Below are 144,179 nucleotides of genomic sequence, written 5' to 3' on the forward strand. Positions count from 1 at the left end.
ACAGCTCTTCTCTCTGGGGATGGACCGCAGCATGGAGATGGTTCACACCAGGATGAAGGCTAAGGCAGCTGCTCAGACTCCTCTGCGGTGGAAGGAGCAATATAATGCCCTAGTGCTGTTATGGGATAGCATAGATTGTGCAGTGATATACAGTATAATATTGTATTTCTGAGCCCTAAATGCACTGGGGAACTAGGAATATCCCAGTTGAGTGACGTCACACCGAGTTGAAACGGTCGGAAACCCAGCCAGGGTTAGCTCTAGCCTAGCCTCAACGCGAGACTCATCAGTCATTCTTCCTTCTTCGTCTTAGATGCGCGGGCCCTATATCTACTGAGAGGTCGGCTCAAATGGCTTCACGCGATATAAACATTATCAATCACAATAAAACTGTCCTTACCTCCAACACAATGTTGTTATCCAACACTACAGGGCCATGGTACTCCAAAATATTCTGTAGTTTCCAATACAGAGACATTATTCCACAGCCAGTGCCAAAGTTTTTGGCTCAGACACAGCCTTCTTCGGCTGAGTCATTTTGGGTTTCAACTGCTCCACAGCGCCGGATGTATCGGTTCAGTGCTCAGTGGTTGTGAGGGTGTACTGCAGTTTACAATTTTGAGCATCGGCTCCGGCATGTGAATGTCTCGGTATTGGAAACTATGGAATATTTTGGAGTACCATGGCCCCGTAGAGTTGGATAACAACATTGTGTCGGAGGTAAGGACAGTTTTATTGTGATTGATAACGTGTGTATCGCTTGAAGCCATTTGAGCCGACCTCTCAGCGGATCCGAGACGAAGAAGGAAGAATGACTGATGAGTCTCGCGTTGGGGCTCTAGCCAGGCTAGCCACTGTTCGCAATAACAGTTGATAACAATGCATCGCGCCATCCTCCGATCCCTTACACACAACGCAATACCGGGCCGGAGTCCCAGGAAACTAGATTTGAAGGCCACGTAGCGTCCTGATAATCTAGTATTACATAATTCCCTCTGATTAGATTATTATTGGTTTTTAGTAATTGCCAGACTCTCCCAGCAAAGGGGCTGGGGGAGTCTGGCTGGGAACGCTTTCACTGTGGACTAGAGGGGGAAAAGGCTCTTTACAGCCATCCACCGAACGTACCATGCAGGCTGGCTTCATTGCATATGAGCTAGCGGCTAGCGCTGCTGTTGTTATTGTTTCAAAGGCAGGGGCGCAGGCATTTGAGCTCGGCAGATTCGACACGTACAGCAGCAGAGGCATACAGATTTGACACGGGGGGCGTGGAAAGGAAATCCATATGGTCGCTGCCGCAGTCGGAGCGGGTCGGAGCCAATTGCAGAGCTTGCAGGGAGCGGAATGGTATTTCCATCCGATACCAACTGAAATGGCAGGCACCAATGGGAGAGCTACGTTTACCAGGCTGCTTCAAGCAGACTAGTATTAACTTGATAATTAATAACTAGCTCTGAAAGCAGAATTAGGAAAAATAATGGCAAGCAGACAACTACTAGCCTACAACTATTAGAACTAACTAGAATTAGAATTGTAGCCTATTGTGCAAATTATATTCTTTGTTAGCTCTCGCAGGCCACATAAAATGAGGTGCCGGGACGGATTTGGCCCCCCGTCCTTGAGTTTGATACCTGTGCCCTGTGTGTATATATATATATATATATATATCTGACCCCACTCACCCAGCATACCACATCTTCCAGCTGTTGCCCTCTGGGAGGCGCTACAGGTCTCTGCCCACCAAGACAACCCGTTTTAAAAACAGTTTCTTCCCCACTGCTATAAGGACACTGAACTCTATATAACAACCCCAATATCACTGCTGCTATAACTGTATTGTGTACTGTTATTGTGTTTTATGTATGTATGTATCATGATGTTGGACATTGCTTACGTATGAACTGTACTGAAAACAAATTCCACCAGCCTGGCTGTGTGGTCATTAAAGAATCTAATCTAATCTAATCTAATATATACTGTATATATATATATATATATACCTGTGTATAGATAGAAGTTAGACAGTAGTGTGTGTACAACTGCTTTAATGAGACACATAAGACAGACGTGTTAATAAACAGTGCATCACTACAGCTTTCACTACTGTTGATGATGCAGGAGCTGCCATCTTGGATTTTGAGGTCAGGGTTTCAGGACTTTCGAATTAAGAAGTGGCATTCCTGAACTTTGAACTGGGAAATTCCCAGTTCACAGTGCAAATGGAATGCGGCATAAGTAGCTGCTTGACAGATCGGGTTTGTGTTGTGATCTTGGCTCACATTTCTTTACCCATAAATTGCCCTGTTTTTGTCCCACGTTGAACTTGTTCTGTCATTTACAAATTGATCTTCATTTTCAGTTCACAATAATTCTATCATGACCTGAGAATGTCATGGGTTATGAACTGATCTGTGGTAGCCTGCAGTCAGCTGTTGGCCTGGCTGACAGAGGCACATGCAGGCAGCTTATGTTTTGCCCTGCCTGTCTGTTTCATATTACCCTTGATGCTCGCTTAACCGTACTGCGTTTAATAGGCGTTTGGCATTTTATGTGCTTCTGACCCCGGGACATGTTTTTCATCTGAGAGAAAGCATTTTTGCACTCTAATTTGAAATGCTTGATCTTCAGCGTGAGTGAAGCAGCGATGGGAGAAGCCTGCATTTATAGTGGAAACATGCATGTTTTATGATTCCTATCTCACACCTTTGAAAACCATTCAAAGCTCGGCTCTCTGATAGCATAACTGTATCCAACTGGACAGCTGTGTTTTAAACCTCTGAGGTGAGAGAGGGCAGAGGAGACAGATGTCGTTTTTTTTCCTTTTATTTTCTTTCTCCAATTGAGTAAGACTGGAGCAGTGCTGCCATGACAGTTGGTGAGTTGTCTTGTAATCACACGCACCACCATACTGCTACTAATTTGAAGGGGGGGGGGGGGGGGGGGGGAGTAAACACAGTTTACCCACCTCTTTGAAATGAGGCAGAGTTTCTCACCTATTTTCAGATCACCTGTATCAATCAATGAGGGGAATCAAGGTGGGTAAACTACTCACCTTGGATAGTTTACCCACCTCTGCATACAGCCCTGTATCGGCACACATGGAATGCCTTTCGTCCAATCAAATTGCCTGGCTGGAATTAACTGTTATAGAACAGCAATTAACCTTAATCCATGCGCTGTTGGGTCCTGGAAGGTGTTTGAAAAGTCCTTGAATGTGGTGTTTAAGAAGGTGTGGGAACTCTGTTACTTAGGGGCCCTTTACACGATAACACCATTTCAGACGGCAGCCCGTCTTTATTGTCACACGAACACACTACAACACGTGCATGAACACACTACAACACGTGCATGAACACACTACAACACATGCATGAACACACTGCAACACATGCATGAACACACTACAACACATGCATGAACACACTGCAACACATGCATGAACACACTGCAACACATGCATGAACACACTGCAACACATGCATGAACACACTGCAACACATGCATGAACACACTGCAACACATGCATGAACACACTGCAACACATGCATGAACACACTGCAACACATGCATGAACACACTACAACACATGCATGAACACACTGCAACACATGCATGAACACACTGCAACACATGCATGAACACACTGCAACACATGCATGAACACACTACAACACATGCATGAACACACTACAACACATGCATGAACACACTGCAACACATGCATGAACACACTGCAACACATGCATGAACACACTGCAACACATGCATGAACACACTGCAACACATGCATGAACACACTACAACACATGCATGAACACACTACAACACATGCATGAACACACTGCAACACATGCATGAACACACTACAACACATGCATGAACACACTACAACACATGCATGAACACACTACAACACATGCATGAACACACTGCAACACATGCATGAACACACTGCAACACATGCATGAACACACTGCAACACATGCATGAACACACTGCAACACATGCATGAACACACTACAACACATGCATGAACACACTGCAACACATGCATGAACACACTACAACACATGCATGAACACACTACAACACATGCATGAACACACTACAACACATGCATGAACACACTACAACACATGCATGAACACACTGCAACACATGCATGAACACACTGCAACACATGCATGAACACACTACAACACATGCATGAACACACTACAACACATGCATGAACACACTACAACACATGCATGAACACACTACAACACATGCATGAACACACTACAACACATGCATGAACACACTACAACACATGCATGAACACACTACAACACATGCATGAACACACTACAACACATGCATGAACACACTACAACACATGCATGAACACACTACAACACGTGCATGAACACACTACAACACGTGCATGAACACACTACAACACATGCATGAACACACTACAACACATGCATGAACACACTACAACACATGCATGAACACACTACAACACATGCATGAACACACTACAACACATGCATGAACACACTACAACACATGCATGAACACACTACAACACATGCATGAACACACTACAACACGTGCATGAACACACTACAACACGTGCATGAACACACTACAACACATGCATGAACACACTGCAACACATGCATGAACACACTACAACACATGCATGAACACACTACAACACATGCATGAACACACTACAACACATGCATGAACACACTACAACACATGCATGAACACACTACAACACGTGCATGAACACACTACAACACATGCATGAACACACTACAACACATGTATGAACACACTACAACACATGCATGCGGCCACTACACACACTCATGCTGACGGTGGCCGGTGAAATATGTCCTCTGCATTTGACCCATCCAGGCTTGTCCTTTCCTCCAGGGGGCAGGCCAGGGGCAGTGGTCGCTATTTCTTTCCAGCGCCCGGGGACCATCATTGGACCATCATTGGACCAACTTCAGATGTTGTGGTCACTGGTCGGATGACGATCTTCTGCATGTTTTTAGTGGGGGGTTATGTACGGAAGAACCCCATGGGGGGTACGGGGAGAACATGCAAACTCCACACAGAAAGGCCCTTTCGACGAGATAGCCCACCTGGGCAGTAGGCACTGAAGATATGGGGGGGTCACAACTCCAGCGCCCACAGCGTCCCAGGCGAGAATCGAACTCAGGACCTTCTAGCTGTGAGGCGACAGCGCTACCAACTGATCTTCTGCATGTTTTTAGTGGGGGGTTATGTACGGAGGAACCCCCTGCGAGGACAGTTTCTGGAAGAAACACACCTTCTCCCTGTTTACATGAGCGCTGTTGAATTTTTAAAACGCCGTAATGTACATGGCACGTTGCTAGGTGGCGTTGCTCGTCGCTCCACAACTTGGAGAGGTGCCGGGTCAGCCTATAAATACTTCCGCGACTTCCTTTTAAAACACTTCTCTCACAGCAGCGGTAAACTTTGAACAGAATTACAGCCATGGTGAAAGCACAACCGTAAGATCCATGTCTGCTTCTCTTCGTGTTGTTTTCCTGGCTGATGTTGTTGTGTAACTCGCGCACGGCTATGACGTAATCGCGTGTGTCGCGTGTGCAGGCACGTCAGAGTTCCTGAAATGAGCCGTGTCAAAGCGATTACATGGAGCGCTCAGCGGGGAGCGTCACCAAGAATTCCACTCTGGAGGGTGGTTTCAAAATGTGTCGTTTCCTAAGCGCAAATTCGCCGTCGCCGTCTAAAAGGGAGGCACTAACGATAAAAGAATTCCCCGTCACCATAGGAAACCGTCCTCGTGTAAAGTGCCCCTTAGAGGGCCGACACCGCACACATCTGTGTCAGCTAGCTCTCTTTGTCTCGCCTGGTTGTTACATGCCGAGCTGTTATTTGTGCACAGCCAGTTCTCCGGTGAACCACCATGATGCACCAGGCGTGGTTGCTAGGAGATTTGTGATGCAGCTGACAAACCCTATACAGTGGGCAGAATGGATGGACAGCTGTCAGCCATGTTGGCCTGGCCGCCGGCATGCCACCAGTCAAGTTCTCAGACATTTTGACTAGTGTGTCTGAAGCCAACAGGCCCTCTCAGGGCTGTGCTCAACATTAGACAGAGATGGGAAGTAACTAAGTACAAATACTTAGTTACTAAGTAAGGATTAAGTAGGGTTTTCAGGTATCTGTAGTTTACTGAGTATTTATTTTTCTGACAACTTTGCATCAACATCTTTCATCTCGCGCTCTCGCAGCTTTAGTCATTATTTATTATGTGCACCTTTTTGTGGAAAAAAACATCACACAAATGATTCATCAAAGTAGTCTTTATGGTAAATGGAATGGATGGCAAATGGACTGCATTTATATAGCGCTTTGCTAGTCTACCGACCGCTCAAAGCGCTTTACAACACATACCTACATTCACCCATTCACACGCATTCATACAGTAATGGTGGCAAGCTATCACGCAGGGTGCTGGCACACCATCGGGAGCAATTTGGGGTTCAGTATCTTGCCCAAGGACACTTCGACATGCAGATTGGAGGAGCCGGGGATCGAACCACCAACCTTCTGATTAGTGGACTATATCCGCTCTACTCCTGAGCCACAGCCGCCTCATCTTAAAACATGTTTGAAGGGGATCTTTTACGTTAAATAGTCTTTGAATCATATTAATATGACGTGAGTTTCAGTTAGCTTTGCACAGCCGATGGAAATATTTAACTTTTATACTTTATTACATTTCACAGCCTGTACTTTTTTTTTTACTTTTACTTTTACTTGAGTAAATAAGTTGAATCAGTACTTCTTCTTTTACCAGAATCTTTTTTTTGGACACAAGTAACTCTACTTCTACTTAAGTTAAAGAATCAGTGTACTTTTCCCATCTCTGGCGTTCGTGGAGAAAGAGAGACGCTGTTTGTTCCTCTTCCGTGGAGTCAGAGACACCGGCCTGTCTGGGGACTTCATTTCCTGGACTGTAATGTAGGTGAGAGGTGGGCGTTGGGTTTCCTGCCCCTCCGCCGGTGGAGGGGTGGGGTCGGAGGCTGGTCGGGTGGGGTGGGGGTTGTATTTGGAAAGCGTCTGAATTCTGGTTCGCAATTTGGTGCAAAGAATGATGTGGGAGTGGGAGGGAGGGGCGGGGGTCTGCGTAAACATGGCTGCTGACCTCTTACCACAGCTCAATGATGATGGTTCTCACTATTTACAGCGTGATGAATGACCTCGCTCTCGGCCTCACACACACACACACATACGCACACACGCGCACGCACACACACGCACGCACACACACGCACACATACACACGTATGCAGATAAACCAAGGTTAGACCAAGTCAGCGTTTTGAAAGGCAGCCATTGTGGTTTGGCCTTTGGCTCCTTGTACCCCCCCCCCCCCCCCCCCCTCCTTACCCCGGCCCTTCTCAGTGTCTTGGATGTGTGAAGCTGCAACTGCACAGAATGTAGGTTAAATCAACAATATTGGGGACTTCCATCACAACTCTGCCACTGACATTTAGCAGACTCATGGTGCATGGCGCCACCTATTGGATAAAAGAATAAAGTGAAACAGTGAAGTAAGTGTAAGTGTGATGACTTGTTTGACCACAAACAAGACTTTGTTTCTTTTCTTTTAACAATCCAGAGACAGAGATTTTGACTGTAGTTTGGCAGGTAGCTGCCGGGCTATTGTCTGAAAGACTATGGGACACCAAGTTAACTAGTCCCTGACTCTTCCGGGTAGGCTATGACGTGACCCTGCAAGAGTCCCTTATCCGTACCTACAGACTCTCGCTCTCAAGCTGTCTAAATCAGCGATACGCACGTATTTACAAGTGTCACAGAAACATTTCAAAGCCACCTACGATATTATTTTTCCCGGGTTAGAGGTCACAGCCGCCACAGCGCTCAACAGCGCCACTGTGGTCGAAAGCTCGGTAAAAAAAAGTATATATCACCAGCACAGAATTCGGATAAAAAGAGGCATTTATGAGCAGCATCGAGCTTTCTAGCCGTCGAGAAGCTATGAACCCTTCTGCTCTAGTCTGTGGCTTTGAAATGTTTCTGTGACACTTGTAAATACGTGCGTATCGCTGATTTAGACACCTTGAGAGCGAGAGTCGCAGGGAAGTCTATGTACGGATAAGGGACTCTTGCAGGGTAGACGAGCACGTCATAGTCCAGGGGCTACCGATTAACTATGCAAACTGTTGACCAATCAGAGCATTCATTAAAACCTGGATGTTGTAGGTGACATCATCATTTACCACAGGACATTTCAGTGAGCCTCAGTCAGCTTGCACGGACAGGAGCGTGACCCCATTGACCTTGTATTATCTGAAGCTAGTAAGAGAGCAGCATGGAGTGTGCTGAGAAAGGAATCTACCAACCAACATCATCATTGGTAAGTAGCAAATAGGGCTCGGGTTCCAAAACTAAACAAGAACAAGGCCTATCCCTTTAGTGTTCCAGCGTTGTGTTACCGTGGCACCCTCAGCAGCTCTGTAGTAACGCGGCTGCAGGACTGCAGGATGAAGCAGAGAGCAGAGGAGTGGAGCTGGAGGACCAGGCGTTTGACAGAGGGTATAAAGAATGTTAAGAGAAAGGGGCCATTGGTGCTCACTTAAAGACCCTCAAAGCTCAACAAATAGTCTCTCCAATATAAAGCCTTAATGAGTTGAAACAAACCCAAATGAACTTCACAGCCTGATGAAGTGCTCCCTCACATGAGCTTTGGGGTTGTTTTACAGTATTTTAGGCTTCCCGCAGCATACAGCGCAGATCAAATTCCCGTAGCAGCAGATCATTAGAGATATTCTCATGAACATGATAGTCTAATGAACATAAGCACAGTTGAATGTCTAATTGTAAAGTAGTGCAAACCATCTAATGCAGAGGTTCTCAAATGTTTTTCAGCCAAGGACCCCTTACAAGATAGAAAATATACCGGGGACCCGCTCATTCTTCTGATTAAGCTTAATCGTTTCCACGGTAAGGTGCTTGACTTTTAAATTGCTAGGTTTGTGAGATTAGAATGTAATCCATGAACCATTTTAGATTTAAAATGGTCCATCTGCTTCAAATTAAAGATAGTCTTCATAAAATGAGGAGAGGTCGAGCTATAACTCTTACTCTAGTCTGACTAAAACGATCATACTGTCATTAAAGTGTCAGCCCTTCTTCCCCTGCACGGCTAACAAGTGGAGTCATATTGTCTTAGAACATGAAACACCCGAATTGTTTTGGTAGAAAATATAAGAGCAGCACTGCAGTTTATATTGAACACTGGGCAACCCTGAATACCCAGACGGTACATCCAAATAAAACAAGTCAATCCAACACAATGTGTATATTGTTTGTACGTAAAAATAGAATTTGCCAAGACCAACAGACTTCGTGGACACACACACACACACTAAAATTAGTAGAATATTTGATCTTCACAGGCAATGCCAGAGCACTATAAGCTGTATGGTCTTTGTTGCCCTCTAGTGGATACAATGGAAGAGCACAGGGCAAAGAACAAGAGAGAATAGCTGATCAAGTGTCTGTCCGTAATCTGTATGTCCACAAAGAACAAATATCAGACACACCACATATCAATCATTTTAAAGCATATTTATATATTTTTAAATTAAGATGATACAAAGAAAAAAAAAATTGATTAAGCGTGATTGATAGAGATCAAAGCCAGAGTCTGTCATGGTGAGTTTCCAGTGGGTTTAGAGGAAGAGTCCTGAGTAAGAGGCAACATCAGGGTGGTATCAAAGCAGTAGACACTAGACAGCCAATCCAAATGTCCACCCTCGCTGACATCATCAATGACATCAATCTCATCACGTCACGTCTGCCGGGGCCAGAGACTGCAAGGCTATAGAGCTCAACAGTCACGTGACTTTCCGTGACTTTTTCCCGCCCCGGAGGTGAGTTCTCCATTCATTTTCTCCATAGACATTTAAAAAATCCTTATATAACCAGTTTTAAGGCTGGAACCAAGCCAACCACAAACAAAAAACAAGCAGGGACAGAAATCAAAATTTCAAATCCTGCATCCCCCCCCCCCCCCCCCCCGATTTTATTTTTACTCCAAATTAAATGTTTTATTGTCACGATTCACTAGGTCACGGGTTGGCTTGGTTCCAGCCTTAAAACTCGTTATATAAGAATTTTTCAAAGTGTCAATGGAGAAAATGAATGAGGAACTCACTTCCGGGGCAAGAAACATCACGGAAAGTCACGTGACTGTTGAGATCTATTAACAAGCCACTGATAGAGAGGCTACCATCACTTAAAGCCCCCATCCAGTGTCAATTTTAAGATATTTCATGTGTTACTGTATATTTTCCTGCTCTGCTGATTAGCCAGTGTCCAGTGTATTTTGTTGACAAATAACCTTATTTTGAGCTCAAAGTCCTAAAACGAATGTGTTGGTAAAGACGGGTGATGATGTCAGACATTATGTTGTCCAAGACAAATATAATATTTACAGTAAATACTCGGCCGTTAACTAAGTGTTCACCAGGCTCAAAACGCTGCGATAGTCACTTTTAACAGTATTTTGGCTTCTATAAAATAATGTTTTTCACAGAAATATGACGGGAACCAGTATGGCTGCTACTTCTGTTTTATCGCAGACAAAGAGTATACTGAAGACAAGATGAGTCGCTGCTTCTTTTACAACAGCATCTGCTGCAGTCTTATTATGTTGCAGTGTAAAGTGGAACCTTGGAAGTGGAATCTTCGGTTCTTATCAATCTAAGCTCTTTGGCACAAATGGTGATGTGGGTTGTTACAGCGTGTTGTCTGTGTCTGTGTCTGTGTGTGTGTGTGTGGTGCACACGTACGTTTTCATAGAACAACGTGAAACAGGTAGGAAGAACTGACTGGAGGGGGGCTTTAAGGACTACAATAATGAAATGCATTTTGCTTACCTCTATACATACTCGAATCATGTAGGACAGAGATATGATTCAAGCAACATTTTAATAATAATAATAATAATAATTATTATAAATTTCTTTTTTCTCTCTCTCTGCAAGTGGAAAAACGACAACGTCCTGTCCGTATTGCAATGGATTGTGGGCAATTAAATCAGGTCAGCCTGATGAGGTCTGCACCCCAAGGGGACTCTCTGGAAGACTGCAGAAAGTCTACATGAGGCCCGTTGTGGACTGGATGAACTGTGGGTTTGGAGCCCTTAGCACTCAAGAGACTTCTCGGGAATACGCCCGCAAAGATCGCAAGTCTGGGGAAGTCGGGACATTTGGATTGGGCCTTTGAGACGCTTCACAGGGTCAGCTGGTGGTCCAGTACTGAGAGGTTTGGAAACAGAGAGGAAGGTTGGTTGAAGATGTGTCCAGGGTCTCTCTCTCTCTCTGCTGTAAACCAGGGTCTCTCTTTCTCTCTGCTGTAAAGCAGGGTCTCTCTCTCTCTGCCATATTTTAGATGAAGCCTGGGAAGAGCTGCTGCAGGAGGAGGATGACCCCCACCACCATGAGGCCACAGAACAACAGCACCAGCCAGAGAGGGAAGGATCCTGTCCACACCCAGGGAGGGCAAGCAAAGAGGGACAAAAAAGCAAAGAGATGGTGAGGGACTGAAATGACCATAGGTTGAGTCGATGTCTCGTCATAAACGCTGGGGTAGCTGGCTGGGGGCGTGGTCAGGCTGGGGTAAATCCCCGTTCTCCCCATTCAGCATAGTTAGCATTTAGCTGCTAGCCCAGCCCAGGCAGACACGACTGGGGATTTAACCCCTGCAGTAAATGCACATCTGAACAGATGTCTATGTACCTGCTCTAGAATTCCCAATCCTGTAGTGTAGAGCCGTTCCCACACAGACCGACTGTATCTATTAGCGATGTTACGTCTGACTCCAAGGCTTACTCACTAGGCAATTGTATGGTTGATGCTAGAATGGATCAGTCGGGGGGGGGGGGGGGGGGTGAGACGTGATGATTGGTTGGGTTTAGGCATGGGGAGTGGTGATTGGTTGGGGTTAGGGTAATCCGGGGTTAGGTCCCTCTGGCCGATCCATTCTAGCATCAACCCAATTGTATCTAACCCACTGTGCCGAGGCTTGCTTTGGTGGGTAAGAAAAATCACATGACTTATGATATATACAGTATGAAGCAAACACTGTTTCCTTCAGTACCGGAATCACATGAATGGTTTGGCTTGACAGGTTGGCACATTCAAAACTAAAACATCAAGTGCTTCATGACAAAAATAAAAAATATGCATACAGAATCAGACATGCCAAATAACATACACTGTCTTCAGCATTAGTGCAGTCACACAGAAATGTGCATGTGCATCACCCAAAACAATGCCAGAACCCAGAACCAGTAACAGAATGCTTCTTAGTTGCACTACATCTATTTGACCAGCAGATGTCACACACACTGTGTTATTTGAAGCTTCGTGTAGTGAACCCATTTTTGACAAATAGCTGTAAAGCCTCAAAGCTTCAGAAAGCCTTGTTTGGCCATGACTAATTACGATGCATGTTTTTAAGGCTTTTGCACACCAAGTCCATATTTCCAAGTCCGAAATTGTCGCACATTTTAAAATAAACACAATCGCATGTTGTGTCACTCATGTTCACAAACTGACTTCACTCCACTGACACCACTGCTAGTCTTTATAGCCTACATATAAATGTGTACTTTATTTTTCAAATCCTATTTCTCTCTTCTTTTTATAGGGACATATTCTAGGAGGATTTCCTTTTGTTCCCACCAGAATTATAACTTATTTTTCTTTCCCTATAACTCTGGCTTGTTTGTCTTTCCTATAGGCTTTAATAACCTAACTGTAATTTTCCAATTGTGTTGGATATTATGTATATGAATTAGGGGTGTCATGGTACACAAAAGTCACGGTTCGGTACGTACCTCGGTTTTGGGGTCACGGTTCGGTACGAATACGGTACAAAAAAAAAAGAAGCAACAAATCGCAAATTCTGTTTTTTTTCCTTTTAATTTTTCTGAATTCTGTGTTTGGCTTTTTACGCTCATTTTACCATCAGAAATAGTGTCTAATAAGTGGGAATGAATAAATGAACTATTTAATATTTAAAGCCCCATTCAGTAAGTTTTCCAAGTTTTGCTATTGGGGAAACTGCGCCCTCTGGGTCCAATAGTATCGATAATGATATCGCCGTTCAAAGTCAACAAAACACAGCGCCAGAAAGCTCTATGTACATGTTGTGACATCGGGTACTCACCACGTGATGAAATAATAATCCATAGTTCCGTGAAACATCATTTTCGTAGCAAATCCGAATCGAGTTACTTCCTTGTTTTCCTGAAGACAGCGCTTCCGCTGTACAGCGCATGCGCGCACCCTTTTCTTTTTTCTTTTTTATTGACACGGGACGTGGCAGACAACCTGCTTAGTCCCAGGGCTGGCCAATGGAGGGCAATGTGGGATAAATAAACTCGAGAGTCTCCCTATTACAAGTCAATCTACCATGTCCTGTGACTAAAAAGCTCTTATATTACAGTAAAAAATGTCAAAAATCTTACTGATTGGGGCTTTAAACTATTTAATAAGATCTAGGCAATCCACACAAAAAGGTTTTACTCTAGAGCAGTGATTTTTAAAGTGTGGGGTGCGCCTCCCTCTCAGATATCTGTATTCCAGCTGTTTGACAGGGCAAAGGCATTTCCCCCCACTTTAAATCTTTATTGTACACAAGTTTGTAAACAGAGCGCATGTGTGGAGTAGCCTAATACTCCCACCAACCCCTCCCCCACTGTTTGACAGACAGCTGGGTGGGTTTCACTTTCCCAGTAAGTACGGGAAAGAACCCTGTGAGCGCCTTAACGTTCTTGGATGCGAGTTTTGTTTACCATAATGATTACGTTCGGTCATCTAATGGATTATTGGAACATGACAAGTAGTCATCCCCTCTTCCTCACCGCATCTTGCTTGTCACCCCACGCGATGTAAGTTGCTTGTTTACAAGTTAACATCTTTGTCAGTGTTATGTAATGTTTAGCCGCAACGCGCAACTATAAAGGACTTTGCTAGGTAACGTTACATTAGCAAGCTTACCTCGTTGGCTTGATGTTGACAGAATTTGCAAAACAGCTTATCGCCTGAGTCATAAAAGTCATTAGGATAGTGCTCTGCACTTTTTTGACGACGGTAACGGGAGAGCAGCTGGACGCTTCAATATTGTCGTGGTTTGTTCTGTCTGTTCTGGAGCGACCCCCGGTAATGTTTCCTCTCCACAAAACGTTCCATTCAGTGAACGCGGATTTCTATGGCCCTTGTGTTGTTTTGGTGTGGCTTCTTCTGTGGCGTTTAATTCAATTCAATGGCGTTCAAACAGCGTTTAGGTGCTTTACTACCACCTTCTGGATTTGACATATTCGTAGTGTCGCTTCACGTACCGAACCGTGATGCCCGTACCGTGAACTTACGGGACGAATACATGTACCGCGACACCCCTAATATGAAGTGTATTTGCATTATTGCTATTTCTATGTAATTTATTTTTGCTTTAATGCTGCAATGTCAGACTTCCTCATACCTGCCAATTCAGGCCAATTGGCTCCAATTATAATGCCAGGGTGTAGTGTGACCGGATTGGTCCACACACGCAGGTCTACCTGCCTATATAACTGGGTCCCTCCTCTTACTCTGTAAGAATCTGATGAAGGTCTCAGGACCGAAACGTTATTCTTTCTGTTAAATAAAACCTTTTGCATTTGGAGACAGTGTGCGCAAGTTATTTTATTTTCCCTCCTCCAACGCACCTGTCATTTGTAGGTGTGCAGAAGCTTTGCTCCTACACACGCCGTCATTAATTTTTTTGGAACAGGTTCGATTTTCTGTGTTTTTCGCATCAGTCAAAAGCTTTTTGCGAGCTGGGACCCATCTGTGTTTTCAGATGACAGATTTAAAAAACGCATACGAAAACAAACGGACCGTGTGAGCAGAGACCTTTAACTCATTGAGTGCCAGCCACTTTTGGAGAACGGACGCTCCCAGTGCCAGAGTTTCAGAGCGTTTTCAGTGATTTCTCGAGGCCCACAGAATATTGTGTGATATTACTATGTAAACACCGAACACGCACAAAGAACGATGAGACTCTATTGTATCAGCAGCAAAAAAAAGTTTATTGATATCATTTTCCGTTCTTTAGTTATCAGCCGGAGAAGATAGGTCAAAAACAGAAAAAATTGGCGTTTCCATCTAGAAGCTGAGATATTGAGCCTTTTGTGAAATATAGCATTTCAAGCACATGACTGACTCTGAAGCTAATATTTTCTAATGTGACACCTCAAAAATAATTTCCTTCAATAAAACAGTGAAAACAAAGGAATTTTGTTTGGCAAAATAATATTTTTTAGCTGCAACCAGCAGCGCTGGCCCCTGCGTGCGCAGACCCTACACCTTCTTGCTGGTCTTGATTTACTGCTGGTGGGCATCAGATAGCTTGTTTGCCTGTCTCTGTCAATCGAGCCTGCTGTGTGGGTGTTGTGTGTTATACTGCCCTGCGTGCCCCACCCCCCTCCTCCTCCTCCGTGGGAGTGTCTCTGCGCGACTCTGAGTGTCGCTGCGTTTGCTCTCGCTCTGCTTTTGCTCCGTCTGCACTGAAAAGTGCGCTGCATCCCCCCGCTTTTTCACAGCCTGTCGCCGGCTCCCAGCTGAGAATAATGGAACTTTTCAGAAAGAGGCTGGTATCGGCAACTAAATCATATGGAGGGGCTATCGCAGCCGTGACGGAGGAGCTCGTGGTGTCAGCAGATTGACTGCTGTTCACAGGCACAGCTAACGTTATGCTTCATGCATAGCGATGCGATTTCCGTTTCCTCATGACTTCTTCTCTCTTTTCTCCTGGCCTTTCTCTAATCTGGAGAGCACTGTCGCCACCTAATGGGTCGGTAAAATAGCTTTTACACATTCAACATGCCCCAAAATTTTACAGGAGATGGATCTGGCTTTGATCCACGTCCCACCGTCAAAAAACGCAATTGACGACTTTAGTCGTCATTGGCACTCAACGTTACTAAAGCAATTGACGACTAATGTCGTCATTGGCACTCAATGAGTTAAGAGTGTTGTTTTGATGACGTTGGTTTGGGTGCGTGTACGTACTTACTTCGGTTGCGCAAGGTGTGTACCTGACACCGGCTGTCCACGGCGACGCTTAACATGGCTGCTTCATTGTTCCCCGTCATGGTTTCGGGCAGGAAGGCGAGATCTGTCACGACGATGCCATGGGACTCCTGCACGTAGTACAGCTTCTACAGAGACAAAGAAGAGATGGGAAAGGTTGACTCCAGGTCTGTGCAATCATCAGCTGACATTAGCGTGAGGTGGGTGGGTGTACACACACTGCTTTTACCTGGAGTGAGAAAGCGATGTACATAGCTACAGATCCGGTCACAGTTCCAAGGCCGAGAAATGTTCCAGAGTCGCTGTCAAAGAGAAGATTACAAACACAGTGTTCGCACCACTCCACAGAACAAGATCACCTGACAACATCATCTGGGCCCAGTTGTTCAAAAAGTTTTTTGGAAATCCCATGTTTTGCGATCCAGGATCAGGTAATCTATCTGACTTTTGTGCCAGTTTTTCAAAGCAACATTGGTTTGGGATCATCCATGTTGATTCAAGATGACCAAATCCGGATTACGAGTGCTCTAAATGGGACAACATAATCACAATGTAGGCTCAAAAACAAAAGTCCATTTCAAAATTCTTAACAATATTTATCTATCCAGCGAACTGCTTGAGAGATTTAATGTGGATCACAATACAGTAATTGTGGCTTTTGTGACACTGAAATTGAACCTACAGATCACCCGTTTGTCCATTGTATATACTGTGTGACCTTCTGGGAAGATTTACATGATTGGATGTTGAACAAAATCCAACTACTTGCTCCACTCACAAGACTCACAAGAGACAACATTGTGTTTCGTATCAACATGGAGGGCACCAAAAGTGACTTGGTGGTGGTGTTGGCTAAATGTTTCATCCATGCACCTCAATGGAGAAGAGTGAAACCCCTTTTCTCTGTCTTTAAAAGGGACCTCGTGGACAATTATCTCAGTGCCTTAAAACTAATGAAAAGAAAACTTGCAATGTCTCTCCTTAAAGCTTATGAAGATCTGAAAATCTTTGAGGACCTCTAGTATAACTATGGACATAAGATTTAATATTTGTTTTATTTATTTATTTTCAGTTTAGTTTTTATTTATTTTAGTATTATTTAACTTTTTTTTCCTATCAAACACTTGACAAAAGGTCCATTGGACCGAAATGTTGTGTTTGTTTAATAAACGGGTGATGCTGAGCAAGAGCAAGAGCAGTGTGTGCCTCTGTGCGCGATCTTCTTCAAGAGTCAAGTGATACTTTCCAAGAGACAATTGGATGTGTGAATATCTCCTTTAAAAAAATCTATCATATAGGTTGTATTTCCGGGTTAACTGTTTACATCCCTAGTTGATATTTCATGTCCGAGTATGAGCAACTGTAGCATGTCACAATTTCCCCTCGGGGATCATTAACGTTTTTCTGATTCTGATTCTGATTATTTGACTAGTTTCAAAGACAAAGTAATCACATTTTGTTCCTGAAATCCACCCTCCTGCTGGGATCATGATAATTCAGATTTTATTGGAGCAATAAAATCCTACTAAAAGGTTTTGAACAAAACATACTGAAGTGAATTACGTTGATCTAATCCAATTACAGAATCCCTTTTTTCTTTTGAACACCACATTTTCTTGGTCGTCCAGACCTTTGAATCCGCCCAATCCACTGAGTTGAGTTTTGGCTGCTTCTGGTCCAGCATCGTGACATGCAACAGTGATTTCCTTGGCTGAAAGAACTATTAGCCAATCAGCGGCAAGGGGGACTAACCATTACAGCGCAGGCAGTTTCATTTCGGCGTCCTTGTTAACAGTTTAGACCGATCACACCGGCCGCGGTGCATCCGTCTCACGTCCTGCAGTGAGAGTATCCGCATCTGGTCTATTTTTGACGTGAACCGCGAGCGGCCGCCTGCAGGCTGGCATGAAGTCAGTACAAGTTGTGACCGAGCAAAACAGAAACGCTTCTGGTGTGAATGGCCAGGCTCCTGCTCGATGCTTCCGTAACGGGCACTACCACTGTAAAAGTACTGCCAGAGTGGTCGCGGGTAATGGTTGATTTTTTTTAACCATTAAGTCCAACAAGATGTCAAATGAAAGCTGAGAATCCAGAGAATCCACAGATTTCAATGGTATCAGTCTTATCACTCTATGACCAAAACTCACTGAACTAGAAGCCAAAGAAAAACACTTAAGCTGTGTTCACACCGAGATATTTATTTTTCTCTCTGTCGCTCGATTCAACCCTTTGGAATCGCTCTGTTGCTCTGTTTAAATCGCTCGTCAACAGGCACAATAATTGACGGACATCTGGGGGCTATAACGTTACGCAATGTCATGATATTTGTCCACTACGAGCCACCGTAGTTGTTTACAAGCTAAGCCTATCAGCGTGCTCCTAACGCGAGCTCTATACCGGTAGTACAGACTTCACTTCATGTCAGCTGTCAGCCTGTCAATCAGCTGTCAATGCGGTTTGTTGCCACACAATGAACCAGTTTGTTCCAAGCCAGTGTGATCCTTGACTCACTCTCACACGGCAGCCAATCAGCATTGAACAGCGAGCGACTGATGCCAGCGTAATTTCGCTCGAGTTGGGATATTTCATCTCGGGCGACGAGCAAATTTTCTGCCTATCGCTCTGTCTCTGTCGCTCGGACGGCCAACAATTTTTCTCCCGGGCGAATATACGCTCAATCGCTCGTTTGCATTGACTTTGTATGTAAACTCGATGCCAGCGAAAAACTTTAATAGGTCGGTGTGAACGCAGCTTTACTGTCGCGGCAGCAATAGTGCCCCTGGTTTCTAGTGATTGGTTAGGGAAAATGGAATTCCCCCTCGTGCAAATCGCTTAGAGTGGAGGCAATGTCAGACTAGATAAAAGATGGAAATGAAGTGTAACAAGTTGATAATTCAGTCTTATATCAGACGAGCCATTTTCAAGATTTGATCAAATCCCTTCAGATTACTTCTGAACAAATGGGCACAGATTCTGGCCTCAGCATGTATGGTCACGTCTTGGTATAAAGTCCAGGCCCGCCTCCAGCCCCGCCTCACCTGACGGCCAGAGTGGAGATGACCTCGTTGCCACAGGCAGCCGTCAGCATGGGGAGGAAGCTCTTGCCGTCCCACTTGGTGAGGAAGCACGGAGGTGGTCTTCGGTCTCGTTTATGGGGGATCTGGACAGTGTAAAGCCTCAGGGCCTCTTTTTGGTCTTCTACCTTTCCAAACCTGAAAGAGACAAAACATAATCATATGTAATCAATGTTGCAACATTTAAGATGGCAATGGTGGTGAATGGTGGTAAACTAAGCTACATAAATAAACGAATACACATTTTAAACTGAGCTGCATGTGTCGTTTGAATGTATTGCATTGTTTCATTCACTGCTTTGCATTCATTGATACATTGTTTCATTTACTGTTTGCATTCAACAATGCAAAGTGTGTTTCATTTACTGTTTGCATTCAGTTATTATTTGTGTTATGAAAATAACCAGGTCAGGTTTAGGGTTCATGTGTGTTTTAAACTACGTATCCTATGTGGGGTTTGACTGACTACCTTTTGACTGGTCAACACCAACAACAGTTTTATAGCAGGAAAAAAGATAGAGTTTTTGCCTGCAAGCCATATAGCGGTACATCTTGTCAGCAATGTGAGGCATGGTGTCACGCCAGCGAAGACTCATAGCCAGCTGGTTGCCGCTCCATACGCTGCAGACAAAGTCCCGACCGACCGTCACAAGGTGCTACATGGGAACACAACAGAAAAGATTGTCTGTTTGTACAGTAGCAAAGCAATCCATTTCCTTGAGATGGTGAATCCAAATGGAACATTCAAATGAAGAGGTATCAACGTGCAACCTTGTTCCCTGGACTCAGATCCAAGTCTTCAACCTCCCCTTCATGTGCTTTGAAGTCAAACTTCTTCTCCAGGGATGGGTACTGTGTGGGGAGAGAGCAGATCAATAGCCTAGTGGGTATACTGTATCTTAATGTGCCATCACACCTCCAGCTCATTTTCTTTGGTCTGCAGCATAATGTCATAGCACTCCTCTTTATAGTGATCACCTTGGGACGGGTCAAATTGATCACTATAAGCGGATGATCATTATAACAGATTTTTTTTATTTTTCTTTATTTCTCATGCAGATTACCATCTAATTGACATTTGTATTTGTATTACATGAATACATATAAAGTACATAAAGTAATAGGAATGTTATTGGCTTTAAAAATCCATACAGTAAGTTAGGCCTCCAGCTGTTTCAAACACAGCGCCCTCACGTAGACAGAGACGCCGTGATCTCTCCACAGACAGAGATGCCGCGATCTCTCCATAATATACAGACAGACATGCACTGAGTATCACTGCTGTATCTCCTTGGCTCATTTTTGGCAGTTTGTAAGTAAAAACTACTGCGGTTATATGCCTCCACCAACAAGTGAGCAGTCGACATCCATGTCTGTCCAAATGTGAAGAAATTCCGTCAAGGTGTTACTGAGATATGGTGTTAACGAGCTTGCAAATGGCGTTGGTGAGGTCACAGTGATCTTAACCTTTGGGCTTTGACCACCAAAATCGAATCAGTTCATCCTTGAGACCAAGTCGACGTTTGAGCCAAATTGGAAGAAATTCCGTCAAGGCGTTTGTGAGATATCGCGTTAACAGACTTGAGAATGGCGTTCGTGAGGTCACAATGTCCTTGAACTTTGACCACCAAAATCTAATCAGTTCATCCTGGAGTCCAATTTGACGTTTGAGGCAAATTTGATGAAATTCCGTCAAGGCGTTACTCAGATATCGCGTTAACGCCGGCGGAGGCATACAAATAATAAGATTACTGTAGTTTTACAAATTATTTCCATTGTTATCAGGTGGTACAAGGCCTAAAATGATCACTGTAAGCGGAGTATTGATCACTATAAGCAAATTATTTAAACAGCATGTGTATAGGAATTAGCGATGTCACCGTGTACACGACTACACGGGTACACGGATATTAAATCATATCAGTTTATAAAAATCCATAACCGTTTACACGTCTTTTGTGTGTGTTCCTTTAAATACAGTTTTGACAATGATTTTACTGTGTTCTGGACTCGCGATCATTCATTTCTCATCAAAAATAAACTGTGCGTGCGTCCACTAAGTGTATTCCCGTCAGTACGCTGGGGTACGGTGATCCCAGCGAGTAAGGAGATTGAAAAATAACGTTAACTCAGCTCAGCAGTGGCTTCAGAAAGGCGCTGGTGCGGGCTCTCGTTTTCAGGCAACTAATCATATGGAGAAACTATCACAACAGAGACAGAAAGGCTCAATTGTGGGAGCAGATTGGCTAGACACTTAATAGTTCTGGTGAGTGTTGTGCTTTTTATTACAGTACGTGTGTTATCTGTTAGCTATCAAGCTAGCTACCGCTGCTAATGTTATTTTCAGTCTGCGTCCTGGCGGTGAGAACGTCAGTCTCATCATCCTCATCACCAATGTTATGTCTGAAGAACAGGTGGACCACGACGTGCTGTTTAACGTTTTATTAACAACAGCTGTGAGTCGTACAGGCTAAACTCTCATGCTGCTACGTCTCTAGCAGGGTCAACTCTGATGACAACAGTCAAACGTTAAGGCTGACACCCCCACTTACGGCACTGCCGTACGAACTTTATCGGGTCAAAAAAGACAAAAAAAACATCTGGTTAACCGGTTACACGCTGTCAGAAGGTCCAGTGTACACCTTTAGAAAATGTTGTAACCATTGACACGCCTAATAGGAATGATTCGGGACCAAGATTCCACTGTATATGTATATAGTGTGTAGTGTGTGTATGTAGTGCGTATATGTATGTAGTGTAGGGGTGGGGGAAAAAATCGATTCACCTAAGTATCGCGATTTTTAATGTCACGATTTTTTGGATCGATCTTTTATTCCAGAATCGATAATCGCAAATTTAAAAAAAAAAAAAAAAAAAAAAAAAAAAAAAAAAAAAAAAAAAATTTTTTTGGGTGCTTGCAGTCAGGCCACTCACTGAACAGCAGGCCAGGCGCCGCCTACTGGTTTACTAGTGGTTTTATTACTTTATTAGTTAGTCTGAAGTAATAATTACACTTCAGGGTTAAAGTGGGTGCATCTCATTGTAAAATTGGACCCAAATCTGGCTTCAAACGGCCCAAATTTCACGCGCGTTGGCCCATATCGGCCTGGCCTGCTTGGTATCTAATGCCCGGCCTGAATTATGATCCCAGTCCGCCCCTGTTTTTAACTATATCGCCCAGCCCTACTCATGATATATAATATACAGTCTCTAGTGTATGATTCAACTTTTCCCATGTTCTAATCTAGTGTAAAAAAGCAAACAAACTGAAAAAAGAAAAGAAAAAAATAAACAAAATCGCAATAAATCGTAATATCGAATCGCAATAATCGTAGAATCGCAATAATCGTGAATCGCAATATATATCGAATCGGCACCAAAGTATCGTGATAGTATCGAATCGGGAGATAAGTGAATCGGCACAGCCCTAATGTAGTGTGTGTGTTCACACTGTATATGTATGTAGTGTGTGTGTGTGTGTGTGTATGTGTATGTATGTAGTGTGTGTGTATATGTATGTAGTGTGTGTGTTCACACTGTATATGTATGTAGTGTGTGTGTATGTATGTAGTGTGTGTGTATATGTATGTAGTGTGTGTGTTCAGACTATTTGTCAGTGAATAAATGCTACTACTGTCAATTTAAACATGTTTCTGTCCGCAATGAGCCTCGTTAATCAAATATTAAATTACAAACCTGTTTGCCGTCGCTTTTGTCCTTTGATCTGCTCATATTGTCTCTTTTCTCTCTCTCGTTCTCCACACATGCTGCCTGGCCTGCTCACCAAAACTCTACTCTTTGCTCAGCTCCATAAGGGTATGGATATGATTAAAAATAAGATACTAGTAATAATATTAAACTGAACATGAGATGCAGTGATATTGTGGCACCAAGCACAGACCGACAGCCGAAAGCAGCCAATACAGGCAATCTATCTGTTTAGGAGCAGGCGGCTGTCATATACATAGCCTATACATTGGGTGCGTTCATAAATAGTCACCGTAAGTGCCAGAGCACACTCCGGCCAAACTGGACTGTTTAAAGTCAAAATTTCTTTGAACAGCCGCACTCTCATTTAGTGTAGACAAACGCACCCATTATCACTCCTATCTCGTCAAATTAACGTTTGAGAATAAGGTCAGGTGGTCAGCTCATAAATGCTCCATCACAAGAAAGAGCCAGATGGAGTTGGTGCCTATTCGCCTATTTGGGAGTATTTAGATTTTAAACCAGATGCACAAGGTGAGTGAGCAGGCCAGGCGGCATGTGAAAAGTCGAGATGAGACACAGATCAAAGGACAAGCGACAGCAAACAGGTTTGTAATTCGATTTTTATTAACGAGGCTCACTGCGGACATCAGAAACATGTTTAAATATACAGTTAGTAGCATTTATTCACTGACAAATAGTCTGAACACACACGCTACACTCACTGCTGTGCTGTGTCACACATCTCTGCTCGCCAGGCAGCAGCCACTGACACCCACACACACTGCCAGAGCGCGGGGTCAGGGTGGCGCGCGCGATGGAATCGGGCATTAGCGATATTAAAGGGTGGCGATTGGACTGACCTGACTGTGGTCAAGATCGCACAATTCTATTCTGTTCTATGGATTGGCGAATCGTTTACCTCCCAAACTCGGACGTGGCCATCCGTGCCTCCTGTCATCAGGAGGCTGAAGTCGGGGCTGAACCTAACCACCTTCTGGAGCGGGTCCTGCGGGTTGAGGTCTGACTGCACCTCACCCAGGCTGGCCACAGAGATCTGGGCAGTCTCATCCTTCATGTCCCCCACATCTCCGGCGGCCGCAGCTCCCTCTGGTCCTCCTCTGTCGCCTTTGCCAGCTCGCCGCCTGGCATTCCCCTGCTGCTCACTGCCACCATCTGCAGGGAAGACAGACTTCTTTTTATTGCACAACGAAGAAACCCACTTCGGTGCAGTCAGTGTAGCTGAGTCTGACTCGAATCGACTCAGACATGGACTCAAGCATTCATCCATTCGGACTCGGAAGTTGGAGACGAGGAGACTCTGACTTACTTTGATGATTTTTTTTTTCTTCTTTTTTTGTAATGGGCCATAATCATTTGGCATAAGATATTGCTATATAGCTATATTAATACTGTGGCATTTTTCAATTTTGTGCAAGGGCAGTTTAGCACGTTTGTTTCATCTACATGTGGATTCAGGCTCATGCTCAGTAGGCTAACTCAGGCACGTTTGACACGTTTTTCACGTGTGACAATAAAAGACGGGCTTGTACGTTACGAGAGTTTGTTGGGGACTTGACTCGGACTCGACTAGAAAAACTCCTGAACCAGAAAATGGTGAAAAACAGTCTAACTCCACATTTCAGTACTAGATGGTGCTAACGCCGGGATTCCACTGAGTGTATTTGCATTGCGTTGCGGCTGTGCTCCGCCAACACTAACGGCTGTGTTGCAGAGCACGTCACGTCACGTCACGTCACGTCCCGTCACGTCACATCCCGTCACGTCACGTCACGTCACGTCACGTCACGTCACGTCACGTCACGTCACGTCACGTCACGGCTCCGCTCCGCCAGACAGCTGGAGTGACGAGACCAACAACTTCTCGCGGTGAAATCGCGCGCTTTCAAGCGAGACAATTTGTATGTGGGATAAATACAACAACAAACAGGCAGAAGATCATTGTTCCCAACTGGAGAAGCAGAGGAGGGGTGGCCTTGCTTGGTGTTGTCCTTGTAAAAAAGGATGTGTCGTGTCATATAATATTTTGTGGTTTTCCACTTCAATGATGAACTTTTCCTCATCCATGTTTGTCCTCTGGCTTGATCTTGAACGCTGTAAGCACCTCTGACCTGTTGACTCCAGACCTGGCTCCGCCCAACTCCCTGCGGCTTTGCTCCGACATCCGTGAAAAATAGAAGCCTTGCGTATCTGCTTCGGAGAGCTGGGACGGAGTAGACATGCAACGCAGCGGATTAGGTGGGAGGTGACACATTGATTAGAGTGGAAACGTATCGGCTCCGAAGCCGTACCGGAGCGCAGACGGACCGAACCCGGACTCAGTGGAATTTGGGCGTAAGGCTTTGCACGTTTTGCGCAACTCGTTTGTAACATGTGTAATGTGTTTAGAAACAAATGTCTTAGTTTGGTTGCCAGGGACTTGAACCTGATCCGATTCTAATGGGATGTTTTGATCAGATTCCACACAAGCATAAATTAATGTTTAATTGAGTTCTAGTGTCCCGGTTTAATGCTGTATCAGAGGCTTTTCCTTCACCTTGACAAGATAGAATACAGCTGTGGGGAGAACTCTGAATAATTTAAACTTAGCTGCTAGCTGTTCAATGGTGCCAAAATGGAGAAGAAAAGAGGTGCAGAGCAAGGAGCCTATGTTGTGTCTTGGCCTAAACTACAATATCAATCATAGACAATTGTCTATTGCCTCTAGAATATTCGAGAGAAATTAAATTAACACTCATTTGTATTTATTTATTTATATTAGGCTATATACAAAATCCCATTGGTCAAATGTAAACAGTAGTGGCTAAACTGAAGGTATGGGTTGGATTTCTTTTGGGGTTTTCTTCACAAAAGTGGAGAAGGAGGCAGAAGCAGCACTAGCACTGCAGCAGGTGCTCCTGCAGAGCTGGAGGTGGTGTTGAACTTATCAGAATCAGGAACCTTCAGGTAGGCTACAATTTCAGAGCATAAAGTGAAACATGTAGGCTATATGCTTATTGCTTTCACATTAATGTGCTTTATGGTATTATCAGCAGGACTGCACAATACAGTTTAAAGTGGAGATGAAGCAGTTCGATTTTTTGTATTTGCATTTAACCTCAGACAAGCCAAGACAGGACACTGCACTCTTCCTTAAATGAAGTTTGCTGTGAAGCTTTTGTACAGAGGCATGTTTTTGTTTTTACGTCTTCATATTATACTTGCAGTTATCTAGGCAATGTTGAATTCTATTAGGGAACAAATAGGTAACATAACATGTAACATCACGTTAGCATTATATTCACCAAATATTGCTTCAAACATCCCAAATTTGTGTGTCCGCGTGTGTTGGCCTGGCCTGCATGGTATCTAATGCCCGGCCTGAATTATGATCCCAGTCCACCCCTGCTCATAATGGTTAAACCCTAGACAAGACATCAAGTATATTCCAGTTAATTTGTTGCATTACGGTTTGATTTTCATGTTGTATTCTATTGTGTGTGAATTCAGTGTAATGTCTGTCACACTTGAAGTACTACTGTTGTGACTGATGGTGACAGTTGCCTTGTTGTAATTGGTAACTCTTAATATTTAACTTGTTAAACTGTGTAACTCTGTCGCTTGTGCGTCGACTAATGGGGATCCACAATAAACCATAAACAAAGTAACTTCCCTCCTTACCATCCTTGGCAGCAGCTTTGCGTTGGCTCTGTTTGAAGCGCAGCAGGCAGCAGGTGCCATCCTGCCCTGCAGCGATGACAGCGTCACCTACAGCGATGTTCATGTTGGCGCGCAGGTCAGTATCATGAGAATGCAGCAAGGTGGCGCTGTACTGGTGCTCTCCAACCAGCTGTAAACCCAGGAAGATCTGAAACGGAGGCAGGAGTTAGAAATATACAAATTCTGCTTTTGAACAACCTCCTATCTTGTATCCTATAGAGCAGTGGTTCTCCAACGTTTTCACCTCGGACCCCAAAATTAGGGATGCACCGATATGAAAATTTTGGCCGATGCCGATAACCGATATTAACATTGCTGTTATGGCCGATAACCGATATTTACCGATGTCGATATGGTCTGTATAAAACCACATTTTTATGATCATCACATTTTGTACATACTGAAAAACACATGTTAACACTGAATTTGAAAAAGTTATGCATTTCTTTATTTGTAAAGCCTTTGGAAAAGCCCATAAATCATAGATTTACTGCATTATTTCATATCAATGTGAAGACTTTGGCTGATAATGATAACCGATATTAACATTGCAACATCTGACCGATACCGATATGACCGATATGTTAAAAAATGACTAACATCGGCCGATACCGATATGATTGCCGATATATTGTGCATCCCTACCCAAAATTGACACAAATTAGACCACGGACCCCCATTTTATAGAATTTTGGCCCAGGGTCCGCCATCTGATAGGAGTTCCGCTTTTAGATGTTACAAAAAGTGTATGAACCTCATGACCAAAATAGTCATACATTCTGTCACTTACGGATGGAATTATAGTGGGAAATAAATGTGTCCCCTATTTGCTAGGTTCCCCCTGGAACCCCCTCAAGGACCCCACTTGTGAGAACCACTGCTATAGGCTTGCAGAGATACGTCACGCCGTGTTGCATGTTGGGACGGGAGAAGCACCATGTTTGTTGAACACCTGAAGCGAAGACATTGGTGGACTTCTCGTTATCCACATTAAGGATGGGCATCAATCATCAAAAATGGATCGTTAAGGAATCAATTCGATCATGTGGAATTTTGATCGAATTAGCAAAAAAAATTGCGGACTAGGTTTGGGTGGAATTCTTTCCTCCTCTCCCCTCTCCATTGCACAGCCGACTAACGTGAGGTGGAGCTTCATATTCGTCTCTGGTTTTCTGGCTGGGCGGGGTCCTTCGTGCCAAACAACACTGTTTTTAACATGGGGGAATTCCCACCGGCATGCGCCGGGGACATAAACAAACGCACCCAGCGCCGCGGTCTGCGGACCTGATTGAGGTCACGTATGGGCATGAAACTTTGTACACTTCTTTCCTAGTTTTCAACAAAGTGTGAGTGGTGTTACGCATGTTCGGGTGAATTCATATTATTTTTTTATTATGCTATCGATAATCGATTGTTAATTGATTGTTAATTTTCCCGAATTTCGATTTTGGAAATGTATTCAAAATGCCCATCCCTAATCCACATAGATGGCTGACAACCTCTATGCTGAGAACAATGTGTGACGTCAACTCCGCAAGCTCTATTACTATTTGCGGCTTCTCCGACTTCCTCAGTTTCCAGTGATCTAAACAAGCTTCTATCCACAGTAAACTACGCCTAAGCAATAACCAGGAACCTCCATACATAACGTGTTGTGCATATAAACCACAGCCATTTCATTTGCTTACCACTGCATTCTTTATGCCTGTTTTGGAAGCCCCTCCTCCTCCTGCAGTGATGACCATCCCTGTTTTAGGGTCCACCTTGATTGTGTACAAGGGAAAGGGGGCTCTGTACAGATCTGGCACCTTCCGCTTCCCCATCGTTGTACTGCCAGTCACTCACCAGACGTCTTCATAAAACCACCGACAACTCACAGCTGTGGAAAGAAAGCATCAACATGATACATTATTGTATTTTCTTTCTCCGTTAGGCTGCATGCCAGGTTACAGGTACTGACGAAATGTCAAGTTTGAGGTTTTACGTGACTGTGCCAAAACCACTGAGTCTATATGACCTAGCGTTAGTGTCACGTGATTTATATTCAGTGAATCTCTTTTCATGAGCTGTTTTTGAGTTCGCTTATTGGCTCGAGTAAAAAAAGTAATTTTTGCAAGTCCAAGTCAAGTCTCAAGTCTTTGAGCTATAGTCCAAGTCAAGTCTCAAGTCTTTGGTCACAAGTCCAAGTCAAGTCTCAAGTCTTTGAGCTAGAGTCCAAGTCAAGTCTCTTACAGATGAGCGTTTTATCATCTGCTGGATGTCATCTGCATGTACTGTACTGTATTATCCTCACTCCTTTATCTATTAGCATGCAGTATCACTGACAGCATTGATTAGTTGACATTATTATTAGTAGAACTTAATGTTAATACATACACACAAAAAATAAAGATTGTTCACAAGTCCAAGTCAAGTCTCAAGTCTTTGAGGACAAGTCTTAAGTCAAGTATCAAGTCACTGTGTGTGCGACTCAAGTCCAAGCCCCCATCTCTGCACCAAACCCTGACAGACGAGACTGCTGTCACTGTCAGTCTGTACTATGGCCTGTCGTGAGTGTTGGCAGAGCTCTGGTAGACACTAAAGCCGGCTAACGAGGCTAGATAAACTAGTTTAACTGGTTAGCTAGGATATTGGCTACGTTAATCCGACAGTCATTACCACTGCCACCGTGGAGTTAAAATTAGCAAGTGTGACACGCATTTATGCCTTAAGTCAGACAAAAAGTTTGTCATAACTCCCGTTATCGTATGGGATAGCTACCGCTAATTGTAGCTACAATTGCATTAGCTAACGTAGCCTGCTAGCTTTCCATGGCAACATCATTGTAAGTGCATTACCTGTGCAATTGATCCGATTTATCTTCCGTTCTTATTTTATCAGCTAACGCTAAGTGATAAACCAACCGATTCCATCATGGTGCAGCTGTGAGACTTGCTGTGAAGAAGATAAGCTAACAGCTAGCGGCTGACTGACAGCAGCCACTTCCCTACAGCTGTACCCAGAGCCTACCAGGAGGCTACACGTCAGCAGCGTGCACTGCGTCATGACGTCACCTCGTCAACCCAGATGCACCATGAGACGCACCTGCGATTCTTTGTGAGTTTAATGATTACATTAGGACTCTTAAACGTATAGATAGTAATAAAAGTAATAAAACTGTCAAATTATATTGTGAACTATTTAAAGAGGAATAATTTGTTTTTGTTTTCACCATTGCTACTTGATTCTCGATTGTAATTTGTACCATCATACTTGTCAATTTTTTATTTATTTTCTGTTATGAGCACATGTCTGTTCTAATATTCAATGTTCACTTGTCTGTTTGAATAAAAACATAATAAAAATAAAGAAAAAGAAAAGAAAAAGAAAAAAATTATACGCACCTGCGTGGGATCTTTGACCGACTGGTTAGCGTGTTCAACTTTGGCATGGGAGACCCTAGGTAGCTAGTCTCTTAAAACAGACTGTCTTATCTACATCCGGCAGATGCAGCTATATACAGTCTGTACTTCGTGGGGGAGAATCATGCACCAAACGGAAGAGGAAGTTGAAAGGCGGGACTTCCGCTCATTCGTCCAATCAGAATTTAACATTAGCTAACTAGCTGTATACTGCTGTAGCTATCGTTAGCTAACGCTGATTAGTAAGACGAACGATAAGCTCAGTAACGTTAGCAACTTACCTCATCACTTTCGTTTAACTCTGGAATAAGTGCACGTCTTGCACGAGGTTCCTCCAAGCCGCGGATACATCGTTTACGTCTATCAGGGTCTTATTTCACCGGTTTCGTCGGCGTAGCTTCCATGGTAATTCTAAAGCACTGCTAGCATTAGCAACCTGCATCGGTTTAAGTTTCCGGGGGGAACATATTTTTCGTGGACACGCGTGTCGTGATTGGTCAGATTCCGTCGAACTTCCTTCCGGTCTGAAGGTTTTTTTCACTACTTCCTTGTGCATGTTCTGGGGGTCTAACGTACAGACGGTATGGCGAGAGCATTTGAAAATTGCGGAAGCCAACTCGTCTGTTCTAAGAGACTACTAGGTAGCCCATCGACATAGAAAAGATGGACATCGTTGTCTGGTCCCGTTCAGAGCAGTTCAGTGAAGCCGCTGCATGTTAGATCGCCGCTCTGGCGGCAGGTACCAGTAAAGGTCACAAGGCCCGCCTCCCCATGTTAGTGGATGGGGAAATGGACAACCGAAACAATCACAGTAGCCTACACGTCAGATAATTTTTCCCCAAAGGTGGTTTGTATCATTTTAGATAGTTCTTATCACGCTACTGCCTGTGCAAGTGGTCATTTTTCTGATCAGTTTGTTTTTAATGAGTTATTTGACATATCAAAAGGGATGATTGACAGCTGTGGCAGCCAGTCTCAAGCCGTCATTGGCTGGGCAGGCTCTTCACCTGAAAGATCTAGTTTACATAGAGAAGACACTGCTTGCTTGATCTGTCTACTAGACTGTCTGTATAGGACGAATCAGCGTGACGCCAGTTGCCACCCAGAAATGCGGAATCCAGCGGCAGTTAATAGTATGAGTTGTGCCAAACAAACGTTAATATCTCAAAAACTATACATCACATTGCTTATTTGACATTCTGAGTGAGAGCAGAATTAGCTAAAGAGTTTGATGTATAATATATGCATGTCGTGTTAAAGTTGTGTGAACTGTCACAGTTTTTAAAATGTAAACGGAGTCAAGCCGGCTAGAGCAGACACTCACGCCTCGCGCCACTTGGGCTCCATATAGGGTTCCTTTGCCGTTGCCACCCAGTGACACGGTTTGTTTACCAAAATGCTGCTCGGCTGATCCCTCGTATATCGATGGACCGCAATAAAAAGGACATTGTTTTGAGAAAGGTGCGCGAGGAAGTAACGGTTGCGGACTGAAGTAGTAAGTTCAGAAAATGTGTTTTATTAGTTACTCCAGCTACGTTATCGGTTATTTTAATACACAATGGTTTTAACCGATGCATTAGCCGCTTGTGGTATTTAAGGCCGAAACGCCCATTCTGGCCTATTCTGGCACTGCGCCCCTCCTCTTCAGCGTAAAGCACATTTTGGGGCGTAAAAACATGACACTATCTTCCCGAGTTATGGCAGGCGCAAAGCGTGTTTTTTTTTGCATTTAATGCCAGTTTAGTGCCTAAGGCCAGGGGGAGAATAGAGTATCTGTTTCTTCTGGACACTGTATTTGTAATGTATCTGCATCTCCAATAAATAAATAAATACCTTTAAAAACATCTACAGACAAAGTGAAACAGTTGAATTGTTGAATGTAAATTAATACGCTGTTGAAATGTTACAGATACTCTGTAGACCAGGGGTCCCCAATTACTTTTCACCAAGGGCCACATTTTGCTGAGGGCCGAGGGCTGGGGGCCGAATGGTGCCGGCGCCCTATGGGCAGCAGCGAAAAATGTTGGGCATTTGAAGCCACATTTAGAGGAATAACTAATTTTAAATTAACAGTGGTGATGTCATTATTCAGTCTTAACCACCAATATTTGATCCTTTTCTCACTCTCTATGTCACCACCTGCTCTCCCTGCATGGCTTGAAATTAACTTTTTTGACCACCTGCCAATATGGCTGCTAGATTTTAAAGTTACCAGCCAATTAGAATTTCCACTAGCTAAAATGTTTTTCTTGAAATAAACCAGAATTATGAGTGGGTTAATTTAAGCATAAGTATCAGTAAGTGGCCCGGGATTCTCAAAGCCTGTGTTGAGGGCCACACAAGAACAAAAATGCACTCTTGAAGCTCAATAAATCCAAAACCAATGAGTTCATTATTTACATTTTTAGGGAGGTACAGTGGTGCAGTGGTAAGCACTATCGCCTCACAGCTCGAAGGTCGTGGGTTCGATTCCCACCTGGGACGATGTGAACGCACCGCCCGGGTGGGGTCGTCAAAAGGGCCTTTCTGTGTGGAGTTTGCATGTTCTCCCCGTGCCTCCCGGGGGTTTCCTTCATATAGGAACCCCCTTCACAAAAACATGCAATATCCTGGTTGCTAATGTGGTTCTTCCTCCGGTCGTTAAGGGCGCCTGGTCAGAGGGAGGGGAACTGGTTGGAATAGCGTGAACCTCCCACGTGCTATGTCCTACCGGTGAAGCTTCCTCTGTCAGGTGAAAAGAAGCGGCTGGCTGACTGCCCATGTCTCAGAGGAAGCATGGAGCCAGTCTTGGCTCTCCCCAGATCGGCAGAGGATGGAGTAGCAACCAGGATTGAGAAATCAAGTGAGCACTAATGGGGGATAAAATGGGATAAAAAAAAATCGGGGGGGGGGGAGAAATTACATTTTTACTTCAAACTTGTGTGGGTCAGGTCAAAAGGCAGCAGGAGAACTATTCAGTCTATTCATTGCACGTTGCATTTAGTTGCACTGTAAAAAGACAGAGGAGAGGAGGCGAGCTGACAGATGAGACAAGCTGCTCACTGCTCTGCACCAGTGTTTGTTTAGAGGGGGAGGGGCTCATAGCCAGGTAATACAGAGAGCAGCAGTGCGTATCTTGCATGTTGCGTTCAGGTGCACTGTATTTTATTTATTATTAGGGGGCTATTTGGGGAACACTGCTGTAGACTCTCTGTAGGTGGACTATCCAAAGAAAGTGTTACCCTTTCTTTTAACCAACATGTCTGATCCACCTTGAGAATAATGACTCAAATGCTCTCTCTGAGAAAATAGTTCATCAACCTGCCCCAAACCAGTTCTTCATAGTAGTGTAAGAAAGTGATGGATAGGACAGGACAGGCCTGCATGGCGAGGTGGGACAGGGAGGGACAGGGACAGATGCCAGATAATAGAGGAACGCTGCTCCTCCAGAGACACTGAACACCTGACACGCTGCAGAGATCTTGGAGATGACTGCAGGATGACCTGAAAGGAGGACAGGGTGTGACCACTTTGGGCTGCTGCCCAACATACAGCAAAAGACTTGACACTGTCTTGACGCAGACACATGGCACAAAGGGGCCTGGAGTCACTTGGGAACAACAAGTCTACCGAGGAAGAGAGTCCTTCAGTCCGTTGCTCTCCACAGACTGCCATGGCACGGTCAAAACTGGGTAAAGTCATCTCCACTTTTTAAAACGGTTTTACATTCATCTATTTGGTATGATGGTGTAAGGTGCGTTTGCTTTGTATTGTTTTGCCTGTGAGCAGTGTGCTTCACTTGTAAGAATGGAGAGCGTTACTTTCATACATTTAAATGCTTTTGCACCCATTTATTTTCATAAGACATGAAGGAGAATCAAGAAAAAAAAACATTTGGGCATTGGAATAATAGCATGAATAATATTGACTTTTAACTTTTTTTAAATACTTTTTATACTCGTACTTCAGATCACTTTGTCACAGTGTCATGCCAACACGTGTTGGAGTCATGTGAGGGCTGTGAGATAGGAGTGGTGGCAGTATGCTGTTTCTGCTGGTTAGACCTGATGATCCAGTCTGTTGAGAATCTCATTACTCAGCTACTACACATTCAATGACACATGGTGGCTTCACTCACAACACACTGTCAGAGGATAAGAGGATAACAGAGTTGTTAAAAATCCACATTTTCATATAAATAAATATCAGTTTTTTGTTACACTTGATCACCAACTCAAATAGTGGTTCAGGGGCCCTTTACAGTCTATAAGTTCATGAAAATGTGGTAACCCCTCATTTTACAGGTCCCTAACATATTGTTGTAACATATGTTATGTAATGATATGTAATTAAATGGGATTACTATTGAATTATAGAAAATAGACACACTTCAAATTACTGGTCCTATGTAATTATATATGAAACGTGTGCTCACAAGTCATTTTTTGCAAGTGCAAGTCAAGTCTCAAGTATTTGGTCACAAGTCCAAGTCAAGTCTCTTACAGTTGTAATGAGTGTTTTACCATCTGCTGCATGCCATCCGTTCTGCTTAGAACACTGTATAGCTATGGAAATCAAAGCATGTATCATGACTCTTTATCTATTAGCATACAGTATCAACAGTAGTGTGGCAGTTAAGCACATCATTAGGTACACTTATAGCCAAAGGCATTCCAAAAAGAATTGGATATGAAGGAGTCATGAATTTGGAGAGAGAGAGAAAACTGGCAGCCTATGCAATAACGTTGTGTAGACTAATCTGATATGAATGATCTTGGTGTCAATTGAATTATATACTTTTATCACAAAATGCACAATTGTTATGGAATTTGTAGCTAAGCTGCCCCACTACATTGCTTATTGTGTGTATCAGGGTCAGGGATGCAAAGTCATGGAGAGCAGGCGCGGACTGCATAATCGGGCACGTCGGGCAAATGCCGGGTGGCCTGGCCTGGCCTGGCCTGCAAAAAAAAATATATATATATTTTTTTGGTGCCCGCAGTCAGGCCACTCACTGAACAGCAGGCCAGGTGCCGCCTACTGGTTTACTAGTGGTTTTATTACTTTATTAGTTAGTCTGAAGTAATAATTACACTTCAGGGTTAAAGTGGGTGCATCTCATTGTAAAATTGGACTCGGCCCAAATTGGGCTTCAAACGGCCCAAATCTGGCTTCAAACGGCCCAAATCTGGCTTCAAACGACCCAAATTGGGCTTCAAACGGCCCAAATCTGGCTTCAAACGACCCAAATTGGGCTTCAAATCGGGCTTCAAACGGCCCAAATCGGGCTTCAAATTTTTTTGCCGGCACGCGCGTCGGCCCGTATCGGCCTGGCCTGCTTGGTATCTAATGCCCGGCCTGAATTATGATCCCAGTCCGCCCCTGATGGAGAGGGCAGACATAAAACCATTCAGAAATCATCCTATTTTGGGATGAAAAAGGTGACTCTCACCTAAAGGTATATAAACAGGCTTTAAACAGGCTATTCCAATGAAATATGAAAAAACACAATGAAAGCTTTCCTTTAAAGTTAATAACTGTATTTTACAGACTCAGTTACAACAAAACAACACAACCCCAGGGGATGGGTCAAATGCGGAGAACACATTTTGCACACTCAGGTGTGTGACAATCGTTGGGACTTTACTGTATCCTTTAATCCTGCTAACAGACAGACAGACAGAGAGACAGACAGACAGACAGACAGACAGACAGACAGACAGACAGAGAGACAGACAGACAGACAGACAGACAGACAGACAGACAGACAGACAGAGAGACGGCACTAAAAACATAACCTCCTTGGCAGAGGTAATAATAACCCTCACAAGTGGAAACCTCTCTCCCCCTCAGCAAAGTTGAAATATTGATGCATCTTTGATCAATACCTCCCTCCATACCATCTGATATTGCACAAAACCAAAGTTGCACAAAATGCATTTTCTTTGACTATTCAGTAGTTAACAGTTTTGCTCTTGACATGTTTCAGGAGCTAGGACCCCTGTAATGGAGGCGGCTCTGGGGTTTGCGTTGGGAGCTGTGGGAGGCTGTATACTGGGAGCCACAGAGGACCCAGTGGACAAGACCCTGTCAGTGATGACCTCCGAGGGGCCGATGAAGCCGGTGATGGATGAAGTCAGGACGGTGGGTGCTCTGGGAATGGGCACCCTGATAGGAGCCACTGCAATCACCACAGCCATGACCTCAGTGGTGGCCGGCGTGATCCTGGCCGCGGCGGTAGCATCAATATCCGTGGCTGCAAGGAGCTGCGGTACCGGCTCGCACGCGGACCACATCGGCTTGTGGGCCTCTGCCGGACTGGCGGGCGCATTCGGGACCACGCTCAGTGGAGCCACACTCGGGCTCACCATCGAATGGATCGTGACGAATTTAGGCATGGTTGCGCTCCTGTGGGCGTTGATCATATTCACCATGCTCAAACCGCCACTGCACTTCTTGCTCAAGTTCATCTGGCAGCAAGGAGAGGTGTGTTGCAGTCAGGGGCCGGCGGCGGCCGCGTCCTTGGCCAGGGAGAGAGAACAGACAGAGAGGCAGCAGAGGAAGAGAGAGGCCGCTGCAAAGATGGAGCACAGGATCCTCATGTTGGAGAAGGGAGGGAAGGCCGACGAGACGGAGCACAGGAGCGCCTGGGAGGCTGAACGGAGGGAGAGGGAGGAGATGGAGAGGGAGAGGGGAGAGAGAGAAGAAGCCGAGATGGAGCAAAGAACCATCCAAGACTGGATCAACAATGTGGTGCTGAAGCACGTGGACTTCCTGGCATTCTCCGGGATACCCATGACAATGCTGGCCGTCGTTACGTCAGCATTCGGGGTTTGCGGTTACGGCGGTCACCATTCCGTGTTCATCGCCCTTTCAGGGTTGGTCATGATCATACCATATTTACTGCTGAAATCGCCCCTCTTCAAGTTTTGGATGATGGCAGGCTGCGTAGGGATGCTGGCCACTTTTGTCATCGCCATGCTCACGTTGCACGCCGAACAGGAGGTCGTAACGGCGGCCATGAGAATGCAAGCGGCCGGGCAGAATCGGTCCAGAGAAGTCGTCCGCACTCGCATGGACTACCGCTCATCTCTGGAGGCCTTGAACGCAGGGTTCTTCGTGGCAAAGCTGTGCCAGTTGGGTTTGGGAGCGACGGTGGGGGGGCCGCTGGTGAGGCGAGGAGCCGGAGAGGCCAAAGTCATAATGGGGGCAGCTTTAGTGGCAGGGGGTTTACTGGTGGGGGTGGAAGCTGTAGCTCCAGTGCTGGGGGCAGGGGGGAAAGCCGGGGCATTGCTAGGGGTTGTAGGTGCAGCGGGGGTGTCGGTCGGGGCAGCGGCAGCCGTGGCGGGAGGGTGGTCCTCATGGCCGGGCACCTTGGGAACTCTAACAGGGTTGATTGTAGGAGCACTTGGCACGGGGAAATTGCATTTTGTCAACATTGGACTGCAGGTGCCTGTGGCCTATGTCTTTGCGATGACCAATCCGTTTTGACAGAGCCCTGGGCATCCTGAGAAAGCATATAGGCACTGTGAAGAATTGCCATCTAGTAGTTTGCATGTTGGTGTGGAAGCCATGCTACTTATTATGAGCCATTCTTAAAAGATAACTGTTTTTCTATTTTTCTATTTCACCATGGTTCTGATCAAAATCTTGTCATTTTCTTCACTAGAGGTACTTGCATCTTACAGTGCATCCATATGGCTCTACCATGCCAATGGACACTAAACCCCTAAACCCACACTCACCGTAATGAGACATGCCACTAAAAGATGTCATTACAAATATCTGAAGTCATGTCTTTCTTGTACAGTTTTGATGCTACCATGGCCATTGCTTTGTCCCTTCCGGACAGCTGTGGCTGCCTCTCTACATGCACCACTGTGTAAAGTAGTGCAAAAATAAATAGTAAATGTTGTCAGGTCATGGATGAACTGAACATTATATTACACATTTTAGGGAAAGTTCATGCGCTAAACCACAGTTAGGAAGACGGAGACTGGTGCTCAACAGTTGAGGAACCACAGTAGCATCAGAAGGAGAATACTGGAGCACTCAGGTCGTCTTTAGATGGTTTATTATAATAAACCATCTAAAGACGACCTGAGTGCTCCAGTATTCTCCTTCTGATTATATTATACATGTCTATTTACAGATTGAGCATCAATGTGTTGATAAAGATGTGCTTTAGGTGCTTTTGAGATTGATTGATTGGAGTGGCCATTAATTTAATGGAAAAAAGATGGAAAAACAAGGTCCAAGTTATGCGTCAAGTGCCCGTGCCCCACAAGAAAGGCAAAGAAAATGTATTAAATACTGTACATCATCTTGAACAAACAGTGTTTTTATGTATCAACTGTCAATACATGAATATAGAGAGAATATGAAGTGAGAACAAAAGCAATGTCTGAACAATATTTCAACAAATAAACATTTTATAATTTGCTTTAATGATCTTTGACGGATATGTCCTCTCATTTCCTGCCAGTGTTTTCAGTTCACTGTGGAGCGTAGGCTACCTGCATGTGATGTGTGATGTGTGATGTGTGATGTGTGATGTGTGATGTGTGATGTGTGATGTGTGATGTGTGATGTGTGATGTGTGATGTGTGATGTGTGATGTGTGCTATTTGAAAGAAAAATACAGCAAGGCCTGTTTCCATAACAGCTCTGTCACTTATGCCTGATACAAGTGGCCAAAACGATGTGTGAATTTTGAAGCCAATAAGGAAGTGGTGGCAGGTGTCAATTCCTCTAGGCAAGTTTGTTTGTATAGCACATTTCATACACAGAGGAAATTGCGGAGGAAGAGGAAGTGCTTTACATAAAATGGATAACGTGGCAAAGAATAGTGGTCAACTGTACTTGGGGGTTGCTGGTTCCAAAAAGACCCCAGACCAGGTTAATGGGACCACAACTTAACTGAAAATATAAAGTAAAAAAAAAGTGATGGTCTCAGTAGCTAATTTCACTCATTTGTGTGTCCTCATGGCAATCTTTGAAATAATTGTGAATTAACAGAATATAATGGATTTGTTTTTTTATAGTGATTGATTTGACAGAATGGGTGTCCAGCAAGTGACAGGTCACACTCAAAGTCAAGATATCAAGGAGCACAATGAAAATAAGTCTGACCTTATTGTGTTATCCTTGACTATATATGTATGTATGTATATATATATAATATATACTGTGTGCATATATTATACTGTGTGTGTGTGTGTGTGTGTGTGTGTGTGTGTATATATGTATATATATATATATATATATATATATATATATATATATATATATATATATATATGTATATAGTGAGCTATTTGTCCTAATACTGTTACAATTACTAAACACAGTAACCATACTATTGGTTGGACATTTGACCTTATGTGGTAATAATAATAATCATAATAATAATAATAATAATACAGATAGATAACTGGTCATAAACATGTAATATAGCAACAGAAAGTAGGCTACAAATAAACTACAGTGCGCTACAGTATAAACTAACTACAGTACAACAACTGTCTGCAACAGCAGCAGTAGAACATACTGAGACAAAGAAAAACTACCAACAATATGAAATCTATGCCGTATGAAAGAGACATCACTTCTCTGAGTCTTCTACACTTCCTTGTTGTTTTTGATCATGTGATGCAAAGCAGTCACATGACACCATCTTACCTTACCAGGAAGAGAGAAACTGCTGCCTACAAGAAAAGCAGGAAGAAACAGAAGAAGCAGTTATGCGTCTGCAATAGAAACCAACTGATATAATCAGGCTGGAATTTCAGGTAAACAGGTGAGTACATGTCATTTTACTCAGAAATAATAATGGCAGTGTTAGTTGTGTGTGTTTATTAGCCTAACCCAGAAGGAAAATGCTTTCTATTGCAAAACTGCTTCACTAACATTTTCACAGTCACTGCTAATTGCATTTCTTCTCAACTATACAGTATTACACAAGTCTACACAGTAACGTTACCAGACTTATACTGTAGCTACTTTCCACTTTTTTTTTCCACTACTTTTTTTGCTTGAAAACATAAACACTGCGAGAAACACTGGTGTACCACTACCTACTGTGCATGCATGCTTGTGTGTGTGTGTGGGTGTGTCTGTGTGATTGAGTGTGTGTGTGTGTGTGTGTGTGTGTGTGTGTGTGTTTGTCTGTGTGATTGAGTGCGTGTGTGTGTGCGTGTGTGTGTGTGTGTGTGTGTGTGTGTGTGTGTGTGGTTGTGTGAGAATTTACTAAATGTGTCATTTCCTCTCAGAAATGGAGTTGTTAGCAGTGACTCGGCTGCTGGCCCTCATCACAGTGAGCCTGGCCTTAGACAATGGATTGCTGAGGACTCCACCCATGGGCTGGATGGCTTGGGAACGCTTCCGCTGTGATGTTGACTGCAAAGATGACCCTATGAACTGCATCAGGTCCAACATCTCACATGCTGTCTTTTTCACAAGAACTCAGGGAATTCATCTTCTTGCAAATGACTGATTTACACAAGTATTCCCTATTGGCATACTGTGTGTGAAAAGGCACATTCTCAAATTAGATTTTCCACATTTCTGCACATTGTTTGGATCTGAATTTGGTCCGATATTTTTTCTTTGTATGGCCAAGAGGTAGCCTAAAAAAAGAAAAGAAAAGAAAACACACACACACACACACACACACACACACACACACACACACACACACACACACACACACACACACACACACACACACACACACACACACACACACACACACAACCACTGTATGAAATGTGTTTGGTGCATGTCTGACAGACTGTCTATCTTTTCCACAGTGAGAATCTGTTCAGAGACATGGCTGACCGCCTGGCTGAGGACGGCTGGAGGGAGCTGGGATATGAATATGTCATCATAGACGACTGCTGGATGTCCATGCTGAGAGACCAGCATGGGAGGCTGCAGCCGGACCCCTTCAGGTTGGTTTCTCTTTAGCAGAGCCAGTCAGTCAGTGTGGAGGCATAGATGCTAAGTGTGTGTGTGTGTGTGTGTGTGTGTATGAGTCAGTGTGCTATGACGCCACCTTTGTTTTCTCTTGAATGCCCAAGACAAATTTCTCCTAAGATAAGATACGATAACAATAAGGCTAATCCAATCCAATTAAATCAAACCTTCCGCCACGAACAGGCACCCCGACCGTCCAGAGGAAGCGCTAGTGCAGCGACCAGGACACATACCCTTAATCCGGCTTCCCACCCGCAGACACAGCCAATCGTTCCTGTATGGACGCCCGACCAAGCCGGAGGTAACACGGGGGTGCGAACCTGTGACCCTCGTGTTGGTAGGCAGGGAATCTGCCGCTACACTACCCGGATGCCCCATTACACAGCCTTGTTGAATACTCCATTCTGACTGGTTGAGGCCACGTCCGGTCATATCAATCCGGTAAATGTAACAATTGCAGCTCATTTTGCGACACCCTGCGGCAAAACACTTAGCTAGCAGTCTGTTAAAATGCCGAGGTACCTGCCCTCCAAACAGCGCTCTCTCCATTAGAAACATCTCAGACGAATCCAGGTTACGTGGTTGTTCCCACCCGGCTAATGTGTTAGTCACATGCCCAAGCTAACGCCAGTTAGCAAGTGCAATGTTCGCTTCCAGGTGTGTCAATTTACGAAGGCTGCAGAGTTACGTTGTTATGGACGCAATGCCAATCTGAAATCTAACGGACTATCTATCTTTCTAGTGAAGCAATAAAATCATTTTTAAAACAAGAAAATCATTTTTAGATCAATTCCTTGTCAAATAATTGATTTCTTTAGCAAGTAAGGGGGGGTATCAGCGGTGAAAATCAAAAATGGCACAGAAATGAACCATGTCTATTACAGCCGAGTCATAAAGACACACAATGGGCCCTATCTTGGTACAGGCGATATCCCTTATTTGCGCTTGTGCACCTGTTTGCGTCCGGCAGCAGCTAAAAACGCAGCATCCCCACCTCACGGGAACATATTGTAATGATTTATACAGAAATGTAACTGTTTAAAAGTGATATAATTGCCTGGGTAGATGTGACCTCTCTGTTTTCTAAGTTAAAACAGCCCCGAAATATGGTGGGGATGCAATTCTCGGCGGGGATGCGGAAACGTTCACCGCACGTGCCGCAGGCGCAAATTACAGCCGTGCCACATCATCTGCCAGCTCAAACGGGATTTGGGTGGTCTTAAAGAGCATGATGCAGGTTAGACACCACTTTGCATTAATATGTGGGACTTTTATCTAGCAATAAGGATTATCTTTTGTTTTTTGTTTTTTCCCCACACAGCTGCATCTAGACTGGTTTTTGTGAAGCATCTGCCACGCGCACATAAAAGCCCTCAAATCTAGCAATAACACCTGTGACGATTTTAATACACAATAATCAATCAATGTTCCCTCGGAACATTACCTCCGTACGCTGACCGTCTGTCCGCCCGTCAAGAGGCCGCTCTCTGCAGTATATCACCTTCACTCTGCAGCTAAAACTGCTCTCCTCTTGAACTCCAGAGTGCCACTTATGTCCGTCTCCAACGATAAAGTTATCTGCCGGCTTACACGAGCTGAGATGGTCGGTCCTAAATGTATCTTTGCAAATAGGCGTTATTTTGAAAAACCGATTGCATATTGGGGGTCAACTAGTTTTTACTATAGTTACGTTTGACTACTGAAACTATAAAGTGCCATATTAACCATAGATAGAGCCCAAACGAAACAGAAACTAAACAGTTGCCTTTGGGGGGGAAATGGAGCGGAGTTTCTCTCTCATCAATGCCGAAATGCATTCTGGGCAGTGTCAAACTATCGTACCAGACAGGGTCAAAATGCTATAGACCAAATCAGCGGGGATGTTTACATTTACTTCCGGTTACCCCTGGGGTCCACACATCATAATGGCGGTGAACGGCACAAACTGACGTGTTGAAGACAAAAACAGACAAAGAAGACAAAAATGGTTTGTTCGTGTTGTGTTGTTGTTTAATATCATTCATAACAACACTTTTACTAACGTTAGTCGAGACCAGACTAGCTAATTTACCTGTTGGACCAGACCAGACCAGACCAGAGTAGACTTGAAGCTAAATTAAATTAACGTGGCGTCAGTAGCTCTGTCTGTAACGTTAGCTCTCTAGCTAACGTTAACGAGTCTGCAAAAAAACAGCGAGTTTGACAGTTGTAAACAAACGTTATTAGCTATCTAACACTAGGCTACATAAAACAAACAGAGAAGAAAGGCTAGATATGTCGGACAAGCATGTTTACCAACCGTTTGAACATTTAAATTGAAAGTAGTCTGCCGAAAACAACGAGAGGGTTTGACAGCATTTATTTGACAACACGCCAATTTAAACCTGCCGCCTTCCTGAAGTGGTACGCGGAAGTAATGTTGTTTACATGGTGACGTCATGGTGATTTGGTCTATAGGTTTTGGTGGTAAATTATCGTACAAATACAATAATTATCGTACATCTGGTGTTTTGGAAAGTTTTCTGCTGTACAGATTGACTGTATATTATTATTATTACAGTAAGTACAACTTACAGTAGCCCAAGTGTCATCACAGGTGTTATCTGCACAGATGGCATTTTTTTTTTAAACATGTGCATTATAATGCCACCTTTCTCCTCCATATTTCTGCCCTGAGGGCATGTTTTAATTTAGTTTTTGTTTTTCGGGGGTATTTCCATAAGAACCTTGAGTCCTAACTGTAAATAATTGTTATTTTCTTCACCTGCACCACGCTCTATAAGTACCAGAATTATTCACAGGTGTGGCTAGGCAATGCCTGGGCGTTACATCAATTAAACCAATCAGATTCCCATCTCGCAATCGATGTTTGCGTGAGGCATGCAATATGCTGTAATTCTCTCCATGCGTGATAGAGTGGACTCACTCGTGCCGAGGACAGACAGAGATGGAGAGAGCTTGTTGACAGATCGTCTGTGGTGCCAACGAGCCTCTGGGTTATGGGCTAGGTGAAGGCAGGGACCTTTCCTGACCATTTCCCCTCCCACCACCCACATATACATAAACACTCCCCCCACCCACCTTTGGATCCCTGACTCTGTACAACCTTCCTATCCGTAGCTACAGCCCCTTTTCCTATAGACCAGCCTCCTCCCTTGACCTGATTCAGATCGGATCCATGCCAAAATTTTAGCTGGTAAATAAGGACATAAAGCAGGTTTAACAAATACCATTAATGATGGTTCCATGTTCCAAATGCCAGGGCCCTCGCTACTGTTATTGCTTACACCTGCTTTACCACCTCAAAACGGTTGCTGTGAACAGGGCCTATGCTACACCCTTCCACCAAGTTCAACCCATTCTCACTCCGAGCGCGTAGCATATTGACGATTTGTCACGTCACTTGTTACTAACACGGTACCCTTGAGCGACCCATGAAACGACTTGGGCTTTCCGACTAAACTCCAATGTAAACCCATGAAAGTCATCTTTGACGCTCATGGCAACTGCTCCCCCATTAGTCAACTGCTCCCCCATTAGGGTCTGGGGGGAGGAGCTAACCTCTCCCAGCCCCCAAGCCTAAACCTAACCTCCCCCAGACCCTAACCAAAAAAAGACTAACCTCTCCCACCCCCCACGCCTAAACCTAACCTCCCCCAGACCCTAACCCTAAACCTAACCTCTCCCACCCCCCATGCCTAAACCTAACCTCCCCCAGACCCTAACCCTAAACCTAACCTCTCCCACCCCCCACGCCTAAACCTAACCTCCCCCCAACCCTAATGGGGGAGCAGTTGACTAATGGGGGAGCAGTTGCCATGAGCGTCAAAGATGACTTCCATGGGTTTACATTGGAGTTTAGTCGGAAAGCCCAAGTCGTTTCATGGGTCGCTCAAGGGTACCGTGTTAGTAACAAGCGACGCACAAGGGACGGGACAAAGCGTCAATATGCTATGCGCTCGGAGTGAGAACGTGTTGCCAAGTTTCATGAAAATCGGCCCAGTAGTTTTTCGTAATCCTGCTAACAAACAAACAGAAACATAACCTCCTTGGAGGAGGGACCTACTGTTTCACACATGTGACTTGCAGGCTATAATTGTAACCACGTCACCTTCAGGTTCCCAGGGGGCATTGCAAAGCTGGCGAGGTATGTGCATGACCGTGGGCTGAAGCTGGGCATCTATGCAGACATGGGCACTCGCACGTGTATGGGTTACCCCGGCACCACCCTGGATACAATTGACATCGATGCCCAGACCTTTGCAAGCTGGGGTGTAGACTACTTGAAGTTTGATGGCTGTAACTCAAACGCCATAGTACAAATGCTAGGTAAGAGTGCATCTTCTAATCTGTCCAACACCTTGGTTACAGTCGTTTGCATGGAGGGCAGTCATTTGCAAAATGTTCTTTGCCGACCAGGGTAGGACATTAACTTTTTTTTAACAAGGGCTTTTTTTTGCCCTTGTGAAATATGTTTTGGGGCATTTTTTAATTTTTTTCCAGGGCAATTTTTACCAAATGTTGCGAATCATGACTTTCTGTTTAATTTCGATCTGCTTCTAGTTGTGACTCAGTGGGTGGTAAACGCAATTCTTAAGTGAATGTTAGCTAGTGAACTATAGCTGGCCAGCTAGCTTGTGCTGCCTGTCACTGAGGTAAATAACGCTATAGGAGGAGGGGACGGGGGTTCTGAAGTAACGGATGCCTATAGTTGGCCATTTTTTAGTTGTGCTTTGCAAATACAGAAAAAAATCCAGACACACTTTGCAAATAACGGGGGCATACTGTAAGCCCCCATCATCCCAATTCTGTGGGCAATTTTAGATTTTCTACGTGCATTTTTCCTTGAGCCCCCGCTAATTTCCTACCCTGCCGAGGACATAAGATTGTATTTGTGGAAATGAAGACATTACTGTAGCCATTCCCCTCCCCCCCCCCCCCATACACAGGTTACCCTCTGATGTCCAAGGCGTTGAATGCTACGGGTAGACATATAGCCTACTCCTGTAGTTGGCCTGTCTATGTGGGAGGACTTCCACCTAATGTGAGTGTCATCATTATTATCATAAACTAACCCCAAATCGGAGTGTAAACTTGGTTTTCAGTGATTGTAGCAGTGCTTTTTGGGTCTGAGTTTTCAATACAAATCTTGGTGAAATTATTTCAGCGAATGTATCAGTACTTTTTGAAAATTATCAGCATATTTTAACAATACCAATACTGATAACGGTGATCATTTTGGTGATTATAATTGTGATATGATCGTTTCATCTCTGGTGGAGACCACTGAAAACCTGTTGCCGAAGTATAAATAAAAAATGTGCTACTCTTTTATTTCTTGTCAAGAGACACTTATCAATGTCGAGCGCCCTGCCATAAATTAAGCTAAAGTTCAGCGGATCAGATCATGGAAGGACTGTCTTCTGACCAATCAGCTCTCTGGAAACAGCAAGTCACATTCCTACAGGATCCACATAGACTGCATTCAAATGAAAATCACAAAAAAAAAGACGAAAATAAATCAATTAACAGCTCTTGTTGAATTAATTGACATTAGGAAATGCTATTCGCAGGGCAATGTGTTTACAGAGCAGTAGAATCACGTTGTTTTATGTTTTGCTTGATAACGTATCTGTTGGAGATATAGCAGGTAGGCTACTTAATTGACCATATCATTAATGAATTCAAGTTACTGCATGTCATCCCCCCCATGTTGATCTTCCATTGCAATATATCCACAAACCACATACTCATCTTAATGTGCATGCCAGTATTATATATTATGACTACCCCAGTCAATTTGGGTGAAAATGTCAACCTTTCCCTGGAGAAATACTGGTGTTTTTACACACAGATTGTCAGTGCGACAGTTAAAGTTGATTGACCTGATCTACTATGAATCACCTCATTCAATGGAAAGGAATTGTTTCAAAATGTCCCCATTCTATGGGGTGGAGTTGTACAATCTCAACTCCACCCCATAGAATGGGGAGATTTTGAAGCAATTCCTTTCCATTGAATGAGGTGATTCATAGTAGATCGGGTGCATTAGCCCACTCACTCAGATTGCAGACATAGGAAGACCGTTCCTTTTAGGCGGCCTAGCAAGCGTAGGCATCCACAACTGGATCAGGCGTCAGATGTGCGTCTTGCCGCCTTGCCCCAGCGTTCCGGGTCATGGCACCTGTAGCAAGTTCAAATTCATAAGTCTGCCACAGCCACTTTGATCATTCCCATTCCAGTATAAAATAAACCTCCCCATGACAACAGTTCAACACCATACACCTGATAATAAAAATATTTGTTCCCCCATCCCCACAGTACATAATAATAATAGTCCCATTCATGTTGCCCCGCGGCCGCGACACTTACACGTTTACACTCAATTTCCTTGTACCTAACAGGTGAACTACTCTCTGCTCGGGGACATTTGTCACCTGTGGAGGAACTACTATGATATTCAGGACTCATGGGACAGTATGCTAGGCATTCTTGACTGGTTCTCTACCAACCAGGATGATCTGCAGCCGGCTGCAGGGCCTGGACACTGGAATGATCCTGACATGGTATGAAGGAAAGGATTTGCTATACTTCATTGTCTATCCACCTTGCAGCACTATACATATATATATACCTCCTATATATATTATAGGAGTCAGCCGACAGCATTTTGGGAAACAAACCGTGTTTCCGGGTGGAAACGGCAATGGAACCCTATGGAGCGAGCCATAGAGTGCTCACTCAAGCCCCAGCAGTGCGGTGTACATTTTAAAAACAGTTCACAGAACTTTAACATGACGTGCATATATTTTACATCAAACTTCTGCTCTCACTCAGAACGTCAAAATATAAGCGATGTCATGTATAGTTTTTGAGATATGAACGTTTGTTAGGCACAACTCATAGTTGTTAACTGCTGCGGTTCCGGGTGTTTTGCGGTGATTTGTTGTTGTTGGAACATCACGCTGATTCCTCGTATATGTGGTGTAGTCTGGGCACCCAGTGGACATCCGGCCCAAGACTTCCACTTGCGTCATTGTTTACAGTCCGACGACATCTCATGTGCAGCTATCTGTTTAATAGCCGAAATGTCGTCTGGACGTAAAACACCTACTAATTTTTTAAGCGAATTAAAAAAAATCTGTGTTGTTGTTGTTGTTGTTTTTGTTTTTTTTAAGTTTGGGTCCGAGTGAAATGTTCTATGGTCTCTCCCGTTTCTTTGTTTGGTTTGACCAAGGGACCGTTCGTTATTTAGAAGGGGGGGTCACTGGAGGGATTTGGTGTGCTCTGAAATAAAAAGCTGTGCCCCTTCTCTGATCAAAAAATATTTTTCCTTGACCCTCCCCAAGTGATTTGAAAAATATGATCGACCCTCCCCAAACAATATTGTGGCGAGCTTGCGTGGAAGAATGCAGACTGACACAGAGATCTTACTTTTAACCACTCCTGCGCCTCATACACCGCGTGACAGCAGGGGGTGCTATTTATTCTACATCGGAATCATTCAACATTTGCAGAAACTCCGGCCAGAGGTGATCGAACACACTAACAGTCTCAGTCGTGGTGGCTACATTGATAGTAAAACTAAACATTATCCTGGCCACACAAACATTGCCATTACCACATAATGCAATCAAAACATGAGCACAACATCACTAAACCACATTTTTAACTGTAACATTAACAAGGTTCCCACAAGAACATGAACTCCCATAATCCAAGATTCAAGATTCAAGATTTTTATTGTCACTCCGTAGTACAAGTATCACGTGTGAAATTCTTGTGCTGTGAACTCCGTTTACAACATAGTACAAATATAACAGGGCATATGAGTGCAAAAACAACAAGAGACACAACAAGCAATAAGGCAGTAGAGTGATAAGACAAGTCAGAGACAGTGGCATATTCACTGCACATAGGTGCACATGTCATGTGCATACTTTGGACGTACTTAACTCATTGAGTGCCAATGACGACTAAAGTCGTCAATTGCGTTTTTTGACGGTGGGACGTGGATCAAAGCCAGATGCATCTCCTGTAATAATATGGGCGATGTCGAATGTGTATAAGCTATTTTACGGACCCATTAGGTGGCGACAGTGCTCTCCAGATTAGAGAAAGGTGAGGAAAAAACAGAGAAGAAGTCATGGGGAAACGGAAACCGCATCGGTATGCATCGATATGCATGAAGCATAACGTTAGCTGTGCCTGTGAACAGCAGCCAATCTGCTGCCACAATTGAGCCCCTCCGTCTCCGCTGTGATAGCCCCTCCACATGCTTAGTTGCCGACACCAGCGTCTTTCTGAAAAGTTACATTATTCTCAGCTGGAAGCGCTGGGAGCCGGCGACAAAAACGGCGGAACGCTGTGAAAAAGCTGGGACTCGCCTGACACACGCAGCAGAGCGAGCAGAGCCACCAGAGACACTCCCACGGAGGAGGAGTTTATAGTTGAGGGGGGTGGGGGTGCTGTTTTATTGAAGGAAATTACTGTTCAGATGTACTACATCAGAAAATATTAGCTTCAGAGTCAGTGATGTGCTTGAAAATGATATCAATAAACTTTTTTTTGCTGATGATACAATAGAGTCTCATCGTTCTTTGGGCATGTTCGGTGTTTACATAGTAATATCACACAATATTCTGTGGGCCTCGAGAAATCACTGAAAACGCTCTGAAAGGGCTGGCACTGGGAGCATCCGTTTTCCAAAAGTGGCTGGCACTCAATGAGTTAAACATTTTAAATTTGACGTATTTGACGTACAGGTGCAAATAGCATATACCTAATTAAACATACAATTAAACATTAGACATACATAATGGTAGCATCTACAGTGCGGTACAGTACAGCTACTACACTATTTGTGTATGTTAAGGAGTCTCGTGGCCTGCGGGAAGAAACTGTCCCTCAAGCGATTTGTGCATGCTTTTGGGACCCTGTATCTCCTCCCTGAGGGTAACAGGGAGAACAGGCTGTTGTGGGGGTGGTTTGTGTCTTTGATGATCTTCAGGGACCTCCTGAGGCACCACTGGTTATACAGTTCCTGCAGTTTTGGCAGCTCACATCCTGTTACGTGCTGGGCCGTGCGCCTCACTCTTCGTAGCGCCCTACGGTCCATGGTGGTACAGTTCCCGTAGCAGCCAGTCAGCAGGCTTTCAATGGTGCCTCTGTAGAAGTCCCTAAGGATTTCTGGCCTTAGCCCAAATTTCTTTAGGCACCTGAGTCCGTGTAGTCGCTGTTGTTGGGCCTTTTTGACAACAGTGGCGGTGTGACCGGCCCATGTCAGGTCCTGGTGGATGTTGACTCCCAGGTACTTGAAGCTGTCCACCCTTTCCACCACTGTGCCGTTGATGGTGATTGGGGGGTGTGCGCCCCCCCCCTCATGTAGTCTACAATGATTTCCTTGGTCTTGGAGACGTTCAGAGAGAGGTGGTTGTCCTGGCACCACTGTTCTAGGGCCTTAACCTCCTCTCTGTAGGCCGTCTCGTCGCCCCTGGAGATCAGCCCCACGACTGCTGTGTCGTCTGCAAACTTCACGATGGTGTTAGAGATTTGAGTCGCCACGCAGTCGTGGGTGTAGAGGTCATACCAGAAGGGGCTGGAGAAGCATCCCTGGGGCGTTCCTATGCTGATGGTCAGTGGGGAGGAGGTGAGGTTGCCCACTCTCACCACCTGGCGGCGGTCTGTCAGAAAGTCCAGGATCCAGTCACACATTGCTGTGTTTAGTCCCAGGACCTTGAGCTTGCTTACCAGCCTGGAGGGTACTATGGTGTTGAATGCTGAGCTGTAGTCCACGAACAGCATTCTCACATAGGTGTCCTTCCCCTCCAGGTGTGGAGTACGTGTACTATTGCATCCGTCGTGCTCCTGTTGAGGCGGTATGCAAATTGGAGCGGGTCGTGGTCCGGGGGGAGTGTGGGGCGGATCTGTGCTGTAACCAGCTTTTCAAAGCACTTGCTGGCTATGGGCGTGAGGGCTATTGGGCGCCAGTCGTTTAGGCTGGTCACTTTCTGCTGTTTGGGGATGGGGATGAGGTGGCAGAGGGTGAGAGGAGAGGATAGGGGGGTGGGGGGGAGAGGTGGTGGAGAGGGGGAGGAGAGGAGGGGGGAGTTGGGGGGGAGAGGAGAGGTGGTGGAGAGGGGGAGGAGGGGAGGTGGGGGGGAGAGGAGGGTGGTGATCCTTTGCGCTTCTTAGAGCAGAACTGTCACCAATCAGAGCGACCGCCTCCTCTGGTCGCTACATAATGCTATTTTCGCTTGTGAAACAATCTTCAGTCTGTGTATATCAATATTTGTGTTTAAATAGCGGTCAATGACTGATGGAAAAAAAGTTTGCCGGTTCTATTATTGTGCGTAATTGCTCGGAGCCGCGGACTCTCCACTCTCTGTCCCCCCTCTCTCTCTCTCTCACTCCCTTGCGCATCAGACAGCAGACAGGCACAAAGCCACACATGTGAAATCTCCCAGCATGCATTGGGCTAATACATTTCGATAATAAATAGCATCCAAATTAGCCTAAATAGATAGAAAGGTAGATAGAAATAATGTGTAATGTTAACACAACATGCAATTGTAGAAAATGTCAATATTGGACAAAATAAAATCTCGAAATCAAAACACAACCCTATGTGAAACATATATGTCATCCTGGTGGTATAAATATCCCTCGCAGACTTAATGTAATTTAGGAGATGAGTGACAGCCATAACTCGGTTCTACTGTGATTTCCTAAGACGACTTATCTGATAGAGCCCATATATATTTTGTGATGCCATGTCTGTTCGTTTGCTCGACTTTGTTCCAGTGGGTTATTCGCGCTGGACATGTACTTCCATATTATCACCAGAAAAGCGCCACTGATTCACCAGATACTGTACATGCCTACTGTCTGGATAGGCCAAGCACAAATATCGACAGATAGGACCGCCAAAGAGAAACAATGCACTGGGACATACCAAACAGTTTGGACAGGAGGGGTGTAAATGAAGCAACTCAGTAGTTGTTGAAGTCCGAAAAGCAAACATTACAAAAAAAAAGTTTATATATTTTTATCGAATCAAAATTGTATACCCCTCCCCTGGACTCAAATTAAAGAGAGTGTACCCTCCCTCAGACTAAATTTAAAACACGATGACCCTCCCCTATTTTCCTCCAGTGGACCCTTCCCTAAATAACGAACGGTCCCCAAGTAAAACTATGTTTATAAGCATTTTACGAAATGTCTATCGGAAAATAAATGGCTGATGAAAGGTATGATGTTGATACATGTATAACCCATTTCCTCTGATGTCTGTCCTCAGCTCATCATTGGAAACTTTGGCCTCAGCCTGGACCAAGCACGCTCTCAGATGGCTCTGTGGGCCATAATGTCCGCCCCTCTTATCATGTCTAATGACCTTCGCACCCTGAGCAACGACGCAAGGGCCATCCTGCAAAACAAAGTGGCCATTGCCATCAATCAGGACCCTCGAGGTGTCCAAGGAAGACGCCTGCTGCAGGTGACCATCGTTACTAGATTTTTGAGACATTGCCATAATAACCTATGAAAAAAAAACAAGACCATTTCCCCAGAAGATTGGTAGCCTCTATCAGCCTCTACATGGCATTTTACATTGAGTTGGTGGGAAATCTGTTGGATTGCTTTATGCCACAAACAACAAAGGGAGTGTTAGTTCTTCAAGAGTAAAATTGAGCTAATGTACAATATGGAGGCCACCAATCATTTCCACTATGGACTCATTTGCTTACAGTAATTATACCAACCACTACCATAATTAATTTGACCACGATAGAGGCCTACTGATGTTTCAAAATGCTACACACCTTTAAGGACTAGCTAGTAATTTACTACTATTTTCTAACTTTTTCATTTCAAAATTGTATTGGAGGATAAATCCCTCGAGATGCACCACCATCTAATTTCCGGGGGGGTCCTCAGGCACGGAAAAACAATCAACATAGTAATATTTCCAAAGATATACACATAAGGACTCTCGCACCCAAACCACACCCATTACATCTATTCAAAATGTCATATTTACAAACAATGAACAAGAAATTTACCAAAATAACAAACCATCTGTCTTCCCAGTCTCCTCCTTCCAATTCTCTCTTTTCTATTTTCATGTTTGTCTTGTTGGACAGGAGAAGAGTCATATTGAGGTGTTCTGGAGGCCTCTGTCTGACTCAGCCAGTGCTCTAGTGTTCCTCAGTCGTCGCCATGACATGCCATACATCTACCACACCTCTCTGGCTAGGCTCAACTACCATACTGGCAGCTATGAGGTTGGCACCCATTTCACATAATATAAAGACCCCCTAAAGTAAAAAAAATAAAAATAAAATAATAATCTTGTTCCTTCAGTTGGATGTTTGAGCTTCACTGTGCAGAATGATGCGTGTTCAGAGTTTGACACTAGAAGACTGTTTTCACAATAATCTGCTGAAAGTGGAAAGTTTCTCTGAGCTCACTGATGCCATTCTCAATTAGTATGATTCATGACATCATGGATACTGGAGCCAATCCCTGTCCAGTATTCAGCAGTGAAAGCCCTTGCTTTTATGCTGTGATTGGCTAGTTAAGGTTCTAGATAACGCTGATTGGTTGCTTTGGAATTGTTAATGACAATTCCAGAACAAAATTTGAGGGGAAACGCTGAATATAGATATTTAGGGATTAGTTCATTTTAGTTTGGAAAATGGTCAATATAGTCAATATAGGCACAAAATACCATTGTCAGTCAGTGCAAACAAATATTTGTTTCAGTCTTCAAAACCCACAGACAACCTCTAGTAAGAGTTTGGCCCCCCGGCGGTGTAGCGGGCTATTGCCTCATGAGGGCTGCAGGTTCGAGCCCCCGTGTTACCCCCGGCTTGGTCGGGCATCCATAAAGGCACAATTGGCCATGTCTGTGGGTAGGAAGCCGGATTATGGGTTTGTGTCCTGGTTGCTGTACTAGCGCCTCCTCTGGGGAACTGCGGGGAATAATGTGTTCCTCAGTCCTCCCGGTGAAACTCCTCACTGTCAGGTGAAAAGAAGCGGTTGGCAACTGCACATGTATCGGAGGAGACATGTGAAAGTCTACCCTCCCCAGATGCTCAGAGGGGGTGGAGTAATGACCGGGACCACTTAGACAGGGGAAAAGTTGGCCACAATTGGCACACACACACACGCACGCACGCATGCACGCACACGCACGCACGCACACACACACACACACACACACACACACACACACACACACACACACACACACAAAGGGGGGGGGGGATTCCTCCTAAGACTTGTGACACACTTATGTATATTTGATGGGCCTTCAATTCCATTGTTGGGTGAAATATGGATGAAATGAGGAAATTAGAATTGCAGTCAGGGGGAGATCTTTTACATTTCATATTGCCTTTGTCATTTTGTTTGTTTGTTTGTTTTTCTGTCAGGCGTATGACGTGTTTACTGGGAAGACGGTGACCGGGTTGACCGACACGACAGAGTTTAAATTCTCCATCAACCCGTCTGGTGCTGTCATGTGGTACGTCTATCCCACCAAACAGCACAAACAACCCCAAGAGACGGGGAGATATCCCGACAAGCGCAAGAAATACAAACACACTGTATCCGCCTTTCATCTGCATGAGGCTAATGCCGTGCCTCCTAGCGTGCTCTGAATGAACTGCTTTAAATGTTTAACCTGCGACAGGTCCAATTAAAATTATGTTGATATTTAATTTGTTCTTGTCGTTCCAAAGATACTTGTCTGTTTTTGCACTGATGTATATCATGACGCCAAACATAAAGCTATTATTATTATTGTTATTATTATTATTATTATTATTATTTAGAGGGAGGTAACATCACTTTTTAAGATTGTAAAAAAAAATGTAGGAAGCTATTAACTATTATTAGCAGTGAGTCAAAAGCTGGGGTCCATTTAACCAGAAGTAAACAAAGCAAAAGTGCAATAATAAAAGGAATATCAGTCAACAAACACACACATATGCACTAAAAATAAACAATTATTCACCTTTTTATCATGCACACACCAAAAAGAAATCAAATTTTCTTTTCTTTTTACATTAATGGGCATCTTATTCCATTGATATGATCCAGTTTGTAATATATAATGATTGTTTATACAATTTATAGTGTATAGTTACTGTATCTTATTTTCCTGGGCTTCAGTTTAGACTTTTAGTCGAAAATGTCTATGGTCTAAATGCTGTTTCAGATGCTTTTCCACTTTGTCAGAAATATAATTGTGGGGGAAATACACAACATGAAAATGGACGAATTAAGATTGATTATCAACACAACATATCACCTTTCACCTTGTTTGAACCCTGATGATAGTGCTGACTGGGAAATGTTACTGTAGCTCATCACCGGGGGGCAGTGTAGACTGCAAAGTAATCCTCAGAGCTGACCCTCTGGAGACATGAGCACAGACCATCAGCCTGTCAGCGTGGGACATGCAAGGTCATGACGTGGGCTAGGTCAAGGTCACAACATGGTCTATAGGTTAAGTGTGTTTGTATGGTGTTGGGATGAGCTTGTTTAAACGCTGCCAGACTCCTCTCCCGGAAGGGAGGGAAGTCTGGCTGCCAGCCTACCAGCAAATTGATTAATTTTACTTCAGCATTATTTCATTTGCAAGAAGTGAACACAATTAGATGTATTAGATACATATCTAAATCAATATCTATCAAATGAGGCTCCGTGGGCCTGATGTGGGCTACATTAGGGGTCCCTGACCTTGATATGGAAAAGGTTGGGAATGACACTACGGTATATTATGAATTTAGTGACAAAGATTTATCTTGTGATGTAAATATATTAAATTCACAGACAGACAGTTTGTAGCCATCCTATAGACCTTGTAAGTTTGCAAACAGCGGTTACGTATCTTGTGGGCAGAGCCGAACTGGTTGCAGAAAGTCACAGCTATAGCTATCAGAAATATGGAAGATCCGGACGCCTTCTCCACGTATTTTAAAGCTTTGCCAGCAACAGACAGGTTACCTTACACAAATATGCTAACTCTTTCAATGGGGTGAGGTTTCCTTTACATTACATTACATTACGTCATTTGGCAGACGCTTTTATCCAAAGCGACTTACAATAACACATTTTTGTCAGCAATAGAGCAATCAACTATGGAGCACAGTCTATGATAACTACAACTTCTGAAGGAACAGTGGTACAAGTTTAGGTTAGTGGTACAAGTTTAGGTTAGTTTTTTGTTTTTTTTTAGAAAGAGAGAGAACAAAGTTAGATCAAGAAGGGCCCAGATGGAGCCTGAAAAGGTGAGTCTTTAGTCTTTTCCGAAAGATCGGCAGTGATTCAGCTGTCCTCACCGAAGGTGGAAGCTCGTTCCACCATTGAGGTGCCAGGGACGAGAAGAGTCGAGATCGGGATGAGCGACTTTTGAGCCCCCGTAGCGAAGGAGGGGCGAAGGGAGCGCTGAGAGGTTTGTCACACAATCCTGACCTGTACTCACTGTCAGGATGGGTCTAGGATCCAACTACATCACAGAAGCCCCTTCTAAACATGCAGTGGAATCCAGATTATAACCAGCTGCTAGCCGGTCGGCCTGCATGTTTAGAAACAATTAGCCGCCGTATGCGCACTCCTGTGAGTGTGGATCATGACCATCTGAGCCCCTAGTACAGGATCCACATCATTGGCAAAACGGCTGTTGTTTAACACCGGCAGCTCATGTTCCGGATCATGTATGTATGAGTGGGCGGGTGGTTAAATGGCACTTTACAAAGCATTAATGTCCCGGTGCTATTTAATCATTTCATGAATGGATGTAGTTTAACTATAATCCAGCTGGATTATTTGGAAGAGAGCCAAATATAGGTGAGTAAACAAGTAAAAGTCGAATCGTCCCCCCCCCCCCCCCCCCATCTGCCAGTTTTAAGATGCAACAAGGAGATGATAGCCTACTACTTCAGGCTACGTTCACGTAGCCTATTAATTAATCATTGTTTGCACAATGGCTTATACCAATGAATTAAATGAGTAAACTCACGGTTTCCTCAAGGTCTGCAAATGAACAGCTTTTACAGAACCTGTAACCAAACTCCATTAAAAAACATGCCGTTTTAACGGAGGGAGACGGCGGGATTTCGGGCGACTCACATCCAGAATCGACATTGTATTCACTTACTACAGTAACATCTCCGCGGATCAGGGCTGGACTGGGACCAAAAAAGCTACCTGCCATGTGTCAGACAGGCCCACAATTTCAAATCGGCCCAATTTTTCGAGCTCGCATGGGTTGGGGATTTACTTATAAAGCCACATGTTATGACCCGGTCTAGGGGTTTTAGGCGTAATGATGTTGCAGCATTGAATAAACGTGCCCAGTGAGAACTCAACGTTTACTTATTAAATAGACATAAGTACAGTACTAAACATAACAACACTGATTTTTTTTTTACGCAAATACAAGTGTATTGATTGTTGTCATGTTGGCGTCCCTCCCTACCACTAGGAATCAGTATTGTTATAGGTGAAACTATAAAACTAAACTAAAACTTAGATACTCAAAACCAAAAAATATAGAGTAGATTACTTTGGACATAATATAGCCACACAAACATTTCCCATATGTCTGATGTATCTTTCCCCATAGTCTGTTACAACTTTACCCCGCTCGCCGGGCGCTTCTGGCTCATACTGAGCGCATTAGCGCCCGGCGAATGTAACGCATTTCCCATTTTACACTGTGCCATTTTCACGTCTAGGTCTAAATGCTGGCTCCTACCTGAGTCTTCACGTGAAGTTAAGACGCTATCCGATGTAAAACATCCTCTTCTTTTAATGACACCTAGTTGTTGCATCCAAATTGTTGCATAAAATCCACTTTTCTGTCGCTCAAAAACCGAAAACCAACAGTTGCTATGGGCTGGCCCAATTGTACGTGGACCAACGTTGATTGGTTAGAGGGCCACTCCAGAGACCAGAATCATTCATTATTGACGCCTGAATGGACTGCATGTATACATACTGCAAGTATGTATTATGTATTTGACTGGCGGCTTGTTTTGGGCGATGTAACAAAGGCAAGCGCTCACTTTTTTGGCACATTCCCACCCCACGTTATCGCCTGAATGCGTCGGAATGCATCGGGGAACTTCACAGAGACATGTGCGTTACGGAGTAGGCTAGTGGAGAAAAGTGTTTGACAGAGATCTCTGTCTCAAGGCTCAAGTTGCAGTGTCGGACATCTTTGTATACCTAGTTGGAAAGCCCAGTGTCTATACGGCACAAGACATCTTTTTCCCTTCCCGGGGAATCTCTCTGTTTTTCGGCTTCACTTGTTTCCTCAGATTTTCTGCTACCACGATATGTGCGCAACTGCAGTGACGTAACCCTGTGACGTCCACCCCCAAACAGGTCTATTTTATCTGTCGATAGCATTTATCCCCGGTGGCTTTCTGCGGGTGCTGCATGGGTGCTTTGCTCTGTGGCCCTGGCTGGTTCCAGCGCTTCCTTCGGTCCAAAAGCTCCGCTGAGCCCGAGGGGAAGCGGCCCGTATCCGCCCACGTCTTTCCCACAGCACGGTCAGCCCGGGGTCGCCGGGGGTCAGCGCCCCTCTGCCAGCTGCCATCACTCACGGGTGACTCCACCAGGGAGACACCCAACATGCTGAGAGTCGGACACGTGTCCTTTAGATGTAGTCTGTGCTTTGCACGCAGCACGCAACAATATTTACAAAACGGAGGCCCATCTGATCCGGCTTTCTGCACTGCAGAAAAAGGAAACAAGAAGAGAGTATGCTCAACTGAGCAGACGTGCAGGCATTTTGCAAGAAGAAAAACATATTGAGTCTCAAATATGGAAGGAGCAGGAGTGCCCGATTTTTTTGGGGGCATTAGTTTCATAATTCATGTGCACTTTGAGGCAGTTTGAGAGGAATATGATATAATAATATAATAATAATAATAATATAATATGACTGACAAAACAGAGCAGGAGATGAAAGGGGGTGAAGTGGGTGAGGGTGATGACATCACCTGACAGAGAACGCAGTGTTTCACACAAATCAAGTGTGCTCGGATCCGGACCCGGGTCCCTGATATGAAAGCGACCCAATACCAAAACAGCACTGTGCCACCCGCTGTGTATAAACCATAGACATCAATAATATGGACGTATCTTGTATGTTTTATTTCCTTTCTTTTCCTGTGTCTGAGCTTTCTTGTTTGTATATTGTTCTCTAAACATTTTAAATAAAATATAAAAATAATAATAATAATAATAATAATAATATGGACGTATCTATCCCATTAAATTTCGTTTTCCTGGTGGAGTTCAAACGGTGGGTGTCACCATCTTGATTTTTCATCAGCAGAGTGGGAGGGAATGGGTCGAGTCCTTCTGCACCTCACGTGAGATGGGAGTTTCCCAGAGCTGCAGCTCCGCCTGCTATTGGTCCGTGATTGGCAATCTGCGTGATCACTGGACAGGCGATCTGTCAATCACCCCGTTTTCTATCATCTATTTTACTCCAAACGGGCGAGTTAGATATAAATGTACCCCCCTACAGTTGTTATGAAAACGGGAAATTAGCTATATAGACCAAAACCATGTTTCACCCCTAACTGGAAAGATGTTTAATCATGTTATGTTCGGGCATTTTAACATGGGGAGAATGCCTACTGCCCCCAACGCCTAGTGGCCATTCGAGGAACTACAGCTTTTCAATTAACTCCCGCATCCTCAGAGGGAAGGGGGTGGGCTTGCCCACTGGTATCAACACTTCACTCTAGTGCACTCTGCCCATTTCGGTGTGTGCAGTGTCACAGCAAGCCACAAAACCCAAATGTCACTCTAAAATACAGCCCTTTACATAGTTGTTGTAACATGACCAGTTTTTACCGGCCGTGACAGTGGGGCTGTTATTGGTTTCACGTGTGTGTGTGTGTGTGTGTGTGTGTGTGTGTGTGCGTGCGTGCGTGTGTGTGTGTGTGTGTGAGAGAGAGTGAGAGTGAGTGAGAGAGAGCGCGCATGTGTGATCATGGCAAAATGTGTCCACGCCCCCACGATTTGGTGAACACAATAGCGTCTAAACCGTGCAAGACAGACACAGAACTTTACAGGTGTGTAGTTGATAGGGCTGCCATGTTTACCGCAACACTGCGGTTATGCACTCACGTCATGCCCTGCGCAGACTCAAGTAGATCACCGCTTCACTGCATAGAAAACCACAAATGAGCAATTAAGAATTGTGACTGCGTCAATGCAAGAGCCAAGCATTGTGCACAAATGAAAGATTTAAAAATAATCTCATTGTATGAATTCAGCAAGGACCTTTCTCAGGCTTCGCTATTGGATAACGTATCCCCGCATGCATGTTGTCTACGTTGGTGTGAACGCCTTATTCAGTGTTTTATTCAGCTCTAATCCCAAAATGTCCCCAATGTTTAAGAATCTCCTGGCAGCATCCAACCACTGACCTAAAAAAGTATGGACAGAGCTATCCCATTGATTTTGGGCTCCCGTTTTGAGTTGAAGTGGTGGCCGTCGCAATCTAGATTTTTCATCAGCAGAGAGGGGGAGGGAATGGGTTGAGTCCTTGTGCCGCTCCCGTGAGATGGGGGTTTCCCAGAGCCGCAGCTCCGCCTGCTATTGGTCCATGATCGGCAAGTTGCTGATCACTCGACAGGCGACCTGTCAATCACCCACTTTTCTATAGTCTATTTTACTCTAAACGGGCCAGTTATATACAAAAATGACCCCCCCGCCCCCTACAATTGCTATGAAAAGGTGAAATTAGCTATATAGACCAAAACCATGTTAAGGTACCAGGCATGGGGCATTTTAACATGGGGGTGAACGGGAATTACGGGACTTCTGAGCGCTGCCTCAAGTGGCCATTCGATGAAATACAGCTTTCAGGGTTACTTCCTGGTCCTCGTGGGAAAACCTCGTGCCTTGCCGACTGCATCCAACATGCAAGCACACCACATGGTGAAATCAACTACTGCCTGAACATAATTACATTCTGACCATGAGAAATAGCTGGTCTTGAAATAGTCTGCCTGAATCTATCATGGTATCCAAGAAGATAATTTTATTTTTGATTTATCAATGAGTATCACCCCCCATTCTATTTTTAAATACTCTTCACAGATACAGTGGCTACCATTTCTTGTTGCTGTCCAAGTTCATAGCTGATTGTCTTTATTACGTCTAATTAGGACTTTTGTGAGTTAGCTGGGCAAATATTATGAATCCGTATCGTTGAGTTATTGAAAAATTCACCCCAAAAGACCGAACATCTGTATGTCTGAATATGTGCAGATATCTCTCCAGTACACCATGTGCAGCTCTTTTGTGATATTTCACCGTCTTCCTCGCTCTCTGGTCCAATAACGCAATGTGGGGTTTTACGGGCTGTCTGCAGTACGCGGCTCCACGGATCTGACAGAAGATCTAGTTCAGACAATCTCCATACATCACTGCAAAGATCCTCCTGAACTTGGCAGGAAGTGACAGCATCAGGTCATGCAGCAGATGCCTCCCAGCAGGCCTGGCTCTCACAGGGCCGCGGAGCCACTGCGTAGCATAGCCCCGCCGCGCTCGGCCCGCTCTTTATTGCACCATAAAAGCGAAGCCGTGCGGTTCCCATGTCTCATGTTGCAGCGAGGATGTCACAAAGGTGTTCCTGTGTGGGATGACGAGGGCCCTGCAGGAGCGGAGAAATCCAAGAGGAGGAAACAAGGTGACAAGGTGAAGGGGGGTGAGAAAGACTGAGGTCCGAGGGTAATTCATGTTTTCTTTACACCTTTGTTTATGCAGGGGAATTAGGTCAGGCTGAGCTTTAGGGATCTTTTCAATCAACTCCATGATTCACCTTCAAATGGTTCTACACATTCACACTAGAAGCTGCCCAGTACGACAAGGGGCTCTATCTTGGTACAGGCGCTATCCACTTTGTGCGCTTTGCGCACCTGTTTGTGCCTGACTTATACTATCGTCTCTGCACGACGATAGCAGTCTGCCATGCGCAAGTGTGCATGTGTTACGCCGAGTTTTGCAGCCCCGCCGCCAAACGCATCCCCACCTCACGGGAGCATATTGTAATGATTTATACAGAAACGTAACTGTTTAAAAATGATATAATTGTTTGGGTAGACGTGACCTCCCTGTTTTTATGTTAAAAGCACCAAACTATGGTGGTGATGCAATTGAAAATGGGGAAGCATAACCCGTCACGGGTGCAAAGGCAGATTAGAGGCGTGCCACATCATTTATGCACGGCGCAAACGGGATTTGGTCGGTGTTAACCACCAGAATTATTCACAGGTGTGGCCTGGCAATGCCTGGGCGTTACAATCAAACCAGATTCCCGTCTTTGCTCCCTGTAATACAGTTTGCGTGAGGCATGCTGTAATTCTCCCCATGCGTAATTTGGATAGGTGTAGGCCTATTAACTGCATATATTATCCCTATCTCATAACGACACCATCACATCATATATACCTGTAAAAACATCTGTTTTGATGCAATTCGGGTTATTTTGTTGACTGGGGTGGGACAATACAAACGTGTTTGCAGCGGGTAAACGGTGGAGACAAAAGAAAAGATTGGAGGATTTACAGTGGACTCAATTAAAACAGTCTCGTAACGACTTGTGCCGAGGACAGAGATGAGATGGAGAGAGCTTGTGACAGATCGGCTGTGGTGCCAACAACCCTCCGGGTTATGGGATAGCAGTAGCCTATTGCAAGTAGGCTACAATGTACAAGTTTTCTCAATTAATTTACCATAACCGCTCCTTGCGATGTGATAAAAGTTTCTCAGTGAATTATAGTTGATTGCCTCACCCAATAATCCGCTGGTTACCCAATTTTAGCAGCAGAATTTGATGTCCAGGGGTGGCACGTACGTGCGTAATGACGTTTCTGCGCTGCGCAGCTCGGAGAGTGTTTTAGCGCCTAAGAGGTGCTTTTCAAAGCTCTTAGCGCAAAGTAATTGCGTGCTGCTGACGATAGGATAATGCCATCTATCCCCACATGTTAGCGCCGAAACGCCTGCTTTGGCATGTGGCACACCTATGCCCAGGACAATTATAACAGGCATGGGCTTGTGGGCTTGTGCCCGCCCCAATTTGCATTGCGCATGGCGTTAAACGAGCACACATGCTAAATTACCACTTTTGCAAAGATAGGGCCCAACATCTTCTGCTCAGTTCTCAGTCTATCCGCGTTGCTCAACTAGTAGTCTCACTTGCCAGACTATAACCCTTCGTTTCGTGCTGTACCAGCGCAGGAGAGAGTCTGGCTCAACTCACTCTCATTCTGGTACAGTATAGCAGGAACAAAATGTGCCGTTATCTTTACAACCATCCACCGAAAGTACCAAGCAGGTCTGCTTTATTGCACAATACAAAACATTGTCAAAACTTGCCATTTTCAGCAGGTAGATTGCTAGCTTGCATTGTTGTTTCACGCAGAGGCATTTGAGAGCGGTAACACGCAGGGATTTCCCTTCTTTCTGACTGAAATGGTCAGTGGACAATGGCAGAGCTTTTCTGCTCCCTGCAAGCTCTGCTATTGGCTCCGACCATTCCCTGCAAGCTCTGCCATTGGCTCCGAAATGGTCGGAGCCAATGGCAGAGCTTATACCCATAGCCTGCTTCCATTGAGTCAGACTACTCAACTAGAGACTGAGAACGTTCTCCCAGATTTCGTTGTAAAAACTGGGTGGAAATGATGATTTCTTTTTTTCCAGAACCAATCCAGGCTCTTTAGGGCGGCCCTTCATGCAGAAGGGGCGGTGACATGCAGAAGTCGTGTGCTTGTAAACGGGTAAAACGGAATCAAATAATCTAACGTGGCCTGGGATATCCATTTTCAATGTTGTAAAAAGCTCTCTCCGTGTTACAAAGTGATTCTGTATCTCCAGTTCGTTTCACTGCGGAGGATAACGGGGGGAGAGCGTCATTTACGGGCCATCTCCAGCACGCGGCCCTAGTTGTTTTTTGTCGGCCGTTCTCGCCACCAACAATTCTTTACAAGAAGTTCCCAGACAATTTGGATCATTTAGTAGCCCCAGTAGAGCTGCTCATTGGCTAGTCTCGGCTCCCAGACAATTGGAGATATCCAGCAGTTGGGGGTTTAGTGCCTTGCTGAAATGCAACTTAACAGTAGTCGTTGAGGGATGGGAGAAAGACACTTCCCCCAGAGTTTCCCAGACCATCCAGAGATTTAAACCAGCAACCGGTGACAAGCCCGTTTCTCTTACTGTACTTCTAGGCTTCCACCGCAACAAACTGCAACGACATTGATGATTTTACTGATTGAGAAATCTCAATTGGACAAACGGCGGATTGCTGTACAACGGCATCGATATGCATCAGATCAAACTATAGATCAAAGGAAAGCACATCGGCCCCAGTTCACTAACCATGTGCGGCAAGAAAAACGAACCCGAGGCAAAAGAGTTATGACAGGAAAAAGCACAGTAGGGTAGTGTCTTGAGTAGCATTTGGATAATGACTGGAATATCCCCTTAATAGTTTGCTCAACCATTGGTAGAGCCACTTTCTTATTGAAAAATGTGGTGAACTCATCCTTATTGAGCCATCTCCACCACTCGGTTGAGGTATGCTATGCTAAAACTAGAATGACCGCAACGCGGACTTATGCCTCCGCCATTAGTTCATTCTTGAGTCCAAATCGCCATTTGAGGCAAATTGGAAGAGATTCCGTCAAGGCGCTCCTGAGATGTTGCATTACAGAGCTTGGAAATTGGGTGTGTGAGGTCACAGTGACCTTGAACTTTGACCACCAAAATGTAATCCGTTCATCCTTCAGTCCAAGTGGACGTTTGAGGCAAATCCAAATAAATTCCATCAAGACATTCCTGAGATATCACGTTAACAAGCTTGAAAATGGCATTCGAGAGGTCACAGTGACCTTGACCTTTGACCACCAAAATCGAATCAATTCATGATTGAGTCCAAGTCGATGTTTGAGGCAAATTTGATGAAATTCCGTCAAGGCATTTGTGAGATATCGCGTTAACAAGCTGGAAAATGAGGTTTGAGAGGTCACAGTGACCTTGGCCTTTGACCTTTGACCACCAAAATCTAATAATTTCATCCTTGAGTCCAATTCGATGTTTGAGACAAATTTGATGAAATTCCGTCAAGGCATTCCTGAGATATCACGTTAACGAACATCGTACGGACGGACGTACGTACGTACGGACATACCTACATATACGGACGGACAACCCGGATACATAATGCCTCCCACCTGGCTATCGCCGGCGGAGGCATAAAAATCTACTAGAGGGCACTCTGCTTTTTAACAGCCTTTTCAGTCAGTCTGCTACCAGGAAATTGAAAAAAGAAAATCACTCCTGACGTGACATGTGAACACATTTTGGTTGAATTTTCAAATGTAAGCTTAGTTTTTTCGACACATTATATCAGAGGTTCTCAAATGTTTTTCAGCCAAGGACCCCTTTATAGGTTTGTCAGGTTAGAATGTAATCCATGAACCATTTTAGATTTAAAGCATAACATATTTTCGTTGAACTATGAAGCTTTTGCACACAAAAAGTTTTTTCTTCTTCTTCCCTGAAAACTTTTCACGGACCGCCTGGCAAAGTGCCATGGACCCCTGGGGGTCCCCGGACCCCCAATTGAGAACCACTGCATTATATCATCTAACATGTGACTAAACAGAATTATGTAACATGATGCAACAAAAATGGTTGAGTTGGCAAGTCTTGGTAAAATGTTCCATCGTGTGGCAACTCATTACCATTTGGTAAAACATGCTTAAAATGTACTATTTTCTATGGAATAAAAACACTTCTGATCATGCAGCATTGTTGTTAATATGTTACATTTAGTGTTATTATGCCGAAATTATTTCACAAGTATATTTTTTAACTAACAAACGTGCTGACATTTGTTGGTATACTATATCATATTATTAGCATTCTGAAAGTGCATGATTTCTATTTTTTTTCTTTCTGTGTTTTACAAATAATAGATGGAGGCTAAATCATTTTCTGGTTCAAGACCATAGAGACCATAGACCAGAGATGACATCACTGATGACATCAGAATAGTGACAGAAAACTGCCGCCAGCCACAGACACCACCCACTTAGCCAAGATTATGTATTAGGTAGTTTTACCATCACAAGTGCTGTCTCACCCATTTGGTAGAGGTCTATATTTTAAAAGCTGGGGGTCTGCAATTTTTTTTAATTCTTGTTATTCGTGCCCTAATAACAGAAAATACAAAACAATTATATTGACATTGCATTTTTCTTGCAGGGAACATTAAAGGGATATAGAGCAGCTATTTTGTTGATGTGGCAGGAGAGGGAGGGCACATCATTTGGCTTGGAGGACTTGTGCTGAAATGCTTTGTTGTTGTCCCTCCTGCCCCATCTGAATGACATGAAGGGGCTGATTGTCATCGTGCAGGAAGCTACTGGAGCTTGGCAAAATGCAGCTGCTCAGCAAACCAAACTCTGTGAGCATTTCAGGTTCCCATTGTGTGCAAATATAGATCGCCCATCGATGGCGTCATCTTTGCATCCTAGTTCAGCACCGCATTTACTATTGTTAAGGTCATAAAGAGGCTTTGATGCTGGAACGGGGGCTGCACACACTCCCACTCAACTCGTATTGACACCAGCGGATTTCAGCACACGCAGCATCTGATTAGTGATCACATGGCAATCAATCCCAATAGTCCAGTCATTGTTGTACTGTCTCATGTCTCATTTGCAGAGGGGAGAGGAAGGGGAGAAGTGAGAGACAGAGTGGGACACATCCGTGACTGTTATCTCTCTCCTCTCTCTCTCCTCTCTCGCCTCTCTCTGACTTTGGCAACCTCTCTTTCTCGCATTGGCCTTTTCTTTTTCATCCTGCGCCAGGTGTACGGAATGGCTAATAAAATCTAGGTCTTGACAAAAGATAAAAGGAAATATCGCTATCGGCTCCTGCTGGTCGGAAGCTATAGGCCTATTGCAACAATAAACACGAGGCGAGTTGTACGGAACCAGCGACCAGCAGGGGCCAATAGCGAGTGCTGTGATGGCTGGAAGGAAAGCGAAAGTTGAGGACTTTTTCTGAAAAATATTTATTAGCAGCGCCGAGCAAGTTCACAAAACCCTCGTACAACCTGTGAGTACCTTTGAAATTTCTCTACGACTTGTAAGACAAACATTGTTTTGTCGGCCGCGGCTTGAGAATTAAGTGTGAGATTTTCTATAATGGTCGCATAAGGGACTGTGTAGGAACGCAGTCACAACACAGTCGTGAAAGGAGCTAGTATCCTACATGAAACCAATGGAGCAGCTGGTGTGAATCATGGCCTCCAATGATGGTGAAGATAAAAAAAAAAAGAAACATCTGCTCAGTTTCCTTTCTGGCATGATGGTGGCGTGATAGAAACGAGACAGCCTTCCAGCTGCTGTCAACAGACACTCTGGCTGAATGAGTGCACCTAGTTATCTCATGTCCTCCGCTACTAGCTACACGCAGATGTCTGGCACCTCAGCGCTCCACGCTGTGCTGTCCGCATTTATTTAGAGCCCTAAAGGAAAGTCATTTGTTCAAATAAACCATGGTTCCACAAATGGGATTTGGGTGTTTCTAAGACTTTATGTTGTTTTACTCAAATTCCTGTAGCCTGTTGGGTAAACCTGCTGTTTAGCTGGCGTCAGGGAATAGATAAGTGGGAAATTAAATGTATAACTGTGCAATAACTATCTAAAAGTCGTCCTTGTTTGTTTTAGCTTGTATTGCTACCTTTTTTCTGTGTACATTGAGACGTATACTGGAGTCAAATTTCTTGTATGTCTTCTGCATACTTGGCTAATGAAGCTGATTCTGATTCTGATGCGCGCACTCAGAAATGTGTGTGTGTGTGTGTGTGTGCATGGGTGTGCATGCATTTGTAAACTAAATGAGAATCAGTTCATCAAAAAATGAAAATTCTGTCACCCCCCTCATGTCAAGTCAAGTCAAGTCAAGTCAAGTTTATTTGTATAGCACATTTCATACACAAAGGCAATTCAAAGTGCTTCACATAAAATGGTTGACAGGAAAAGAAAAGAAAAGAAGAGAATAAAATGGACATTTAAAAGCATCACAACAAAACTTTAAAAAAGAGTATAAAAAGTGCATTAAGCAACAGGCGCAACAGTTGCAAAAAGAGCTAAAAATTATAGAGGACTCATTGGGTTTGCATAGTAGCTGTCAGCAGTTAAAAGCGACGGTAAACATAAAAGTCTTTAGTCTATTTTTAAAAGTAAGTAAGGTTGGGGCAGATCTGAGGTCTTCAGGAAATTTGTTCCAGCTAGCAGAAGCATAGTGGGTAAATGCAGCCTTCCCATGATTTGATTTGATACTAGGGACAGTTAATAAGCTGGACCCTGTTGACCTGGTGCCATGGCACGAGTCCGATACCTCACGAGTCCGACACCTCACGAGTCCGAAAAAAGAGGCTAACTTCCCCCAGACCCTAACCCAAAACCTAACCTCTCCCACCCCCACGCCTAAACCTAACCTCCCCCAGACCCTAACCCAAAACCATGAGGTGTCGGACTCGTGAGGTATCGGACTCGTGAGGTATCGGACTAGGGGGCAGTCCCCGTTGACCTAAGAGTTCTAGACGGTTCGTAGCGTGGGAGCAATTCAGCTATGTATTTTGGGCCTAGGCCATTATAGACTAATAACAGTAGGCTATTTTAAAATCTATTCTATGACACACTGGCAACCAGTGTAAGGACTTAAGAACTGGAGTGATATGATCAGCTTTCTTAGTCTTCGTTAGAACTCTAGCAGCAGCATTCTGAATGAGTTGAAGTTGCCTAAGTTCTTTTTTGGAGAGACCAGAGAAAAGGCTATTGCAGTAGTCTAACCTACTATAGATGAAGGCGTGAATTAGTTTTTCTAGATCCTGTCTGGACATGTATCCCCTAATTCTTGCTATATTTTTAAGATGATAAAAAGCTGATTTTCTGATTGACTTAATGTGGGAGTTAAAGTTGAGATTGGAATCAATAATAACGCCAAGATTTTTGACTTGATCCTTAGGCTTCAGGGATCGAGACTCAAGGCGTGCAGTGATTTTAAGCCTTTGTTCTTTGGGGCCAAAGACGATCACCTCTGTTTTGTCTTTGTTTAGCTGTAGGAAATTCTGGCACATCCAGTTATTTATTTGATCAATGCACTGGCACAATGATTCTATGGGGGCATGTCAGTTGAAACACAGGTGAAGTTGTTGGTCCACATAACATACGGGGAGGATGTCAGCACAAGTGGAGAGAAAACGCCACCATCCTCACCATTGACTTACAGGACAGTACAACTGAACATGTCCGTGTTAAAAACCTTTAGAGGGGCAGGTGCTCAATGTTAAAAAGGGGCACATGCAGACTTGCCAAATATTTTTGAGTACCACAATAGTGCAATGCTTAGTTCACAGGCTTTTGCACCACTTCGCTTTACACTTTATTTTGCACATGGTCATTATCCCCATCAAGTTATTCAACATAAGGTCGCTTTCAGTGCTGTAGTGGTAAAAAAAAAGTGGGGAAACTATACTTTTGAGGCAGCTTTCTCTCGCGGCACCGGCGGATAAACTATAAGCTTCCCTGACCGATATACAAGACAGAATATGTGTGTGTATGAGAGTAGAACAACTTAATCTGAATTATATAGCCCTATAAGGTATATCAGGGGGTTCCCCCACATTTCTGAGTAGCCAGCCAGATAGGAAAAGTAGCTGGTCAGTGCCATGTGTCATCTTGTTTCTTTTCTTTTGGTGTGTGACGTGCTTGGCGTGGTCTCCGCATCAACGGAGTTTACTCAAACTTTTTAAAACTCGTGCAATAATAAGTGCATAAACGATTTAAAAATGTGAGTAAACTATCTTAAAAGGTGGCTAAACGCTGCAGAGCATTGAACGCTTTCACACAGGAATTTGTCAAGCACACCAAACTTTCTGAACAATCTCATGTGGTCGAAACTGTCACTTGTCTGGACAGAATAGAGAAGGGAAATCTCTCCTCTTCAGCAGGCTTCTTGCCTGGCTGAGGGCTGACCAACACCACCTGCGATATTGGGATTTCTGGTTTTACTTTGGTGTTACTATCAAATAAATATTTTACAAGAATGTGCCCAATATGAGCAGCAGATGAGGTAGCGAGCGGTTGAACATTTCATTCTGCAGATGAGACGAGCGAGGCAGCACCGAAGGAGAAGGTGAGCCCTGTTGAGAGACAACAATGTGTTGTTGTTATGACGACGTGGTCACACGGCGCGGCCACATGCTACTGTACACGTGTGCGCGCCGCAGTGTTTGTTTTGCTCCCTTCTACCGCCTTCTACTCATGATGCACTGGCGCTTCCTATATTTGCTGTTGTGTTTAGTCCGGATTGCTTTCACACCACAAACGAAACGCGCCAGGGTTCACTTGGAAACGAACCGAGACCCACGTTTTCAAGCCGACCAGAGTTCACTTGTTTGTTCCGCACCAGAGTTCGTTTGAGCTTTCACACCACCCCAAACGAAGTGGACTATCCAAGGAAACAAACTCTGGCACGTTTAAAGCGGACCAAACAGCTTATATGTGAAAGCGACCTAAATCAGCACTTGGGCATCAAGGAGCAAATGGACTTATTACTTATTTCCTTGCATGATTCTGGATGATTTGGACAGGAATTTGAGTTAGGAAAGGTCGTGGAGACATAGTTTGAAACCTGAACCATTTCAGTTCTAAAATTCAAAACAGAGCCAAGTGACCTCTGCTTGGCCTAAGTTCTTATTTCTTCTTATTTTTTGAAGGATGGCAAATTCCATAAAGAATCTCCCCTTGAGAAAATACACATGTTCTTCTGGGGTTGAGTGCATTCATCTCATCCCATTGCAGTCAAGTTTCCATATGACATTTAATATAGTTTAAAGGCTATAATCTCCATCATAAATGAAATACCCTCTTCTCATGTGGTTTACTTCCATCTCTCTACTAAATGCAGGATTCTCTGTGTTCATCAGATATCTTGTGAACTGTTTGCCTGATCGACTTCACACTTGGCGAGTGTGTTGCAGGGAACTTGAGGAAGTGCAGTGTCAAATTTGGTGTGATCTGGACACACCCATACTAATAATGTCTTAGACTGTTTTCAATAATGAAGACTACTTCACTAGTCAATGATTGTTTATCCATCCCATTCACTAATCCATGGTTCCTTTCCATTCATCTCTCTCTCCCCTGCAGCAACGCCCTCAGGTTACATCAGCCATTCATAAATATGCACGCCCTCTTTATCCCTGTCCAATCAATGTCTCCCACGCTTTCCCTCTCTTCGGCCGTTGGCCAATCACCTAAATGAAGTTCTATTTAAGACTCTTGCAAGTTGTAACTCACCCTGTTTGTTCACCCATAGCTGCTGTTCCTGTGTAGCTGCTGCTTCGCCCCTCCTCCTCCCCTGAACACCACCAATGTCATGACTCCAGTAGAACTCCCTATGGGGGTTCTCTATCCTATAAATCACTGACGTCCTCCTCTTGGCTCAGAGGAGCGTCATCATACCATGGAGTCATTCGCCAAATCTAAGTGTTGTTTGTTCATCATTAAAGTTTATCGTACTTTCCTTCTAGTCTCTCATGATTGAAATACACTTTGACTAAGCGCCGCACCGCCGGGACGTGATGGTGATGCAGCAAACAGCAGCAGGAAGCGCTCTGTGCAGCAGCACAGGACTCAAAGTGAGAAAGCTGACAATGACAGTGCCTAGGGCTGCACGATATGAGGAAAAGCTGCGATGTGGGATAACACTGTTCAATATTGCGATGACGATATGACCTGCGATAAATAAATAAATGCTATAAACAAAAATATTAATGGGTAGGGGTGCTCCGATCCGGCTAAGCCACGATCCGATCCGATTCCGATTCCTGGGGTCACGATCCGATTCCAGAATCGATTCTCGATTCCAACGATTCTCGATTCCAGAATCTAAATCGATTCTCAATTATGTAGTTTTATATTGCAATAACACACAAAGACAAAAAATGACAAATGTATTAATGCTGAACTTCAAATTCAACTTCTGAAGTATTACAGTGAGGGCCTAAATTCATTTTGCAATATGAGTGTGTTAATTTAAGCATACGTATCAGTAAGTGGCACGGGATTCTCAAAGCCTGTGTTGAGGGTCATACGAACAAAAATGCACTCTTGAAGCTAAAAAAAAATCCAAAACCAACAAGTTAATTATTTACATTTTTACTTCAATGTAGAACAGTCATTTCTTACACATGAGATTACTTTTAGCCTTTTAGTCATAACGATTATTGAAAGATATTCCATATCCCAGACTGAAATGTTATAACAGAAGTGGAGTATTGGCCAGAATTACATGAACATGTGGACACTTATTCAGCCGGTATCTTGCATGTTGCGATGTTTTGCGATAACACGTGACTTTTGCGATGTGTTCATCGCGCATTTTCATATCGCGATGACGATGAAAATACGATTAATCGTGCAGCCCTAACAGTGCATCAGTACTTCGCTGTTAATCTGCCAATCTACTGTATGGACAGTTATGGGATCACTCCATCTTATCAGACGGCTATCCCTGAGAACCACTGGTCTAAACCACAAAGCTATATTACCCCCCAGACCCACCCCCACCCCACTGTGACCCCCTCTGACCCCACTGTCTCGGGGCACGGTGCAGGGGGGAGGGGGCCCGGGGATAGGGTCGAGGGTTAAATTCACCATGAGAGAGTGTACCGCAAAGATGAAAGGCTTTCCAGGGACCCACCACTGCAAACGTGACATACGGTTCCACGTAGGCCCGACCGTTGTCCCGCAGAAGGCTTTAAAGATGTAAAGGTATGGGTTGCCCCATTGGAGACTGCTTATCCACCATAGCAAGGTGAAAGGTGAGACAGGAATGGCTCCTGGAGATGGCGAAGATGGCCCATTCCCAAACAGCGCCTAACCCCTCGCCCTATCCACTCCCCCACTGTTCTCAGTTCATGTGAAGAGTTCGGCCTATATTAAGGGGCATCCCAAACCAATTAGCAGGGTGTGTAAGTGGTCTGTTAAACCCTCTGACAGCGAGTCAGACTCGAACGTCGATAGCAAGAAGCGCACCTGCAACAAGAGACTGGGGGAAACACTAGACAAATGTTAAGTGCTGTCTCTATATACTATTGAGAATTTTTGATCATTCACACACAACTTTATTTTCTTCACGCTGACTTCACAGCCTCAAACTAAATCACGGAATGTGGTGAAGTAAAAAAAACAAAAACAAAAAAAAGAGAATATCACTTTGTCCTTGAATTGTAGCAAACCCATACATGCCTTTATGCATGCAAACATAAAAATAGTCCAGTTTACTTCACGTGTCATTCTCATGGTTTTGGATGTTATGTGTTTACAGTGACATAACCTGCTATTGTTGCATATCGTAAAATCTTAAATGGAAAAACAGCCACACGAGCAGGGCTTGTATTGGTTGCCATGGTGAGGACTGCTTCCAATAGAGCTCAACAGTGACGTGACACCTCGGTTCCGGAAGAGTATTTCCCCATTGATATTCTGTAATGGGATTTTGATTATTAGCCATAATATCGTAACCATGGGCGAGCTAGTTGTGAAATGATAGTATATGTTGTGAGTGAAAATTCCACTACAATGTTCCTGTAGAAGTCACAAATCTGTATGATGTCATCCTTGTTTCTTTTTAAATATTTTATATTCAATGTCATGGAGAAGTACTACACTACCCACAATTCTTAAGTGTAATATCAACATCTTTGATTGGTGGAGTTCGCTGTATGGTTGGCTGTGATTGGCATGCTGGTGCTATAGAGCACTATTGAAATATCTCTGGCTAGGCTACTACAAACCTAGGCTACAGCTTGGTGAGTAAAAAGCTAAAAACACCACTGAATGACTGAAAGTATATTCCATCAACTATTACAAGTCGTGGTGCTTTCAATGCCGGCACCCATTTTGAAATCTGTTGCCCGGTTCGTTTACATTAATAAATGCACCTATATAAGATAACGTTAGCCATAGAGCTAATGACGAACAGCAGTTCGTGTTGGCAGTCACGTTTAAACCAGTGGTTCTCAAACCTTTTCATATAAAGGACCCCTACAACTGACACCCCCATTTGGTCCACAGGCAGGGTCCCCCATCTGATAAGAGTTGCTTAAGTTGATTAATTTTTTTAAGTTTTGCTTTTAGATGTTTTATTACAGAAAGTGTATGAAACCCATGACCAAAATACTTACTGGCCCAGCACCGTGGGAAAAATGAATACATAAATGCAAAAAAGTGGCTATTCACCCTCAAAGACAGTAGGTTCATGTGATGCAGACCAGTATGGACAGCCTGAGATAGCCTCCGACCACCACCACCACCGCCCCTCCCTCTCTCCGGCAGGCGAGCCCCTCTGCCTGGACTGCGGCCAGGCGGCTACATGGCCGGCTGCACGTTGCAGCAGCTTAGGTTCCTGATGGCGCTCGGCCAAGCCGTCAGCTGCTCTGCCAGGAGAGAGTAGGTCAAAGTCAGAGCCACCTGCCTCCAACCAGCCCCGGGGAGAGTACAGTAGCTTGGTAATGTAACACCCGGGCCACGGTGTGGCCTGCTCTGTTATTATCCCGTGTGTAATTCCTTAGGAGCTGGAGTAGAGAAAGAAGTGTGTTCTTATGTTTATTCCTTGTGTGTTAGTCTCTGTCTTCTCCCCACCTGTTGCCCATGTTCCCGCGTTAGTCTGCCTTTTCCTCCCACCTGTTGCCTATGTGTCCTCGTTAGTCTGCCCCATTACCTGAGTTCTCCCCCACCAATCAGTTCTCCCGATTTGCCCTCTGTGTTCCTGCCTTCCCAGCTGTCCCTCATGTTTCATTAGTTACCTGTGTCTATATATTGTCTCAGTCTGTGTGTTGTCCTCCTTGACGAGTCTTTGTCTACCCTGTCTGGTATAGTATGTTGTTCCTTTATCTCTAGTGTTACCAGTGTTCTGAATCATGTTTCCATTTAATCGCCTATAGCTCTGAGCTAGTGGTTTTTGTTATTTTATGTTAGTTTCTATTAAAGGGTATTTTTGCTCCTTGAACCTTGCCTGCTGCTTCCAACCTCTCTGCATTTGGGTCCACACACAACAATACTTCTTGACAGGTAAACCAGCCGGTCGCATGAACTCACATTTCATTTCGTTCTTCATTGAAGCTTTCACCCAGTGTTTAGCAGTGGGTGGAAGTTGGGCGGGTGTACTTGCCTTGACAGACAGCTCCTTCAGCCAATCAGCGTTGGATCCAGTCATACCCAAATCCACTCGGGAGAACAGCAAAAACACATTTTCTGCCGAAAAACTCCGCTGTTGCATACTCCTGTACTTGTTTAATTGTTATTGTCTTGTCTATTTCTGCAATAACTGCACTTTTATAGCTGTGTAAACTCGACGAACGTTGACATTACTCCTCGAGGCAGACGGGCAAGGTATTATTGTTTTGCTAATAGCGTTCCTGATTGGCCAACTTGCGCTGTCAATCACAGGGCACTGGCGCAGTCGCTCATTGGCTCGTCCGCTTTGCAGTTTCTGCTATAGCCCTCCTAGGGCTTGAGGCCAGACAGTCTCGCAGAACTAAATTAAATGTGAGTTCACATGACCGGCTGGTTTACCAGGTACGAGTACAGAGCGTGCCATGGCATGGGGTGAGCTCGGTGATGCAGGGTTCCATTAACTCATTCACCGCCAGAGTTTCAAAGGAAAAGTAGCCAGCCAGCGCCAGGGTTTCTGAGCATTTTCAGTTTTTTTTCGGGACCCACAGAACATTTTCTTCTAGGACTATGTAAACCGAATATTGCAAAAGACTGAACAAAGCCTCTACTTTCATGGGGAAAAAAGTGTGTTTCTGCCTTCTTCCGTTATCGACACTTCAAAGCAGGTCATTTCCACCGAAAAATGCCCGTCTCCTTCCAGGAAGCTGAGGAAAATGCATTTTTGGGCAGCGGAGCAAGGAAGAGATTGACCCCCACACGAGAGCGCACGGAGTGGGGTCACACTCTCATCTTGCTCGTGCATGGGGCTGGGGGTTCTGCAGCTCTGTGTGTGTCGGTCTGGGGGCACATTTGACGGCTGAAATTTACACTGAGGGTTCACAAAGCAGATTACTAATGTAACTGACAGAAGTGATTGGTGTACGTTTACCAGCTTCTCTAGTGAAAGAAATCCAGAGTGACTGTCAAGCCCGTGTGACAGCGTGTGGATCCGGAGTGACTGTCACAAGCCCGTGTGACAGCGCGTGGAGTGACTGTCACAAGCCCGTGTGACAGCACGTGGATCCTGAGTGACTGTCACAAGCCCGTGTGACAGCACGTGGATCCTGAGTGACTGTCACAAGCCCGTGTGACAGCGCGTGGAGTGACTGTCACAAGCCCGTGTGACAGCGCGTGGATCCTGAGTGACTGTCACAAGCCCGTGTGACAGCGCGTGGAGCTCAGAGGGGAAGTTGTTCATTGCACCGCTTTGAGTTACCAGGCTGGATGTGTTTTACGAGCTTCCTCGATGAAGGGAGGTTTTTGCGGAGAACGCTTGCTGGTTTTGTATGACAATAACTCTGGCTTGTGGGCGACTATAAAGAGTAGAGTAGCACTTCATAAGGTGGCCAAGAGCGCCATCTATCGCATGGCGGTGAAAATACAGGTTGACATCTAAAGATGTCAATGTGTGTGGTCTCTTAAATGAAGATACCAACGGCAGGGAATGAGTTAATATGGGTTTTTGAAGGCAGCGATTTATATTTGGTGCCAATATTCAGTGTCTTTAAATGTGACAATTTTCATGCGACAATAACATTTTAAATTGAAAACGACACCAACTACAAACGGCAACAACAACCACCAACAAGAAAAACAACACCAACATGTGTGCATACTTCTGTGGAATCTGAACAAAATGTACACCTGGTATTAAAATGCCATCTGTATCCGGATAATGAATGATCCTTTGCACGTGGTTTAAATGCATTCTCATTGTCCTCATTGAGATCAGATCTTACAAATAGCTGTCAGAGGTGAGAGGTGTAAAAAATAAAAGAGGGGATAGGCTAAGAGAAATGTGTTCAGTGCTGCCCAAAGCTGACCTAAAAAATAAATAGCCTATGTTAAATGTTAAACCTTACATTTATTAGTAGGAGAAAAAATCTGCGTATTTTTTATTTATTTGACCACCAATGATGGTCTGTAGTAAGGACTATAAGTCCATGTTCACATTACAGGCAAATCCTGTAAGTGTTCAAGTCGGATCTGTGTGTCCAGATACAATGTTTCTGGCAGTGTTTGCATGTCTGCTCTCTGCTCTTCAAGTCCCCGCCCCCTGCAAAAGACACTCTCAAATCTGATTTGGGTGATCAGTGCGTCCCCACTGAAGTCACATCAGTCGAAAGCAGATTGGAAACTACCTCCATATGTGGTTTAGGACAAGTGACACAAATCAGACTTGAAGCGTCCAGTCTCATAAAACCAATCTGGATAGAATCGTTAATAGGGCATTAAAGTTCACAAATCAGATTTGGCCTAGTCTGAACATGGCCTAACTGGCATTGCCTTCAGTAAGCAGAGATGTTAGAGACAAGACCCACCTAGACATTTTTATAGGAAATACACCTGTTTCCATGTGCTTATAGATGGTTTTCACTGAACTGTGTGAGTCTGTGGTTTGCCGTGATTTTACAATGGCTAAGAGGGGTTTACAGCACGCCGCAAGTGTTTATGTTGTCAAGTTAAAACCGTCTACTCTATAGTATCTGAGCGTGTGCAGACATTTAGAACTTTTTTGAACGGTTGTTTTCCACTTGCTGACATGCTCTTGACGCACGACTTCCTCTATCGTTTTGATGACTTGTAATCTTCCGTTTGTCTGTCTGACGTCCTTCTGTCTTGGTGACCGCAGCTGGCACCACAAGACAGGAACAAGTCTACAAAGCAGCCACTCGATCCTCACGCTCTCGTGACTCAAGAGAGACCAGGCCAGCCAAACACTACTGTACCGCTTTCCAAACCAATTGACAAGTGTCATTTGGGGTCAAACAGACCCAGAACCGTTGCATTGAAGTGTGGTGTGATCTCAACAAGCATGTGACGGGCGACGATGTGCAGGGGAAGCAGTGTTCAACCACAACCCAAAGAAGCAGAACATTTTCAGTGTGGTATTATACAATGGTAAAACCTCATATTAAAACATAAACTGTTCTGAACTGATATCAGAACGATATGGCCCTGATTTCATAAAACGATACAGGTAGTAGCTGACACTACTGTACATCTAAAGTTGTATTTGAGGTTTTAGGGTTAGGGTTTTTAGTTTGGTTTAGTTTATCTGACAATTAAAATACATTGTAGTACACGCATTCTAAAATCATCAAGGATTACACAAAACGTCACTTATTTCCATTGTGGTCCTTGCTTGTAGACATACAGTACACATAGGGGTATACAACAAACAGGTTCATGATAAACACAACAACAACAACATCTAAAAATATCTAAAACCATTTGTACACATTATTACAATGGCCCTTCCTCTAACCTGTCGTCTGAGACCTTTTCCAGGAGCCACATTCTAACTTTGGCTTTAAAGTTGTTAAAGTTTGAAGACTCTTTGATGGCCAATGGCAGCTTATTCCATTCATGAGGCCATAGAAATGCAAATGGCCAAAATGTATTCTGCACCTGAGAGCAAATTGACTAGGCTAGCTGGTGCTGTGGGTTTCTCCTACTCTAGGGAAATAGTTGGTGAGGTACAGTAATTAGGGGCCAAACACATTTGGTTTTTAGCCTCTATCAATATTCAAGATTCCTTTTAATAGCTATAGTGAGTTAAAGGAGAATTGAGGTATTTTTCAACATGGACCCTATTTTCATGTCTGTTTATGTATAACAAAGTCATGTGAGCAGACATTTTTTAACCTACGCGTGCTTGATTCCTAGGGTGGAGACTCTGGACTGACAGACAGACAGACAGACACCACCCACCCACCTAGGCACAATCGTGCAACTGTGCGCCATCGGCTCATACCAGGAAGGATTTATTACATTGCTGATTACATCTTCTTCTAATGGCTTTCCGGGAGGCTGGATGCCTTGCGGCACATTGCTGCCTCTCACACTTAGACCTGGTTCTTCTTCTTTCGTTTCCGGTGTTTCTCACAGCTCCTCAATCTTGGCTGTTGCGCCTCGGCTCCTGTTCCTCCACTCCTCATCCCTCCTGAGCAACGTGCCTTCACCTTTGTGAAGCGGTCCTCCGATAATAGAGATTTCAACCCAGGGGCAGATGACATCACAGTTGCTGGAGTGGCATCACTGATGACATCACAATTGCCTGAGTGACATCACAGTTGGGCAATCACAGTTGCTCGAGTGACATCACTGATGACATTTGATTTATTATGGATATAAGACATTCAATCCAAGGGATAAAAACATGCTAAAGTGCGAACACTTATTTCCAGCACGGTCCCTGGTCTTATAAAAATGAGACATACGAAAACATACAACATTAAGGGAGCAATACAAATCAAACAATGGTAAGAATTAGATCGAAAATAGGCAGATAAAAGTAAATAACCTACGGGAATTTGTGTAACTTTTTATTGTTTAATTAGTTGTTGCTGTCATTGATGCTACTGCTGCTGTAACACCAGAATTTCCCTACGGGGATGAATAAAGTACTCTCTATCTCTCTCTATAAGAAACCATTACAAATCAATCAATAGAAAGAATTAGAAAAATAGCAATAAAAGTCAATTAAAAAGCAATACAAGATAACAAAATGGGAGAACTACATAAAACAGGGAGACACTACAGAGGCACCTTATCCAACAGCCATGCTCTAGTTAATCTTTTAAAACTATACAGGATGCGAGCGGATTTGATGTGCAAGTCTAGGCTATTCCACTCGGAGGCTCCAATGTAAGAAAGGGTACCTTTGCCAAACATATTTTTGAACCTATACAAGCACAGGTTAGCAACACTGGATCTAGTAAAAACACTATGAGCTTCCCAGACAGAGCCAACTGTAACTAAAGATTGACTAATTTGAACTAAGACTTAAGTCGCTTTTCCCACATGCCCCTCCTGTCTCGGCAGCCGTGTACGTCCACTAAAGAAGCTTGTTTTTGCAACAGACACAGGCTCAGATTGCTCTATGGGAACATAGGGCTGAGGGAACACAGGGCCGAGGGAACATAGAGCCGAGGGAACATAGAGATGAGGGAACACAGGGCTGAGGGAACATAGGGCTGAGGAAACACAGGGCCGAGGGAACATAGGGGTGAGGGAACATAGAGCCGAGGGAACATAGAGATGAGGGAACATAGGGCTGAGGGAACACAGGGCCGAGGGAACATAGGGCTGAGGGAACATAGAGATGAGGGAACATAGGGCTGAGGGAACATAGTGCTGAGGGAACATAGAGATGAGGGAACACAGGGCTGAGGGAACATAGGGCTGAGGGAACATAGAGATGAGGGAACATAGGGCTGAGGGAACATAGAGCTGAGGGAACACAGGGCTGAGGGAACATAGGGCTGAGGGAGGGCCGAGGGAACATAGGGCTGAGGGAACACAGGGCCGAGGGAACATAGAGCTGAGGGAACACAGGGCTGAGGGAACATAGAGCTGAGGGAACACAGGGCCGAGGGAACATAGAGCTGAGGGAACATAGGGCTGAGGGAACATAGGGCTGAGGGAACACAGGGCTGAGGGAACACAGGGCTGAGGGAACATAGAGCTGAGGGAACACAGGGCTGAGGGAACATAGAGCTGAGGGAACACAGGGCCGAGGGAACATAGAGCTGAGGGAACATAGGGCTGAGGGAACATAGAGCTGAGGGAACACAGAGATGAGGGAACATAGAGCTGAGGGAACATAGGGCTGAGGGAACATAGAGCTGAGGGAACATAGAGCTGAGGGAACACAGAGATGAGGGAACATAGAGCTGAGGGAACATAGGGCTGAGGGAACATAGGGCTGAGGGCACACCTGATATGCATCATCTCGAGGAAGAGTAGGCACATGAGGAAGAGGAGGCACATTAACACCTCTGATATGCATCATCTTGAGGAGGAGTAGGCACATGAGGAAGAGTAGGCACATTAACACCTCTGATATGCATCATCTTGAGAAAGAGTAAGCACATTAACACCACTGATATGCATCATCTTGAGGAAGAGTAGGCACATGAGGAAGAGTAAGCACATTAACACCACTGATATGCATCATCTTGAGGAAGAGTAGGCACATGAGGAAGAGTAGGCACATTAACACCTGATATGCATCATCTTGAGGAAGAGTAGGCACATTAACACCTCTGATATGCATCATCTTGAGGAAGAGTAGGCACATGAGGAAGAGTAGGCACATTAACACCTCTGATATGCATCATCTTGAGGAAGAGTAGGCACATGAGGAAGAGTAGGCACATTAACTCATTCATGGCCAGTTTAGGACTGCCAATATTTAGCACAGGCCAAAGATTTTCATAATTGGCATTCATCTTTGAAGACCCACAGTAAATTATCTATTAGCACCAAAGTGATTTGCAATACCTCAAAATGAAGATGTACGTCTCTGGGTTCACCAGGAAAAAAAAGTGAGCTTTTAGCATGTTCTGTACTCTACTTATAGCCATTTATATACACCCTGTTTTCACCAAAAAGGTCTCCCTGAGAAGATAAACAGGAGAAAAGGCAATTTTTGTAAAGGGCACAATCTCAGGCAGAACTCGCTCTCAATTCTTTTATTTTGAACTGTATTGACATCAGACATGTAAATATTATTCGTTATGACACAAATGACAAAAAAAAATATATATAGGCTATATATATATACACATGAAGTGCTTTTTTTTTACATTCAACAATACAGTTTACTCAGTGTGAGTGAGTGTGCAGACAGACACACAGACAGACAGACAGACAGACAGACAGACACACCGACAGACAGACAGACAGACAGACAGACAGACAGACAGACAGACACACACACACACACACACACACACACACGATCCCCCTTTTATCTTCGTTACGTTGTTTCCAGGTCTGAGTAGTGCTGGCGTCTGCTGCTGTGACTGCCGCTTCTGCCCGCGTCCTTACTTTTCGTTATTGTTAGCTGTTCGTGTGTTTATTTTGTTTTGTTCTGGTCCACCCGTCCTCGTCCATGTCTCCCTGTCCTATCCTCCCTGCTGTTTGATCGTTCCCGTTTTCCCCTCGGCTATTCAACACGTCCTCACCACCCTCTGGATTACCCGTCAAACTGATCGATCATTTCCTCATTCCTCCGCTGATCAACACATCTCTGGATTACTTTCTCCCGTTGGATTTATCATTCCCTCTCACTGCCTGGACTCCTTCTGCTTCGCCCCTCCATGACCGACCCGCTGCGTGTGACTCCGTCCCGTCAAACTGATCGATCATTTCCTCATTCCTCCGATGATCAAACACATCTCTGGATTACTTTCTCCCGTTTTCTCCCGGCTGGCACACAGGAAGGCGACCAGCTCGTGCAGCGCGCCGAGGGGCGTTTCAATGGCGTTTCTCCTGTCTGCACAAGGAAGCGTTTATCCGTTTTCTGTTTTTCCTCCTGCTCAATTTCAAAACAACAGCCGCGGTATGTGTTTGTTCACGTGTTGTCGGCTTGCCTTAGATGCCAGGGACCTGATACCATGTCACAGGCTGGGGAAGTGTTTGAACTACGCGCTGTACTAATAAAAACAAAAACACGTCAAACACGTCATTGGCGGGGAGGGCTATTTCTGATAACACGTCAAAGACGTCTTTGGCGGTGAATGAGTTAACACCTCTGATATGCATCATCTTGAGGAAGAGCAGGCACATTAACACCTCTGATATGCATCATCTTGAGGAAGAGTAGGCACATTAACACCTCTGATATGCATCATCTTGAGGAAGAGTAGGCACATGAACACCTCTGATATGCATCATCTTGAGGAAGAGTAGGCACAGGAGGAAGATGCACATTAACACATCCGATATGCATCATCTTGAGGAAGACTAGGCACATTAACACCTCTGATATGCATCATCTTGAGGAAGAGTAGGCACATTAACACCTCTGATATGCATCATCTTGAGGAAGAGTAGGCACATTAACACCTCTGATATGCATCATCTTGAGGAAGAGTAGGCACATTAACACCTCTGATATGCATCATCTTGAGGAAGAGTAGGCACATTAACACCTCTGATATGCATCATCTTGAGGAAGAGTAGGCACAGGAGGAAGATGCACATTAACACATCCGATATGCATCATCTTGAGGAAGACTAGGCACATTAACACCTCTGATATGCATCATCTTGAGGAAGACTAGGCACATTAACACCTCTGATATGCATCATCTTGAGGAAGAGTAGGCACATGAGGAAGAGGAGGCACATTAACACCTCTGATATGCATCATCTTGAGGAAGAGTAGGCACATGAGGAAGAGGAGGCACATTAACACCTCTGATATGCATCATCTCGAGGAAGAGTAGGCACATGAGGAAGAGGAGGCACATTAACACCTCTGATATGCATCATCTTGAGGAAGAGTAGGCACATGAACACCTCTGATATGCATCATCTTGAGGAAGAGTAGGCACATTAACACCTCTGATATGCATCATCTTGAGGGAGAGTAGGCACATTAACACCTCTGATATGCATCATCTTGAGGAAGAGTAGGCACATTAACACCTCTGATATGCATCATCTTGAGGAAGAGTAGGCACATGAACATCTCTGATATGCATCATCTTGAGGAAGAGTAAGCACATGAACACCTCTGATATGCATCATCTCGAGGAAGAGTAGGCACATGAGGAAGAGTAGGCACATTAACACCTCTGATATGCATCATCTTGAGGAAGAGTAGGCACATTAACACCTCTGATATGCATCACCTTGAGGAAGAGTAGGCACATTGACACCTCTGATATGCATCACCTTTAGTGCCAATAGGATTAAGTGTCCTCCACCTTTAGGGCCAATAGGACTATTAGGATGATGTGTCCTCTTGGCCAGAGGCTTCTTATGAGGAAACCTAAGAGCCACAGAGAATCGACTCACCACACCACCATGGGACCAGCAACCCCCGGTCTGCTCCCATCATCCCATTCCTACTCAACGGCTGTTTAGAAGGAATGCAACAGGGTTTAAAGTCTCATTTTAGATCAGGGCTGTCAAACATATGGCCTGCGGGCCAGAACCGGCCCGCCAGAGGGTCCAATCCAGCCCACAGGATGACTTTGCAAAGTGTGAAAATTGCACTGAGAAGTCCTTCAATCTAATAATTCAAGCTCAGGATTTGACCTAAAATGGAGGCACATGTGAAGGCTAAGCCTTTGTTCACACCTAGCACTTAACATAAGAAGAAATGAAAGCTTGAGGCAGGCTCAAGCTGAACTGACGTTTAACTGGTCACACAAGAAGCCTTCTCTTTTCCTCAACGCCTTGCTCGGCACGCCTTGAACCCACCCACAACTCCTATTGACTTCATGCCTGCCAGCTTCACGCGTCACACTTGGAAAATAGGACTGAATCGTGAACGATCGCTTAAAGGGGGACTAACCCCCTAGATATGTATTAGAACAGTGATTTGAAAATACCTATGGAAAAAACCAAGAAATGACATATGCTCTTGTCTATACTGGACTCTTTGGCTGTGTTGAAGCCAGATTTTTTTTCGGAAATCGACGCCATTACAGTTTGCCTATTGCCTCAAAAATAATTTATTTGAGAGGGGCCATATCTGTATAAATATCAACAATTAGCCAACGCTGGTGGCCTGTATGGAAAGAGCTTTGCTCAAAATGGTTGAAAGTTATATCAATTTGGTAATTCAGTGGCGAACTAGAAATTTAATTATTTTTCTGCATGTAACTCTATGGCAGCGTGTTAAACTACGTTACGAGAGCAAAGTGGCATGGGCTCGTTACAGCAGCACACCGCACAATACGACAAACCCCCCGTTCTGGGGTAACACAATGCGAGATTTCTCTACGTCATTCCCTCGTCCAAGTTGCCATATAGTCCCTTTTTCATTTTAGTTTGGGGGCTTTTCGTGATTCTTGTTAAAAGTTGTGCAAAAGTTTTTTCCTCTCAGCGCAGTGCAGGCTGCCTGCGCCTCCTCCCTCCTGCATGCATGGGGCGCTTGTAACCTCACGGAGCAACAAACAAACAGACAGAAATAGCTGGTGTGCGATTTAGAGAATACAGTCTGAGATTGGGTACAGGATTGAGGGAATCCCGCATCTGTTTGCGAAGGTGCGACTGGACAGGACGCTTTTCACAGACGGGCACAGTAGTCGGAGCGAGGCGAGTGTCTCTCAGGGCTACTCAGGGCAGAGCTGCAGATCTCTCCTTCTCCTCCGCGCATTCAGTCTGTCCAAAATCATTACCGATATAATCTCAGTAGGAGGGATGCAGGGAAATGATAGTAGCCGATGTGTTTAGAGAAGCTTTGTCACGTTGTCACGTCGTAGTATAGCGTTATATTTTACATGTGCGCTAAACTGCGACCATATTTGTTTGCGGAAATATCAGACTGCTCTCTCTACTCTCAGAGCACAGAGAGCTCTGCTCTGCTGCGCGCGCCCGCGGAGCTTGGAGCTAGTGCATGAGGTTTACAGTACGACTCTCTCCCGCATGCCTGGGCTGGAGAGAGCTGCTTCCAACTCGGACTGATAATATATACATCATCATTCGAGCTTATTCAGGTAAGATATAAATAAAGTAGTGACACATTCAGCGGGAAACTAACTATAATTAAGACATGTGCCAACTTTGACAACGTTTGGTTCAGTATTTTAAGAGCAAACTTCAATAAGAATAGGCTTGGAGTTCTGAGGAGCCGAAAGGGTACAGAGGGGGTAGGGGAGTAATTATCTTGAAATCCCATAGTCTTTGGGGGCACTGTGACGTCAGTGTGCCCCTAATCTCCCATTCATTTGAGAAAAAAAAAAAAGCAGTCTTTGACACTAAGAGGGCGCTTATGCCAGGTATGCTGCTGAAAAATGATACAAATGGTAAAATGGCAACAGTTTGGTGTCAAATGTGGAAATTCTGACCAGAATTCTTCACACATCACCCCCAAAGTCATATATTTAAAAGCTGAAAAAAAGTGTTTTGGAGGTTAGTTCTCCTTTAAGCATGCAGGAGCCTAGGCATTCACACCAGAAGTGCTCTGGTTTGTTCCGCGCCGGGCACAACTTGTACTGACTTCATGCCTGCATGGCTGCACACAGACAGACAGTGATTCCTGGAATTAGTAGCTAAAACATGCAAAAACACCAGTGGTCCTTTAAAGGTCCCAATTCGTGCTGTCACCTCTTAAAAACGTGTGTCTCTGGTCCATAAAACATGATTCTGGATTAATTTGTCGAAAATATAGCAACCCCGTTTGTTGTGATGGAGTTCTCACTTCCTCATCTCGTCGCTTCCCAAGAATGGTCTGTTTCTATAATATATTCAGAACTAACAGTTCCCATTGGCCGCCGAGGGAGAGCCCGCCCCAGGCTCCCAGCGGCCAATCAGATTAGCGTCTGTGGACCAGCACGCTAGGTTGCGCGCTATCGCTAACTTAACGGTTGCTACGCTAAAGAGGACTTCTCAAAATGCCTAGACTTACTGAATGCACCTCCGCAGTTGCTGGATCACGTACAGTTGGCGTCGCTCCAGCTAGAAGTGTTAATTTTGTGGCTATAGACAAAATGGTGAAGGTAGCTTGTGTCAGAGAGACCCGCGCAGTATGCTTGAGGACCATCGTGACGTCCCAATACCCCGTCTGGGAAACAGAGCGTTTGGGGGTGTGGCTTGAAGGAGACTGCAGGGGGAAGCTGGATAGGGACAAATCCAACTGTGGCAGTTCTGAGCTTGTGACCACTCATTACAGGGAGGGATGACAGCAGTATATATGCATTTACAAGTAAAAACAGCTTTTGCACGGAATGGGACCTTTAAAGAATGCAGTAATGCAATGCAATTTTACAGTACTACACATGTTCCTCTTCCACCTCTTTCCATTGTGGTGTTTGAAGGTCATGTTTGTCAAACTAACATGATCACAAACCACTTGTGGGAAAGGTATTTATTGCCTGCTTAACCACCAAGTAACAATTGTGTCATATTAACTTTGTAACAATTTGCTAAAATGATGTTTGTCCTAACACTTCAAAGGCATTCGGTTTGAATGAGCATGAATCCATGTGGTAGAACATTTTAAAGTGTGCATAATGCAGATAATAGGGGAGGGTTGAGTTTCTTTCAATGATGCCTACTGAGGGCATTCCTTGGTTTGTTTCTCCACAGATCAAACACTTGTGAAGAGGGCTGGTGTGGCACAGTTTAATCATGGCTAATAAATCAACACTTGAGCTGTTGTGGAAAAACACAGCTCTTATGTAATCCATGTTAGAAGTCCGTGGGAGAAGGTGTTCCCTCTGTCCTTTCCAGAGGCACTTCTCTCTCTCCATCTGGCTTCCATCTAGCACCACTCACATTTCAAATAATCTCCCCAACCTTGACTGCAGCCAAGCGGTCATTAGGGTTCCTGTGGACAATTAAAAGACAAGACATTATCCGGTCTCCTAACTCTGTTAATTGCAGCAATATCCACTGCAGCTTTAGATGTAATGAACTAGAAATTCGAGAAATGTATTCATGTCAGGTTGGAGAAGCCTATGAATCAGCATTTTGACCTTTCATCATGGGACACTACATAAATTGAGAGGCAGCTGACATTGGTGGCCAGACAGTCATCTCTTATGTGTTCTCATCTGCTCATTCACATGCCTCGCACCTTCCATTCAATCCTGTCCCTGAATGACTTTGGGGCTCAGCATTCATTGCTGTGGTGTTTCTACACTGCACTTCCCAGAGATCTGATCACCTGTCAATCAAACAGCGTGGGCGGAGCATGGGTTTTCTGTGGATGAGGTTTGAGTTTCAGTAGGTGGCGCTCTCTTCTTTGTCTGTCATGATCCCTATCACTGCTCATGTTAGTTCCTCCTCTGTTTCCTCCAAACAAACCGGAAATGTGAGACATTTCAGCAGAGGATTTTTCGGCTGAACTGTACAGGTTAAATCACTATTTTGTCAATAAGTGATTATTCATTTGAAAATGTCATGGATTATTACTTCAATGGCGCAAACACACTAGATCCGAAAGCGGTGCCGTGCGGGATAATCTTAACACATGAGGACCACTTTTACGAGTTTTAAGCTTTTTACATGCCGTTAAAAGGACGGCTAGCTAGCAAATGGCTAAATGAGACTACAATGTTGAGTCGACAGGGATATTATACGTCAATAACATCATCACTTCAAAGGACGAACACGGATATTCTCTTTCCCTCACCTGGTTCAGCCCAGGGTAATCAGTGCAGAGCAGCGCACACATCAACAACACTCCAGGTTGAGTGGTGACTGGGCGTGGAAGTGTATTTATGGATTAGCTTAGCACAAGCTTTTTACTTCTAGGGCTCGCATTTACGCTTCAAAACTCATGAAAGTGGTCCTCATGTGTGAAGATTATCCCGCTGAACACTGGTTCGCGTTTGATTAAGCTTGCGTTGACCACAGACCTTATTTGAAGCTTCGCGCCAAAAACCCATTCAAAAATCCCATAGGCAGAAACAGTGAAGAACCCGGAAGTCCGTGACTTCCGCGTTCCGACTACAAAAATACGTCATCCCTGGGGCTCTCTATTGATGGCCAGCTTGACTGGCCAATGAACAGTCTCGGTGTGGGGTCGATGGACCAATGGTGCTGCGGGGGAGGGGTTCAGGTGTGTAAAATGTTTGTCAGGTGGCATGGAGGGCAGAAGCAGCAGAGGCCAGACAGACTCAGCAGCAGACGGCCACGGCTGGCAGCCACTGAGGCGAGGCAAGATGATCCTATACTCCCAGCCGATGGTGAACCAGTGCGAGCGGGCTACAGTGTATCAAGGCGCAGAAACGTGGACGGGCGGAAGCTGGAGCTTCTGCCTCGCTGGGTAAGCGAGATCCACGTTTCTCCTCTGACACATATGATACACTGTCTGAGCTAAACACCAGTGCCCGGGCTTGTAGCTGCGTGATGTTATTGTAGTGCAAACTGCTGGTTCTGCTCTTGTTGCTCCCCAGGAGACCAGAGGGGAGTGTACTGGAGAGAGAGCAGGAGAACAGTGGAGACGAGGGCTGGAGAGGACCACGGCTGCACTTCCAGACTGCCACCCAATCTCTGACTGCAGAGCTGCTTTATTATTTTCCCTGGGACTTTTTAATGGACTTTTTAGTGGACTTTTAGGCAACATTTTTAAGATATATTGTATTGCTATCCTTTACCTCGTGCACAGTCTTTAGTATACTGTAGTAATAAATATATCTTTTACTTTTACTCCTTGTGTTTAATTGAGTTGCTGGTGTTGCTCACCTCTCGTATTTTAACTGGTTTTATGGTTGGAGGGTTTTAATCATTGTTTTAATATCAATCTTAAACCCCAACCACCTGCATCACAGAAGCACTGGCGTAAGGATCGGCGGTGCAGGCATTGCGGCGCACCGGGGCCCAGAGCTGTCAAGGGCCCATGAAGAGTGAGACGTACTTACGGTTTCTGCTGCAGTCTGACTCCAAATAAACTTCCATGCTGTATTATGCAGTCAGCACTTTCCCTCATGTAACGAATGCTATAGCTTTAAGTTTAGTTTACTGGATTCAGTGGATTGGCGTCATCGTATGGGAAAATACCAACGCGTTCCCTTTCCAACGTGTCTTCAGCGGAGTCTCCTGTGAGGTTCTGGTGACATCATTGACCATATATGGAGCTGGAGCAAGAGAGCAGGAATAGAGAGCCGCAGGAATGAGTCCGGAAAACATGGATGCTAACACTTCCGGGTTCTTTACTGTTTCCGCCTATGGGATTTTTGAATGGGTTTTTGGCACTATGGTTCAAATTAGGTCTGTGGTTAACGCAAGCTTATTCAAATGTGAACCAGTGTTCAGCAGGATAATCTTCACACATGAGGACCACTTTTATGAGTTTTGAAGCTTGAAGCTTTGAAGCTGAGTTTGGAGTTTTTAGCGTTTTTTAGAAAAACGGCTAAATGAGTCTACACTGTGTCGACGGGGATATTATACGTCATCATGCCAAAGGACGAACACGGAAATTCTCTTTCCCTCACCTGGTTCAGTCCGGGTTCAGTCGGTTCAGTCACACAGCTATTGCCCACTCGCTCTTTCAAACTAGATTCATTAGTAAAACACGCGCTATATCAGAGCACAGCAGCGCGCACACTGACACACACAAACTCCTGTCACCTAACCTCGCGTCACCAGGCTCAGTCAGGAGACTCAGGAGAGAGACCCCAACACTCCACCCAGCCGCCCCATTAGCCAATAGCATTTTAGAGAAATGTGAAGTACCTCTAAACCAGACCTTGGCAACTGGCGGCCCGCGGGCAGCCAGTTGCCCTCTGTGTGGCCCGCGCTGGATTTTTTTTGTTTTTTTACAGTGAACCTGAAGGCAACATGCAAGATACCCGCTCAATAAGTGTCCAAATGTTTATGTCATTCTGGCCAATACTCCACTTCTGTTATAACATTTCAGTCTGGAATATGGAATATGACTAAAAGGCTAAAAGTAATCTCATGTGTAAGAAATGACTGTTCTACATTGAAGTAAAAATGTAAATAATGAACTTGTTGGTTTTGGATTTATTTAGCTTCAAGAGTGCATTTTTGTTCGTGTGACCCTCAACACAGGCTTTGAGAATCCCGGGCCACTTATTGATACTTATGCTTAAATTAACCCACTCATATTGTGGTTTATTTCAAGAAAAACATTTTGGCTAGTGGAAATTCTAATTGGCTGGTAACTTTAAAATCTAGCAGCCATATTGGCAGGTAGTCAAAAAAGTTAATTTCAAGCCCTGCAGGGAGAGCAGGTGGTGACAGGAGTGATTGAGAAAATGATCAAATATTGGTGTTTAAGACTGAATAATGACATCACAACTGTTCATTTTTTAATTCAGTTATTCCTCTAAACCTGACTTCAAATGCCCCAAACTTTTTTTTTTCGCGCCGGCGCCATTCGGACCCCAAACCTCAGCAAAATCTGGCCCTCTGGTAGCGAGGACATTTTTTTGTGGTCCTCTCTATCATCAAAGTTCCTGGGTTACGCATGACAATATTTGTTCGGCCCCCGGCAACAATCTGGGTTTCTCATGTGGCCCCCCATGAAAAATAATTGCCCACCCCTGCTCTAGACTGACCAATCAGAAGCAGTTAAAGACAAGCAATACTAGCAAGTTAGTTTGTCACACGTGTGGAGCTGTTTGACAGTGTTACCAAACTATAAAGTGATCTTAATGGTCCCACACACTGCTCTCTGTCAGCTCACAGTCACAACACTCTTAACAGTAAAGGTTGAATTTGGCTGTGGTGACGTGACGTCTGACGTGGAAGCCTATGCGACACTGTGTGTAGTTCTGGAATAGCTTAGCATGTGCCGTTTAATTCTAGGGCTCGCAGTTACGCTAGAAAACTCATAAAAAAGGTCCTCATGTGTGAAGATTATCCTGCTGAACACAGGTTCGCGTTTGAATAAGCTTGCGTTAACCACAGACCTCATTTGAAGCATTGTGCCAAAAACCCATTCAAAAATCCCATAGACAGAAACAGTGAAGAACCTGGAACTTCCGCGTTCTGACTACAAAAATACATCATCCCTGCGGTACTCTATGGTCCAATGATCTCAATATCCACACTCACAGACTCACAGACTTTGAGGCACGTGCCCACGAGGTGTGCAAGGGCGTAGGTTCTGTCCCACTGTGAAATCGTCAAGTCCATGAGGGCTCTCTGCAGACATTTTCAAGCCCTAAATGCAGACTTTTCGCAGTCTGCAGCTCTTGAGACTTTGCCCGAGAGGATTTCCCACAGTTCATAGCGTTGTGAGGCTACATTTTGGTTACCGTGGTTACTAGGAAGTGTGAAAAAAACGGTAAACACGATGGAAGGAGCAAACGTTACCGATACCAAAAAAAAGTTCACATGTAGGTGTATACTTTTTTTTTTTTTTTTTTTATCCGTTTTTGTTTTCTTGTGAAGGGATGGGGGGAATGGGGTGAGGGGTGAGAGGAAGGTGGCTGGAGCGGGTATATATACTTGTTTGTAAAATAATCTATTATGCTGTCACTGTTACAATCATTTGCAAACTGAAACGGATAACAAATATTGTAAAAAAAAAAAGTAAATGTAAGAGAACAAATCCCAAACCCACAAAGCTGAGAAACATGGCTGCACTTGTTGTTGGTGTTGTCAGGGTAACGTGAGAGTGCTGTCCCATTCCTCTTTATACCATGTTGAGCCCTTGCAGCCTCTCCCACTGAATCACTTACCAGCTGATGTCAATTAAGTCTGTGAGGGCTCAGTGCTCAGTCCTTAGGGGGGACATTGAGATTTGGCCTTAATCCCTTCACGTTGGGCAGTGATACTCAACTTGCGGCCCACGATAGGGTGCAGGGTGGCCCCCAGACTATTTTGTAATTCACAATGAAAACTAACGTGAAATAACGTTTGACTGAGATCCAGCTAAATTGTCAAATACCGCTATCCGCTCGCCACCCAAGGAACTTACATGTACTTAACTAACTTACTTAACATAAGTGTGCACAAAATTGTCAGACTCAACTCTGGCTGACACCCCAAAAACCTACAATCTGCTACAGAAAAATGTATATTAATGTTTGTTTATTACCTGGCCCATAGCCTCCTATCATTTTACAAAAGTGGCCCCCGGGCAAAGCAAGTTGAGTATCCCTGCCATATGAAGAAATCTGGTTGAAATCCTTTTAAACCTTTTAATAATTTTAAACAGAAAACTGAGGCATATTGATGAGTTTGGATACTATATTTTCTTTTTTTTTATATATATATTTTTTCATTATTTTGTAATAAATAAATAAATTAAAATAAATTAATCATTTAATAATAATAATAATAATAATAATAAGGGCTTAATTTTTTGACTTCAAATCCACAAACCTTCACAAGGCCTGTGTGAACCATGTCCAGTGGATGCTTTCTTTTAATATTGAACATGGAATTGGAAATGTCTCTGTCTGTTTTGAAGTGGAGGAAATCAACCTGAGAGTGATTTGCTTGCAAAGCTGTTATGTGAAGCTATTTTCTGTCAAGAGCATTCTGTTGATTTATTTGTCATTCTGTTCCATTTTGAACGAACAGCCACTTTCTCAAGCTGACATTATAACAGCCAATAGATGTCAGCACGATTCCGGATGAATGAATTCAAGCTTGGTATTTGATGTGAAATGATTTAGGGTTAGGATTTGTTTCAAGATACCTGTTTTATTTTTTAACAAACTGGTCTTGTGTGGTTTTTGATAGTTAAACAATAGCCGTGTGTCCACCCACCACTTTCATACACATATTGCAGAGAGGAGAAGGTTCAGAATCAGAATCAGAATGAGAAAGACTTTAATGATCCCCGGGGGGGAAATTGGGACAAGTTGCAGTTGCTCGCACTCAGGCATGAAATATCCACATAACACAACATAGCATAACACAGTATCTCCCTAAATGTAAAAAACAGTCAATAAAATAAAACACAATAAAATAAAATAAAATAAAATAAAATAAAATAGAATAAAATAACATTCCAATGTCAATCGCTTTTTAAAATGGAGAAATAAGATAGGTTTTATAATCTATTACTGTATATTGTATGTATATGATCTGTGGATCATGATAATTGAATTCATCCTCAATAAAATAAAATAAATTCAAGAGTTGTGAAAATGCATAGATGTAATTCTGTTTAACGATGAGCTGAAAATAATGCTAATTATTGAGTGAGAAAACAAGATTTATTTTTTGAAAGTGCATGACTCAATAGATCAGGTAATGTATAACTATTACGGGTGTCACGATACACTCACTTCACGATACATGATATTGGGTTCACGATAACGATACAATACAATATTTTTGCGATAGATTTGTAAGTTGAGGGGGCATCCTCCACGCCAATTTGAGTAATTTCACCATTTTCATCCTCCGTGTCTGTAACGTCCATCGTCTGTTCAAACAAAGCAATGAAAAGGAGAGCGAGCATGCAATCAGATGCAGATCAGTGCCACCATGTTCAGCTTCTTTTTCTCACGATATGAGATTTCATCTCAACGATACATATTGTCACGTTTTGATATCGCAATATATTGTGGGACGATATATTGTGACATCCCTAATAACTATATTTCAATGCAATAATATTCAAAAGTCACTCTTTGTGTGTGTGTGTGTGTGTGTGTGTGTGTTGGGGGGGGGGGGGGGCGTTATACAAGGAGTTGAAATCAGCTGTCACCTTAAATCCCCAGAAACCTTTTTCTCCGCTTCTAATTAAAAGCCAGGAAATTAGCCTTGAATAATAGGAGAGTAGCAAAACTATCTAATAAGTACACGTATGAATATATGAATATTTTTTTTTTACACAAATGCACACACACACCAAAAACATTCTCTGACATTATCCAAGAGACTGAGGCTATCAAAACAAGTTATCACACAATATTATGCAAATTATGTCTCCAGAAACTACAAATACTAGTGGATGACCCCTGGGAGTTAGACCTTCCTGGTCTGGAACACAGGTCTCCAAATGTGACACACACACACACACACACACAAACACATCGCTCTCTGCTTGTGTCTGTGTCAAACCAAATTAATGACTTCAAAGTCCGAGTGTTCCTATCAGTCGACTTCTCTCCGTCATGAATTCCATTCATGATGAGATTATCTGATCCAGCGCAGCTGTCATGGATTACTCTTTAAGACACTAACTAGCACCACCTGGGTGCAATTGCACCTGCATGCTGATTGGCCGGACTCGGCTACATAATCTACTCTCAGGTGCGGCGCCCTTGCTCTTCTGATTTCCAGCGAGCAGACGTATGTTGTCGTGTGAGACTGAAGTAGACGTGTGCAGGACAGAGAAGGAAAAAGCATAGCTATAGCCTACTTACTTGGAGTAGGAGCTCACGACCAGCTCTCTACTCCAAGTAAGTACAGTAGGCTTGTGTTCCAGTCACAACAACATAACAGTTAAGTGTGTGGACAACTAAAAAGCATGCGCCCGCGATGCCCCTGGTCTGGAACACAGGTCTCCAAATGTGACACACACACACACACATCGCTCTCTGCTTGTGTCTGTGTCAAACCATCTGTCCTACACACATGAAGTTTCAGAATAAAAGAAGGGACATGTTAGGGTTTTATGAGTGAGAACGAGAGCGCTCACTTCATTCGAAACTAAGTAAAACCTCCCTTTTTCTGCAGATTCTCCTGTAAACAGTGTTGACATGATAAAAGTGAGAAGCAATGTTCTCCTTGGGAATGGGAAGTGGATGAATATTGTAGAATCAGCAAACATTCACATAATGGTGCTACTAAGCAGTCCCTCCTTTTCAGATAAACTCTGGTAAAAGAGGGGAAACAAGACAAACTTTCCTGCAGGGTGCACACATATGAATTAAATGTAAAAATTACAATGAAACAAAAAGAGGTGGGCTGTAGCTCACCCAGATAAACATTATGCATGTGGTCAATCCCTGCATCAGACTCTGGCTTCAGAAATGTTCACATAAGATGCTGAAAAAATACACTCCCTCCCCATCTCTCATCAACTTAGGCTGTTGAAAGTTGACAGATGGGATAAGGATGCCTAGAGAGCAGCAATGTTTGGGGGTACCTGAACATGGCATATAGTTGAACATGGGAAATTATCCTACCCCTAAGCCTAGCTTGGCTCCAGACCTTCGAAGGCACGCCCACTCCACAGTTGTGAATTTCCGAAGAGGCAGTGAGTTTATGAATTGATGATGCAGTTTGAATATCAGGCTAATGATAATTCTTTGAGTTTCTCTCAAAACCAGTCCGAATTGTCTATTAATGTGGCCGCCCAGAATGGGCTTCCATATCCTACATGCAACATTAGTGTACTGAATCACAGTCTTGAGCGTGCCAAGCACTCATCTGCAGTATGACAGTGGGCTCCAGTGTCCCCAGTAGCCCCTCGGTGCAGATTGGACACACATCGTGGGCTTCGATGTGCTGGCCTCGGGACAGCGCTGCGACCCGGACTTGGCGGTCTCAGGGCTTTGCGGTCGCTGGCCTGGGCTCTGCAGTCTCGGGGGGCTTCGTGGTCTCGGAGACGTCGGGGCAGCACCCGGGCTGCGTTGGAACCACACGCAAGGGAGCAACCGAAGTATCTCAGACATTTGGCTCGCCACAAGCCCCCTCTGAAAGCAATCTAGACTAGAGCATAGTCCTTTTAAAACAATCTCAATGTCAGTTCTTTGAAAATTGCCAGCACTGGTTTTTCGGTGAAATTGTAGTAGATCTAGCTCTGGGTTGTCTTACACTCCCTCCCGACTTCAAGCTCTGTAGTATGAGAAAACTAAGCAGTTTTGCAGTCATTCATTTAGTTTAGCAGTGGCTCCACCCTCTCCGGCGTCTCAAAAAGGCAGGTCTCTCTGAAACGTAACAAGTTTAATCCTTCTCTCTCTAAATTCTGTAATAAATGTAAGGTCGCTGAAGGTTCATATTTCCACTGTATTTTTGTTTGCCCTGCTATTCATGACTTCTGGGTCAAAGTGTGTAAATAAGTTGATACCATATTCGGGAAAAAAATTACACTTGATCCTATCTCCTGCATTCTGGGACTACATACAGCAGCATTAAACCTTGTCTCCTCTTCATTGAAGCTGCTCAAAGTGCTTCTCTATAGTGCAAGAAGATGTGTTCTTCTTCAGTGGATCTCAGACTCAGCCCCAACAGTTTCACAGTGGATTCGGAGTGTTATGGAACTTCTCCCTCTGGAAGCTATCAGCTTTTGGCTCAAGGATAGGCCATTCAAATTCTTTCAAATCTGGATCCCCTTTCTGGACTATATTGGAGAGGATAGGGCCCGGGCCCTTCGGAGTGGTCTCTGCGGACTGGCATGGTCTGACATATGACATGTGGTGGGCCTTTATCCATTTATTGTGTCTGCATACCCCTGCTGTACTTTATTTCTTTTACAGTGTTAACCTTCTGCCTACTGTAGGTGCTCTGTGCGTTTGTTTTTGTTTGTGTGTTTGGTTTTATGTTTTGCTGTTATTATTTTTCTGGAGATTGTGTGTGTTGTGTTGTGGGTGACTGGGGACGGAGGGCATATTATTTGTTATCGCATTCTTCACTGACTGTTTGCTCCTCTGATAACTAAAAAATGAATAAACATACTTAAAAACAAACAAAAAAAGGCAGGTCTCCCCACCCCTCACCTTACTACCTTCTACAGGGGCACAGTTGAAAGTGTTCTATCCTACGGCCTCACATCCTGGTTCGGCAACTGCAAGGCACTTGAGAAACATCGGCTAAACAGGATTGTGAAGACAGCCAGTAAGATCATCGGCACCCCTCTCCCCTTCTTGCTGGAGATCTACAGCCAACGCTGCGCTCGCTGGGCCACCAGCATCATAAGGGACCCTCATCACCCTTCCCACGGCCGGTTTTCCCTCCTGCCGTCGGGCAAGAGGTATAGGAGCATCCGCGCCCGATCCAGCAGGATGCTGAACAGCTTCATTCCACAGGCGGTCAGGATCACAAATGGACTATGCCCCCTCCCCGTGACATGCCCAAAAACCCCCGCCACACAAACACGCACACTGATTCAGACAACCCCCCTAAAGTGACAGACACAGGCTGTGTGAACTGAGCTGGGGCATGCTGCTAAAACGGACTGTACTGCACTTTAACATTCTGTGCTGCTATGCTACCGGACGGAACGGTACTTTTCATAAGCACTTTAACACGTTAATTGCCAAGAACGAGTTGAGTCGTCAAACACAATCCAGCTGTTCACTGCCAACGACGAGTTGAGTCGTCAAAAAATATATATATTTGTTTTTTGACGGTGCTACGTGGATCAATGCCCCCCGCGTCTCCTATGGAGATATTGGAAGTATTGAATGTGTATAATCTATTTTACCGACCAGCTAGGTGGCGACGGTCCTCTCCCGACAGAGATAAAGTCAACCAAAAGCAGCCGCCTCCCGCAGCTGCTTCCTCCAAGGAAGGAAATCAAGGAAATGGCTTGGCGATTTTACAGTCAGAAACGAACGAGCCTCATTCTCATACTGTAGGCGGGGACGCTTTCGCGCTGCTGCGGTGGGGGGTTCCAGAAATGGACTGTGTGTCAGCATAAAGCCTAGAGTCGCACGGGGCTTCATCGGGGCTCTCAAACCCAAGAGATGAGTGAGACCTATCCACACTCGCTGCCAGGGAGGCAGGCTGCTCAAACTCGCTGCCAGGGAGCGACGCTGCTCAAATTCCCAGCAGCAGAGCACTCACTTGTGACAAACGCAGGCTGAAAGCCACTAGACACGCCCACGGAGGGAGGAGTTGAAGGAGAGGGCGTTCGTTTGGATGTCTGATCTCTCACTGATGCCAAAAATAAATGGTTAAAGTGACTGTTCTGGCTGTTTGATTGAATTTCACAAAACTGCGATTATCTCAGCTTCCTGTCTCAAGACGCTAAAACCATGCTGTACTCAACGGCTAATATCTACATAACTACTAACTCTACAAACTAAAACTTTTAGACAGAGAAAGCACACATTCTATTAGTACTTTTGTGAACTTTGTGTTGACAAACTCCAAGCAGAAAAGAATCCTCGGCTCTTGTAAAATGAGCCAGAATCCTCAAAAAAACGGCTTGGCAAAAGCTACCTAAAAAACGGCTGGCAGTCAATGTGTTAATATGCTGTGCTCAGGCTGCTGTTTGACTGTCATGTTTTTGTGTTTCTATGTATTTTATGTTACTTGTTTTTAGCGATATCTTTACATTATTTTTTGTGATTTTATCGCCTATATTCTTGATTTTTCATTTTCTCTGTGGTAAAATATTAGGATGTCACGGGCTACTTTCAACTACAGTACATCTGTCACCGCCTCTCCACAAGACTCTCACGGCAAGACACTCACTACAGACGACCCATCTCCGTGAGAAAGCGAGTAGGATCGCAGTCCCCCAGAATAGTGAGTGTGTCAGTGCAAGCCCCGCACTTATGGGTATGAATGTCGATCAAATTATAAAAAACTGTATGAATATCAAATTCTCCAAAGTCAAACTCCCTCCCCAAGGAAGAGATCCCAAACATTGCTTACCAAAAAAGATTATTTATTTTTTGCATTTTGGTAATTTCACCTCCATGAAGGAGCACACATTTATGTAAAAGTAAAGAAATTAAGGAAATAAGAAGGATCAAAAGTATAAAAAATCCCTCAAAGGGCACATCTATAAACTGGAAAACTGGCTAACTCAAGTGTTCAAAATGAAGGATTCAGGTTTAATATTCAAAATAAAGTTACCAGGCTTCTTACCCCGCTAGCCGGGCGCTTCTCGCTCATACTGAGCACATTAGCGCCCGGCGAACGTCGTGCATTTCCCATCAAACACTGTGCCATTTTTTCACTGTGCAAAACCGAAAAGCATTTATCTGGAGCACCTCGAGCAACCCGGAAGTCGTTGTTCCGGGTTGCTTCAGAGAAGAAGAAGAAGCGGTGCTCCAGATAAATGCTTTTCAGTTTTTGAAAGACAGAAAAGTGGATTTGATGTAACAATTTGGATGCAACAACTATATGTCATTAAAAGAAGAGGATGTTTTGCATCGGATAGCGTCTTCACTTCACGTGAAGACTCAGGTAGGAGCCGGCTTTTAGACCTAGACGTGAAAATGGCACAGTGTTTGATGGGAAATGTGTGACGTTCGCCGGGCGCTAATGTGCTCAGTATGAGCGATAAGCGCCTGGCTAGCGGGGTAACCAGGCTTCAGGGTTTCATAACACTACACTCCCGGTCAAAAGGTTTAGAACACCTACATTTTCCCAGCTATAGAAATTTAAGTTTATTTTAAGTTGAATTTAGTGTACATCAAAACTAACAGGTTAACAGTGTCAGACAATTGCAATTATAATGAACCTTTAAATAGAATTGTGCAAAACCTGCAGTCTTTGTATTACTGAAAACAATGAAAATGAAAGAAAACCACTGAACAATACTGATCTGATTCCTTAAACTATTCTGGCTTAGTTTTCCTCATCCTCTGAAGGTTGGTAGAAGGGTGAATGTGCTGGCACCTGGCTGAATGGCTGACCCAGATCTGGAGGCTGTGCCTGCATGGTTGAAAGCAACCAGCTCTTGCAGGAAGGATACAGGCTGGTTGGTTGTTGGTTGTGGCTGAGGTGAAGCCATGTGGAATGGAGGCTGGGTAAAGCTGTAACTCTGAGGCGGTGGGGGTGGGTTGTAAAGGCGTGGAGGCTGTACTGGTGCTGCCAGATAGAAAGGTGGACGTGAGGGTTGGCTTGACCTTTCAAGAAACTGTGTGAGCATTGAGAACATTTTGAGCTCATGCTCATGTGCAGCTTGCATCCTCATGTGAAGATCGCGGTCATCTGTGTTCAGGGCACTGCTAATCTTGTTGGCGAAGACTTCAAGTGTTGTTTCCATTTTGGTTTTTCTTTTTCTGCTCTTGGTAGATGTAGCTGTAAGGAGGAGCAAGTGTTTAGTAAAAGCCACTGTAGCAGAACTACAAAAATAAATAATAAGGGTGGCAGGCCACTGTAGCTGTTAGAAAGAGGAGCAGGTGTTTAGTCAAAGCTATTGTAGCAAAACTACAAAAATAATTAGGCTAAAATGTATACTTTTACTCCATTACATTTCTTCCGTTACTCATTACTACAAAATACATTTTCACCAAATTTGGTAGTCTGCAAGCAAGCAGGTTTGGAAAATCAGTGCTCCTAGCTTGCAAGTTCCGGTAATCACGATGCACACTCCATTCCAATTATTGGTGGTAATGCACCATAACTGTACTTTTACTAAAGTGTGGCTTTCATGTACTTCATCGACAGCTTAGTACAGAACACAGTATTGTACACAAAACAGTAATGGGTGGATTGGCTAAGCATCCAATCAACAGTGTTAACTACTGCTTTTACAAAAGCCAAAACATTGGGTCCCTTACTTCCACAGGAGTTGGTGGCAGATGCAGATGAGTGTTGTCCAGATGAGGTGGTGGTAGAAGATGTAGAAGCAGCAGATGATGGACGTTCTCCAGATGTGGAAGGGGTAGAAGATCTAGGTTACATGCTGCCACTCCGACGTGCTGCCACTCCGACGTTCTGCCACTCCGAAATATCGGCACTCAGAAAGGGATCATGTCTATGTTCCCCGGGTTCTATATTCCCCCGTTTTTCACGCCAAACCTAACCTCCCCCCATGCCTAAACCTAACCTCCCCCAGACCCTAACCCAAAACCTAACCTCTCCCACCCCCACGCCTAAACCTAAGGTCGGCATTGCGGCTTCTAAGGTGAACGACCGCCAGTCCGAATAATGGAAGTTAACGTTCGGAGTGGCAGGGCTTCGGAAAGGCAGTCAGTAGCCGAAGATCTAGAAGGAGCTGCAGCCAATGAGGTTTCTCCAGATGTAGATGGAAGCTGATCAGTATGCAGTATATCACCTGGTGCAAATAAACATATATTATAATGCTATAATCTGATTGATTAGACCATTGCTCATAATTTGCACTGCAGTAGCCTAAGCCTGCCCTATACAATGTATTTAAAATCCCCACTTGTAAATAAATTATGGGTTGATTTCTCAGATATGGATTAATGTTAGGTATTTTCACTGGAGCCCTTAAACATATTTTTAACCAGGACCAGGCTTAACCCATGTCTGAGCAACCATCCCTAGATGTTGTAAAAGTAGCTAGATCACAATACAGTACCCGTTAACATTAGTATAACGTTATAATGTAACCTGAAGCTAAAACAGTGCCGGCAGACAGTGACTGCATATAGACACAATTATTACGTTGTACTGTAACGTTAGCTAACGCTAATCATTCTGATTTAATCAAATTTGGGGGAAATGTAACCCCATTGCACTAGCGTTATCTGGGGCATATGACTACAAACAGCTGAGAGACAGCTAACGTTAGCTAGTAGCTACAGTAGTTAGCTTCTCTCGTCGTCGCTGTCAGGTGAACTAGGTCCACTCAGATCCTCGCCTGCATTGCCAGAGGCAGAGCTATCATCAGCTCCAACGGCCGACAACTGGGCTTATCACCCAAAATACAGTCATGCTCATCATAAAACGGACAGGTAATCCGACCACGGCCGCTTCGTTGGTTTGAGTCTTTAGTTTCTTTGAACCTAGTTTTAAGGCTCTTAACTTCTCTCTGACACTGCTGCCACGTTTTTCTATGGCCCCGTTCGGCCATTTCTTTAGCTATGTTTTCATACACCGACCGGTTGCGATACGTCCCCTCAAGTTTTGCTTGCACAGAAGTGTCACCCCAAATACTTATAAGGTCTAAAACCTCACTGTCCCTCCACTGAGCTCCCTCGCAGCTGTCATCCATGTTTGAAATGCCCGCGTGTCGGTCCTCCCCCTCCCTCCTCCCGCCAGCGCAGTAGTGACGAATGTCGCTCTGGAATGACGTAAAAGTCACATTGAAGTGGTGGACGCTGCCAGGAAATGTTTGGATATTGAAGACATTTCGGGAGATGACTTGGCGAAAACGCTGAATGAAGCGTTCGCTTCGGCCTAGACGACTGGTCTGGGCCACAGTATGGATATTGGGGTGAATGGGCACATTTTGGGTGGACACTTTTGATTTATATTGTAGCAGGTGGTACCTGCGGCTTGCCGTATATACCGAGTGCAGATAGGGAGCGGTATAAAGCAGGGTAGGTGTGTCCTGCATTAGACTCTCTTCCGGGTAGGACAGTCAAAAAGTTTGGCGTGTCCGTGTCAGGTTCGGGTGTTTATTCATTCGGTAAGATTTTAAGAACGGTTTTACTTTTATAAGTGATTTTAAAGAAGTTATTGTTTCCCTCTGACGTGTAATTTCTTGTTTTAGACACCCTCGTAGGACAGGCAAAAGGTTTGGCGTGTCAGGTTCGGGTGTTTGTTCATTCGACTTTCTTCCGAGTGGGAGGACAGAGGTTCGGGTAACACTTTACAATACTGGTGCAAACATGTGCATGAATGCATGCTTAACTCATGATGAATTAAGCCATTAATTGATGCTTACCGCATCATCAACTAATGAAAGGTATGTTTGATGAACACACCGAGTCATATATGAATTACTATTAATTAAGTAGGCTATGCCTATATCATCATAGTTAATTCCTCATCAACACATACATTAACACACTGTGTTCAATAATACCGTAATTCATGTGTTAATTACCACTATCGACATCGAGCTCCCTGCAACCAGAACTTTAGCGTTACCAGACCGCAATGCTGATAGCCCACAATCAGAACCAGCTGAGCGAGGCGGTGTGCAGCGTGTCAGGGACCGGCTGGATCTAACCTCTCCCAGCCATTAGCTCGTTCATCATGGGCATTCCTTCCTCTTCGAAGCTTGGTCCACTGCAGGGACACGGAACATGTGGCCGGTGTTTTGTGCCTATCTTACCGGGTGTCTAAATGCACGACCCAGCAGGCCAGCCACCCCCAGGCTAAGAGCCTCTCTCCCGGCCCGACACCCAGGGCAGCCCAGGGTCTGTCTGAGAGCAGGTCGAGGTCACTGGGGGCTGGGTTTACCCAGGCTACCACCACCCAACCCCTACCCGCCCTGCCCCTCACCTTGCCTGGGTCCCACACCTCCGGCCGAGACCCCTTCAGAACCTCTTAGCCGGGTACGGCTATTTCAGCAGCTAGCTATCATTCCGATGTTGCTGCTCTGATATAGGCTATGCGTGTAGTAGCCCGCCTTGGTAGCCCAGAACCAGACCAACTCCAACACATTATCTGACGTTGTATCCACTGTGCATCTCCAACAGACATCAAACACTGGATGTATGTCTTGTAGGCTCTATATGCCAAGAACCATATGTATGAGTTAAGTGTTGTGCCTCACAAGTGCCTATATCATTATGTATGAATTAATAGTTATGTGCCACAGATTGTAAAGTCACGACATACTTATGTATTAATTAATTGTTATGTGCCACATATAGTAAAGTCACGACATACTTATGTATTAATTAATAGTTTTGTGCCACATATTGTAAAGTCACGACATAATGATATCCTCACAAATCATTAGCTGATGCTGATCATGAAATCACTTTTATACACTATAGTCATGAGAACAATTCAAAATATATAGGTAATCAGTGAAGACCATCATTGGAGTTATAAAAGCACATTTATTTATCAAGTTTGTGAACATGTCCCCAAATTCTGCCCTAGAGCAAGACGCTCTCCGGTGCCCCTTTTGTCCATCAGCTGGGGGGAAACAGTCTGGCCTCTCCCTCTCCTCGGCCCGCATTGCTCGATCTCTCCAGCGGGTCCACCTCCAACTTCCACCTCTCGTCCTTTTTCACTTGTGTTGCTCTTCACTTCCCGAACCAACGTGACTGTAGCGACAGGTCTCCACCATGGTCTCCACACACACACAACAAACAAGCTAGCTAACCCACAAGCTAGCTAAATTGCTAAAGCTAAATTGCTACGGCTAACTACCTGAAACTCTAACAAACCCGCTCGTTCATCTTGCGATTGGTATCCATTCGACACTGCCACCACCACTGTGACCGACTCTTAGGCTTTACAGTTTGTACTCTTCGTAGAATAAGAACACGGAGGCTGCTGTTGATATTATTCGGGCAAAACGATCACCACGTTGTGTGCAAACCAGCTAGTTTGCTCGACCACGAGAATAAGTGTCACGAAAGACATGGCACACAAACAATTACTTCCGTTGCCTCAGCCTGCCATCAAAAATAAAAGCACGCAGAGCTCAGTACTGCGTAGCTGGTTACAACATGAATTTCGACTTTTATTCTGAAAGTCTTGGCCGGAAACAATATGTTTTCTCGTGGCTACCTTGACAGTGGCCCAGTAGCACACTCACAGTGCGCTTTTAGCCTACCGTATTTCGGATTACCAGGGGCAATGCAGGGATGCCAGATTGGGTAAACCCATGGGCAAGCCTCTTTTAGGCTAGTGTCAATTTGAGTTTACCCGTGAGCACCAAGCATCAATCACTCGATCAGCCTGAGCCACGAGAGGAACCTCCATAAAATAGCGTAGCCTACACTACTACACTAGTAACAAGTAATCAGAATGATAGCCTACTGATAGTATTGTAATTAATGTGGGTCTAATATACCAGCAGGAGAAACTACTGTCAAAGCCCTAAAATAATCAAATGCACAGACTGGGGTATACAATACAACAATCTTTATTAATGAAATGAATGGAAATGAAATGTGAGTTCACGTGACGGGCTAGTTTACCAGGCTAGCTCGGACAAGGAGGAGCGTGGCTAGCGCATCCCGTCTTCGTTATGCAACGGGGGAAACTCAATCGATTTCCCGGTTGCAGGCGACTGGATGGGTGGTGGTAGTAGGGGGGCTGCCCGGGGACTGCCCCCTAGTCCGATACCTCACGAGTCCGACACCTCATGGTTTTGGGTTAGGGTCTGGGGGAGGTTAGGTTTAGGCGTGGGGGTGGGAGAGGTTAGGTTTTGGGTTAGGGTCTGGGGGAGGTTAGGTTTAGGCGTGGGGGTGGGAGAGGTTAGGTTTTGGGTTAGGGTCTGGGGGAAGTTAGCCTCTTTTTTCGGACTCGTGAGGTGTCGGACTCGTGAGGTATCGGACTCGTGCCATGGCACCGGCTGCCCTGGGTGTCGGGCCGGGAGAGAGGCTCTTAGCCTGGGTAGTGGTAGGGGGTGGCTGGCCTGCTGGGTCGTGCATGGCCCATTTCCACCGCTGGTATCAACGCGGTAGACACCCGGTAAGATAGGCACAAAACACCGGCCACATGTTCTGTGTCCCTGCAGTGGACCAAGCTTCGAAGAGGAAGGAATGCCCATGATGAACGAGCTAATGGCTGGGAGGTTAGATCCAGCCAGTCCCTGACACGCTGCACACCACCTCGCTCAGCTGGTTCTGATGTGTTAGGCCTGGTGTGGGAAAGCATTGCCGACGCGTCAGGTATTCATAGTAGTTTGTTTCTCTTAATATGTTCTATTGTGTTTCATGTGTTTTAACCTGAGAAATAAAGTATTTGTTTAAATTAGGTATTAATGTTTGTGAATGCCTAATGTATTAATTCTGATATTGTTTGTATGTTGCAGTGATTGCAGGAGTGGCATCACTGCTCTTGCTGACATATTTTCTTTATTTGTTTATTTGATTCAGTTAGTCCGCCCCAGGGGGCTGTCTGAACCATAAAGGACGAAAAGAGTGATAGTTCGTCTTGTAAGGGCGGGCTAAGCAGTTTTCTATCTACTCCCACGTGTGATTTGGAGTGTCCCCAACACTAGTGTGAAACGTTGTAGTGCTGTGTACCACTGTGTGGACCGTTGTCGTGCTGTGTATTCCAGAGTGTGGATCTTATCACTGTGTGAAACTTTGTAGTGTCGTGTATTCCCGTGTGGATACCTCCACTAGTGTAAACTTCTTGGTTCTAATAGACTAAAGAATACGGAGCGACTCAGGAGACCTGGAGAATTGTATTGTGAAATCCCTTATTGTTGCATTGTGTTTTTTATCTTGTTAAATATTGTGAATAAACCCTGGCATTTGCATTTGTACACCGACTGGTTTAGTACATTATTTTGGATTAGGCCCCACCACACCTTGCCTTCAGAAAGTAGCCAGTACAGAGGTATAGCGGGTGTAATATTCGGTCAGGACTGCTGAATCACTGCCGATCTTTCGGAAAAGACTAAAGACTCACCTTTTCAGGCTCCATCTGGGCCCTTCTTGATCTAACTTCTTTCTCTCTTTATTAAAAAAAAAAAAAAAAAAAATCCTAAACTAAACTCGAACCACTGTTCCTTCAGGATTTGTAGTTGTCATAGACTGTGCTCCATAGTTGATTGCTCTATTACTGACAAAAAGTGTGTTATTGTAAGTCGCTTTGGATAAAAGCGTCTGCCAAATGACGTAATGTAATGTAAATGTAATATTGTATTTGCACTATTCGTTTTAGCAATACAGTAGGTGGCGGTAATGCACCATTTAAGTATGCCAACTGCCATAAAAATCAACAGAAGAAGAAGAAGTACCGGTAGTCACATTCAAGCATTAAGTCAGATATGGGCCAGATGTCTGTTCACACCGGAGTCACTTTCAAAAACATCAGATTCGAATCTGATGTTTTACCACATTTGAAAATAGCCCAGGTCGTCTTTAAAAAAGTCACTTTCAATGTGACTTGTACTGTTCACACAGTCATGAAAAAGACTGATCTGAGTCACTTAGGGGGGAAAAGATTAGATTCAAGCATTAAGGATGGCTGTGTGAACGTAGCCAAAATGGCCCCCATGAAAAGGGTCTATTGCAACCAAGTGTGTGAAGAGAGATTGTTTGGCTGGCTATAAATATACTTCAATACTATCATATTGTGTCATCATAGCGGAATCCAGGACAGGCCCTGGTTTTAGCGGAGAAGAATACAAATAAAAATTAAATATAGCTGCAAGCGGCGATGCGGGGTCCAAGCTTCCGGTGACTTGGGGGGTATATGTCAGATAATATAGACACTGAATTGCACATTTAGTCAGAGTTGATATGTGCACAAGTGTACCAAGTTTGTAGTAAGTAATAGTAGCAGCGGTGGTGGTGGTGGTGAGCCAAATGGTGGCTGTCAAAGAGGCTCATTAGGCAATGGACTTTTTCTAGGCAAATTGTCATAATTTCAAATCCTAGGTTCCTGATAAGCTTAGATGTGTTAGCCATGAGTGGACAGCTTACTGAGGTGTTGCTTTTGTGGTGTTCCGAGTCCATTGGATGAAGAGTGTGCTGCTTCTACACTTCTGATCATGGTTATAGATGTGCTCAATGAGGAAAGGATAACTGTTCCTGAATGGTGATCCAAGTAATTGGTTGTCACAATGAAAAGCCAATGCTTTTGTAGTAGTGGTGGTGGTAGTCATAAACCTGGGGTCGGGTCTCATCTATCAAACCTTGTGTAGAATCCCTACTAAGCATTCCTAGGACTGTGTTGAAAAGAATGACTAACCTATCAGTGACGGCACGTACACCTGAACGCAATTCCCCGTTAGCAGCAGCTGCCACAGTGATTACGCACGGGATCTGCCTCATATCCCGTTTCCTGCATATTCAAATCCAACCAATGGTCAATGCAAATCACAACATGAAGTTACAGCGCATATAAATGAGCCTGATTATCAATTCAAAAGAAAAAGAAAAAAAGGAAATAAAACCTGTCCGATTCAGAGATGGATGGGAAAAAAGTGGGATTTGGTGCGAGAACATTGCACCTGAAACATGTATTACTCACTGTATTCACTTCAGTCAGCAGCGCTGAGGCACACCACTTCGTCCCCTCATCTTGCCACTGTGCCAAATGCGCCTGTCACCATCGATTCTCTACTTAATTCTAACCGATTTCTGCCATTAAAAATTCTCTGTCATCTGCTTGCTAATTATGTGTGCCAATTATGTTCTTATCACCATTCAATCAAAGAGTACAACTTGAAGTGTAAATGTCGCATTTTGGCACTCACATCCCATCGCGATCGTGTCCATAACACCAACATGTTATGATAGCCTATTGTAGCCTAGATTTTTTCTTTTCATTCCATTGACATTATTATGCAGTTTTGAAGATAAAGCGAGGTACAATGTAAACAATATAGCCTGGGTATGTTGATCTTTTATTTAATTTTTATTTCATTTAGATATTTGTATCGTATTTAATTTTTAATATTTGTTCTTATTGTAGATCATAATTAGGTCTACAACTTTCACCTAATCATTTTCACTTTGATAGGATATGGCGTATCAGCATGTGTTTTTGGGCCATATTGGGCTGTTTTTGTAAATAAATACCGTAAATGACCATTAATAGCCCATTCATGACCACATTTAAATAATTAATCACAGACATTCAAATTCCAGTGTTGGCTGGTAGACTATGATTTTTCCAATGTTCTAAACATTTCCAATGACAGGCAGGGAGGTGCACGGGGAGAACATACTTTATTGACACAGGAGAGATCATTAAAAAAATAAATTCAAAAAATACAGCGAAATAAGTTAGGTCTACATATATTTTCCAAACTCATTCACTGCAAACAACCATTATCTCCGCTTGTCACAACAGAGGGAAACCGCACACTTCAGTTGGACGGCGGTCTGGCATTTCGGCTTTGGAAATAATTTGTGTGGGATAAGGTGCTTATGTGTGCACTTCTCTTCTCTCTTCGCCACTAAGCAACTGGGGGCGCTGGACTTAAAGATGGGTCAGGGTTCGCGTAGATTATTTGCGTAAATTGTCTCTTTACTTTTGAACATATATATATTTTTTAACATCACTACGTCTGTGTGGGATACCTTTGCAACATGATGCTGTCATGTCATGTGTATATTATAATATTGCACCTGAAACCTATTAATCAAGGCCTATTCACTTCAGTCAGCGGTGTGCCTCTGCCCCCTCCTCTGGCTGCCAAATGCGCACAGACAGGCAACCTGCCTGTGATTAACCATGGATTTTGTCGTTACTTCTGCCATTAAAAATTCTCACCGTCTGCACTCACTAATTATGTGTGTCAATTAGGCTATGTTCTTATCACCATTCAATCAAAGAGTATAAAACTTGAAGTGTGAATGTACATTTTTGGCACCTCACTCGCATCGTATTTAGTACTTGTTTGTTCCTGTCATTTATTCCTACGGAGATCAGGACCTTCTCCACCTGATGATTCACCGGTATTCTGTACTGAAACATGTGACTCATGTGGCTAATTTTGGCACCCGGGAAGCAATCTACTTGAACCCTAGTGTCTTGAATGGCTGGGAGTCTACCCACATTAGAGTCACCCATAACCACCACCTGCCGGACTGGGTTTAGGTCCCAGTTTTCCCATTTGTTATTTAAATGTGGGTGTTTCAAATAAAGAGCCCTGGGGCCCGGTGCTCTGGCTACCGGTGATAGGGATCTATCCGAGGAAGTCGGGGACATAATGTGCCTTCTGTCTGGCATGTAGAATGTTTCTACCTGCACGGCAGTATTTGGAACTTCGATTATTGAAATTTCTGGTTCTTCAATTGCACGGGCCTCTGCCTCACCCTCCCAAAGGTTAGGGGTCAAGTTGGAATAGCTGGTCTGCCTCCTGCGTTGTGCGGTTCATCTGTGTTAACACATCCATATCCCTTTCGCTCTCATAATCTGGAATCAAGGGGTTTGAGTCTGAGGTGGGATACTCATCAGGTCGTCTCTGTGCCTCTATTCTTTGCGGTTGTGGTACCGTGTTCACCCAAACTTCCGGTAATATTCTAGGAGGGACCTCCACCTATCGGTGTTTGCCGCTAAGTTGACCACGCCTGTCTTCGGGGATGACCTCAAGTTGTAAGCATCCCTCAAGCTAGGCTTAGGGTCAGGCAAGGGGCCCGTGGTAATATTTGCTGAATTAGGGTTAGAAATAGAACTAGGGTTGAGGTTAAGGTTAGGCTTCTGGTTAGGGTTCCGATTAGGGTTAGGGTTCAGTTCTGTGTTAGGGTTAGGAGTAAATCCCGATGCACCTGTCCTCTACAGCCCTCATAACCTCTACAGCAGTCATGGGGCAGTTAGCCTGGCACTGACAGCACTCAGGACACTTGGCCTCAATGGACTGATGCTGCTGGTACTTTCTATTAATCAAAGTAGACAGGGGAATACTACCAGGAGCAAAGGTCTGATCAGACAAGTCGACACTCAAGAAATCCATCTGCGCTGGGTTACCAGGAGGATAGACATGACCCTGTGGACACTTTCTACTGCAACTGTCAAACTTTCTAGTGACAAGTTCCTTGCCAGATGAGCTCCTTCCTTACCAAGGGCCTGCAGTAAGAACATCAAAAACTCATTGGCATCTTCCTGTGCTCCCGCGTACTTTTTCCCTACAGACTGACCGACTATACCTTTCTCAGCACTGCCAGAGACACAGTCTCCCCCCCCCCTAGTCTGAAACTCTTAAATTCCTTGGTGACAGGCTTATTGACCAGATCGGAATCATCCAGCTGAAGGAAGTACTCCTTGGTAGCTGACAAAGCCATTAGGCCCTGGACAGGACTATTCACAAAGCAAATATTGCGCTCACCAGCAGAGCCAGTATTATTGGCAAACTTAAGGGCGACTCTGACATCACGAAGCTTAGAGAAAGACATGTTTTAGTTTTTTTGCATGTATTTTTGCTGCAGTAATTTAGTACGCTGTACTCACTCACTCAACCGAAATATGGGCAACCTGACTCACAAACAAATTGATTCTTAAATAGGCACAGGTGCTCCGGTGACACACCCACACCTCCAGAAAGACACACCCACTACCACTGGTGACAAATGGAAGAGGAGGTGGTGGCAGTCTTGTAGAATGGGCCTTTTCCCTTCTCGTCTAATTAGTGGATTCATAACAGCTGTGGTGCCAGAGTTGCATTTTTGTGAAGCAAATGAAGTCCATTGCGCCTTTGTCCTTATAAAGTGGTTTGTTGTAGGTGCAGTGGTCTCAAAAATATGTAGATCAAAGGTGGAGGGAGAATTGTACACACTACATGAACTGGAAGGAGAGACTCTTTAGACTGGATAAAAGCTTCTCATTTCTACATGCTCAAATAAATTGCACCAGTGCAACAACACCAGGTCTTAATTTGTGAGGAACATGTTCCCCCACCTCTGAGATTGGGACTGGCACCTATTTGAAATGATCAACGTATTCAATCAATCAATTATTATGTAATGCGCACATTTAAAACCTCTTCATTTACCAATTAAGCACTGAACAGTGCTGTACAAAGACAATTAGAGATGCTGGTTGCATAAAACGTGTTGGTTGGTTAATGAATTCACCCCATTAATCTTCAAACTCCATTCTTCCAAACAGGGTGCACCTGGCCAATGCAATTAACTCAATTTAGCTCTATAACTCGCTGTCTTGGTTGGTTGCTTCACAAAAATGTTCTTTACACAGCACTTTGTTTATTTGAGCATGTAGAATAAATGAGAACCTTTTCTACAGACTCTTGTCTATGGAGTTTCTCCTTCCAGTTTATGTAGTGTACAATTCTCCCTCCACCTTTGATCTACATGTTTTTGAGACCAACACACCTACAACAAACCACTTTATAAGTTAAAAGTATAAATCATTTTAGGCCGTATTAACATTTTGTTGGAATTAAATGGGAATACAGCATGGTGGGGGTGTATAGGGGTATTTGGTTGTAGATTTGTGTATAGGCTAGACCAGCAAACCTTCCAGTCTGATTACATTCACCTGTCCCTTGTTGATTAGACCCTCATTGATTTTACTTGCTCACCTGACCTGCCCAACGCAGCTTCCCAATGCAATTTGAGTGGCTAAAACATTTTCAACTCATGAATGTTACAAGTGTGTTGTGGGTTTATGGTTGTGTAAATATGATCAATTGCTGTCATGCCATCTCATTAATCAGTTGGCTGTAGGTGATATTTATACAAATTACCTTCAGGTGTTGTGGGCCCTCTATTGCCCTCTAATGTACTGTAGTTAATGACCACATTTAGACATGTCTTTCTTTTAACTATTCCATAAATAAATAAGTATGATCTAATATGATCTAATGGCCAATAATGAACCAAACTAGGCACCACAATTACAACAAGTACAGATCCTGTACAGTTACACGGCACATGTTTAAACCAGTTGAATTAAAGGTAATTCAATGTTTGTTAGTGTCCCCATTCACTGCTGGTTCAAATGGTAGCAAGTCCAGACCTGCTCTGTTGCCCCTGGTGGTTGAAATCTGAAGCGTTCCTGAATGGCTGGGGAGGAAAAGAGGGACAGACAGACCGACCGACAGACAAAGCCTCCTGTAGGCCGACCCCCTGGGTCTGGCAAATATAAGATCCAAAAGGTCACAGTGCAAAATTATTAACATATTTTTTACTTTGTGAGAGAAATCATATGCAGCATTTATGTTAGCACTACTTCTGGAGCTCTCTCGTATTCAACATAAAGATTAGTTTAAAAAAAACTTAGTTGGATAATATTAAAAACCTCCAGAAATTTTACTTGAATTAGAGTTATTATGCCAACAGATGTAATTGTCATAACCAACATTTGCCACTGGAGAGGCAAACTCGTCACAGTGCCACACAGCTTTTCCCCTTTATTACCACACTGAAGGTAAAGTATCCCCACACGTCTTGTTTGACAACTGTATGTTAGTTAATCATCATGTTCACGACTTTGTGTGGATTAGATTAGGCTATGCAATTCGGACAACTCAATGAAAACATTAGCCAATGTATTATCTCTCGATAGCTTCATGGCTAGCTGGCTAATATATTTTACAACAGCATCTGACACTGATTTAGTGTCGATCAAACATGGTTTGCATCCGTCAACCTCAACCAGTGTTAAGATAATGGGCCATGAAACATCCACTTAACCCTGCATGAGCTGCAAGCATTGACAACGTACCGTTAATGTTACAGCTACAATCAAGTGCCGGTCGTTCCTGCGTATCAACCCACGCAAGGCGGCCGGCCCGGACGGCATCCCCGGGCGGGTCTTCAAGGCCTGTGCCCGCCAGCTGGCAGGCGTATACACAGACATTTTCAACCAGTCTTTCTCCCTCCGAAGAGTTCCCCCCTGCTTCAAAGCAGCGACAATCATCCCCATTCCCAAGCAGCAAAAAGTGACCAGCCTCAATGACTGGCGCCCAATAGCCCTCACGCCAATAGCCAGCAAGTGCTTCGAAAAGCTGGTCATATCAAAGATCCGCCCCACACTCCCCCCGGACCACGACCCGCTACAATTTGCATACCGCCCCAACAGGAGCACAGCGGATGCAGTAGCACACGTGCTCCACACCGCCCTGTCCCACCTGGAGGGGAAGGACACCTATGTGAGAATGCTGTTCGTGGACTACAGCTCAGCATTCAACACCATAGTACCCTCCAGGCTGGTAAGCAAACTCAAGGATCTGGGACTAAACACGGCAATGTGCGACTGGATCCTGGATTTCCTGACAGACCGCCGCCAGGTGGTGAGGGTGGGCAACCTCACCTCCTCCCCACTGACCATCAATCTGGTACGTGGGTGAGGGTGGGCAACCTCACCTCCTCCCCACTGACCATCAGCATAGGAGCGCCCCAGGGGTGCGTCTCCAGCCCCATCTGGTACGACCTCTACACCCACGACTGCGTGGTGACTCAAACTTCAAACTCCATCATGAAGTTTGCAGACGACACGGCAGTCGTGGGGCTGATCTCGGGGGGCGACGAGACGGCCTACAGAGAGGAGGTGAGGGTCCTGGAACAATGGTGCCAGGACAACCACCTCTCTCTGAACGTCTCCAAGACCAAGGAGATCATTGTGGACTACAGGAGAGGGGGGGCGCACCCCCCCCAATCACCATCAACGGCACAGTGGTGGAAAGGGTGGACAGCTTCAAGTACCTGGGAGTCAACATCCACCAGGACCTGACCTGGGCCGGCCACACCGCCACTGTTGTCAAAAAGGCCCAACAGCGAATACACGGACTCAGGCGCCTGAAGAAATTTGGGCTAAGGAAAGAAATCCTCACGGACTTCTACAGAGGCACCATTGAAAGCCTGCTGACTGGCTGCTTCACCACCTGGTATGGGAACTGTACCACCATGGACCGCAGGGCGCTACAGAGGGTGAGGCGCGCGGCCCAGCACGTAACAGGAGGGGAGTTGCCAGAACTGCATGAACTGTACAACCAGCGGTGCCTCAGGAGGTCCCTGAAGATCATCAAAGACACAAACCATCCCCACAACAGCCTGTTCTCCCTGTTACCCTCAGGGAGAAGATACAGGGTTCCAAAAGCACGCACAAATCGCTTGAGGAACAGTTTCTTCCCGCAGGCCACGAGACTCCTTAACATACACAAGAGTGTAGTAGTCGTACCGTACTGCAGCTGCTACCACTACGTATGCCTAATGTTTAATAAGGGACATGCTATTTGCACCTGTATGTCAAATACGTCGAATTTAAAATGTTTAAGCACGTCTAACGTATGCCTAATGTTTAATTGTATGTTTAATAAGGTACATGCTATTTGCACCTGTATGTCAAATACGTCGAATTTAAAATGTTTAACACTTTCAGTGCCACGGCCCTTGGGCAAAAGGTTGCTTGCTGTGCCACATAGGCCGCAATGCATTTTAAAACAGTCATATAATTTTTTTAATAATTACTATGTAAACACTGGACACGCACAAATAACGATGAGACTCTCTTCTATCACCTGCAAAAAAAAGTTTATTGATCCCATTTTCCGTTCTTTAGTTATGAGCCGGAGAAGATAGCTTGATTGAACGAAAAACATACCTTTTTTTCTACGAGCTGAGATAATGAGCCTTTTGTGAAATTAAACATTTCAAGCACATCTCTGACTCTGAAGCTAATTTTCTGATGTCTGGGTCTGTCTGGGTGAAGTGTATGCTGCTCTGCTGCTCTCCGTGCTCCCCCCCCCCCCCCCCCCCCCTCAACTGCACACGCCTCCTGGGTGTGTCTTATGTGTCTGGTGGCTCTCAGTCTCTGCTGAGTTTGCTGCGCACACACAGTGAATGGTGCGCGACATTCAGCTTTTTGGTTCCGCGTGTGTTTGTCACGGGCTGGCATGCTTCCAGTTCGGAATAATAATGCTGATTATGTGAATGTGCTGTTGCAGCGTACATGGAAGTGCTCAGTTGTGACAGCGGATGCTGCTGCTGGGGGCACAGCTGGCGTTGTGCTCGTTTATGGAGGCACGTCGATGCATACGGACGGATGCAATGCGATTTCCTCATTTTCACCAGTGACTATTTCTGTGTGTTTGGCTCCTTTTTCTCTGATCAGGAGAGTGCTGTCGCCACCTAATGGGTTTGTAAAATAGGTTATCGACCTCCAATAGCTACAATATTGTTAGAGGCGACGTAAGAAGCTTAGATCGACACCCCCCCGTCAAAAAAACAATTTGGAGTTATGACGCCATTTGGCGTCGCTGGCACTGTACGGTAAATTTCTAATGACGCCATATGGCGTCGCTGGCACTGAACGTGTTAAGCACGCCTAACGTATGCACATGACATGTGCACCCATGTGCAGTGAATATGCCACTGTCTCGGACGTGTCTTGTCACTGTACTGCCTTATTGCCTATTGCTGCTCATTATTGCTTATGGTTGCCTATTGCTTATTGCCTTGTTGCTTATTGTTGTTGCACGCACACGCCTTGTTATATTTGTACTATGTCGTAAACGGAGTCCACAGCACAAGAATTTCACACGTGATACTTGTACCATGGAGTGACAATAAAAATCTTGAATCTTGAATCTTGAGTTAGCTTACTAGTATTCGGCCCCATAATGTTGCTAATCTTAACAATCCAAAGCTTGTTTTTCCCCTCTCACCGTTTTTACGTGTGCATTTGATTACTGAAGGAGGAATTCTGTTCATAAACTCATTTATCCAATCAAGTACCTTTTATGTTGACTGTAAGCAACATAACATGTGAGCAGGCTAGCATTCAAAAGCTCCAGGTTGTCATGGATGTCAGAGGCAAACATGATCAACCAAGGCCTGTTGTAGAGAACAGCGAGGAAGGTTTGTGGAAAATTAGGAATAAGTCAGCTACAATTTAATGATGTATTCAGTGTACTAATGTGTTCATCTGTATCTTTCCAAGATGCACTACAATGTCACCAAGTTGATTCGGCTGGTGCTGGGGCAACTGTTGCAGTAGCCCCATAACGTGACGCCTTCTTACTGTATTTACTGTAGTCTACAGCAGTTGGCGCCACACAGCTACAATCCAGAATAGGTGGACAAGGCTGTTCAAAAAAAGCTCTCCTACCTGTATCCGACCTCCGATTGCAGATTGGAAGATATGATCGTCAGCCTAGTGAAGCCAGTAAGTTCGCCGGGGAGGTTAAATGATACTGCTGCGTGAAACATGCGTTTAGAAGCAGTCTTTGCACAGCCTGCACTGAATTTACAGCAGGGTGTGTTTGATCTCACTGTCATGGTGCACCGCTTGCACGCGGCGAGCAAACAACACATGCGGCTGTCAGTGATCAATGCAAATCCAGGGCACCTGGGAAGCAAAAGATGTCATGAAATACTCAAACTCCCAAGGTTCCTGTCGGCACTAGGAAGCTTCTCCTGTCCTCAATACGGCACAGGCTGTGCAAAGACTGCTTCTAAACAGTTGTTTCACGCAGCAGTATCATTTAACTTCCCCGGCGAACTTACTGGCTTCACTAGGCTGGCGATCATATCTTCGGATCTCCAATCAGAGGTCGGATACGAACTGCTGTACAGTAAGAAGGCGTCACGTTATGGGGCTACTGTTGCAGATGAATCTAGAAATGAAGGTAAGTGTATGTGTTTTGATGCACATTGTACACACACACACAGACACCATGTGAGAAGTCAACTATGTGTGGCGGAGAAAACACCCCAAGGGCTCAATCTACTTTGCTTTCAATGGCATCAACATATGTAACAAATGTAATTAGAAACATCCGCCAAATTCAGCATGTCATGTCTTTATGTCATGTGTGCATACAGAGACACCCTTTCAGGGAGCACTAGTGGAAGGGGTGGGGTGTGAAACTTTATGCAAATAGTAGATACCCAAACAAGTTGAATGCAGTTACAGATATCAACTTGTAACTAATAACCACAAACCTTATCTAGGTTACTGGGCATCATCTGACATGCATGTGCTCTCAATGTGGCCTGTAATCAATCAACTTTATTATCAGACACAAGGTCCATAGAAAAACACATACATGAACAACACTTTAGAAAAATAATACACACAAGAAAGAATTAAGATCTATAATAGAATGCCCCTATACCAATAGGACCACATTCGTGAGTTGTATCTCACAGCACTAAAAACAGGGTTGGTTAGCAGTACTATTCTGGGACACATTTAGTCTGCCGATAAATTTATACATTAGGTTTCTAAGGAGGGCCTGAAAAGTGTAGACTCCTGCCTTACAAAACAGGTCACTTGCACTAGTCCACCTAGGTTTTTTCATCAAAATCCGCATACAATCGTTATATGCAACCTGAAGCTTATGTTGGCTCGCTTTTTTGAAGTTCACCCACAGGGGGGCAGTATAAATGGGGGTACAGTAGGATCTGAAAAGGTTCATCTTTACATCATCAGAACATTAATGAAATTTCCTGACCAGCATGTTAGCCTGCCCATATAGCACACGCCGCTGTCTACACATGTCCTCATCATCAAACATTTGGTCAGTGATGAAGTGACCCAGATATTTTGTTTTATCACAAACAGACAGAACATTATCTGACAAATAAAAGGCAGGAATACAAAAATAATACAACAACGAGAAAGTGCTTTTTCAGAACCTGAGAACAACTTGACACTTCACGGACTTTCGTCTGTATGTCTTTTAGCCATGTAAACTGACCTGGAGGTCATGGACTTTGGGGGAGATTTTCTGGCTCACATCCTCCAGCTCTAGGAGGATCTTCTGAAAAACCTCAAAGGTGTATTTCAGTGTTTTGGGGGTATTGTAGATCCAAGGCATAGATCAGGCCCATCAGGTTGGCACAAGCCTGTGCCACATCGGAAATACCAAAGAGCTGCTTCCTCAATGGCGATTCCAGCTCTCCTTTCTTCATCATGTGGCCTCTTGACCACAAAGATCTTGAGGGGGTGGTGGTGCATGGCTGCTGCCGCTGCTGCCTGAAGGCTGCTGCTGAGGAGTGGCATCGGGTGTATCTGAAATAAAATAACTAATTAGGCCTACCATAATACATTTTAGACTTATTTACCATGTATTTGTTTTAAAATAAATGTGGAGTTTTATGTAAAATCCACACACCTTCCTAAACACCGCTCTCCTCACACGCATCCTCTGGCTCGGCCTGGCTCTCCTCCGCCACGTCTTCCTCCCGGGGCCCGCCGCTCTCAGCACCCTTTCCACCCATTATTTCCCCCAGATATGGCAGCCTTTGCCAAAGCGCTCTCTATCTCTTACCATTTACCGGTACTCCTTGTTCCTCCTTTTACAGAACCAGTTCCGGATCTGAATCTCATGTACGACAGGGCCTATACCGCTAAGGGCCTCCGCCAGTCTGACCCTGCAAACATCACAGACAACACAGAGTACACATCAGAAGGGCATTTCATATACGTTCTGTGTTATAAGGTCCACCAGCCTGTAGCCAGTTTGGTTTCTCTCAACACATTTCTCAGAAGAACCAGGTGGAATCAATACCTGCTAATTTCCCCCCTACTGGCAGGAAAATAGAATGATCAGAAAGACGTACTAATTAAACCGTAATCTTGATGTTAAATGTGTTCACTCGCCTGCCAAGTACACAATATGCTGTTATGCCTGGAGGTTGCCTGTGTAGCAAGCCTTGATGTAACAAACCTCTCTTGTTACACTTAACTCTTTGTTTTGCATCTCACATCAAAGCTGATTGGCTATTAGCTCAGGCTCTGAGGCTGGCTCAGCCCAGACAGACACTGTACACCTGCGGCTGAGGGAACAGTCTTTTGAAACATCTGTAGCGAGGTCAGTAATCCAATCACAGCATTTGTAGCTGGATGATTGGAGCTGTTAGAGAATTCTGACCCATTATTTCCCCCAGATATGGCAGCCTTTGCCAAAGCGCTCTCTATCTCTTACCATTTACCGGTACTCCTTGTTCCTCCTTTTACAGAACCAGTTCCGGATCTGAATCTCATGTACGACAGGGCCTATACAGCTAAGGGCCTCCGCCAGTCTGACCCTGCAAACATCACAGACAACACAGAGTACACATCAGAAGGGCATTTCATATACGTTCTGTGTTATAAGGTCCACCAGCCTGTAGAATATATTATTCGTGTAGCTTTCAAAAATGCATGCAACAGTTTGGTTTCTCTCAACACATTTCTCAGAAGAACCAGGTGGAATCAATACCTGCTAATTAGGCCTACCATAATACATTTTAGACTTATTTACCATGTATTTGTTTTAAAATAAATGTGGAGTTTTATGTAAAATCCACACACCTTCCTAAACACCGCTCTCCTCACACGCATCCTCTGGCTCGGCCTGGCTCTCCTCCGCCACGTCTTCCTCCCGGGGCCCGCCGCTCTCAGCACCCTTTCCACCCATTATTTCCCCCAGATATGGCAGCCTTTGCCAAAGCGCTCTCTATCTCTTACCATTTACCGGTACTCCTTGTTCCTCCTTTTACAGAACCAGTTCCGGATCTGAATCTCATGTACGACAGGGCCTATACAGCTAAGGGCCTCCGCCAGTCTGACCCTGCAAACATCACAGACAACACAGAGTACACATCAGAAGGGCATTTCATATACGTTCTGTGTTATAAGGTCCACCAGCCTGTAGCCAGTTTGGTTTCTCTCAACACATTTCTCAGAAGAACCAGGTGGAATCAATACCTGCTAATTTCCCCCCTACTGGCAGGAAAATAGAATGATCAGAAAGACATACTAATTAAACCGTAATCTTGATGTTAAATGTGTTCACTCGCCTGCCAAGTACACAATATGCTGTTATGCCTGGAGGTTGCCTGTGTAGCAAGCCTTGATGTAACAAACCTCTCTTGTTACACTTAACTCTTTGTTTTGCATCTCACATCAAAGCTGATTGGCTATTAGCTCAGGCTCTGAGGCTGGCTCAGCCCAGACAGACACTGTACACCTGCGGCTGAGGGAACAGTCTTTTGAAACATCTGTAGCGAGGTCAGTAATCCAATCACAGCATTTGTAGCTGGATGATTGGAGCTGTTAGAGAATTCTGACCCATTATTTCCCCCAGATATGGCAGCCTTTGCCAAAGCGCTCTCTATCTCTTACCATTTACCGGTACTCCTTGTTCCTCCTTTTACAGAACCAGTTCCGGATCTGAATCTCATGTACGACAGGGCCTATACAGCTAAGGGCCTCCGCCAGTCTGACCCTGCAAACATCACAGACAACACAGAGTACACATCAGAAGGGCATTTCATATACGTTCTGTGTTATAAGGTCCACCAGCCTGTAGCCAGTTTGGTTTCTCTCAACACATTTCTCAGAAGAACCAGGTGGAATCAATACCTGCTAATTTCCCCCCTACTGGCAGGAAAATAGAATGATCAGAAAGACGTACTAATTAAACCGTAATCTTGATGTTAAATGTGTTCACTCGCCTGCCAAGTACACAATATGCTGTTATGCCTGGAGGTTGCCTGTGTAGCAAGCCTTGATGTAACAAACCTCTCTTGTTACACTTAACTCTTTGTTTTGCATCTCACATCAAAGCTGATTGGCTATTAGCTCAGGCTCTGAGGCTGGCTCAGCCCAGACAGACACTGTACACCTGCGGCTGAGGGAACAGTCTTTTGAAACATCTGTAGCGAGGTCAGTAATCCAATCACAGCATTTGTAGCTGGATGATTGGAGCTGTTAGAGAATTCTGACCCATTATTTCCCCCAGATATGGCAGCCTTTGCCAAAGCGCTCTCTATCTCTTACCATTTACCGGTACTCCTTGTTCCTCCTTTTACAGAACCAGTTCCGGATCTGAATCTCATGTACGACAGGGCCTATACCGCTAAGGGCCTCCGCCAGTCTGACCCTGCAAACATCACAGACAACACAGAGTACACATCAGAAGGGCATTTCATATACGTTCTGTGTTATAAGGTCCACCAGCCTGTAGAATATATTATTTGTGTAGCTTTCAAAAATGCATGCAACAGTTTGGTTTCTCTCAACACATTTCTCAGAAGAACCAGGTGGAATCAATACCTGCTAATTTCCCCCCTACTGGCAGGAAAATAGAATGATCAGAAAGACGTACTAATTAAACCGTAATCTTGATGTTAAATGTGTTCACTCGCCTGCCAAGTACACAATATGCTGTTATGCCTGGAGGTTGCCTGTGTAGCAAGCCTTGATGTAACAAACCTCTCCAAGCCGGTGAATACAGGGGAATGCTCCCCAAACACCTCAACAATTATGTCACTATATACAGTGACACTTTCGGGGGAGGACCGCCACCAGTAGGATGAGTCTTTTTGGCTGATGCGTCCTTCTTCGCCTTGCTCAGTAAATCCTTCCATTTCTTTTTCAGATCTTTCTCTGTGCGAATTGTGCCCGAGTCTGAACACACATTAATCGCCTCCGCTATTTCTGCCCATATAGTCTTCTTCCTCTTATTCATTACTACATTAGACTGCTTTGCTGTCAGTATCTCCCAATGCTGGCTGTTTCTTTCGATAAGTTTCCTTATTTCAATGTCCGTGAAATTACCCTTTCGTGCTCTCTTTTGTTCGGCCATTTTCTATCGGCTATTCTTCTTGCAATAAAAGTCAAAACAAAGCAAGTTATTTTCAATTTTGCGGGGGTCAGTGAAATTGTTTTGACGTCACCACGCTCCAAGCAGGTCGCGAGGCACATTTGTGGGCCAATCAGGGGGCATTCCCCGGCAATTCACATGGACGCGCATTGCTACGACCAGCGTAGTTAAGACCAGACGTAAGCCCTTGGTGCAACAGGCGTAAATCCACTCTAAAGACTGGTCTTTAGACCAGTCTAAGACTAGGGTCTGAGGTGTCAATGAAGGTTTTTTATTTATGAAGATAAAGAAAGGAGAAAGGGGAAAATAGAATTGGACTATTGTAATATACGCACATGACTGTTCTTCTATTAAAACGTATATGTGCATAAATTTGTCATGAGTAAAAATAGTTATTATGAAACATAAGAAAAGAGAAAGGGGAATAATTTTCTCCTGCATGACACTTCTGTAGACAAGACCAGGTTCTTACCGCTGTGCTATTGGACTACATAGGTAAAAGGTTTTTTATTTATGAAAATAAAGAGAGAAGAAAGGGGAAGGTAGAATGGACTGTTGTAATATATACGCACATGACTGTTCTTCTATTAAAACCTATATGTGCATAAATTGTATAAAATCTTATGTACACCTGCATATGCATTGTTACCAAAGATCCCCATACCACAACCCTAGTTAAGACGCCCGCCAAAGGCGGGCGTCCGCAAAAGGACTGCAGTAAGTCCCCCAAGTTTCCATAATGGATCCCATGAGCATGTCAGTGCAAATCCCGCACCTATGGGTTTGTGTATTGATTAATCTAAAAGAATAAAAAAGATAATACATCTGAAACTCCGGAGTCAAACCCCTTCTCCCAGAAAAGATCCCAAGCAATGTTTACCAAAACAGAATATTTATTATAATGTTTGGGCATACATCTCCTAAAACGGAGCACACTTTTCTAGTGAGACAAAAATAAAGGAAAAAGGGGAATAAGAATATGAATAATAAAGATAAAAAAAAACCAAATGGGCACAATATGCAAGAATCCCAATTGGGCACATCTATATAGACGACTCTTTATAGGCGTCGAGGTAGAAGAGTCCTGCTGCTTATTATTGTCCATTAAAAATGGCGTTGAAGTCTATTGTATTTTGTGGAGTGGGAGTGGCGGGCCGAGCCCTGAGCTGTTCCAACCTAGTGAAGGCCGATAAGGCCGCTCTGGCAACGCCATCCTTGTATCGTTTAGACAGTCTTTTTAATGCCACCTGCTTGGCCTCTGGCCATCTGTTAGTATCCCCCTTCAGGATCCTCTCCTCCAAAGCCCTGAGTGTCCTCAGGGCTAGAGCATCCTCCTTTCCATCTTTGATTCTGGACAGGATGTTTTGTCTTTCCATCTGAACATATCTAGTTAACAATTTAACTAGACGTGCAAATGGGGTCTGTGGTAACAGTACCCCTCCTGGTTGGGACATCCTAAGATGGGGGACAAGAAGCCGGAGTTAGACCCCAAGGTCAATCAAATAGTAATAATAATAATAATAATAACCACCGCCTCTGACACCCAATGTGACAGAGTACGCACTGACACACCCAAAAAGGCCAAAACAGAAAGGGGGAAGTGAGACCCTCATGAGGTCAGAAGACCGTGCCATAAAGAATGAATGAATGCATGTTAGAAAGTGTTGACTCAAGCTATAGATATGAAAGAGAGGAGAAGAGAGAAGCGAGACCGTACCCAGGTCACAAGAGGATTAGGGTCTAAGACCGACGTAGGAGTTACGACCAGGCATAGTTAAGACCAGTTGGTGCAACCGGCCCCTGGTGAGCAGGTTATCAACAAAAACACAATCAGGATGGAACGACAGTTCGGATGCTAGACGATTCTGCAGGGGGCGGAACCGACGTGGACACACAGACCTCGGGTGAGCATCTTTGCAATTGCTGCAAACATGGAGGAAAATGCAATTTGGGTAAGTACAAACATTTTCATTAAAATTATTGCAGATGGGTTGCTTATTATAGGTTTGCACCTTGCAGCCGCGCCTGTCAAATTGTTCTTGGTCTGATTCAGGGTTGAACGTGGGAGGGGGTGGAGTCACGTACTCTTTGGGGCGGAAAGGCATGGTGGAGCATAGAGCAGCTGAGTGACCCATGTTGCCACAGGTGAAACAGGAGAGTGCTTGTGAGCCCCCCACCAGCATGATCAGATGTTCTGTGTCCAGGACGGACCAGTCCAAACAAGCGTTAGTCTGGGAAATGTAAAGCGGCACTTTATTTGCAAGAGCTTTGTGATACTGATAGAAAATGTTTTTCCCATATCTTAAATTTAGATCCGCGATCAGAGCCAAATATGTGTCCAGCTCTTGCCTGCGCTCGGGATACACTGAACAAATTATATCTCTGAACATGCCGAACGCCACAACAAATTCTCCAATAGACATGTCCCTGGCCAGTCTTGGATCGGAAGACTTAAATATAGCAGTACAGTTTTCACCTGTTGAGACGCTACGCTCACACTCGGGGGATGGCAAGAGCAGGCTGATTAGGTTAATGTTTTTCCCCTGCAAGCAGGGGCGGAGCGACCCTATCAGCCCAGAGGGGGCGAAGCTCTTAGGGGGGCCCCATCAAAAAAAAAAAAAAAAAAAAAAATTTTTTTTTTTTGAAGGCCAGGCCAGGCCGCAGGGCCGGTTCCAGAACAAGATGACTAGGGGTGCATCCTAGATAGGAAGGGGTGCAGATGCCCGGCCGAAGGCCGGGCCCACTCGGGTGGCCGGCCGGCCGAAAAATTTGACATGTTATTTTACTAAAAATAATGCATTTGACCATCATTTCAAGTAGAATGATACCACCCAAGCAAGAATATTTCAAGTGTTTCAAGTGCTTTACTGAAATATTTGGACCATATAATGATAATACAATTATCTCAACCTTAAAAGGTTACATATAGGTGCCAAAAAGCCATAAAATCACATCAAAGAACAAAGAAAAACAACAACTATAATTCAAGTTTAAACAGTAAGTGTGCAGCTGTAGCATTTATACATTTTTTTACTTTTCAACTGAGCATGCAGACAAATAAGGGTGCAATGCATGCTTTTGCACCCCCGTAGAACCGGGCCTGCCAGGCCGCGAAGAAAAATGTGCCTTTTTTGCATGTTTGAATCGGTTTTAGCCATATTTAGTGGAATATCTCATTTTAAACACACCAATGTTATTGTCTATTGATTGAATTCCTCTCAGACTCACACCACTGACTTTATTAAATAAAGTCATTTTAAGTCACAACTGTAAAATAGCTGATAGCCCCTATATCCGAAAACACAATTTGTCACTCACTGAGCCAAGTAATATTATGTCCAAGAAAGACTACAGTGAAGCCACTTTACAGACAAGCTTGTTCTGAAGAAGAAAAATAAAAACACAGGTTGCCAGCCAGGTGGCCTGGCCTGCAAAAAAAAAAAAAAAAAAAAAAAAATTTTTTTTTTTTTTTTTTTTTTTTGATGGGCCCCCCTGACGAGTGGGCCCGTGGCGGCCGCACCCTCTGCCCCGGCGTACGCTCCGCTACTGCCTGCAAGATTTTAGCCCGAAGGCGAGGAGAAATATTAGTACCAGAGGGGATATATGGCCTACCTAGCGATGACGGGGCTGCAACAGCTGAGGGCAGAGTGAACGGGGCTGCAGGGGCGCTTGCAATGGGCATAAATGCTGGGCTGAAAGGGATCACTGGAACGTGGGAGGGCAAAAAATGAGCTGCAGGAACAGAGGAAGAGGTTGATGCTTGCGCATTTTCCAGCTGCTGGAGGCGAGCGTCCACTGACTGCAGAGTGTTAGACAGGGACTGCAAAGCGGCTGCGAAGGCAGCATTATCTGTCTGCACAGGGGGAACAGAGACATACTTATTTTTAGCTTGCTGAGTGTTATTTGTTTTTTGCGTGCGTTTGCGGTGTGTTAGAGTCTGGACTCTAGGCTGGGTTGCAGGAGGCAGAGGCGGAGGCGGAGGCGGAGCTGGGTTAGGAGAGCCGGGAGGGTCGATGCGAGCAGGAGACTCAAATACTTCAGCAGCTAGCTCCTGAAGCTGACTGAGGTGCAACCCCAGAGCTGGTATGACGCCGTGGTGATTTAGCAGATCCACAACCTCAGCCGCTGAATATCCCTGCCGGGCAGCAAGGCGGGCGCTACGGCGCGGGGAAACGGAACCCGCAGTGTCACCATCAAATAGTTCATCCGTATCGGACATGGTTCTTTGAACCGTGAACCCGAAAAAAAGCAGCAACAAAATCACACAAATGTAGTACTGATCAGGACAGTTTCTGAAGCAGCAAAGCTGAAGCAGCAAATGACAGCAGAGTGAGTGAGCGTTTGACAGCGAGACTGACAGCAGCGGTGTTGATTCAGATTCAGATTAAGTTATTAAGGACTGCACAACAAAGTCGGCAGAATTTGCTTTCGGTACAGCATATTATAGCACATTAGCTACTGTGTCAGCAGAAAGAACATGGACAGTGCAGATATGAAAACAATACACAGACAGTACAGGTAGCATATAAGGACAAATACAGGACATTCAACATGAACAGAAATTACGGATGGGGTATTGCTTCAGGAGTGGGTGGAGTTCAGTGACCTGATGGCAGTGGGGAAAAAGCTGTTTTTGAACCGGGTTGTTTTGGTGGATATGGATCTGTAGCACCGGCCAGAGGGTAACAGTTGGAACAGGCGGTTAGCTGGGTGAGATGAGTCAGAAACTATCTTTTGTGTTCTTGTGCGTTCATGGTAGAGTGAATCTAGTGATGGGAGTGGGGTGCCTATGATTTTTTAAGCTTTTTTGCGTTGTAGTTTGTTTCGTGAATGACTGTCCAGACTGTTATGGAAGAGGTGAGGATGCTTTCGAGGATGGCTGTGTAGAACTGGAGGAGCCGATTGCGTTTGACTTTGAATTTTTTGAGCTGCCGGAGGTGGAATAGTCTTTGATTGAATGAATGAATGAATGACTTTATTTGACAATATATAAATAACATGTGACAGAAGCACAGTCTGGGATACTGCCAAGGATAGACACAAAAAAGCTCAGAGCTTATTTCCATTGTGGTCCTTGTATCGTACAGACATCGTAAAGATCACAACACATCACATACATCACAGACATAACATAAGACACATAAAAACATGTAAAAGATTATGTGACCGGTGTTATTGTCCCATTTAAGTGTGTTGCTGATGTGGGTGCCCAGGAATTTGTATGTGTCTGTGGTAGTTATGGGTTGTCCGGAGATGTAGAGGGGTGTCTTGGGGGGTGGGTTCCGTCGGAAGTCTGTGATGATTTCTTTGGTTTTGGATGTGAGAGGCTGAATGAGACAGAAAAAAACATATTTAAGGAAACCGCCTCCAAGCGAGTGGTTTACGACGGGGGTGAGAAGCAATGTGATAGGCTTACACTGGAGGTGTGTGGGGTGAGCGGGGATGAGAGCAGTGATGTGACACAATGCTATTGGTTAAAAGAGACAAGGCGGCAACTCCGGCAACCAGCTGATTATTCAATTGAAACCCGGAAATTGACAGCTTATTATGAGCTTGTGAGTAGATTGAAGGGTGGATATATAAAAAGTGAATTAAGGAAGTGTAAAATGCATATTATAGTCTTCCTGACTGAACTTACGTTAGAACTACATTAGGTGCAGATCCCCCACGCCCACGGAAGTTTTATATTTTACCAAAGATCCATAAAGATCCTGAAACATGCACAGTTCCCCATCAGGTCCCTCTTGGTAGACCAATTATCTCAGAATGTGGGAGTGAATCCTATAGGGTGGCAGAGTATATTTACTTTTTTTAATCCATTGTCGCAGAAACATGAGAGCTATGTGAAGGACACGTACGAATTTGTAAACAAAGTCAAAGAAATACAGGTCCAACCTGGAGCAATGCTTTTCACTTTTGATGTGGATTCTCTGGAAACTAACATTGATACTCAATTGGGTCTAAAAGCAGTGTGGCAGATCTTTCACTTAATAAAAGTTAATTGCAACATGCTTGAATTTGATGTTGACGAGGGATGTTGAGGGGAAATTCATCCTCTGCATTTGACCCATCCTCTACTAGGAACCTTCCTAGAACTAGGAGCAGTGGGCAGCCACTGTGCAGCGCCCAGGGACCAACTCCAGTTATTTTGCCAGTACCTTGGTCAGGGGCACTGACAGGAGTATTAACCCTAACATACATGTCTTTCTTTGATGGTGGGAGGAAACCAGAGCACCCGGAGAAAACCCACACGGACACGGGGAGAACATGCAAACTCCACACAGAAAGGACCTGGACGGACCGGGGTTCGAAACCGGGACCTTCTTGCTGTGAGGCAACAGTGTTAACCACTGAGCCACCGTGCCGTCCAAATACAAACTTTTATTTAGGTATAAAATAAATTAAATAAGAACTGACAGACACAGATAGAGACTAGACAAAGACATGTAAATGCAATGTGCAGAAGCACCAAAAAAAAAATGGAGAACACATTTTAGAACATTAGAACATGAGAACAACCATACAGGCCCCTAAGAACTGACAGACACAAGAACACATTTGAGCATCAGGGTTCTCAGGGAGTTACTTCCATCCTCTGAGTCTGATTGAACCAGTGGTTCCAGCGGTACCAGCTCTGCTCAGGCAGGTAATTCGGCCAGGCAGCAGGGGGCAGGTCTGGCCTGGTCTCCTTTGGTTTCTTCTTCTCCTTGTATATTGGTGACCTCAGGAAGTCGGTGTCTGTGAACCTGTCTCCACGCCTCAGCTTACTGTTGATGGTCGGTTCCTTGTAACTGATTTGAGCACATGTCCTTCGCCTTCCATTAACTGGGGTTGTAACGGTGTTGGTCAGTGATACCAAGACTCTTCCTGGAGAGGTTTGAGCTGTGATTGCAGCAGCAGGCTCCTCAAACACTGCTGCCCTGCCAGAGGTCACTCTCTTGGGACTAGAGAACAGTTCAGTGTCGGTGGTGGCAAAATCCCATGGCGGCATCTCGTCCAGTATTCCCAGGTCCCTCATCTTCTGATGAACTGCCTCACCACTTTTGTCGACTGTTGGATTACAGGCCAATGACACATTAGATGTCATCAAATTGTTTGCAATGTTGTCCTGAGGAGAACATACATTGTCCCGAGGCCTAAATCCTTGTGTGCAATGACTTTCTTTTTCTTGGCATTCGAACAGTCAACAGACTCCTCCCTCTGTGTGGTGTTCCTTTCCTCTGGAATGTCTCCTAAAGCATTATGTTAAGCATTTGTTACTTATAGATACATAGCATCAATGAACATTATGCATTGTAGCTTGCCGTCATCGGTGTGAATGGGTGAATGTAGCCTTTGTCAAGCGTTTGGATAAAAACTCTATAAATGCAGTCCATTTACCATTTATTAAAGCATAACAATATATGCAAGTACACAGTATAACATGAACATAATGCCACATCTCCCCAACAGACTCAGTATGGAAACCCCATGATCTATGTGACAGAACGATGTCTCGGAGAAGATGATGTGCACCGACCTGTGCGACGACTGGAGGATGCAGTTCTTCAGAGACGACATCAACGAGATGCTCAAGGGTCAAACAAAACTCCATACATCGCAAACAGAGTCGATCGCAAAGGAGAGCTTTTTTAGTGCTTGGCTCCACAGGTGTGATCAAGTCCAAAGTCAAGTCTCGAGTCTTGAGGCACAAGTCTCAAGTCGAGTCCCAAGTCTAAATAGAACAGCAAGCCAAGTCAGAACAAATCAATTTAATACAAAAATATCTAGGACTCCTCAATGCGAATTGATTTTAATAAGATAATTTGGTAAGAGCATCATGAGTTTTGATTTCTACTTAATTTGGTTTCAACCTCAATCATTTCAATGCAGTATATTGAATACATTCTATTCAAATTCAGAAAACAGAATTTAAATAAAGTCGTCTGGTCGAACCCAAAAGCCTCCGTTGAGTACTACAAATGCATCATCAGTTCCAATGGCTTTCCCAGCCAGAGAGAGGTAAAGTCTCCTTCTCGTGAACTATGTAACAGTCACAAATGCCTATATCCTCTGTAGAAACTGCTAAGTTGTAGGTTGCACGTGTAGCCTCAGCAAGTGGGACATCGGTCACCACTTGCGCCTGGACTGGGTGAGGCACAGGGTGCGCCTGGACTGGGTGAGGTACAGGGTGCGCCTGGACTGGGGGTGGTGCAGGGAGCACCTGAGGTGTAGGAGGTGCCTGGGACGGCGGAGGAGGAGGCGCAGGGAGCACCTGAGGCTGAGGAGGAGGCGCCTGGAACACCTGAGGCTGAGGAGGTGCAGGGAGCACCTAGACTGGGTGAGGCACAGGGAGATACGCTTTTGAGTACAAGCGCCCTTCTACCACATCAAGCCTCCTCAAGAGGCGTCTCATAAAGTCCATGGTGTCTCGTGCAGGTTGGCCATGCTGCCGCTCACGAGTAGGCCCAACCACATGGGGATGGTATCATTGTGGGGGAGGGGGTAAAAGGCCTGGCTTAGGGGAGCCGGTTGGAAGGCTTGGTAGTACTGGTGGAGGTATGATTGCGCCCCTCTGGTCCATGTCCCCCTCCTTGGTCCGTCCTCCTCTTGTTGGTTCCTCTGAGCCATTCCCACTTGCTGAGGCTAAATCCAGCTCGAAGGACCATGTAGAAACTGCTAAGTTGTAGGTTACAGGTGTAGCCTCAGCAAGTGGGACATGGGTCAGAATGAGAGGACCAGAGGAACATTTCAAGGGTTTTTATTTAAGGTTCAAATCCCTTGAGGTTGGTGACTCATGTAGTCAACAGATGTATTCGACAGATGGTACAGTCAGATGATTGTTCCTAAACACAAAGAAGGTATTAACAAATTATTCCATTCACAAATTATTCAATTAAGCAGGAAAACAACAGCTTTACGTAATCAAATCAATCTAAGCCAAATAAGCATGAAATCATACACAAAGGAAATAACTAACAAAACTTACTTCAAATAATGCATCTGATTCCACACATGATCGAACACCAAGAGAATGAGAAAAGCAGCCTCCTTGGTGCAGTCCAGGGCACACACTGAGTGTGGAGGCTCATTAGAGCCTCTTAAGTGCAGGTGTGTGGTGATCAGTCCAGAATTAGCTGCAGGTGTGCTAGGTGAGGGGAAATGGCTAGAGGTGAGGGGAGTGATGGGTTATGGGAATTGGAGTCCGAGAGTCACTTTTGTACATCCTCTGTTTTGGGAACATTGTTTGGTTGCAATATCATATTGGTCCACTGCGTGGCGCTCCTTGTTTTGTATTGGCTTCACGGCAACAAGTTATTTTACGTTACTCTCCTTCTCAGTCTGCCTCATGGTCTGCCTCCATGCAAGACGCAAGTTAGACTCTTCTCTATCTATCTAGCCATGGGTGTGCCTGTGCCACCCAAAGAGGCAGCTGGCACACCCCAAAAAAACAGGGGGGAAATAAAGTTTTTTGTTTGTTTGTCTGCAAAACACATCAGCTGTCAAGTATCCGACAGTCCGACTGTCCGCTGACCTATGCCTCTGTGCAAGACATGAAACAGAGCTCGCTTTTAAGCTTTTTCGACAAAGGCAAGAAACATCGCATTGACGAGGAAGATGACTCGTCGCCCTCCCCCTCAACAAGTGCGGCTTCACGGCTTGTAGTGTACCCGTTCCCGGCCGCACCTGTATTGGTGGTGGAGAGTGGAGAGACAGACGATGATGAAGATGATTCAGCCGAAACAATGACGTTAATAACAGCGTGGGACGCAGCCAAAAACACACCGGTGGTTTGTGCAGCAGCAGAGCCAGAGGACACTAGCTACAGATCTCTGCAGTAGACGAACCTGCATGCCAACCAAACTTGCGTTCTTTCCCGACTAGAACACTCTTTGGAAAAAGTAGGTGAGACTTTTTCGAGATACCAAAGTGGTTTTACATGTCGCCAAAAGATACAATTTAATTGACTGCTTATATCTGCTAATAATGAGTGCGAAAAGGAGCAAACATTGATGGTTATGGTCATATGGTCCTATCTTAATATTCCTCTAAATCTGGCTTGAAAAGGCCAAAAAAAAATTGGGCCACACCCTGTATTTCTGTGGCACACCCAATGTGCCAAGTCTGGCTACGCCAGTGTTCTCTATACAGTAACAACTTGGTGTGTGTGAACTACTGTATATCGAGCATCTACATGTGTGTAGAGACATAGCACCGTAGAGACCATGCATTATATGGTCGACACGTTACTGTTAGCAGTGAATAAACAGTATGAGTGAAATAATCCCACAATTGCCATGGCCTGAGTCTGTTATATTATATGAAGCTGGCTATCCAGGAGGCTAATATCAGAAGCTATACAACACCACCAAACTTGTTACAACTACAAACACATTCCACCTTAAAAATACATATTGCATGAAAATATAGAACAACAAATGAAAAGTTAGATTATAAACCCACCAAGAGTTGTTTGTGTCTTTCCAGGTGGAGAATTGGAAGAGGAAAGCCATAGAGACGCTCCTCCACCAACCAGCTCCTAGCTGCAGGTGAGTGCCACCCAGAATTACCACAAGGTGTGATAAGCTAGGTGGGGCAAAACAAAGGACAATTCTTTCTTGATTTCCTGATTCTAACATTTAACAGGGTTTGTCTTTGTTTTGCCCCTCCAGCTAGAAGAAAATCCCAGGAAAATAAGGAACATGCAGGGATGCCAAAGGCTTGGCTAGTGCACGATGAAGTTTAGCTACAAAGAGTCAAATGTGGCTGTGTGAGATGATGCTGCAGCTCACCTGGACATCACATTTAAGCACTGTTCAATGGATTTCAGGCTTGTTTTGGGGAAATTCAAGGGGCTCAAAATTGGCCTTTTTGGGCCTAAGACATGACATTGGTGAGAATTAGACAGTAGACACCATAGATCAGTGATACTCAACCTGCGGCCCGGGGGCCAGATGTGGCCCGCGATAGGGTGCAGGGTGGCCCCCCGACTATTTTCTAATTCACAATGAAAACTAACATGAAATAAATTTTGACTGAGCTCCAGCTAAATTGTCAAATACCGCTGTCTGCTCACCACCCAGACACTTACATGTATGACTAACTTACTTAACATAAGTGTGCACAAAATTGTCAGACTAAACTCTGGCTGACACCCAAAAAACCTACAATCTGCTACAGAAAAATGTATATTAATGTTTGTTTATTACCTGGCCCATAGCCTCCTATCAAAAGTGACCCCCGGGCAAAGCAAGTTGAGTATCCCTGACGTAGGGCATGGCTCTTCTTCTTTGCATTTTTTTGGCAGATTGCAATCCAATCCTACTGTACCGGAGTATGCAGTACAGGATAAAATTGTCTTACATCAGTCTATGAAAGAAATTAAATCAAAGAAAGACAGAAAGAAAGAAAGAAAGAAAGAAAGGAGAAAGAAAGAAAAAAAACAATTATATTAAACAACCCACTTTTAAGAATTAAATTACCCCTCAGGTAATTGAATTCAGCCTCTCTCACCGTTTGTTGCAAGCTTACCCTTCATTATATTTATCACAGTGCATTAATACGTGTTCAGAGGGCATGGCTCTTGTTTACCACTGTCTTGGGTCCTTCGGGGGTCCTACTAACCAGTGTTGGGGGTAACTCATTACAAAAGTAACATTACATGTAATATATTACTTTTAGCAGTAACTTAGTAGTAGAAGTTATTACTAATATGATTTCAGTAATATTATACCGGTTACTCTGTCAAGTAACACAAGTTACAAATTGAGTTACTTAAAAAAAATCAAAATCTAAGCACATATTTAAATAAAGATACAATCATTTCCTAATCAAATTGTGTTTTTACGCAAATAACCACTATAGATGACAATAACAAAGGAAAAGGATAACATTTAGAATTTTGGACGGTTTACACTGACTTCAAGACGGTTGAAATTATTTTTCGGGATGGTTCCGGGGCGGCAATGTCATTCTGCTACTGCAGTTATTTTGGCGAAAGTAATGCAAAAGTAGTGTCTAAGTAATGAGTTACTCTACACAGACAGTAATATTGTAAAGTAACTTATTACTTTCAAATTAAAGTAACTAGTAATATGTAATATATTACATTTGGAAAGTAACTTGCCCAACACTGCTACTAACGCACAATAGACGGCTAACAATCTGAGTGATGAAAAAATAATGAGTAAGTCCATATTTTCTATAACATTATAGTTGTTAGGTAGGGCCCAGAGCAAATATTTGCACCGGGGCCCATGGCCTCTGTTTTGCTCCTGTTTCCAGTGTTTTTGCGCCGTATGTATATATGTCAGCATTATATCAGTAAAATTAAGGAAAATGAATGACAATCGATTTCATGAATTGTTATTCCTGGTATAATTATTGTAAACACACAATGTAAAATGCAGCAATCTCATTTGCTGTATTTGTCTCGAAATTAATACTTCCTGTTAAAATTATACATGTAGCCCTTTTAACAGCAACAGTAATTTTAGAATATACATAATACCTTACTAATTATATCCATAGGCCTGATGACCAGTCATCACATTCCACAGAACACTACAATGACCTTTGTCCAGAGGTGTAGTGCTATCTGGAGAAGTGGGGGAACGCACCTACAGTATATGGGGAACACCCACACAGGTCCCAACAACCGCCCCTCCCGCATGCACGCACACTAACACACACAACTTTTATTGTGTCCTGTATGAACACTGCAGAAGTAGCCCATGACATTTCCAGCTCTGAAACTAAAAAAGACGTACAGTAGCCTATATGGGCACAGCAGAGCAGACTCAGCAGAGTCAGTTATCAACACAAACAGATAAACAATCTCTCAACGAGTCTCAAGCATCACACAAGTTGCACAAGGCATTAATCATCATTTGGCACGGCGGCCAGCATTTTTAGTAAGTAACTACCATTTTGTGGTGAATTCTGGCAATGCAAATTGCAATGGGGTGATTAACGCTAACTTTTGATGCAACCGTGTTGAAAAGAAACACGCTTTTAACATTGTTTCCTCATGATTGTAAACGTACCTTTTTAGCAGCTGGTCCGAAAAATGAAAGGATTTTTGGCAGCCTTTTCATCTTTACTTATTATATAGTGAGGTACTGGGAGAAAAAAAACATATTTGGATGCTGAAAAAGCCACCTAGTTAAGGTGGAATGTTTCCTTCTTCCTTCAAGCCACGAGTTGATGCCATGTGAATCATTCAACCCACCTCTAATCTCTAAAGGAACTACAGGGATCTGGCCATACTAATTATAGATGCTGGTTGGGGAAGATATGGCCTAAATAACTGCTCATCTCTCGTATGTTTGGGATATAAATTATGCAAGTTATTCCATGCATGGCACATTCATCACCTATTGTCAGATGCGATCTTTAAATTCACGAATGATCTGGTCATGTGATCAGCACGCGATCCCGTGAAAAGACATAAAACCCACCGATGCACACGCACAGTAGAAAACAGAGACATGTTACAAAAACATCAAATATATACAGCTATAATATAAGAAATATAGAATGGGCCCTTGGAGCACATAATAAAATAACACCAGGCTGGCCAGGGCTCTATCTTCCCAACGGCGGTAATTTTGTGTTAGCGCCCGTTTTGCGCTGGAATAGCGTGTCGGCCCGTGGCGCTTCACGTCATCTCGGCGCACATCTCCGTATAGGCGTGTTTATGCCCAAAAGCATTGTGGAGGTGTGGTCATGCCCATAAAACCACAGTGTCATGTCAGCAGCTTCCTCCTTCACTGAGACTAGAGTGAGAGAGAGAAAGAGGGACAGAGAAAAGATAGCCTAGATTTTTTTTTTCAGACGGCAGCCCGTCGTTTTCGTCACACGAACACACTACAACACATGCATGCGGCCACTACACACACTCATGCTGACGGTGGCCGGTGAAATATGTCCTCTGCATTTGACCCATCCAGGCTTGTCCTTTCCTCCAGAGGGCAGGCCAGGAGCAGTGGTCGCTATTTCTTTCCAGCGCCCGGGGACCATCATTGGACCAACTTCAGATGTTGTCGTCACTGGTCGGATGACGATCTTCTGCATGTTTTTAGTGGGGGGTTATGTATGGAGGAACCCCCTGGGGGGTACGGGGAGAACATGCAAACCACACAGAAAGGCCCTTTTGACGAGATAGCCCACCTGGGCATTAGGCACTGAATATAGAGGGAGAGGGAGAGAGACGGAGAGAGAGATGTGAGGCTGTCATATAAATCAAATAACGTGCTCATGCCCACCTGTGAATCACCTGTGTATTATTGCCATTTCACACGCTGAAAAAGGGCTGCTGCCTGTCTGTATGCTTATCTCTTTTTGGCTCTCTTCTATCTCCACTGCGGTAATATACTGCATGCGTAATTACGCAGCGTACTGAGAGCCGCGATGAGTGATGCTGCTCTATTTGAAGAAGTTGAATTTCGTTCCACTAGCGCACATTTTATTAATCAGCTATTTTCTATTAGTTTCTATTAATATATATACATCGAATCCCACCAATTTATCTGTCATTTTCCCTTTGGCGCACATAAAGACACATGCTTCTGTCACTGTCTGCTTGATGGCGAGAGGGACTTCAGCTGCCATCCGCACTGTGGAGAAGCTGGTATAGATGCATGCAATTGCAGGGAAAGAGGTTACTGTACTGGCCGGACACAGGTGTTGTGCGAAAAAATTATGCGTTTTGAATTGGATTAGGGGAACAAGGGTCTGGGAGTCTGTGTGCGCCGGGTGCTGGAGGGGGGTCTCCCCCAAGAAGTTGGGAGCTGGACGGGTATGCAGGCTTGGTGGTGGGGTGGGTGTGGGTCGGTGCTCTGGGTGTTTTGGGCTGGCCACGGCGGCCAGGGTGGGGAGAGGCAGCTTGCCACAACACCGTCACAACTTTCTCTAAAGCAATCTATTGTTACCTCACACCACAAACCTGTATGGTCGGGAATTATGTAGCCTAATAAAACCATGACAAACAAATTCTCATTTTTAAATCAAGGTGTTTTTTCTGCAATGTAGGTTGTAGGTTTCTGCAATATAGTTGAAAATCAACGTGGCATTCCGAGGCGAGAAAAGTGTGTGCAGGCGCGAGTGGAGAGTGACATCCATGCCCCACGTGCGTAAATGGATCCAAGCAAGGATGTCCTGCACTGCATGGAGATGTGGAGACAGTCTGCGCTCAGGCGTACATCTGCGTTTGCGCTAAGACCAGCTATTTCCTGGCGTTAATATTGAGAGCACCCAAGGCGATTTTTTCTAACACATCGGAACATACCGACGGTATCTTGCCAGAGCGCTAAATGACACTTGCACGACACAGGTGATAGGCTAGAGGCCCACGGACACGCCTGGGCCACGCCTACACCTGCGTCATCCCAGCGCAAAACGGTGGAGGCAGACGATAGCTTAACTCATTGAGTGCCAATGACGACTATAGTCGTCAATTCAAATAGTAACGTAGAGTGCCAATGACGACTAAAGTCGTCAATAGCGTTTTTTGACGGTGGGACGTGGATCAAAGCCTGATGCATCTCCTGTAAAAATATGGGCCATGTTGAAGGTGTATAAAGTATTTTACGGACCCATTATGTGTCGACAGTGCTCTCCAGACCAGAGAAAGGCAAGGAAAAACAGCAAAGAAGCCGTGATGAAAGAGAAACCGATGCATGCTGGAGCCAGAGCGGCACAGATTGCTCTGGCTGGAGCCAACGTTAGCTGCGAACAGCAGCCAATCCGCTCCCACAACTGAGCCCCTCTGTCTCTGCTGCATAGTTTCTCCACACGATTAGCCGCCAGAAAAGGAGACACCCGACACCGAAAAGCCAAACCATTCTCAGCAGTCCGGCTTGGCTTTTCGGTGTCGCGCTGGGAGCCGGCGCACAAAAACGGCGGAGCGCTCCGAAAATAGACGCTGGGTGCGTTAGTCTGCGTGTTAGTGTGGGGATGAGTTTCTCCCAGCTCTGGCATGCAGGCTGTGTGTTAGTGTGGGGATGAGTTTATCCCAGCTCCAGCAGGAAGAGATTCGTCGCCTGACGCAGGTAGCAGAGATTCGAGCAGAGCCACCAGAGACACTCCCACGGAGGAGGAGTTTGCAGTTGAGGGGGGTGGGGCACGCAGGGCACCACACAACTACACCACGTCACTAGTGACTCCGTGGCAAGATGTCTCTCTTCTTGAGGCGGGAGGGCATCTGCTCGGAGAACCCCCCCCGTAGGGGATTCTTCGGGAGTCAATACATTGGTGGTGGACTGGGGAGGTGGGTGGGGTGAAACGCGGCTTCCAGAGAAGGAATTGGATCAGCTTAGTGCAGCGGCTAGAGGGCAGGGAACAAGGACTGTGGTGCGCTCGGCGTGGCTATAAATACTGCCACGTCATAGCCTCGGCGCTGACGACATTAACGCCGTCACCTAGGCAAGTGCGTCACTACTGCACTGACGACGTTAACGGCGTCACTCTGGGATTACTGCACTTGTTGTCGCGCTAGGATTACATGTGATGCTGAGGTCGCTATGTTTCTAGATTACATGTGGCGTGAGGCAGCGTGTCTGGTCTTCATCTTGAAACTAGGTCGAGACCATCATTTCAATCATGAGAGACCAGAGGGTAAGGTTAATCAGCAAGCTTTATTAAAGTATGGCATGGCGATAGGGTTCATGGCCTGAAGCGGTATGGCATTAATTCTGATGGCGTGGCAGCATGGCAACTGATTCTTTGGCGTAGTGACTCCGTGGCAAGATGCCTCTCTTCTTGAGGCGGGAGGGCATCTGCTCGGAGAACCCCCCAAAAGAGAGAAAAATATTAGCTTCAGAGTCAGTGATGTGCTTGAAATGCTTCATTTCACAAAAGGCTCATTATCTCAGCTTCTAGTTTGAAACGTCTGTTTTTGGTGAAATCAACCTATCTTCTCCGGCTGATAACTAAAGAACGGAAAATGATATCAATAAACTTTTTTTTGCTGATGATACAAGAGAGTCTCATCGTTCTTTGGGCGTGTTCGGTGTTTACATAGTAATATCACACAATATTCTGTGGGTCTTGAGTTATCACTGAAAATGCTCTGAAAGGGCTGGCACTGGGAGCATCCGTTTTCCAAAAGTGGCTGGCACTCAATGAGTTAAGACGCTGGGAAGATAGCAATAAGAGGCACGCAAACGATATCGCCGTACGACGATAGGGCCCACCTCTATCAAAAGGGATGACCCTAAACAAATTAATTGGGAAGCGATATCGTGTAACCTCTAACTGTGTGAGACCTTTTATGATGGACATCAGCACACAAGACATATAATAGATACACGCATAGCACCAGCAGTATACGATTTTTGAAGTATATATGTATATATTTTTTTTTAATCACGATTTTCAGAAAGATTTTCAAAAATCATGAAAGTGGTCCTCATTGTGAAGATTATCTTGTTGTCAAAGTTCACAGTTTCATAAACTTTTCTTAACCACATTATTTCAGGCATTTAACGCAAATCTCCATACAAAAACCCCATTGACTTCCCGAAGACGAATCCAGAAGGTGCATCACTTCTGGGTTGGCTTACAAAAATATGCCATCCCTGCGGTAATCTATTGGTAGACTGAGTAACCAAACAAATGAAAAATAAATCACAAAGAAGACGTCCTGTCCAAGTGTCTGTCTACCTAGCACTGTACCTTGATATCCCTCTGAAATCGTATAGCTCTCAGAACATCCTCTGGATCTGTTTGTGGTGGATTTCAGAGAAACAGTACCAGGCGCTGGATTACTTGCTGATGAAAGCGTGCATTTGCTGAAGTAATCCTGCAGAGGACCCCGGCATATATACACTCTCATCCCATTACATAGTAGGCCCTCTCGCTCCCCACCAACTGCCCACCCCGCTGATCTTCACCTACTTAGCAGAGAGCCCACACCATGCCAGATGTTTACGCTTGTCATGCTCCATTTCCAACAAGTCTCACTGTGGAGACTGATATGTCCTGCCATTCATAATGTACAGTAACTGTACCATCTCTCAATGAGATTGGTCAGTGCATTTTCCACCTAATAGGGGGATATGTGCAAACCGACTCTAAAGGTATAGTTCGCCTAAAAATTAAAATGCAGTCGTTATCTACTCACCCCCATGCTGATGGGAGGCCACGTGAAGTTTTTTTTTTAGTCCACAAAACACTCCTGGAGTTTCACAGCAAAACACTGTTGCAGCACCCACATACCCTTTACACCACACTTATTGTAACTGCAAATTATTTGCAAATGTTTAAATGTACCTGTGCCTTGTTTGTGTTAACTTGTGCATACTTTTTTTCTGTGTGTGTACTAGGGTTGGCACAATGGACGATGGCATCGACCATCGTGATGGGCCCACCCCCCCATCGACCTCTGAGCCTTCTACATCGGATCATCGTAATTAATTATCTGTTCGAATTAAAATTGTGCCATTTTAATAATAAAAAAGGCCAAGTCCACTTACCGTGATGTGCGGGGGACGCGCAGGCAGCATTAAACAAGCGCACCCAGTTCAGTTCAAGGAAGCCTCCCCTCCCCCTCCTCCTCCCCCTCCTTCACTCCACTGCTTCTCTGGGTGCGCCTGTTTAATGTCGCCGGGGCATCCCCAGTGCGTGAGAAGTCGGCTGTGTTGTTGTGAAAACTTTTTAAGACAAAGAAGAAACTTCACGTTCTTTCCTGTTTTCAACCCAAAGTGAGTACAAGTCTTCAACTGTGAATTTAACTCGCCTGTTTCCAAGGTGAAAGTTGGAGTCACTCCATATATACAGCAGCTGCATTTCTCTAGCCATTTCTCCTAAACTCTCTCTCATTACATTAGGTTCAAAAGCCCATGCAAATCTAATGTTATATCAGCCAGTAATTCAGTCAGTTTTCTGCCAGCTAGTTAAATTCAACACACACACGTTGTTGGTGAGGATCTGTAACGTTAACGTTATTTGTTTTGCACCGTTCAAATTGCTGGTAGTGACAGCCACTGCCCACTTCAGTCGCCTTGCTCTGTGCTGTAGCACAGAGCAGAGGCTAATAGCCTATCCAAGCCCGCTGGTATCATAGAGCTCAGCTGTCCTGTTGTTAACGTGAACGCATTGCAGCGGCTAGCCAAATGGAATTACAGCAACGCAGCGACTTAATAAATAATGAATTATTCCCCCCACCCCCACCCGCCAATGACGATGCCATCGTCCAACACGATGTTTCACTGTAAAACAATCACGATGGGTATTTTGATGACATCGCACAACCCTAGTGAGTAGGCCTACTTTGGGGAGCAATGCAAACCGGAGTCAGATTCCTTGTATGTGTACTTGGCCAATAAAGCTGATTCTGATTCTAATACTTCTAATCCCATTGCCATTGCTGTGTATCATTGTCCTCCATGCTATTTCTGGCTCAGCCAAGCTGACAAAATTTGATCACTGGCTCAGGTGAATGATGTAAGATTGACTGTGCCGAGTGCCATCCAGAAGGCAGAAACCTCTACGGCCGATATCTCCAAAACTCAGGCAACTAACACACGATGATAGATGGATAAATAGATTTACAGGTGAGAGGGAAAATATGTGTTTTGGATTTTAGCATGAGCCAATAAATCTGCGGGGTGGGGGGTGTTGGGACCCTTTCGGCGGGAGTGTGAACAAAGCCTCTGTGTTCCTCATAAAGGCTCCTTGGATTGTTATCCATACCTCCTAGACTGCACCCAAATCACCCATTTTGTGTCTAAGGTAGGAAGTAACACAGGTGCAAGCAGGGGTGTAGTGCTGTGGGAGCACAGGGGAGCGGAGCTCCCACACTTTTTCTCCAAGGGATTGTTTCTACAATAGTAAAATAGGGGGGAGTTGTTCCTCATATAGGTGTGCTCCCCCAGTTCTCCAGATAGCACTACACACCTGGGTGCAGGCAAGACATTAATTAGGGCCCCGGCACTGGAACACCTAAATGGATTTGAAGTTGGAAACCCTCATTAATGTTCTGCTTGCACATGTGTTACTTCCTGCCTTTTAGACACAAAATGGGTGAATTGGGTGGGAAGTGAAATAGGTGAATAGGTCATTCTGTAGAAGCCAACCAACAGCCACTAAAAGCAGCCACTAAAAGCAGAAGTCTGCAGTAGCTATGGTTGATGGTTTGTAAACAACTTTTGGTGCCTCTAGCCCCTTTGCTTTCAGTATAAATTAACTGTAGAAAACATGAGGGTAATTAAATCCAATGAAATCCCCTCCATCCTGTCTAAATGGTTTTGTTGACCAGAAGGAGGCGCTGTGGGCCTACTGAATGTCACATTCTGTTTATTGTTGCTTACACAGCTGAGGTACCCATGATGAGGGCCTCACATCTGATTATATAGATGGTGCATGAGCAGTGATGGGTAAGTTACTCAGGAAATGTAATTAGTTATTATTTTTAATTAGTTAAACAATTATTAAATTACTTTACTTATTAATTGGTGAATTTAATTTATTTATTTATTTGCCTACCTAGGAGGGATCAGTGTTGCTAAACAAACGGCAGCTTATAATGGGACCCTATGGAGCCAGCCTTGAGTGTCTCGTGCTAGCAGGCTGTGCTTTTTACTAAATTCACTTCATTTAAAAAACTGTGACAGTTGGTTCACACAACTTTAACACAACATACATATATTATACATCAGACCATTGAGCTACTTCTGCTCTCACTCAGAATGTGAGGTCTCCCGACCATAGTTCAAGCAGAAGGCCACTCACGCGTAATCCGATCTCAACGTGGTCAAAAATCCTAGTATGACGTCTGCTATGACGTCAAACATGACGTCAGTTAATCCTCATATATATAGCAAGGGTTCTACGTCACCTCTCTCTCTCTGGCCGATCATAGCAGCAGCAGCCCACGGCAGTCCATCTCCCTTGAAGCCGGCCTCCGAAGCGTTGTTTTGCATACCCTGTTCCGGGTCGGCACGGAGCGCATTGGCCTTCCGAGACGGCCGGGCCGCAGGCGGCCAACGCGGGGCGCTCCACTGCGAGGGGCCGCCGACGCTGTCTCTCACGTCGTCAATCTTTCCTTGCCATCTCCATTCACGGAGCAAATCGGCTCAAGCAAAGCGGCCATTTCCCTCCAGCCAGGAGTCCGCCCCAAGTCAACAACAGACTTTCAGACTGACAATCAGTGACTAACATTTTCGTTCAGCAAGCAGCATGTCCAGGCGTCCAAGCATTCAGGCTTCCGCACCGCGATCATCGCGTCCCCAGGCTCTACCAAGGACGGGGTCGACGACCACAGCACACCAAGCATACCCCGGAGGACCAGCCACCCGCGGACGCGAAAGGACCCATGAGGAAAGTATCATTACTTCAGTATTTAAACGGGCAATCTACCAGTCCAGTAAAATTCAGACGTATTCCGTACAGAGGTCGAAATTATCGTACACATACAATAATTATCGTACGTCTGGCAACGCTGGCGGAAATCGCTTTCTGGCAAATGGCCAGCGGGAGTCACAACTTAATAATAATAATAATAACAATAATAATAATAATAATAATAATAACCACGCAAGGGGCCATTCTAACACCCCTGGCCCGTAGAGCTTGTCTGAGCATCAGCTAGAATGACTGCACAACTTTCAGACCGAACCCAGACGGCCCAGGGAAATGCTGACGTCTTTTCCGTGTCAAGCTACCCGGTCTTAATACAC

The 144,179-nt window shown here is 44.5% G+C and overlaps 2 protein-coding genes across 2 annotated transcripts; one reads left to right on the forward strand and one right to left on the reverse strand.

The window, feature by feature from the left end:
• Positions 1-9,444: 9,444 nt before the first annotated feature.
• On the reverse strand, positions 9,445-29,655 carry preb (prolactin regulatory element binding). The gene is made up of 10 exons (XM_083648543.1): positions 29,506-29,655; positions 28,357-28,547; positions 26,630-26,816; positions 23,871-24,124; positions 20,012-20,092; positions 19,769-19,896; positions 19,205-19,378; positions 16,396-16,468; positions 16,150-16,294; positions 9,445-11,569 (listed from the first exon to the last, which is right to left on the reverse strand). The coding sequence occupies exons 2-10, from the start codon at positions 28,489-28,491 to the stop codon at positions 11,475-11,477; spliced, it is 1,272 nt and encodes a 423-aa protein (XP_083504669.1). The 5' UTR covers positions 28,492-28,547; positions 29,506-29,655; the 3' UTR covers positions 9,445-11,474.
• A 3,963-nt stretch (positions 29,656-33,618) lies between these two features.
• LOC310776192 (alpha-N-acetylgalactosaminidase-like) lies at positions 33,619-54,836 on the forward strand. The gene is made up of 10 exons (XM_083636377.1): positions 33,619-33,740; positions 39,738-39,847; positions 40,320-40,476; positions 40,860-41,000; positions 45,143-45,354; positions 45,975-46,069; positions 47,430-47,591; positions 52,325-52,522; positions 53,169-53,309; positions 54,462-54,836. The coding sequence occupies exons 3-10, from the start codon at positions 40,322-40,324 to the stop codon at positions 54,687-54,689; spliced, it is 1,332 nt and encodes a 443-aa protein (XP_083492503.1). The 5' UTR covers positions 33,619-33,740; positions 39,738-39,847; positions 40,320-40,321; the 3' UTR covers positions 54,690-54,836.
• Positions 54,837-144,179: the final 89,343 nt, after the last annotated feature.

Source organism: Poromitra crassiceps, assembly GCF_964638095.1.
Source record: "Poromitra crassiceps genome assembly, chromosome: 1".
Lineage (NCBI taxonomy): Eukaryota > Metazoa > Chordata > Actinopteri > Beryciformes > Melamphaidae > Poromitra > Poromitra crassiceps.

What these genes read in the sequence shown, in the direction of transcription:
- preb (XM_083648543.1), bottom strand. Translation starts at nt 28,491, where the DNA reads ATGGGGAAGCGGAAGGTGCCAGATCTGTACAGAGCCCCCTTTCCCTTG. An exon ending in ACATCGCTTTCTCACTCCAG is followed by an intron (nt 16,295 to 16,395) that starts GTAAAAGCAGTG and finishes TTGTCTCTGTAG; the next exon opens with AAGCTGTACTACGTGCAGGA. An exon ending in ACACACCTTGCGCAACCGAA is followed by an intron (nt 11,570 to 16,149) that starts GTAAGTACGTAC and finishes GGGTGTGGACAG; the next exon opens with GATCCTTCCCTCTCTGGCTG.
- LOC310776192 (XM_083636377.1), top strand. Translation starts at nt 40,322, where the DNA reads ATGGAGTTGTTAGCAGTGACTCGGCTGCTGGCCCTCATCACAGTGAGC. An exon ending in CTGCAGCCGGACCCCTTCAG is followed by an intron (nt 41,001 to 45,142) that starts GTTGGTTTCTCT and finishes CGTCACCTTCAG; the next exon opens with GTTCCCAGGGGGCATTGCAA. An exon ending in ACCATACTGGCAGCTATGAG is followed by an intron (nt 53,310 to 54,461) that starts GTTGGCACCCAT and finishes TTTTTCTGTCAG; the next exon opens with GCGTATGACGTGTTTACTGG.